The 125,129-nt window shown below is 42.9% G+C and overlaps 1 protein-coding gene across 1 annotated transcript; it reads left to right on the top strand.

The window, feature by feature from the left end:
• The first annotated feature begins 9,794 nt into the window (after positions 1-9,794).
• Positions 9,795-107,643, top strand: ST8SIA1 (ST8 alpha-N-acetyl-neuraminide alpha-2,8-sialyltransferase 1). Its single transcript, XM_053977628.1, has 5 exons — positions 9,795-10,039; positions 34,957-35,101; positions 64,259-64,368; positions 68,158-68,250; positions 105,140-107,643. The coding sequence occupies exons 1-5, from the start codon at positions 9,795-9,797 to the stop codon at positions 105,624-105,626; spliced, it is 1,080 nt and encodes a 359-aa protein (XP_053833603.1). The 3' UTR covers positions 105,627-107,643.
• Positions 107,644-125,129: the final 17,486 nt, after the last annotated feature.

Raw genomic sequence — 125,129 nt, 5'->3', positions numbered from 1 at the left:
TTATCCATGCTCCAAACCCAGCAATCATAAAATCTCTGACCCCAGTGACAGAACATCCTTTGTTCCATCAGTTCTGTGCTGATGAAAAGCATCACTTGCAGATTTACCCGGCTGTCCTTCCACATTCATCTCCTCTTCAGCCTCCATACACCAACTTATCCTTGTAAAACTACAAACAGATGCCAACAAAGCTCCCAAATTTCCATCTGAGGAGCTATCTGCTTATTCAACATTTACAGTTTGGAAAATCTGTGGAAGGAAAAGAAATGCAAGATGTTTGCAGGATGTTTGATGTTTGTAATTATTGTAACTGCAAAACACAGCACATTATTTATTCCAGTAATGGTCTCAGCAGCAACAGAGCGTTTGCCTGTCCTCCAGGTCTCAGCTGTGGGAAGTATTTTGACAGCTCCATCCACAGTGTGGAGCTACATGTGGGCAGAGTTGTGTTTTCTTTTTGCTGCTGAAGTGAGGCTTTCAAGTTTGCCACAAATCCCGGGCATGTGAGCACATTTTCCTACTAAAACACCTCCTTACCCTCTCCCTCGCTTCCAAGGGAGGGAAGATGATATCCACACTGGTGCTTGGTGGTATCACCCTCTGGAAATGCTCCCTGTGCTCCTGGTGGGACACCCCAATGTCAGTTACAGCTTCCTGCCACAGAGCTGTGACAGCTGGGACTGCAGGACCAAACTGGGCTCTGAGCCTGGAGCCTGGAGCCTCCCTCCCACCCTTCCTTGGCTCAGGACCCTGGGATGTGGACTTTGAGCTTCCTTAGGCCCTTCCAGGGGCATGTTCCACCCACAGCTGGCACCAGCTACTGGAAATCATCACCCCTGGCTTGGGGAGAGCACCCTGACAGCCCATCATGTTGCAATAAAAGCTCCCTGACAGACTTTTCCCTCCTGTTTGGGAGCAGAAGGTAGGTGGTGAGGTGGGCTGACATCCCAGGCAGGCACCAGCCAGCCAGCACAGCAGGACGTGTGACCTCCTGTCATCACCCAGAAACAGAAGCCAAATCTAAACCCAGCTCAAACCCAGAAGCTGAAGGCAAGCATCTGGAGAATGCAGGGTTAGCTTAGAGAAATCCACCCTCCATCCTGCAAATCGTGGGCTCTCTTCTCTTGGAGTGACAGGCTCCTTCTCCTTTATACTCTGCAGAGTCCAGGCAGCTCCAGTTTGGGGATCCACAGATAATGTTTTCATTTCCATTTCCTCTCCGAAGACAACTCTAGAAAGAGATATCCACTCTAGAAAGAGAGATATCCAACTCTATAAAGAGATATGCCTTTCTTTTTCTCTCAGTTTGTGATTACAGTGACTAAAATAATAGCTTTTACCACAATTTGCAGCTTCCTCATGTCCTGACATGAAGGAGCTTGGTGGTTTCTTGTAGTTTGGTTAAGTGGCCTACATTCCAAAGCTGTTTCAATGCACTGCATGGCACTTCACTGTGTGTTTTTCCCAACATTTTTTCATGTCTGTTTGAGTCTTCAAGTCTGCAAAAGTCATCATGCTATGCAAGTAAGGACTTTATTTTAATAACTGATTTTTGAATGGCACTCAATAATGTGTTATCTCAATTCAGACTGGTTATTTTACACAGCAATGTATATTTTGACCCCTCCAATTCAGCAGAAATCATGTTAATGATGGTAGAATTACACCTGCTACCAGGTGACTGATTATTTGCACATCAAAGATTTTGTTCTTTGCTCAATTTCTGATACACTGGCAATTTTCTGTTACCCTCTCAAAAGGTTGTTCTTTGTGCAACAATGCTAAGATATAGTAAACTTATGATGTCATATTACCCACAAAGTGAATAGGCACTTGGCAAAGTATGTTGAGTCTCCAAATAAAAGGGCTTTGTTGATATTTATCTTCCCAGCCAGTTTATGTTGTCTCTTAGACTCTCTCCCACCAGCTGGCTGAATTAATGACTTGTGAAACTTCCCTGCCTGACACGCGTCGCAGTGTGGCATTCTGTAAGACAAAGCCATCCATCTCCTGGGTCTCTTCTTGAGAGAGAAAACTGGTGTTTCCCTGCCTTTCAAATGGTTTATCGGACTAATCTCAGAGTGAAAGCACAGCCCCTCAAATCTTTTCAAAGGGATTCACATTTGAGTAAGTACCTTGAGAAAAATAAGAATGACGAAGCTCCACAGCTAAAGATGTCTGTGTGTCTGCAGCCCATGGTGGGATCACATTATTTGACAACTGTGAAAGAGCTGTTGTGGTCTGGGATGCAGAGCATGGCTGAAGTTCAGCAGAGGAATGTGCAGGTTGGTCCCTGGTCCTGCATTTCTGGAGTTTTTAGCCATGGTGTCGATGCTGTGTATATGCAATAACTGCAGATCCCTGTGGGAGGCTGCTTTCCCTTGGAAACCACACTCAGTCACAGGGTATTTCCCTCTTCCTTCATTTGCAGTTTGCATTGTCACCCAGCATGAAAAATAATACTCCAGCTGTTTTCAGTTTCATCTCTGTCCTTTGGTGGACAATTTCTGTGTCAAGTCTTGCTTCCATCTTAATTATATTTGTGAAAAGACAGAATAAATTTTCACTATTGTTTGCCTATTAACCAAACTTTAAATTTTCTGCCTGGGCCCCAATGAAGTGACGCTGCTTGAATTTAGAGGCCATAAAAAGAAAACCACGATGATCTTTAAGCACTTCACTAATATTAGCTGTTGGTGCATCCAACAATTTGAATCACAGCTGAATTTCTCTGAAATGTGTGTCCCACAGCACTGCACTAGGCTTGAAGAAGTCTCTGTTACAAATCTACCTCGGTCATCAGTCAAATATTTTCAAGTCTCTGTCTCTGTTTTCTCTGTTAAATTGAGATAAGGGTAATAACAACTTTTTTCCAGAAGTTTTAAATCACTTCTGGGGCCTAATTAAAATGCCAGGAGGTCCTGGTTTTGGTTCCAGTACACCAATGTTGCTGTGTGCATGTTGCTGCTGCACACAACTGTATGTCAATCAATATGTTTGGAAAGACTGTTATGAGGCCAGTAATTTTGGCCTTTGCTGTATGGGTTAATGGAAAATCTGGCCAATGCAAAGCTGCCAATCTCTGCACAGAGCTCAGCGCTCTGCACTGCTTCTGTGCCTGAAGCCTCCATCTGGCCAGGCTGTTTCATTTCCCAACACTGCAGCCTTGGCTTTTTGCTCAATTTTAAGTCAGATTTCATTTTCCCTGTGGATGCTGGATCTGGTTTTGCCCATCATCCTGCACCCTTCAGAGCAGTAGCCTATGCTCAGGGTCTGAGTGTTTGCCAGAGGAGGCCACCGACAGCCAGAGTGTTTGTGAGGCTTCTTTTGAGACACTCGTCTGTCCAGGCTTTGAGGGTTTCAGCCACCCTTGTTGAAAGTTGTCTTTAAACACATTTCTGCATCCTCTTTTCTTGCTTCATCCTTTTCTCTGTCACTTCTTCCAGGGTGGACAGCTGAACAAATCCCATTATCTAGAACTGCTGTTAATTCTCAGCAGTAGAGGCATCTCCTGATGCCACACACAAATTCAAGTTTCTCCCTAGTCAGAACTAAGGATCATTTGTGATAAGAAGAGAAGATACAGCAACAACATTAACAAGTTTTTTCCTCTCTTCTGCTTTTCTTCTACCCACTTCATCCTGGTCTAGAGGGATTACTTATTGTGAGACCAAATTTATTATGTCCCCCTCTATATCAGACACAACCTTCTCACAAACAGGATTCTTAACCAACACTAAATTATGAATGATGGCTTCCTGACAGCAACTGCTCAGATTGAAACTTCAGCAAATGTCAGACATGAGGTCAGAATCTGTTTGAGTTCCCAAGGAAAAGGAACTGCACTTACAAGGGAAGAGTCTGTTTGCTTCAGAGATGTGCTTGTAATCTCTGTGCATGTGGGTGTGTATGTTCTATTGTGCCTTTTATATGCATTTTATTCCTTCACAAATTGTGCATTATACAATAGGACTTTCCAGCCACAATATCTTTGGCATGTCAGTTCTAATACACAAAGTCATAGAATTGTTTGGGTTGGAAGAGCCTAAAGGATCATCCAGTTCCAACCCCCTGCCATGGGCAGGGATACCTTCCACTAGTCCAGGGTGCTCAGAGCCCCATCCAGCCTGGCCTTGGACACTTCCAGGAATCCAGGGGTAGCCACAGCTTCTCTGGGCAGCTGTGCCAGGACCTGCCTACCCTCTCAGTAAAGAATTTCTTCTGTAAATCTAACCTAATTCCCCCCCTCTTTGAGTCTGAACTCATTCCCTCTTTTCCCACCACTACAGTTCCTGATGAAGAGTCCCTCTTCAGCTTCCTTTTAGGCTTTTTCAGATACAGGAAGGCTGCCATGAGGTCTTCATGCAACCTTCTCTAGGCTGAACAGAACTTAATTGACACTGACCCAGCAAGTCCCTTACCCTTCTGAGTAGCTGTTTTTGTGAGTAAGCCCGTTACCTCCAGCACAGCTCGCTCCTGTTAACAGTGAGCACAAACTCATAGAGCTGCACAGGTAAGAATTTCACCCAGAATTTCCAAATACTCACTTATCTTCACCTTACTGGTGCTCCTGCCCACCCACATCTTACATGGGCATTTTTATGTGCATTAAAACACACTAAAGAGACATCCTGAAGCCAGTGCTGTAGAACAGAATTCTGGTTTTTATGCCTTCCCTGGAGATGCTTCAGTAATGTACAGCAGCAATGGTAAGGCTGTAAAAATTGCATGTGTAGGAACACATAAAATTCCATTTTATGAGAAAATCTTCTTTCCATGCAGAACCAAAAAGCAAAGTACCTGTGGCTAATGCCTTGACACATTCCTTGTCAATTACTCCTGCATGTTTTCACTCATTCTTGTTCCACCTTTTTACCAGCCAACATCACTGTTGGTGTAAAAAGATGTTTTGAAAGTCCTTTCAATGCTGCTCATAGAAGAGGTTTTCAGTTTTAGAGAATGAGCTCTGTCTTTCATCAGTAAGTCATTTCCCCCCATTTTATGCTTCATTCTTGTGCATTCTGACTCCTCTGTGCAGCTGGAAGGAGACTGTAGATGTTGTCACAGTAATGGTCCTATTACAGCATGGCAGCTGAGGGGAAAACGTGGCAGAACTGGTAATGTTTTTTCAGAGGACTGGTACCACTGGTACAAGCCAGGTAAAAACTGATTAGCTTTTGGACACCAGGACTTTGCAGGAATTAATTTGATATTGTAGTTACAATTCTCCCCTTTAACAGGAATATAAAAAACTGTCTGTTTAGGGGCTTAAAATGCTTTATCAGTGAGAATATACATTTGTGGGTGGTTTCAACAGAGCTGCAGAGTAAATTCTGATAGGGAGAGGCATAATGGAAATTTGCCAACAGGGCAACTGTGCATCCATTCATACAGTTCAGTGTTTGTGCTGGTCATACAAGGAGAGATTCGGATGACAGTTTTAGATCTGTGTGAACAGAAGGAATTCAGAGAAAACAGCCTGTTCACAGGTGACACCACAAAAGGCTGGCCTACAATAATAGTCCAGGCAGGTGATGATTTCTGAATATTTCTGTGTTGTACATTGGGTCAAAAAAAAAAATCCGTACCAAAGGAGCACTGATTATTTGTGGCAGTGGGAAATAAGGGCTGGGGTTCCACACAGAGAACTTATTTTTCCTTCAGCTTCGTTTTCCCTTGAAAAATAAAATCAAATTTTCATATAGACTCTAGAAACACAGCATGAATACTTGCAGAACAGAGGGCACAGCACAGAGCAAGGAATTTTAGTCAGGTGATAACTGAGTGCATTGGGAAGATAATGGATTTGCCGGGTATATGGCATGGTGACATTTTCATCAGCTAAAAGGGTGCCATACCCTGAAAACTGATGCCAGTGCAACTCCTCTGCTAAATTCTGCAGAACAGAAAGTGTGTGGGATGTTGAAGTGGAGGGAAATTCCCTGTTATTTTGGAAGTGAGAGAGCTGAGAGAGTGCAAAGACGAGGTATAGGGGATGCCTGTAGGAGTACACGATACTTCAAATAAAACCAGGCGAAAGCTGGATATTTTGAAGGATGTGGTTCTAATCTTCGCGAGTGTTTTGGGCTGGGAGCAAGGGAAAGAAGAAAATCTGGATTCTGTGGCTGGGGAAAGGTGTTGTTTGAGCAGAGTGTCAGCTCCACCCGCAGGGGCAGTGGAGGAACGCAGCAGGGAACGCAGGGGATTCTGCTGGTGCGTTTTGGGGAGAAAACCGGGAAAACCACAGCACGGCGTTTTCCTTCGATCCGTGAATAGTCACGCTGTGCCACCTGAGAGTTCAAACGGTGCTTTATTCCATGCTGTCACTCGTTGCTTTTCTCTGTGCTGGTTTTTAAAGGCACCTCTCAGAACAACTTTTTTTTTTTTTTCTTTGCTGTAGTGGAGAGACCCTGCCCAGGATCACCTGGCCCTTCTGGCTGGGATCTCACTTGGAACCAAGTAGTGGAGGTGAGGTTCAACTCACCATCAGTTCTCACTAAAATTGAGTTCAACAGAGTGCAGTCATGCCTGAATATCAATTTTCTGCTTCAATTTAAAGTTATGGATTGTTGATCACGACATCTCTGTAGCTTCTCAACAATTGCAAAGTGTCACTGAAGTATTTCAGGCTATTTGATTGTAAGCAAGGTTCATTTTTGTCAGTTTATTCTTACCTCCTGTTTATTGTCCACCCTCAGCTGTTAGTGCCAGCAGAAAGGAGTGGTGTGCTGCTCTTCAGGGCTCACTGCCAGAGGAAAAGGACAGCGAGTGATGATGCTGCACGGCGTAACAGACCTGGCTTTGAGCTCCTCCTGGTGTGTCTGCAATTCCCACCTGCGCAGGAGCAGAGCAAGGCCAGGCATCTTCAGCGGCAGCACAGCAAGCTCTGCCTCGTGTCTGTGCTGCTCCGCTGGCTCCCTGGGGGCGGCAGGCAGGACAGGGTGATGGAGCTCCTGCCCTGGCACCAGACAGAGCTGTCAGCAGCCTGCCTGGGGGCTTCATGCTGAAATGGACTTAGAAAACAAGGGAGGAAATGCTTAGGAATATCTCACAGGATCACAAATAAACGATATCCCAAAACCTTGTGTATATTGGGTGTACTTTAACTTAATTCATTGCAAGCAGTTTGCACAGTGAAAGAAAATGTCATTCCTGCTTTCTTTTGTTCTTTTCCACTTTCTCGTTTCCCAAGCAATACAGAGCCTCTAGTCTGTCTCTTCTCAGCCAAAAGTGAGCCAAGAGTCAGGATCCAATTTGGGATACAGTTCTGTTCCTCTTTTTTTCAATCACTTTTTTTGTTTTACTTTGAATGGCTCTAGCTAACTATGTTTTGAATTAGTCTCCAGAGACTGAATGGTTCTGTTTGTTTTTAATAGACATGACTGAACAGATTCTGGTTTATTCTGCTGTTGCTAAATAATTTCCTCACCAAAATGAAAATATTTACCTGGCTCTAAATATTTTTTCCTAGAAGTTAACCAAAATGCCTTGCTCAGTTTCTTTTCCCATTTTTGTCATTAGAGAACACCAATAGCACTCCAGGCAACTGTAGCATATCAAATATGAATGAAAATAATATTTTGTCTGTGATTACATGTTTCTGGCATTTTTATGTTCATTAGACATCATGAAGTAAATGTTCTGTTTGTCAGTGTAGATTTCTACACAGCAACACGCTGTGAATGAGAATGTTATTCCTTCTCTCAAGCACTGAAAGTGCATTGAGATTTCCAGGTTTATTTTTTCACTGAGAACTAAGCATGTGGGGATCTTTAGCTGAAAACACTGTTGAAACACCCAGCTATTATTTATGGTATTGTATTGCTACCTTAGGGCCAGGAGATACCAAACTAACTGTATCAAACTTTCTTCTTGATTTCCTTCCTTCACCCAATTACCCCGTAATTCCCTTAATTACTACTCAACCCCGAAAGTTGCCCCGAAATAACCAAGACTCCATGTGCTGAAAGTCTGGAAAGCAGCTGGCTACTAACTCAGGTTATGTGGTAGTCTGCAGTGTTTCTCAGTGGGTCTGAAAGGTGTGTCTGGAGATGATGAACACAAATGGATGGTACCAGCCTGGGCTCAATCTGCCTTTTGTGCCAGGGACTAGAGATTGGGCTCCGAAAGTAGGATCTGCCACTGAGATACTGAGAGGAGTTGAAGGTTCTCCCATGTTTCAGCCCACCTGATTATCAGAGAGCTCCTTTCTACTGCTGGGGTCACTCTGCTGGCATGAAACCATGACTGGTGATTTAGGAGGGCTGAGGGTTGTGCAGGTGGCACCCTCATCCTGGTGTGCAGATGAATTCCCAGTGGGAAGCCTGAGCTGGGCTCTGCCATAGATGTGCAAGGGTCATGCTGCTGCTCCTTGGTCTGTGGGTGTCTTCTGTACCAACTCTTCCTCACTCAGCACCACAGCAGCAGCCCCGAGGGCTGGAGCACCACCGACCGCCCACACTCCCGCCGGGGGTGTGACCCTGGCTGTGCTCGCCTCACAGACCCAGCCACCGTGGTGGGCACAGGAAATCATAGACTATCCCGAACTGGAAGAAACCCCAAAGGATCATCGAAATCCAACTCCTGCTCCTGCACAGGACAACCCCAAGAATCCACTGTGTGCGTGGGAGTGCTGTCCAAATGCTTCTTGAACTTTGTCAGGGTTGATACCATGAGCACTTCCCCGGGGAGCCTGTTACAGTGCCCACTACCACCTGGGTGAAGAACCTTTTCCTAATACCCAGTCCAAACCTCCCCTGGCACAGATTCATGTCCTTCCCTCGGGTCTTTTCAGGGGTCACCACGGAGATGAGATCGGTGCTTGCCCCTCTGCTTCCCCTCACCAGGAAGCTCAGAACAGCTGCGAGGTGTCCCCCCAAGTCTTCTCCAGGCTGGAGAGAGCAAGTGCCCTCAGCCGCCCCTTGTAAGAGCTGCTGCTGCTCGGAATCGGTGCTGCTGGCAGGGGCACGCTCTGCTTTTGGGTTTGCCGTGCCGGGAGGTTTGCGACATTCTCCCCAGAGGACCTTAACCCACAGATGGTTCCGTGTACTTTTTGTAGGATGTCCTTCGCGCGGGATGCGCTTTGGCTGGGCGGGCGCGGTGATCACGGCTCCGGGGCTCTCGGCTTGAAGCCGGGGCAGGTACGAAGCGTTCGGGGCGGCTCTGGGGGAGTCGCGGCGAGGGAGGGAGGACAGGACGGGACGGACACCGGCGGGCAAGGGGTCTGTGCCCGCCAGAGCGCGTTGGAGACTGTGCGGCCTCTGCCGGGGAAGAGAGCCAGGCGCCGGGAGGGAAGGGGAAAGAGAGGGAGAGCGGGTCGGTGGGAGCCGGCGGCGAAACCGGAGCGGGACCTCCCTGCCTGCCTGCGTTCCTCCCTCCGCTGGGAGCCCGCGGCGAGGCGGGGCGGGCGTGGCGCCGGAGCGGAGCCCCGCAGCAGCGAGGTCCCCGCGCTCTCCCTCCCCCGGCGGCTGCGGGCCGGGCAGCGAGGCCGGAGCACCCCGCGGCCGGGGCGGGGTGGAAATTTACCGGGTCGGTCCTCAGCGAGGGGCTCGGCAGGAGGCGGAGGGAGGGCGGGGAGCGGCGGAGCATCATCTGGCGGGGAACGCGAGGGACCAAATGACTGTGAGGAAGGGCGGCAGCCGCCACCGCCGCCGAGAGAGGAGCGAGCCGCGGCGCAGCGGCAGCAGCAGCCCCGCTCCCCCGGCGGCGATGGCGGCGGGTGGCGGCGGGGCTGAGCGGAGCTGAGCCGGGCCGGGCCGGGCCCCCCGCCCGCGGCTCCGCATGGCGCGGGCCTGATGTCGGAGCGCGGCCCGGAGCCGCGGCGGCGCTGCGGGAGCAGGAGGAGGATGGCGGGGCTGGTGTGGAAGTGGCCGCGTACCCGCCTGCCCGTGGGCGCCAGCGCCCTGGGCGTCTTCGTCCTCTGCTGGCTCTACGTGTTCCCCGTGTACCGGCTGCCCGACGAGAAGGAAATCGTGCAGGGGGTGCTGCTGCAGCAGGGCAAGGCGTGGAGGAGGAACCAGACTGCGGTCGCCCTGTTCAGGTACCGCCGTGCGCGGCCCAAGGGCAGCGGGGACGGGCAGCGGGGACCGCCAGCCCGCGGCCCAGAGCCCGCCCGGGCGCGCTCCCTGCCCCGCCGAGCCCCAAACTTTATTCTTTCCTCCCCAGCCCTTTGTTTTGTCAGAGCGGGCGGCGGGCGGGCAGGGCCCCTTCTGCCCAGCAAAACTTTTCTTGGGGTGGCTGCGTTGGCTGCGGGGAGGAGAAAGGGCTCGGCGCGGGCGATGGAGGCTTATCCCCGCAGGGACACCTTTGTGAGGGCGGTGAGGTTTCCGAGGGTGCGGCGGTCGCCTGCACAATGGGATGCTTCTCGCTTGCCGGATATCAGAGGCACCGGCAGCGCCCGTGGCTGCTAACAAAGCCCGGGGCTGCCGGCCCGGCTTCCCCCGCTCCGGGGGCTGCCGGAGGGAGCCCGGCTCGCGGGGCTCCCGGGATGCGCCAGGAGGGTTTGCGCGGATGTGCATCCGTGTCAGCGCGCCCGCTCCGAGCAGCCTCGGGAAGCTCCGCGCTGCTCCTTGGCTCTCTGCGGTTTATTACAGAAGCCACGTGAAAAGGCACCTTTTCTCTCCGCTCTGCTTTTGACGTGGCTGGGAAATGGCGATAGTCCTTGGGGCCCATTTCGCCTTGCCCAGCTGCGCAGGAGAGGGGGAATGTGGCAGCCAAGCCGCCACAGCTGCGAGCGGTGGAACACCGACCGGGTCCCTGCGGTGGGCAGGATTTTTTAATCACTCTCCCTTAAAAGCGTCGACAGTGGAGACTTGCATCCCCTCAAAAATTTCTCACGTGTTTGGGTAAAATACAGGCAATTGGAAGAGAGGCAGATTTCCCTCCCTTTCCCGGAGGGAAGCTGGGTTTTTTCTCCCTGTCCTCCAACTAGCAAATTAAAGATCAGAGTAAGTGGTAATCAAACTGCCTCCAGAAAAACTCTCTTTAGTACAATGAATCAGATCCAAAATTCAAAGGACTTATTTTCCCTTTTAAAAATATTTTTGTTTGTTTTTAAGGGGCATACAATTTTATTTCAAGTTCTTCAGTATTTTCTGAATGTATTCGCTTTTGTCATGAACTGGAGCTGGTGTTAATATCAAGCTTAGTATCTTGTCTGCTGGGATAACAGAAACCTTACAGTTCTTGAAACGCACATTTGTTGGTTAGCCCCCAAAGCCTGGAGGAAATCTGAGCAATGATGTGTGATAAGCAGGAATGTGTTGATACTGTCTCATTAGGCAGGCCTGGAAGAAGTCTTCCCTTTAATACAGAACTAGCAATAAGGTACGGATGCAGGATCCCTCTCTTAAAGCACTTAACTAACACTAGAAGCTACGATTATCTTCTTGACTATTAGTTAATCTTGATCCTGTGCACCAAAGACCCCCATTTTTGGGGGTAGATGAATCCAGCTTTTTTCAAAGTTACCCCACAGGTTATGTAGGACAGAGTTTGGTCTATTAGTTGTCATGTTAGTAAATCAAATGTTGTTTGAAGACTGGTGGTGCTGCTGCAGTTTCAGTTTACAAAACAGTTTTAGACCATTTGCACCACATGGTTTAGTAACAAAAACTCTGTGTGGCTTATCAGCTATTCCACTTGCCCATATGTTTTTCTACACTCTAAGCATAGTGATTATCTCAGAGATGCTATTGAAGAGAGTCTCATGCAATAAAAGGAGTTGTTGTTTCTTGTCTGAGCCTCTAAATACGATGAACTTTAAATCAATCTGCTTTAAAAGTAGTTTTTAAGAGAAATTGTATGCTGGAGATATGTAGTGAGAATAGTAAACTGTATTATTCCAACATTTGTGAAGTAGAACTCTATTTTTGCTGCTTTAATTTGCTTCTCTTCATGATAGAAGATTTTGAAGTTGAAGCCCATGTCAGGCAACCTGCTGTATATTTGAGATGAACAGAAACTCTTTGCTCTGGTCCTGCTGTCCCTAAGCAAGCCAGCTGTAAAAACTCCAAATTTAACTTCTGCTGGAAAATTCCAGAGAATGTCAGTCTCTGTTGGAATGGGAAAGGAGGGATAGAGCTTCACAGAAAACCTGCATGTGAACTTTCAAGTAATATGGCTTTCCATAATAGTCTAATATTAAGTGTGCTTTGATGTATTATTAATAAAATATTATTTAAGGACAATGTTAATTGCTGTTCTCCCTAGCCCTCCTGCCACATCCTGGTTAACAGATAATTTTGGTTTTACTCAGTTTGAAGCATAAATTGGAATTAATCTGGGCTAAAAATCCAGTACTGCTTTCTGTAATAGAGTGTCATTTGTGGGATTGTATAGCCAGGTTCTTGCTACACAGAGCAAACTCCTGGTAGGTTTGGAACTTTCTCCTCCTGTAAACTCACCAGACTCCTATTGCTGAAGTGGATGTTGGGTAATTAATTTGATGAAATCATATTTTTCAAACCTCAGAAAGACCCTTTGCCTTCTGTACCTGGACCAAGGACAACTTCACTAAGTGACGTAGCAAGTTCAACAAAACCATCGGGGTAATTTGGGGTAGTTTGGGTTGAACCCTGGCAACCAAGTGCTGGTAGCTCCTCAATCTCCACTGCTGCTTCCTTCTCCTCTCTGTACAGCCAGAAACCTTATGGAAAGATCTGATCCCTGTTCTTGGTTATGCAAGAACCCAGACTGGCCTGGTTCTTGTGGAATGACTCGATGGGGCTTTTGTGTTTGAATGAATTTCCAGAACTGCTTTTCAAATATAAATACCTGCATAATTAGCCATGGATGCCTTTAAATTTCAAGACACTAGAGGTTGAGGGTAGTTATAGGGTGAAAGCATCTCCTGTCTGACAAATGCTGAATATTGTCAGTGAGTTGGTAAAACTGCTTAATTTTGAGCTGCAAAGTGGTCAAAATAGGAGTCAGATGATCATTAGAGCCACTAATAGCTAATGTGTCTAATCTGCCTACAATATAATGGTTTGTCATCCTCTGAGGTAGTTAATGTTACTGAGCCCTAATTGTTTTTACAGATTGCTTAGGGTTTTTTTTCTAGGGCCTAGTGCTGCTGAGATTATTTAGGCAAAAGTGGTTTTACTTGCTGTCTGTTATTTGCTAAAGTAAATTACATACAGTGATACCTTTAGAATGGTTTTATTTAAAAGACTGCAATTCGTTAAAGGCAGAACTGGATCTTTTTATCTGCCTTACAAGCTCCATACAACCACGAATCCCAAGCACTGTGTGTTTATGTGACACTTCTTTCATTTGTTTGTGGAGGGTGGAGCTCCTCTAGGGAGTGGGTATGCTGTGGGGAGCAGTGGGTTTTGGACTGCCAGGAGTCCCACTGAAGGGGCTGGATGATGGTTAGTGCCTTAGAGGCTCTTCAGGAAGAGATGGGACAGTCCCTGCAAGACACCAGAAAGGCTTCACTGATACTTAGCTGTGTTCTTGCCTCTGCTGCTTCAGTTTTGTGTGATGCTGAAAGGTCACCAGGGATTATTCTGGGGGTGACTTGATTAAACTGGTGGCAAATGTCCCCTGTGAACTCACTGTTCATGACCTGACTCCACTCCAGAGCATCTGCTACAACTTGTCTTTGCTCTCCAGTGATGTCCCCTCTGACACGGCCAAACTGGCTCTGCTCACCTTGGCTGGTGGCTTCTCCACTCCTTTCCATCAGATTTGTCCTCTTGTCCATTTTCCATGGACAGAGCAGAGAGGCTGCTGCCCTGAAATCACACAGCAGGGTCAGTGGCTGGATTGGACAGAATATCCAGGCTCTGGTGTTTGCAGAGGGGATGTGCACAGACTGTGCAGGTTTTATGTGCCTGCTCTGTTCCCAGGTGCCAGAGGGGTTTCCCCACTGGAACTGCCTCTTGTCAGCTGCTCTCTGCCAGCTGTCCCTGCCTGTACCTGGAGTGCAAGCACGGGAGGAGCATCCCCCCGTGCACATCACTGCTCATCCTGGATTTCATGAACACAGAGCCAGAATCCCAGGTCACTTCCCCAGCTGGGTATGACAGATGCTATTGCAGAGTCAGCAAGGTTTTCCTTAGTTCAGATGGCTTTTTTTTCCTTCTCTTTTTATGACAGCACTGCAAATTATGTGAGTCTTGGGATCCTCATTGGGCTATTTCAAGGCAAATGTGAGATTAAACTTTGTATTGTTCAGGTTGACTTTAGATAAGAGTTTGGCCCTTCTTAAACAGCTTCATCAGATACAGAATTATTCCTGCTTTCCCTAGATGCATATAAAGGACAGAGCTAGGAGTAGACCTGGGAGATGCTGGTTTAGGTTAGTTCTGCTTTTATGCCCTGAGAAGCCCTGCCCTGAAACTAATGGATATGCCCACGTGTTGAGCCAAATCCCATTCATTTTTCTGTCCTTAGTAGGTGTTGCTAGTGCCTGGCTGAGTTTTCACCAACATTTTACTTGATTTGTTTACTTTGATTGTTGTTGCTGTTGTATTTGCTTCATTGGTGATAAATGGAGTATTTGCAATTTGTGGTTTCCAGCTGAGATGAGAAGTTGTTTTGGTGAAGAGGTACAATTTTGAAGAGCAGGTTAAAGGTGAGAGGAAAGAAATGTTCTTATTGCATGTCATTATTTGGAGGCTGTGATGAAGAAAACAAGCTGTAGAGAGGCTTGGCTCCATATCTTCAAGGTGGATACCTGAATGACATGAAAACAATGAGAAATAGTTATCTGAGTTAGCTCACAGTGTCTTTGCAGATGAGAGATGTGCTGGCAAGATAGGAATGGATTTAAATTCCTGAGTTCCAGCTCCTGCTCTCCTCCTTCCTTGACCCTAAGTAGCATTTTCTTAGAGATGAAACAGACTGCTGAGATCCCTTGCACACTGTTGGATTGCCGCTTTCCTTTGGATTTGTAAAAACTCCAGTCTGCCAGTATATATGGGAGGATGTAGCCAGCTCCCTGAGGCTCTTTTCCTGTTAGCTGGGAGCAGCCAAAGGCCCACAGCCAGGCACTGGGGAACAGGAGGAGCAGAGACTTTGCTGGAATTTAGGTTACCCAGCTGGGGCCCCGAAAGTCTGGTATGTACACACCAGACACTGCTGGATGTATGGATTTTCCCATTTAGATTTTCCCTTTTTTTGCTGTGCAGTGGGCACTGAATCATCCGTACAATGGAGCAATGAGTGATTTATTCCTCTTGTTGTAATTTTCATCTTCAGAGCAGCCAAGAGTGTTGCTCCCATTTGACATGTGTTTAGTGACATATATGAAAATTCCTATTTTTGAGGCTAATTGCTAGTAGGTAAATGCATGGAAAATGAATTGTCTTTCACCCTTTAGAATTTGTCTTTCCCCAGTGTGGATGAACCTCACTGAAACGAGGAAGCTGTTTGGACTGCAGTCTTCTGTTGTTCCAGTTTTCTGAGCATCAAAAAATACTTAAATTTTAAATCCCTGGGTATACGTTAATCTTTTTCTGTATGCTGCATGGGGTTCTCAAAATGCAAGGAAATTGCTCCTGATGCTAAATCATTTTAACATAGCTGCACACAGTTAAATTCAGACTGAAGCACATTAACCCAAGCTAAATAGTGTTTGTAAACCTCAGTGTAGATTCAGCTTTTGTCATGTCACGATTTTTGCGTACAGAAGACCAGAGATTCTTCTCCCAGGTCTTGGAATTTAACCTGATTAGATAAACAGCAGATGGGGTGGGACAAGGCACTGGTAAGTCCCTGGACCCTGGCAAAGTGTTTTTTTCTGTGAAGTATTTGCTACAGAAGCTCTGAGCTTCATGAAGAAGCTGTTCACGTTGCCTTGATGTTAGTGGTATTCAAAAATTTTAACAAGGTGAATTAAATTGTGGAGAATTAAATCCTGGCTTTCACCAGGATTCTGGAGGTCACTTTCCCACTGCTCCATTTGGGATAAAGGTAAAAGTTATGAAATTAGATTGTTATACACTATTTTATGGCTTGCAGAATGGTGTGGGGGGTTTCGTTGCTATTGCATTACATCAACAGAGTTTTATTTTGACTTCTGTTCCATTTGCTGGAAAATGCCCTCCTTTATTTCTTGGTATAGAGATGCTCTTTTCAAATGGAGATGTGGCTACAGTGAGGCTTTTAAAGCTGCTGGGAACAGCTGAATAGAAATGGTTAACATTTTTTGTCTTTCATGTTTGCTGAGAGGAGCATCTTGAACATTTTCTAAACAACCATTGTGTTTATATTTTTTCCATCTTTTTTCCCCTCCACCTCTTCTGCAGTCTATTCCCATTCTTGAGCTGCTTGAGGCCCTCCTCAGCTTTAAGGGGAGCCCCAGACTATTGGAGTGGCTCTTTTGATAATCATCCAATTAACATTCAAAGCAGTGATACAAAGAACTCGTGTGAAATTATTTACTCCTGTATCTCCTTCCCCATCTGAACTAACAATACCCTTCTCCAAAGTCTTGCAGCTCCCACTGACGATCAGGGCATCTGTTGTTTTGCATCCTTGATGTTCCAGCAGTTGGCTATCAGGCTTTCCAGGTAAATTGCAGACTTTGCCTTCACGTGTTAGCAAGATAAAGGCTTTACTTATCAGGTTGCCTCTGCTCCGAGGAAGCACCACCAGCTTTAATTTAGGAGTTGCTGTATAGCTCTCCTATATTTTAAGGAGTGCTGGGAAACCAGATCATCAGCTATTTTCCTTGCTTTCTTATGGGAAAAACTTGCCCTGCATATTTCTGGAATGCCAGGAGTGGTCGTTGCTGTAATAGAGAAATAACACCTTTGTATTTCCTGTCAGAGATGGAAGACAAACAAACAAGACATAATTATTTTTCTCCAGTGAAAAGATTTTAATATTTTCCTATGTGGTCCATCTTGGCCAAATGTCAGTTCTGGGAATTCTGTTCCATCTGCCTCAGTATTTGGAGGTTCCCTCACTCTGCTGTTGCTGTTGCTCCTGCGGTGTGCTGGTGTCTCAGGGCAGGGTGATGAGGGACCCTCTGCTGTGGGCAGTGCTCAGAAATGCCGGGAGAGTTGAGGAAACCAGTCCAAAAAGCTGGAAATGTGCAGTGGGTGGGTGATGCTGAGCCCAAAGCTCTCTGGCTGATGCCTGCGAGTCAGTAAGATTTAGGCCTAATGGCAAATGGGATGAAGACTGTCGGGTGACTCATCTGGGCTTCAGTGCTCCCACTTCTAACTGCAGGGGACACTGGGTTTTGGTTCCCCATGTGCTTCTGTACAGCAAAGGAAGCAGAGTTATAAAGGGAATCAAGGAAGCTATGTACATGGCATGGTTATCTCTTGTTACTGAACTTCAGGTCCAGGTCACTGCTGGTGCTGGTTGGGAATTCTGTGAATAACTATCATTGTCCAGAAATTATTATTTTTACAGTGCATAAGCTTGCAGAGAGACATTCTGTGCTCTGAAGGATTTTCCTTCCAAGAATATGTTAGTGAGATCCCAGCTATGCAGATGAGGAATTTTCATGAATGGGGTGGGTTTCCCATGTGTTAGTGCAGTTTTTAATGTGAAGGAATGTTGTAGGCACAGAGTTTGTGGTGACTGTGGCCCAGCCTCATCCCTGATTGGCTCCAGCTGTGCAGGACAGGTGAGCAGCATTGAAGGGAAGAGCCATGGAGTGCCCAGGTGCACTGACCAACCCCAGAGGGAACAGAGGGCACACAGGTGCAGTGCAGCAACACCAGGGATGTAAAAGGCTGGGCTGAAGGACAATGAAGAGCTGCAGACCCTTGAAGCCTTCTTGGGTGTTGGTTGTGTCTCCACTGTCATTCCAAGAAAGGACTCCCTGGGTAGGTGACAGGCTCTGTGAATATTCCCTGGAGGGGTGACCCAGTACTTGTGCTGGCTCTTCCTGCTGCTGGAACCTGAGGTACCAGCTTGCTACTTGTGAAGTGTGCAATGCATTTGTTTTAGTATTTTTCTTCTTTCCGTGACTTCCGTTGAGGCATTTATCTATTTCAGAGAGAATAGAAGAGCTCTTTATTGCATGTGTAGCATTCACCAGGGATATGAATCCCTGTTCCTGGATAGTAGCTCAGAGTTGCTTACTGTATAAAGAATGAGTTGTCAGCTACTGGTGAAATTCTCATTTGCTACTGCTACTCCACCTGTGAGTTCTGTCACAACGAGTGCTGTAGCAGACATTCCTAATTGGAATGCAGTCTTGAGATTACCCTTGCTCGTTGTGGGTGATTTACTGCTATCCATTCAGGCAACATTACCTTCTTATTTGTCTGAGTGAGGTTCAGATTCTTTGCAGTCTCCTGTGTTGTGCCATTTAGTACTTAATGGCCATGTAAAAAGCATGAGAATTAATTTCTCTAGGGTGTGGCTGTACCATGGGATAGAAAGGCGATGCAATATTCATGAGGTAGGAGCAGAGGAATGTTGGATCAGATGAGAATGGGAATGATGAAGTGAACACTGTCTACAGCTTGCTTAAAGATTGATTTGAAAGGTAATTTTGAGATAAATACATACTGTATTTAATTTTTATTTGCTTTTAGACATCTGTAATTTTTATGATGTAATTAAGAAATGGGTTGAGACACTGTGGTCTGTAGAGCAGATAGCTCAACCTGTAAGTTCTCAGAAAGTTCATATATCCACCACTATGCCTCAGTTACAGAGAGGAGTTTAAGGTTTATTGCTGTGATGATCTTAATTTAGGATTATGAGGAGGACACCTTTTGCCAGGGACCAGGATTCCAGCTGTTTTCAGGCTCTGGAGCTGTGAGGCACTGCAGGCCAGGGCATGCCCACCTGCAGAATTTCACCTGGTTTGGTGATGCACGTTCTTCCCTCAGAGCAAAGCAGGAAAGGATGCTGAACTATGCATTTTGAGACTAGGGGCACTTAACATAACTTGGAGAATGCCCACCCTTATAAGAGCTGTGCCAGCTCCTGCAATCAGGTGAATTTGTGAGAGTCTTGCTTTAATGGGATAGAAATGAAACTGAGTGTTTCAGCCCTCATAACTGCAGAGAAGTGCTGTAGATGTGAATGGTGGCTTGGTCCCCAAAAGGCAAGTAGAAATTCAGTGTGGGTTGTAGTAATTCAGATGCCTCATTTCTGTGCTTAATCATCATTTTGGGGGCCTGACTCACAGTTTAAGTGCTAGGGATTGCTATAGTGAGAATTACATATCAGCCTATAATTAGATGCATTTTTTAATTAAGGAAACTGCAACAGTGAAGGGAATAAGAGAAACAAAACCAATCTGGGCACTCTTTCATAGGTCATATTATTGAACATTTTGTCTTGGCAGCCAGCAAGCATCCAGCACAAACACACTTGCTGAGCCTTATGGACAAGTGCTGAACATCTCCAGGTTTATGTATGCCCAGCTGGATGAAGCAGTGAAAATGCACATGGGATAGTTACTCTTACTATCCTGTTTCAGCCATTGCCTTTAAGTGTATCCAGAGGGGAATGGCAGAGTGTGCTGTTCAAGCTTTCTGATCCACAAATGGTAACGACAAGGAAGTTAACATATCAGTAGAGGAATTGTGTGTTTTGATAGCTCTTTTTAGAAAACAGAACAAGTGGAAAACACTTATTTACTGTAGTTCAGTAAATGCTAATGGGTCCAGCATCTGAGAATGTGTTTATTTTTGCCTTGGGTCTTTGATGCTTTCTCTCATTTACAAACTTGTTTATCTCACAAACAAACTGTTTTGTGCTTCACTTGTCTAACAGGCCATTGCTACTGAAAGTCTTGTACTAAGAGGGTTGAGTTTGTTGGTTTAGTCCACCCTAATCTGTGGGAAAATGTTGAGTTGGTTTTAGAAATTCAGTTTTCCTCATCTGCTGCAGAACAGCAGATCTGCATCACAGAGAAAAGCCAAGTTCCCTCTGCTGGTGTGGGGGAAATGGGCTGCTGGGCTCTCATGTGTGGCATAACCAGAAGAACATGAGCAGCATCTGTCACTTGAAATCAGGGCTCACCCTCGATAAATGTGAGCTTTCTCAGCACTTTAGAGCTTAATCAGTTCTTTCCCAGGGAACTTTCAGCTTCATCCTTTGGTTTCAGGTGGTGTCTCATGTGGCTCTGCAGTCTGCCTCGTGAGAATCTTCTTTCCATTTAAGATCAATAACTTGTTTTGCCTTAGAGAAATTAAAAAGAAACCCCAAAGTCCTGAGAAGTTGTTTCCACTTGTGAATTGCTGCCAGTGTAGAGGTATTTCTCAAAAACCTGCTTAACTGCTAAGAACAGACAAGCTTTAAACAAGTTTAAGGAAGAAATAGCCAGGCATTGTCATTTCATCATCACCTTTTTGGGTCTAAAGTGAATGAGCTGAATGTATTGCAGAGGAAGATCTCCCAAAACACACTGCAAAAGTGACAGAGCATATCAACATTTTAAAAGTATTTTAAAACCAACTTTCAGGCAAATTTCCTGTCTTAAGATGCCTCGTTGCAGGACTAAGTAGGTTGAATGACTTATTTAGTGAATTTTTACTTTTATCCTCATACTGAGTAGATATCTTGGATAAATTTCCTGAAGGATGTTTAGGATTTTTGCTTGCTCTTTTTAGCAGCAGCTTTTAAATGCTGATACTGTGAAAGATCATAAACCTTCAGAAAGTTAAGTCACAGTGAAAAGCATTCTAGGTCCTCTGGGCTAATGCTTTCCCTGAGCAAGCTGATACACCTCTGAAAAGAGGAGTGGGGAGGCACCCTTGGGAGTTTTCCCTCCTTTCCCTGGTGCTGCCCTCATCCCTCCCTGCCTGGAGGTGGTGGCTGTGCCTGCTGTCCCTTGGGAATTTACAGGTGAGATCACAGGCATGCCAGCTCCAGAATAACTTGCGCCCTGGTGTTTTGGAAAATGATTGCCTTAATGCTTTGGATCGTACCCAGAACTACCTCAGCTGTCACCAGCAGCTCTTCTCCCTTCAAAGAGAAATATGTTCTATAAATAGTGGTGAAAATTAGGTTCTGGTTGTGTCCCAGATCCCTCAGCTTCTTCTGTCCCCAGTGACAGGACTGTGGAGTGAGAGGCAGCAGGTGCTGCCCTGGTGCCCAGCTCGGGCAGGGGGCACAGCTCTGCCAGCTTTTAGCCTTGTCCTGGCTGCTCTCAGGAGCAGGGTGCCTTCGTTCATATACTCCTATTTAAAAGCTGAGTTTTCTCCTGGGAGAAGTGCCAGAGCCCTCCTGTCAGCTGAAAGGAAATGATTGCGGAATGGAGTGCTCCAGAAGGAAGGAAAATGCTCTTGGAGGGCAGGAAGGAAGGTGGTGAGATGGAGAAGCCTTGGGAGCTTGGGAGATGGAAGATTGATAGAGGGCTTAACACGATAGAGACAAGGAGTTTGTAGCAGCAGAGGCACTGAAGAAGAAACATAAAAAGCAGAGAATAAAATAAAGAAACATTTATGTGAAACAGAATAGCAGAGCAAGGCCATAGGAAATTTGAGAACAAGGATGTGGCTAAATCAGAAAAAGCAATCAAGTAAGGGTAAAACATTCAGTGAAGTGGACAGTTTAAGGACTGCTCTGTTGGTTAAGCAAGATTACCCAAGGAAGTAACAATTAATTAAAACAGTGTGAAGTAAATTATAATTTCAGTGAAGAAGCTCAAGTATCAGATGGAAGCAGATCACTTGAGTAAATTGAGGGTCCAGTTTCAATGGCCAGAGTATAGTATAAGAGAGGCAATGAAACCATAACAGGAGAGGGCATTTTTATGCCACAAGAGAGGAGAATCATTTTGCTCTAGAGATGACTGTTGAAGTGGTGAGATTTGGAAGTGGAGTGATGAAATATGTGGAGTACAGCCCACTCACTGCAGCTATCTCTGGTACCTGTCCTACTTAAGAGCTGTGGTAGGGAAAATGTCCATATGGTTAGCAAAAAGGCAGGAAAACAACATTTGCTGCTCTGTTTTTTTTTTTTTCATTCTCTGATTACATTTTGCCAACTAGACAGTACCCAGGCTGTTAATCTAGTGAACTTTGTTTGCTGAGGGTTAGCTTGTCCTTTGGGGCACCAGCAGCTCAGGCTGAGGGTTGATGAATTACAGCAGGCAATTCCTTGACTCCTCATATCTCAAAATGGGGTTGGTTACTATGGTTTTGGGGTGAGACATTAGAACAAAGGCATGCTTTGTTCTGTCTGGATGCCATCCATTGCATTTCTGATGAGATGACTTCTCACTGTATGTTCCAGTAGGATCATACACTCTGTTGGCATTAAATGGATGCATACATAATGTGTACTCAGAAAGAGCTCCCAGCTTCACTGCTCTGGGAGTATTCAGCTACTGCAGAACTCCTTGGCCACATGCACTTGGCCAGTTTTGGTTCCAAGCTTTGGAGCAGCTCTGGGGAGGTGAGGGGTTTGTGGGGGCGGACAGGGAGCTTCTACACATCAAGACGTGAAGTGCCAGCATCTCTCCAGAGTGATCTTGCTGTGCGGGAGGCAGAGAGCAGAGCAGAGAGTGAGATCCTGGGTCTTGGGTGCTGTCATTCTCTCTTCTGCAGCATTTCCATCGTGCAGCTTCTGCCCCAAACATGCCTGCTTCCCAATGGCTGTAGGAATCCTGTGGGGATCTGCAGGAGATCTGTGAGAGGTGTGCAGCATAAATCAGCTGAGAATGGATTTTTATTGCAGTGCATAAAAACACAGAAATGTCTTTAGCAGGGCTAATTACTGTATCAGGTCCTTTTAGTTTAGTTTCTCATCTCTGTCAAGGTTTGGCACCAAATGCTGCAGAAAAGTCATGCAAAAAATGTAGCGGTACTGTGATCTCCCAAATAAATCAATGTCTCAGGTTCTTAGCATTTTGAGACTTCATTCAGCCTTCACTGACTTAGTTTAACACCTCATTCCAAATTACTGTTGTTACTTACAACAACCTTCCATGTTCCTGGAGCTTACATAAACAATAAATTCCTCCATTATGCTTAATTAAGGGAGTGCAGGTGTTCTTGAATAATTAGTTCTTAAATATATTTGTCTTATTCTTAGATTACTGCTTAATCACTTTTGAAAAATGTTTCTTCTTTGGCTCATACACCCTTTTTGTACTAATTTACTTTTTTATCTAGTTGATTTTTAGATTTTGACATTGTACCAGAAAACAAAATGTCACCATGCTGTTGAAAACTAAACAGCTCATCTTCAACCCTGTAGTAAACAGTTTAATTGCTGTGAAACTCAATTATTGCTTTCTAAAATTGTTCAGCTGTTGCTTCTGAACTGATCTCTTTTTTTTTCTGAATAATTCACTGCGTAAGTTTCTTGAAATGAGGGACATAGACCAACTGGTTGTGATTCAGTAGAGCACTAACTTGTCATGCCTTCTTGAGCTGCAAGGTGAATTTTCAAGATGAATTTGAGACCTAAAAAGGTGGCAGTTGGACTGCCCAGCTGGTGGATGCTTTCAAATCAGCTGTATCAGGCCTGGGAGCTGAGGCTCAGCCAAAGAAAAAAACATGTTGGGTTAATTTCTGTGTAGTGCACATCCTGTAGGTGTGAATGTAGGAGTCTGCTGATGCAGGTCAAGAGACTGATATGTATCTTCCTGATAGGGCACATCTTTTTTTTTTTTTTTTTTTTTTTAACTCAGTAGCAGGAAGGAAAACCACAGATTCAGTCAGTTCATTGTGGAATAAGTCCAGAGCTGCCCCAAGAAGCTGGGGACAAAGGGGTCAGAAAAAGAGAGTGTCCTGGGTGGCCATCCCTTGGGGCTGTGGGATTCTTGTTTCCAGCATGTGGTTTCCATTATGTTCCTGAAGGATTATGAGCTTCTTCCAGTGCAAACTGATGAGTTCAAGGTCAACCAATAAACTAGAGAATCTGCCACCTTCCCTTCCCTTCAGGATGAGGGGAATGCAGTGTTTCATGGGCCAGTGGTTTTATTGATTATCCATCCCCAATCAGGGCTTTCTTGTTAGTGAGTAGTGGTTCTAGCTGTCAGCTGGCCCATCAGTACGTGTACCAAAAATGATCCCTGACACACTCCAGAAATCTCCCAGGTTGCTTGCATCACTCTGTGTTGCCCTTCCTGTGGGTGTCAGGGAAATAGGTACAAGTCTCCCAGTGGACCCAGGGTTTGTGATCCAAGGATTTCCTTGAGTCTCTTAAAGGAGGTTTCTGTCCCCAGCACTGTGCCTCGTTCTTCGGGAATTGCGGGTGTGGATTCCTGGGTGAAAGCAAACTCAGGTTGGATGCACTAGCCTGAGAGACTGCATGGCTGTCAGTTTTATGTCTTGTTGGAAAGAGCTGGTTTATAAATTCCTCCCTCAGATCTTCTCAGAACCTAGTTCAAGTATTTTTAATATTTAGATTTCTTTGGATTACGGGTAGTCTGTGAAATCTGGAGCATGGCAGCTAATTAAATTTAGGAATTCGACAGTACTTCAGCCCAAAATAGTTTCCTGTGATGTGTGTGGCTGTATATGTCAAACTCTTCAGGCTTGGCTTTAATTTAGAATTTCACAGTGTTGCAATATATATAACTCTTGCAGGCATTTCAAGGTGGCATGTTTTGCTTTGTTGTAGTATGCTTGGCAGCTCCCTGAACAGCAACAGGTCTCCTGTTTACTACCTTTACTCTAATGGATCCTGTAACTCTGTTCTTCTCAGAATAAAGACATCTGTAAAGGATGGGAAACTCAGTCAGAAAGAGGAGGGGAAGCTAAAGCTCCAGACTTGATTTCTGCCAGGAGCATTTCCTGTAGTTGTTCTGCAGCACTTGGAAGCCCAGGGTTTCCCAGACCCACCCTCTGGTGCCTGTGCAGGGGAGATGTGATTGTATAGCTGGGGCCAGGTCTGTCAGATGGCAGAGGCAGGACAGGTGGATGCAAAAGAAAACATCATGGCCAGATGGGTAGGAGTCATAGCATGTGGTAATCTCTGTGGTTTGAGTTTGACAGGCTTTTAGGAATTCTAATCTCACATGGAGAGTTAGCTTGTTAAAGGCCACCAGATTGGGCAGAGGGGGAAGTTGGGTAAATTATATTTTCTGCCAGGACTTCAGGCCTATAAGAGCTTAGGACATAAATCATGTTTATCCCCTAGGAAGCTGTTTGATTGCTCTGGGTAGTGGGGTTTGTGCATTCCTGATTTAGTCACAGCAAACTGCTTAGATTAGGATAGACTCAAACACGATTCCTGTCTTGGGCTCATCTCTTCTTTTTCACTGCCAGCTGTCTTCTTGTGCTGCTGCCTCTGTGCCTGCACAGGAAACCTCCCCACCCCAGACCCACCAAACATTGTGGTGTGTTACAAAACTGTTTGCAGTGAGTGCTGCCAAATGTCATTTGCTAAATGATAATAGCAAAGCAGTGTGCAATGGGTTGAAAGTTGTAAATCTGTGATGACCTTGGTGGCTGGAGCTGTTTGGATTATTTAATATATGATATTTAAGGACTGTTTCAGAGCCCTCACAAGCTGTAGTGGTGCCTGTGAACTTCTGGGTGCTTTGGAAGGGTGAATTTTAGAAACTCTACTTTCAGCACCACATGAATACTTGTAGTGAAAGCCAGGTTTATGTTCCTGGATTACACTGGAAACTTCTTTCTTGTGGGTTGGGGGAAGTTCTGCCATCTTTTTTTAGGTCTGGGATGGCTCAGATGATAAGCCTCAGCATGTCCTTTGTTAAGTAATAGAAATGTGGATTGCATGTTTAGATGCAAAAGGAGTGCTTAGAGCCCCACTGCTGAAGTCCAGTGCATCCCAGTGTTTTGTACCCCAGGATTCCAGGTGGATGTCTGTGGTGCTGTGACTGAACAGAGGGACTTGGCTCGGGTCAGGGGGGCAGTGAAGGAGTGGAGTGACTCAGAAATGAGATGATGTGGGGGGAAACTCAGGAAATAGTTCCTAGACTCTTCCCCACCTCCATTTAGAGACACTTGGGGTTTCTTTGCCATAGGGAGCACTGGACAGAGAGGAGGTTTGAGAATGTTTTAGGTAACACAAGAGGCATTTTATAGAGTTGTTGGTAAGCTGGCAGCACTGTTGAGACCAAATGGCAAAAGATTATTTCTGCACCAGCATTTTGTCCTTTCTGATGTGGTGCTAGCAGGAGTAAGGCACTGTTTGTTACTGACATATGTTCAGAACGAAAAAAAACCCCTTCCTGAGTGCAGAATGGAGCTTTGACCATCTCAAATCAATTAATACAGCCTTCAGCTGTCAAAAAGAAATTCTGTGATCCAGCATTTGCTTCTGCTTTTGTTTCATCATAACAAAGTCCTTGATGATCATCAATAAACTTGATTTTTGTGTTTCACTGGGCCTACAGGAGAAAAAGGTGTGAAGACAAACAGGGTATGTGGCCTCTTGTTCTTGGGAGAGGTGTCTAGAGGTGATTTGTGAAAGCATCTCAGCTATCTTCCCTGTAAGAACAGATTCATTTCAACCCAGAGCTGGTGAGCTCTTACGTCCTTTCAGTTAGTCTGTAAAGAGGCAAAATAATCTAATTGTGATGGGGTTCAAAATGAGTGCAAAATGACTACCATGTAACTTTTCTGTGGCTTCACCAAAAGAGACTTAAAAAGACAGGGAATTGGAGTTTCTGATAAAAAGAGGTTCCAGTTTAGGTAAGTCTTTGCTTTATTTTAATCTACTTATTGCCTTTAGTGAAGCGTTTGCATCAGTAAAGCTGATTTTATAGCACCTAGTACTCAGGCAAGGTTTAAAACACATTAGCAAAATTTCAAACATTGAGGTTGTACCTGCAAACAGAGGCATTGCAAGTTCAAGGTGTGTTTCAGATAAATGGCTCTGTTTTTATCTGTGCTGATTTTACTGTGATAATTTATCTGTTGGAAGCCATCTGTCAGCACTCAGAAGGACCCCTGAACTCAGCTCAGAAGCATCTCTGGGTCCCCGGGCAGCTGGTGGTCAGCTGTTGGCAGAAGTGATGTTGGAGGTTGCAGCAGCTAGGGCTGTAAGTGAAGTCCAGTGTCAGTGCTTGGTGATGCATTAAATCCTGGCTTTCATCCAAAATAAGACTATTATAGCTTAACTGCTGTATAATTCTGGGTGTACAGAAGCAACAAAGAGCACACTGTTTTGTCAGTGTCCGTTTTTCAAGGAAGCTAAAGCAAGGCATTATTTGGCATTTATGGATTATTTTTGCCTTTTCAGTCAGTAGGAAATGTGATATAACTGAAAACTCAAATCATAACCCACTCACTTTAAGAAATTTCTCTCACTGGCAGATTTCATCCAAATGAAACAGAATAACAGAAGTCTTAAGGGTAGTGAGTTCCTACCAGTTTAATGAAAAACTGGATAAAAGAGAGAGGTCAAGCCCAAGGTTTCCTATTTTGTTGGCTGATCAGCTCGTCCTGCTGGCTGCTAGGCATGAGATGGATGCTTCCCAACCAGGCAAACTCATTCCACCTCCTAAACAATTGAGAGTTATGAGATGTGGGAAGCAGTTTCTGAGAAATGAGAGGAACAAGCTTCTTTTCAAATCTGGGCTTCCTTCAGTCTGTTCCTTCAGATTTATTCATCCACCTTTGATAGGTTAAAACTTTTCTCCAGATGTGCACTTTCATATGCCTTTGAAAATATATTGGCTTTTCATGCCTTTTCCTGTGGTATTTTTACATATTCCTGTCTCTGTCACATGTACAGGCAATGGCTGCCAGGTCACATCCAGTTTTTGCATCAAAAACTACTCGGGGTGACAAGTGTCAGAGTATTCTTTTACTCTTAATTTCTGTTGTCTCAGCTTTTAGGAAATCTGTGTAATGAAAAAACTTTTTGTTTTCTTTTTTAGTTCACTTTTTTTATCAAGGGGCATGACTGAACCGATCAAATTAGTGAGAAGCATTCTATGGACTGTTTTGGATTGGAGCATAGGGGCCCTTTTGCAAGGAGCATTACTTACAGGGCTTTTATCTGGCTTGCAGAAGCAGGTGGAGAAGTCACTGTGGTGTGATAATTGACTGCTTAGATCCAGGTGGGACCTATCAACACTTTAGATAGTGCATGCTTAAATGTAAGATTGGAGCTGCTCAATTAATTTTTAGTGAATCTCCTTCTCCTGTAAAAAAAACAGCCACCCAGTGCCCTTGTTGAGGCCGGATATGTCTCTGCTTATGGTGGCACAAAGCAAGCAGCAATTTCATTGGGAGGAAGGAAGGAGGTGGTGAGAACAATTAATTTTTTCCTCCTGCAGCAGCACTTCATGTAGTGTAATTTTGTGTCTTGGTTGATGGTTCTGCTGTTCTGCAAGACAGCTGTTCATTAATTTCACCTCATATCTGCAAAAAACAGCTCTCCTCCTGCCATGTTTATAAGATTAAAAAAAAAAAAAAGGGATAGTACATGTAGCAATTAATCTCATCCCCTGCCCCGCTCCCTTTGCCTCTGAATTCTCTGTGACAAAACCTCTGTCAGTGCAGCTGTTCCAGTTATGTTCGTGGCACTGTGAGGGATGTGTGAGCAGAGGTGAAAAACCATCCAATGGGGCTGCTGGCAGGCAGGATCCTTCCATGGGGTGCTGCAGACATGCACACGAGCTGCAGTTCTTTTCTCAGAGCTCCCCTTTGCTGCAGAAGCCTCCACTGACTTCCTGGGATCTGGAGCAGCTGGCCTGGCTGCATGGCCTGGAATAAAGGTGTCAAGTGTAGAGGTGTTCATCTAAGGCAGCTGCTCCTTCATGGTCATCAGAGAGGAGGTGGGTGTTGTCTGACATGAAGCCCTCCTTGAAAGGTGTGGTCTCTGTGAGGAGGGCTTGGAGTGACCCCCATTTGGGTTTCAAGTGCTGTACATGAGATGAGCCCTGTGTCTCCTCTGGCACAGCTGCATTTGGGGGCTGTTCCTGGTGGCATGAGCAGAGCAAAGGCACGGTGCCGTGGGATTTCAGCCTTGTGGGAGGTTTCTGTCTGCCACCCAGAAACATCTCTTGAGCCCACGCTCAGGCTCCTCACTTCCCCAGGGATAGTGTGGCTGTTCATTGCAGTTCCCAGCTGAGATGTCAAGTCCCTGCTGCTGTGTCTCCTGGATGTGGTTGGGAGCAATACAGGCAACTCGGAGACATCCTGCATTTCAGTAGATTTTACTGCATTAATAACTTGGATATCTTCACTATTGCTAATCACAATTTGTATAATACACCTGATACGAGAGTCTTGGAAAAACTTCATCTGACCAAGTCTTAGAATTCATAATCTAGAATTCATACCTTATAATTTGTATTTCAAAGCTTGCAAGCAGGCTTTGTGCATAGGAATTTGAGACAAGTTTGTATGAATCAAAAAGTGTTTTTCTGAGAGGAAGTGAACAATTCTGTGTTGCAGTAGCTTTTCAGATCAAAACTGCTCCATATTTAAGTAAAAGAATTGGCAGGAGAAAAGGTCAACTAAAAGCTTGTCAGGTGATCTGGTAGACTTTTATTCAGTTACAGACTCAGTTACAGAATCATGGAATGGCCTGGAGTAAACCTTAAAGATCATCTCACTCTGCTCCCCTGCCATGGCACCTTCCACTAGCCCAGGTAGCTCAGAGCCTCATTCAGCCTGGCCTTGGACACTTTCAGGGATGGGGCAGCCACAGGACTGCCTGTGCCAGGGCCTCCCTGCCCTCACAGGGAAGAATTTAATCCCAAAATTAATCCAAATCCAAACCCACTCTCTGTCAGTGTGAAGCCATTCGCCTTGTCCTGTCACTCCAGACCCTTGTAAAAAGTCTCTCTCTTTCATTCCTATAGGTTCTTTTCAGGCACTGGAAGGCCAGAATTAGGTCACCCCAAAGCCTTCACTTCTCCAGGCTGAAAAATCCCAATTCTCTCAGCTTTATATGCTGGTTTCTTCTAGTTCACAAACATTGTTCAATCAAAAAGGTAGTCCCTGGCAAATTTTAGCCTCATTTGTATTTCTCCAATCTAAATGTGCCTAAATGTACAATCAAAGTCAAATCTCCCATTTTCTATTATACTTTGATTGTGGCTGGAAGAAAAATGTATCTCTTGTATCTTAAAAATAAAGAGTTAAATCAGAGATGAGGATGAAGTGCTGCAGTGACTGACAGCTCAGATTTTACCTTTTGGAAGGCATCAGAGTTTGGAGTAGTAAGGTGCTTTAAACACTATGAAGACATCAAAGCATCAGTGAATTCTTCAAGCTAATCCCCAGTTGCAAGGATTTGATTGGGCTTTTTAGGAAAAGAGAATTTTAGGAAAGAGAAATTCGGTGTGTGTGACCAAACCCAACAATGTTTTTGGAGAATACTGAGAAGCCAAATGTCAGCTGCAGGTCCAAGCTCAGTAATTGTAGCAGAACCAGTGATTTTACTGTTACAGAATGGCTTTGTAGAATTCTGTAGGGCCATAAAATTCCTGGACTGCCAGCTTGGAGCAAAAAATGGCCAGAGAAATGGTCATTATGTGGTGTTTGAGAGGACTCTCTTACAGCTGCAGCCACTGGCTGCTGCCTACTCTGGGAGATGAGATTTGAGCCTAGATTTTTGGTCTGCTCTTGAATGGCGTGGGATATGTGAGTAACGAGAGGTCGGTTTGTCCCTGGAGTTAGTAGGGGGTAGCTACCCTAGAAATAATATTTCCAGGCTTTATTTAGAATGAAATATTTAGGGGTGGATCTTGAAAAAGAGAGAATAGCCACAGGAATTTTGGAAAGAGTAAAAAAGCTTTGTTCATAGCAAGAAATTCAGGAAACTCCAACATTTTTGCTCATCAGAGGGGAGGTTGAAATTTCAGCAGCCTCCTTTAAAGATCTCTTAAAGGAGGGAGGAAAAATAATTTTAAAAACAGCCAAAACTTGAAGTGCCAAAAAAATCAGGCTCTGACCAGAGTTTCTAAAGACAATACACCAAGATATTATTAAGCAGTGATTTTTGCTTCTCCCCTGCCACCAAAACTTCTTGCAAAAACATGGGGATGTGTTATTCTTATGGAAACATTACACCAAAGACATAATGAGGAGAATTTCAGGATTAGATTTTGAGACTGTTGGAGGTGGTCAAGCCAGATGTGTTTCAGAGCCACTATTGACTTTAGTCCCTGAAGTATTTCCAGTAGGGGAGGCACATGCTGTGAAATAGGTGTTGATTTAGTAGAGGACTGCATGAGGCCTTGGTAGGTCTTCCTGCCTCTGCTGGGGAGTATGTAGATGGAAACAATTAATAAATTGCAGTGAAATGGATCTGTGCAACTCTTCCCTAGTGAACCCAAGCGACCACCTCTGCTCTGGATTCCAGCAGCTGCACAAAACCCTGCTTGTGAGTGAAGCCCGATGGTTTCGTCTTGATACCAACCAAAACTCCAAAGCCAGATACTTTTTTTTTCTGGGCCTTCACAGTCATTTGATCCCAAAGCAAACCAAGGGAAGTTGAGGCAGATGGGAACTGCCATGTAAAGGGAAGGTTTGTGTCAGGCTGTGCTGTCAGATCCTGCTCTGCTTTGCAGTCACCCGATCGAGGTTAGCATGATGCCACCTAAATCCAGGCAGTGGAGCAGAGTCTGACTAAAGCAATTCACTTCACAAATTATTTTTGTCACAGACTTGGATGTGAGCCTCAGTCATTATTTTAACACTCCATTAAAGCCATACTGTAATGAAATAATAAGTCTCATGTTAAGGTTTTTGTGCAATGGTTGAATCAATGCCCTTGTTCACTGCTGGCATTTACTGGGACCCGCAGGAGCTGCCCATCCATGTGCTCTGGATCATCCTTGTTTTTTTTGAGCACTTCCAGCTGTGGTGACTCCACCATTTCCCTGTAGAATCTTTTTGGAGGTGCCTTCTTCTTGCTGCTGCCCAGGTGGCTCCCCATCAATCTGGTCTTTTGGTCTTTTTCACATGAAGGCAGTGCATTTCACTTGCATGGATTTAAAAGGGAAAAGCTGAGAGGAAGAACTTTGCTCCCCCTGCCTTGCACAGTGCTGGTGGTGCTTACAGGCTCCATGCAGGACAGCATCCCAAGGCAGCTGGAGAAATGGTGCCCAGCTCGGGGGGCAGGACCCCCCATCTGCAGAGAAGAGACAGCTAAAGAGCTGTGACCTCCTGGCTGACAATTTGTGCCATGGAATTTTAGATACTATATCTGCCGCATTTGGGATGTTCAAAATAGCTCCTGTGTCATTACTGACTGGGACTTGAGTCAAACCAGGGTGCAGTTAAGCATTAACTGTCTGCAAGCTGAAATCAGACTGCAAAGGTTGTTACCTTAAGTTGAAGAATAAGTAGTTTGGGAATTTTATGAAAGTTTTGTGAATGGATTCAGGTTAAGACCTCAGTGCTGAGGCTGCCTTTTGCTTAATGACCTGCCTGGTGCCCAATTACAGCTGAAATCTGAGGGGCTTGAAGTGAGATTCTCCAAGGAACATTTCTCCTGCTTCTCTCACAAGCTGGGTTTCGTCCCCTAAGTGCTCTTGGATCTGAGGGTCCCCATTGCCTTTTCAATCCCAATATTAAGTCCTCTCACATACAGGTTTTCCCTGAACTGGAGAGAACTGTGAATCAAAAGCATATTGTGTATGTTCTGCAAGTGAAGGAATGCTTGCAGTGAGCTGAGATTGCTGGCTGAAAGCTGCTGTAGTTCTGCAAATTCTATAATAACATTTGTGCTGTACATTTTAATCAAGCTCAGCAGACAGTTCAGTCTCCCTGATCCTGCAAAGTATCCTAGTATAGGTTTGTATTTGAATCCATTCTGCTTTTCAATGAACATTTTCCTATGAAGCTTTTCTTGCTTTGTGATATTGGGATTTGGATCAGAAAGAGACTTTTAATAAATTATTCCTTTCTGGTGGAGAGCACATACGAGTGCACAGGATTTTTATGTTCATACACACAGCTTCATTCTTGAATGAGTGGCCTGCTTATTTGTGGCCCTTCCAGGAGACCCCTACTGCTTTTCATAATAGGTTTATTAATGAAGCATTCAATGGGAGTTGGAAGGAGGTGTTTGTTGGGGATGGGAAGGAGTAGCGATGTATATCTCACCTAATAAATAGGGTGGGACTTGTACGAAGAGCTGTTCCTTAGCTCTTCAGTCTACCCTGGCTAAGAAAAGATTCATTAATGTAAAACATTCCCTAGATAATTTCCCACTAAGTTATTTGGGGGTTTCTTTGTGCTTTTTGCTCAGACCAGACTTCCAGAGGAGGTGTGAGTAGCAGAATTTCACTGGAAAATTTTAATTGTGTTATACGGTTTTGTAACAAATGGCTCCAGCTGATCTTGGATTAATTTACATTTTTTGAAAGAGTTGCTGTGGGGGTAGAAAAATATGCAGAATTATTTTCTTTCCACTTGAGAGAGAGAAATAATTTTCCAAAATCTGTAAACTGGTTTGTTCACAGCCAGAAAAATCTCCACTATCAAATCCTGTGTTTGCAACAGTATTCCATGCCTGTTTTGCAAAGGTTATTCAGTGAGATATTTTGAATTTCCTGTAATTTGTTTTGCACAGTTCTGTGGTGAAGGCCTTTTTTGGGCATCAGCAGGAGGGTGATGTGAAGCCTTTCCTTGGTGGTTGTGGATGAAGCCATTGGTGTTCTTGGAATGGGAATTGCTGCTCTGGCTGGCACGTTGCTGTGTCCTGCTCAGAGGGACATAAAGCAGCTCCAGCAGTCAGCTCCAGAGCCACAGACCTGCCTGGCTGGGAAGGGGCCTCAGATGATCACCTGTTCCAGCCTTCTGTGGGAGTCAGACCCAGATGGGAATGTGCAGCAGCTTGTCCTCTTGTGTCTTGAGGATCTCCAGCCTTGTAGACTCTACCACATTCTGAGGGATGTTGTTGCTGGGAACTTATTGTTACTTCAGTTGAAGTGTGTCTGAAAAATAATGCTCACACATTTGCAGAGAATTATGGACTTATGGCAAAACAAATTTTTGATAGGGAAAAAGAATGTGTTCAAATACCAAATTTTAGAGATGAAAAGTAGCAATAAAACTTAAAAAAATGCTTAAATATAATTTTTTTGTTGATAACTTTATGGTTTTGAATAAAGTCTCCTCTTTTGCAGAAGAGAACAGCCATATCAAGCATTTTAGTAGACACTAATAATTGAGGTTTTTCTGCTTACAGCTCCTGTGCAGCTGCTGGAAATGGTTCCAGTCTCTTTGGCATTACCTTTTGAATATATGGGGAATGTATATGATAACATAATGTTACACTGTAGTGATGGAGTTCTGCAGTGTGTGTTTTATGTACATCTATGAGCATCACCCTACCTAGAGCCATGTAGGCTTTGGAAATACAGGATATTCTGGACCTTTAGAGTTTTCCATCATTCTGTGTTTTAGGATATTAATTGCTGAGTTTGCTGTGGTACAAATTTTTCAGGATAACCTTCAACCACCTCACCAACTCTCCAATTTCTACTCAGGCTGAGAAGTATTTTTGGGGCATGAGGGAGTAAGAGGATATGGAGTTTCAGCAGGGACACTAAAGAGTGTAGCCACTCTCTCTATATATATCCATCATACTGGGATGACTCAAGCTGCCCTTCAGTTAGGAAGCAGGCTCTAATACTGCTGGGAATGTAGCACAAGGACATGCAGTAACTGAAGAGAGGTGCCAACATTTCCATGCCTAACTATGGAACTGTGGGGTTTTAGGAGGCCTGCTCTTAATAAATAATGTTTGGTACTGAATGTTTATGCACCTTGGATCGAATTTTCAAAGGAGCTTATCTGATTTCTGCATGTGTTGGAAACCAGTTTTTTACCCATTAAAATGTGCTGTATAGGATGGAGTTTCTTTTGCTGAATCTTGGTTTTGTTTCTGTGTCAGTCTGAAGGAAAACTTGGATCTAATTTTTTTTCTCTGTTTCTAAGATTTTCTAAAATAAAAGCAGGTTTTCTGGGTCTTCTGTAAGCAAAAAAAGAGTGCCATGGTTCATCTGCTGGCTGGGAAGTGTGGCTTGGGAGCACCTGAGGGCAGCAGGAACACGGATGTGAGGGGTGATGATTAACAAAGATGTGACAAGGCTCCAATTAATAGCCCTTAATCTTTTGTTCCCTTCTCTAGGAAGCTGCTGGAAGAATGCTGTGACCCTGGGCAGCTCTTTGCTATGACAAAGATGAATTCCCCCATGGGAAAGAACCTCTGGTTTGACGGGGAATTTTTATATTCTGTCACAATTGACAATGCAACTTACTCTCTCTTCCCACAGGTTAGTAAACATGTTTTGTTTTCATTTTAAGTATTAAAATACTAAATGGTAACATGATTCAAATTAGTATGAATAGTCTAAAGGGTCGTCAAGAAATTGTATCTTCATTTCTCAATACCAAACAGAGTCTGCTTTTTTACTTCCACATTCTGAAAATTTTGGTTGTATGAATGTTAATACTTCCCTGGCTGCTTTTTGGAATGTACACAAGGGATGAAATTTGGGTCACCTGTCTTGATTTCTAAAGAGTTTGGCTCTGGCTAATTCAAGAGGGTGATTTCTGCATTTCAGTCAGGAGTTGCAGTCACTGTGAGCCTGATCCCTCACCTGCAGTGGCTTCAGTTCAGACCTGTGTAGCCAGGATGGGACAGAGCTTTGTGTGAAGGTGTCCCCAGTTACTTCCCAGTTAATGAAGTTTATTGGTGGCAAACAATGGAAGCCCAGTAAGAGGAGCCAGCAGCTTGACTTTGTTGATTCTTGCTGTGTTTTTGAAAGTTGGAAGTAGTGGGTTAATGTCTGTCAAAGGTGCTTTGGGTTAAGTGCAGGGTTTTTGAGAGCTGGAAATTTGTAATACTGATCTAGGCTGCTTCTTGTATTTTTAATTAATACAGGAACTGATACTAAATAGTGAATTTGTTATATTGAATTCTGTATGTTGAACACAAATATTTTATGTGGCTACACACTTAAAGAAAGCTGAACCTCTGGCTGTATTAATTGATTACCTGCTACTTTAACCTGTCAAATTCAAGGTATAGGGATTTATTCAGCCTCCCAGTGTTGAGTCATTCACACAGGGCTTCTCATTTGTTGCTGTTTCAGTTAAATGCGTAGCAGAGTTCTTACTTGCTAACTTCATCCCACAAATGAAACAAAGAGGTTTTAAGGGTTTTTAAAAGTAGTTTTTAGATGTCAAAACCAGAGCTACTACTTTGAATGAATTTAGTTTGATGGAGAAAGGAGTGAGAGGGAGCTGCAGTGTGGGGCAGAGGAGATGGAAGCAGCCCCTGTCTGTGTTGGCATGACCCAGAGGAGCTCTGTTACAGCTGAGCCTTGCTCAGGGTGCCAGGTCCTCGATCTTGTCACTTGTCCCTGCTGCCATGGGCTGGATGATGGACCTCTGCTCCCTCAGCCTGCCCCTAACTCAGCAAACAAGCAGATGCTGAAACCTGCCTGGCTAGTGGGCTTTTCCTGCAGTACAGCTGGGAAGGGGTGTCCCAGCTGGACTGAACTTGTGGAGACTGATAGAGAGTTCATGACGTGCTGCAGAGCAGTGGCTGTAAGTTTTGTTTATGATGATTAGTGTGATTTGTTGCTGCTCTATTGCACTCTTCATTGGAGAACACCAGGATCCTTGGCAGAACTTTGTACCACAAAGATGCAGCAGCAGGTGATCAGTGTGTGTGTCCTGTCCAAGGTTTCAGGAAAGCCCCACCTGGGCTGGCAGAGGGAGGTCACTGGTTTGTGATGGGTTTGGGATTTCAGATTTGGGTTTGGTGGTTTTTTTGTGGGTTTTTTTTGGGGTTTTTTTTTTTTTTGTTTTGTTTTGTTTTTTTTATTATTGAAACCAATTTTTTATTATTATTGAAACCAAGCACTCTGCTTGGCCACAGAGGTGTTCTGCCTCCTCTCACAGAACAGGGCAACTTGCTGGATGGGCTCCTTCACAGAGGTTAGAGAGAGAAAGCAGGGGCTTTGTAACTGCACTGGTCCCCAGGACCCTAAGACCTGTCCTTAAAGTTTATCAATAAAGAGTAAAGATCTGGGAAGTCTTTACATGGGCTAAGCAGCTGGGACTTCAGTGTCCTGAGGCTTGCCAGGCTGAGGAGCAGGCTGCAGAGGAGGTGGATGATGCTGTAGAGTTGGTGGTGGAAAAGGGGAATTTTCATCATGTTCCAACCCAGGAATGCTGTCCCTTTAGTGAGGTGATGGGCAGTTTGTTTCTGACAAGTGCTGCTCCCTACTGCTCCTTTCCTTGCAAGTACCACTGCCTCTAATTTAATGTGTTATTCCCATGCATTTTGCCCAGAGGAATTTTGTAGACCTTTATCAGACTAAATCCTGGTAGGCTTAAAAGCCAAGGAGGATTTATTTGCAGTAAATTTTTAAATTCATTTTTCTACTTCTCTTTGTTTCAAGATAAGAACTTGCCTAAATTTTTCAGGCTCCTTCTTTGAAGAATGGTGTCTGTTATTGGCTTGCTTGCAAGCAATTTTCCTGAAGATGAATATTCCATTCAAAAGTATACAGAAGCTTAAAACAATTAACAAAATATGGTTAATACTCTGAAATGCCATGGGGATGTAACAGGAATGTAAAGGGCCACAGCTATGTTGACATAATAAAGAAAATATTTCCTCTGTAATAAATAAAAAGGGCTCCATCCACATTGCTGGGCTTGAGCAATTTGGTGGTTGCAGGAGATTTCTCAGTCCTGAACCAGTGACTAACTTATAGGATAATGTAACTCAAAACTAAATAGGGAACTTGATGTATATCCTGTTATACAAAAATAAATATGTCCAAAGTTAACATGTAAAATGTCACTTATTTCTGAATGTGAGCATTATAAAATAGAATAATTTTTCTTCTGAGCAGTCTGTAGATAAAATTCTTTTAGCTGGGTCAACATTTTCTGACAGAGTGCTTTTCCACTAAAAATGTATTTAATGAAAATATAAATTTAGTATCACTTCATTCATTTTTCAATTTTTCTTTGATGTGAAAAGGTTAAAAGGTTTTGGTGGTGTTACAGCATTTCATTTTAACTTTTTTTTAAGGTAATACTTCAGCTGTTGGTGTTTCTTTTTATCAGCTCTGTTGCTGCCTCTTTTTTCCTTAGACTTTGAGTGATTATATTATTCCTTTTCTTTTTTCAAGTTTTTGAACCACCAAGGGAGAAATTTGCAAAAGAGAAAAGCTTTATGTGGAAATAGTCATTCAGTGCTCCATTTCAGTTTATGAGGAGAAAATTTGACATGGAAGGGTTTTGCATGAACTAGTAACTGCGGATCCTGCAAGCAGCTCCTCTTAGTGCACCCCTCTGTGTTTTAGCCCCTGATGTTGAGAATTGCAGTTTTTGGGAGCAGGAATGAGCTGTTGCACTGACTGCATCGTCTCTGCCCTGCGGAGAAGCCGGTCAGTGCTCGCAGCCAGGAGGAGCCAGGCTGGCCACTAAAGCTCCCCGGTGACTTGGGAGTCATCTTGTCCCCACTGTGGCCTTGATTGAGCAGGACAGAGCTGTGTGCTGCTGAGAGCCCAGGGCTGCAGTCCTTGGTGGCACAGACATTGACAGCCAGACCCTTCCCACAGCCTGGTGGCATGGACAGACAGACATGCACAGACAGACCCTTCCCACAGCCTGGTGGCATGGACAGACAGATATGCACAGACAGACCCTTCCCACAGCCTGGTGGCACAGACAGACATTGACACACAGACCCTTCCCACAGCCTGGTGGCACAGACAGACAGATATGCACAGACAGACCCTTCCCACAGCCTGGTGGCATGGACAGACAGACATTGACAGACAGACCCTTCCCACAGCCTGGTGGCATGGACAGACAGACATTGACAGACAGACCCTTCCCACAGCCTGGTGGCACAGACAGACAGATATGCACAGACAGACCCTTCCCACAGCCTGGTGGCATGGACAGACAGATATGCACAGACAGACCCTTCCCACAGCCTGGTGGCACAGACAGACATTGACACACAGACCCTTCCCACAGCCTGGTGGCACGGACAGACATTCACAGACAGACCCTTACCACAGCCTAGTGGCATGGACAGACAGACATGTACAGACAGACCCTTCCCATGCCCTGGGCTCAGGCAGGGCTGGGATGGTGAGGCCAGGCTGCAGAGGGTCCTGCAGGTGTTTTGAGCTGCTCTGGGGAAGCAGGGTGTAACCCCAGGAGCAGCTGGGATGCAGCTCAAAACCAAGTGTGACAAGCATGAGCCAACACTCAGCTGCCTTGGGGCTGGAGAATGCACCAAGCCCCAGTTTCAAGTGGGTTTTTTTTTTTAAATAACTTTTCACTCCATGCTATCTTTGTCATCCTTAGAGTTTTAAACATTAGAGCGAAAAAAACTGCTCACTCCAATAGTTAGTTTTTTGTGCAAGTATCTGATTTTTTGGTGCTTGTTGGCAAAAGCCTGTTGCAAGGAAGAACTGAGGTAGATCTCTGAGGTCACCTTTCTCCATCCCCCAAGAGGTTAAAAACCCCAGTTAAATCAAATGTAACTTTTCACTCTGTGTATTGTTTTGAGGATAGATGAGTGAATACATTTCAGAAGTTAAACTTCTAACTTTTTAATCTGGCAAAATAAAGTTATCAATTGAAAAAAATATTATGGTTTCATTGTATTTCACTTAAGCAGTTAGACACTTTTGGTACCAGTAAATTATTTTAAATTACTAAACTATGGCTCCTCAGCGGCTCAAATCCCTTGTAAAGTTTCACTTGCAGAAGCTGTCAGTTACAAGAGTGGCTACTTGCACTGAGCTTCTCATCAATAGTCATCACAAATGGTGTTGGAGAAATCCAAAGGAAATAACTGCCAGCTACAAAAGAAAATTGTGGCTTCTGTTTCTGGGTACTTTGTGATCAGGAGAAAGATCATGTTTTCCAAATCACACATATAATACAAATATTTGTTTCAAGTTTAAATTCCCACCATTAATATAAAGGCAGAGAATAAGTTGTTCTAATTGTAAGTGTAAAATGGTGACATTCTCTGACATTTTCTGCATTTTCTGAATGGTGTGTTGGGTAATAGTGATTTATTCGATGATTGTGCTGTGTGATTTGTGCTTTTCATTCAGGGTACCTGTTAAATTTTGGGAGCTTATTTGGTTTTTCTTGGTTGCTCACAACATCTTTTGTTTAGCCAGAGATTTTGTCATCCTGCTGGTGCTGTTTCAAGGCAAATTCCCTGCTCTTACAGTTACAGCCTGCAGTGAGTAGAATAATTTGTAATTATTTCAGGGGAAAAAAAATCAGGTGTGGAAAGGGAGTCTGGTGTAGAGTCTGCAGACTTTTTCCCTTTTTGCATGCTGAGAATAACAGGAAAACCATCCTGGGGAAGGCAAGGGCCCTTTGGTTCCAGCAGAAGGTGAGGTGTGGGCTCTAGGACAGGTTGGCTGGAGCTGCTATGCAGATCCAGGCTGGAATGGGGAGCTGGAGCTCTGTAAGGAAAGCCAGCCCCTCTAGGAGGACAGTGTTACCTTCCTTAGGGCAAACACTCTGTTTTGTTGGACTGATTGTAGACCCAGGTGATCCAAAAGCTGTGTGTAAAATGGGAAACCACCTGAGGCAATGTGGGCCAGGGTCTGATGGCTGCAGCGTTGGCAGCAGGCAGGAATTACTGCCCCTGCTGTTGATTTTGGATGTGCTGTTAATTTTTTGCTAGCAGTGTACTCTATTCTCAGTAATGCTCTGTAATTAAGAACTGCTTGGAGAAATACAGTGAAATATTGGCTGTTATTTGTGATAGTTTTTCTAGGTGCCTTGGATATGGATGTAAATTTTAGGTCTACAGACATTCTTCTTCTTATTATTCTTATTATTCAGCTTTAATTTGTATTTCCATTAATTCTGCTGCCTAAATAGTACCTCCCTGTGTGCCTTTGAGTTGTATTTAGTTAGGATTTGGGGAAATTTCTTGGCGCTTTCCCTTTTTGCCCCTTTTTTTTCTTTTTTTTCCTGTTCCCCATGCCTACATTAATATGCAAACTCTGTTCTTGATTTGGACTACATATATTGACTCAAAATGAAAATGGGATAAACATGAGTTATTGGAAATGTGGAAAACATTGTATATTAAAAGGTGAAGAGGTATTTAAATACTGTGAAATAGAAATTGTGTTTTGGGAAAGCAACTGATACACTTTTTATTATTCAAGCAATTGTATTATACAGTGCTTTTCATTAACTGGGAGATGCAATACTGTCTGTAGAGACCTGACATTGTGCTCTTTTGGAGCATGTGTCCTCCCTTTGGTGCCTTGTGAGGCTTCCTAGAATAGAGGCTGGACAGAGTTAAAGGAATAAAATAGAGATTTATCAAAAGGCCTCACCTTGGGCAGTACAGGAGCCTGGCCGAGGGTACACCCAAGATGGACCCTGAGTCACAAGTTTTTGCACTTTTATAGGTTTTGGTCCATTTCCATATTGGGGTTCATTGTCCAATTCCAGCTCCAGGTTGTGCAGCCCCATCCTCCCAGTTTGCTCTCCTCAGTTCCCAGCTGTTTGCACTTTTTGGGCCTGAAGCTGCAGTGGTATCCTTGGTCTGGGCTGGAAAAGGATTGTTTTGTGTGACTGAGCTGTGAGGAGAGCTGCTAACACTTCATATGAAGTTCAGAATGCAGAACACAATCTGGATAATATGAAAGCTAAAACTTAAGGCATCACCTTCAGTCCTGGATAATCTTTAGCCATTGGCATCAGGGTGATCCAAACAAAAATGTGGCTTAATATTAAGTTAAGGGAAACCCCTACCTTTACTATGATTCCATCCTGACTAATTAAGAGCTGTTTAATTGGAGCAGTTTGTGTGCTGTGTTAGGAAAGCTGTAACAGAGCATCCTCTACTCTGGCTGGCCAGCTAAGCAAGGGCCACAGTGTTTGTGAAGCTGCTCCCTGGAGACAAGGTGCAAACATATCTGATGGTGAAAATCCAATTTGTGCTGGGAAACTTGATCTGGAATGTGTCTAGTTTGAGGTAATTAAATGAAGGAAGGGCAGCATGCCCTTGTGGAAGTGAGCAGAGTTGGGACCAAGGAGCTGCTTTCTGTCCTGTGTTGGTGTGGGCTTTGGTCAGCCTGGCTCACTGAATGTCTCCAGCCATGCTGCCTGGGGTGAGCCTGGTGTTTGTGGGGTCTATCTGCAATAATGCAAGGCCAAACAGGCTTTGTCTCAGTTGGTACAAACACATAAAGAGATGCTGACCTTTCCAAATGTAACAGAGAAAAGGGAAGGACTGGATCTGGCTGCCAAGTGTCGGTTTGGCCCGCAGGCAGAGAGAGGATGGGCTGCCCTGACTCAGCCTCTGTGCTTCAAATCCAGAGTGACTGAGCATCCATCACTCTCTTTCCTAGGTAATACAGGAGCTCATGTTTCTGCTCATTGGCCGCACAACTGAAATGTTCACCCTGAAGGATCATTTTTACAGTACCTAATAGTCGCAACTACAGATGTTATTCTGTGGGACTGCAAAGTACAGAGCAAAAAGGCTGAACTCGAAGAGGAAGTGGGAATTGCAAGCAAAGAGGGACACAGAGGCCCTGGGAATTTTATGGGCTTTTTTGTCAATGTTCATCTGCTTTATGAGGACATAAACTTGCTGCTTTAGAAGCAGGAACTGTTGCAAGCAAAAGAATAATTAAAGCAAGCGGGCGCAGATGAGAAGCTACAGGGACACCAGACTCGTGATGGCTGTAAGTGACTTCAGGGCATATGAGCTGCCTGGCTGGGGGTACAAAAATAGAAATAAGGATGGGTTCTAGTCTGTCCAAAGGCCAACATGGTTAGGTTTGCTTTGTTTGTTTTATTGTAGTTGTATATACCTGATAAGATACTAAAAGGAGATTGTTCTTCCATGCAGAGGTTTTTCTGGCAGTGAACTTGTTTCTATACCAAGACTTCCACCTACAGGTGCCGTGCAACCTTTGCTTCCTGAGAAAGCTTTATCCTTTATATGCTGTCCACCTCTTGGCCTTTATTTTATTTATGAATTTTGTTATTAAAAGCCAACTACTGCAGAGAGAAAAAATTATGTAATGTGCTGATCACTGAATAATTCAAATATATAGTCACATATACAGTAAAATATCTTTAAATTGAACTCCGGATGAGTCACATCAATGCAAAAGTCCAATTATAGCAGGAGCTCCCCAAAGCAGAAGTATAATTTCAAATAAATAAGACTGATGTAGCTGAACCACTGGAATTCAGAATGTAATTCAGTCACTGCATCACCTTTTGCTCAAAACCCCTGCATCCCTTAAAGCACCCGTACTAAATCCACAATCTGGTTACAGCATTCCCAGCACAAGTAGTTGGCTTTTTTGGTAAGATACTCCTTAAAATAGGCTTAATACCTGTACTGGTGTATTTGAGGCTTAGGTTTGGCTCCATTTTGTACCCAGCTCTTACCACCTGGCACAATGAGTATGAATTTATGGAATGCTACATACCTTTTTTTTTTTTTTTTTTTGTGCTGTCATTTGGTTTCTTGATATGGCTCATGTAAATTTTACTGGACTATAGCAGGATACCAGGTTATGTTCAGAAGGTATTTATTGTGTAGCAGAGGTGCAGTCCCCCCCTTCTCCCACATATTCCTAAACACAAATGGAAGTGTGGCTTAGTGGAGTCTGCAGGCTTGGACAAAGTCAGGGAAGGTTATGCCGCTGCTGAAGTTTTTAAGAAGGGGTAGCAAAGTTACACATCTTGTAGGAAGATAATGTAGTGACTTTCAAGAAATCCTCTGTCTTCTTGCTTCAGGGGAGTGTAAGCACAGCTGTACCTGTAGCGAGAGCTCTGCTGCATTGTAGTTCAGAAATTGACTAAATGTAGCCAGGCATTATTGGTTTGGAGTCCTTATCACCTGATACGATGTGGAGGGAAAGGGCTGTGGTTCTCTCCTGGAACTACTTTTATCACCTGAATGATTCCCATGCAGGAGGCACTGGCTTCCCAGTGGCATTTTAGAGACAGGGAAAATAACACAATGTGCCTTTCTTCCATCAGGATGCACTCATAAATCCTGGATGTGCAGCTTGCTCAGACCAGGAATCCAGGCTGCTTTCTCCTTCTTGACCTACAAAGCTTAATACTCTTTTGGAGTAATTTAAGGAGAAATTTGGCAATTAAATCTGTACTGTAGATTGTCTAGTGGCCAGTCACTACCAACCTGAGGTGACTTTGGAATGTGGTGGCCAAAGGGTTAGTCTGTAGTGGCAGGCAAAGGCAAGGAAACTGAAAGTACTATTATGAACTGAGCCAACATTTGACATTTAATGGCCCAGTGAATTTGGACTTGCGTAATATAACTGTGAATCCCAAGTGCAGAAAGAAATAGTTCTTTTCAGTGCAGAAATAGTGCCTTTTTTTTTTTTTTCTTCTATAATTTCTTTTTCAAAGACTGTCCTAGAGATTTCTGCCAACCATGGGCATTTGGGACTGGGGGCAGTTGGCAGTGCCAGTCTGGGTACGTTGTGAAGAGCAATTTTCATAAAAACACACCTGGCTTTGCAGATGGTTTGAAGTCCAAGACCATGGCTTAAGCTCAACTCATTAAGCTGTCATTAATTTTTTTCTCTCCTCTGCCCAGCTGTGGCAGGGGAGGGTGAGTGGCTATTGTGGGTGCCTGGTGTTTGGCCAGTGTCAAACCCCAACAACGAAGCAGTGCTGCAGCAAAACACAAGGCAGCACCAGTTCATGGTGGAATCACAGTGAAACCCGTGCCAAGCCATTGTCTGCAGGGGATGCTCAGAGCCCTCTGCCCTATGGCTGGCAGCTCTGTCAGCACACTGGAATGGTCTGGGTTGGAAAGAACCTTAACAATCACCTCATGCCCCGTGGGCAGGGACACCTCCCACCAGACCTGGTTGTTCAGAGCTCCATCCAGCCTGGCCTTGAACACTGCCGGGGTGGGGCAGCCACAGCTTCTCTGAGTATCCTGTTCCAGGATCCATTTCTTTTTAACATCTAATCTAAGTCTACCATCTTTCATGATTTTCAGAAATATTTATCTAATAATTTTTACCGCTTCCTCATGGAAATTCCACAACCCGCTAGGCTGTCCAATCTAGTAAGTTGCTGCCCTTATACACAGAATACATTTCCTGGCATCTAACTTGAAATTCCCCCTGGCTATAAGTTAAGAGATGTTTTTTTCTTCTCTTTTCCACATATGACTGCTATCAAGTCTCCCTACAGTCTTTTTCTCTAGGCTGAACAACCACAAGTCTTTTACTCAAATAGCTGGAGTTTTTTTTTACTTCTGAATGTTTTTGTTTTTCTAATGGTCTGTAAGGAAAATATCTGCCAATTAACTGTGTGGTGCCCTCAGAAATATATTCTCAGATTTATCCTTTGGAATGGTACAACACATCAGTACCAAAGCAGAGCTTAATGTCACCTTTCTGCTTGAACAAGCTTGTATTTAGTGTTGCTGATTATTCTGTGCACAGTGTAGCTTGGTACTGTGGAGCAATGCTGCAAATTGAAGTGTTGGGACTGGGCTCAATAGGAGACAGTTTAGGTGAAAGACAATAAAAGCAAAGGCTACAGAGATCTGTACTGTGATCCAGTATTCTGCCAATCAAAATGAGAAAGCCAAAGAGAAATAATTCTTGTACAAGTATGATGCTCTTTATAACAATTCCTTCACAGTTGTTCAAATTAGATGCATGGTGTTACTGCACAGGTAAGTCTATGCCTGAAGACCTCTGGAGAAAATGAAAATGAGGGTTTCCTCAGGTAGAGTTTTGGGGAAGAAATATTGTAAAATCCCCTTTTCCCACACAATAAACAGATAGAGATGCTGGAGCACTATTCATTTTCCTTCACACAAAGAACAAAAAAAAAAAAAAGGAAGACACCTAGAGAGCCCCTGTGATACTCAGGCCAGTATATGAATACAGAAGGAACTGTGGTGGCAAAATGAATAATAAAATATGTGGTCAAATAGGGGAAGTGAAGCCTGGATACTTCTGAGTCAACAGAAGTGTTCCAGCTGACTTCAGCACAGCCAGGATTTAGCCCTGTAATCTTTTGCTGAGTGCAGGTCTGCTAAGGACTCATAATTTTGGTATTGTGGCTTCTTGGATAATAAATACCTTCTTTTCCTTTTCCTCAGTTTCTCTGCCTTTATTAGGCGGTGTTTTTAGGTAGTGAATGAGTTCTCTTTGTCTAGTCTGACTGAAGGAGGATTCCTTAATGGCAAGGACATGGACCTGTTGGAGTGAGTCCAGAGGAGAAACAGCAAAGTTGATTACAGGGATGGAGCAGCTCTGCTGTGAGGAAAGCAGGGAGAATTGGAATTGTTCAGCCTGGAGAAGGGAAGGCTTTGGGGTGACCTCATGGTGGCCTTCCAGTGCCTGAAGAGAGCCTACAAGAAAGGTGGAGAGAGACTATTTACAAGGGCCTGGACTGACAGGACAAGGCGAATGGCTTCACACTGACAGAGAGTGGGTTTGGATGGGATATTAGGAAAAAAGTCTTTACCATGAGGGAGGGGAGGCATTGAAACAGAAGTTCTGCATATCCCATCCCTGGAACCATTTAAGAATGGGGCTCTGAGCAGCCTGGTCTCCTGGAAAGTGTCCCTGCCCATGGCAGGGGCTTGGAACTCGATAATCTTTAAGGTCCTTTCCAACCCAAACTATTCTCTGATTCTATGTTACTTTCTTGAAATACGATCAGATACTACCATGGTCAGGTGTGCATTTACACCAGATTGTTGTTATGGTGCCAAGGTAGTCCCTATGTTTTGTGAATTTCATGTCGAATATCTGTTTGTTTGAGAATAGACCCTCTGAGAGATAAGGAAGTTGTAAGAAAAAAAACCTATCTAGTGAAAATTAGCAATGTTGGTTTCTCTCTAAAGTTTGATATGTGCTCCCACTGAGCACTTGTAAGGCTGTGTACTTTGCTGAAGCCTGCTGTGAAGCCTACAAAATAAATATGTGAAGCCTACAAAATAAATAACATTTCCTAGTAGACCAGAAACTTGCTTTTTGTGCTTTCAAAGGGTCTTTGTTCATCAGAGGTGAAAAAACGTAGAGGCAAAGTTAGAAAGTGTTCAGCATGGGTCTACTCCAATGTAAATTAGATCCTTCTTGCTTCATTATTAGCATTTTGATCCTGCAAGGAACTCCTCATTCACAGTAATTAGCTATGCAAGATATAACACCTGGTTTTATTCTTTTAAATATAAGCTTTTGGCCCTTTTCCCATTTTTCCTGTTCCCTTTTTCCTCTGAAGTTTGATATGCCAGTTACCTCCATGCAATATTACTCTTGCTAACCATATAAACTTGATTTTCACACTCATTTGGTTTGTAAAATGCATGTTAATAACTATGTCCCTGCTATATTTTCTCTTTCCCCTTCCTGTGAGCACTGCTGGCTCTCTGCTTTATGGAACACTGCACTTGATTCTCTCTGCCAGCTCTTGTTGAGGGTAATATTTGCCCAGGGTAAGGTGACCTGAGATGCCAGCTCGACGTGGCAGGGACCTCAGTGTGATGGCTGGTACCCACTCTGGACTGGTGGTGCTGAGGGGAGCTGCAGTGCAGGGCATCTGGTGGAACAGCTCTGTCAAGTCATTTAACACACAGATATTTACAGATATGTGAGCTTGCAAAAATGCTACCCTTCTTATTCAGCAGAGCTGCTTCTTTTCATATCCCACTTAGCTCATCAGTGGGAAGATAAAACTAAGTTTTCATTCCTTCAGAGCATCTCCAGCTGCAGAAAAGCAGGGTGGGCTCTAAGTTGCCCTGCTCCTAAATAGTGTCACTAGCTGAATTGGGTTTTTGTCATACATTTGTCAAGGGCTAATGTTCTACATGACTCTGCTACCCTTACTTCTCCATGGAGATAACAATGCAAAAGACAGATCAAAATCAAACCTGATTTGCCAAGAGACCTCACTGAGGTCTTGATTACAGAAGTTCTCCTAATAGACACTTGGTCTTTAAATCTGCAAGAGCAAAACTCTGGCCTGTCAGATGGATCTTTCCATGCCTGAGCTGAACTTGGAGCTGGTGTCTGACTGAGAGGGGGTAATATTGTAGAACAACAGTAAATACACCTTTTGTTGATAGCAACAGGTATTTCGGTAATACAGAAGTAAGGTGAACTAGCATGTACATTCTCCTAAAGGTATATTTGTGGTTAATTCTGTTATAGGTAAGAGGGTGAGAGGAAATTGGTATTTTTTCAAAACTTTCTCATTCCAGTGTACTTTTGTGCTGGCTTTTGTCAAGGACATCTGCTACCCTCAGTATTCCTTTGGATCAGTGTCCCCTTCTCTGGTGGAGAATGATGACAGCTCCCGGGTCTGCTGCTTCAGTTCTTTATCCTGCTTTTCTCACCACACTTTTGTCTCTGCACTCCCTCCTAGGTAGCCCCCAGGTTTCCCCACCTACTGCTGCTATTCTTCAGTCTTCATCAGTGTGTCTTTCTAGCTGGCCTTCTACTCACAGTTAGGGGATCATTTGACTCCCCAGCAGTGCTTTCTGGGCTGCTGTGTGCAGTCCCTGCAGCTTAGCACAGACCTCAGAGACAGAGTCACTGCAGGGATGCAGGCGAGGAGCACAGACTCCATTTTGCTCCTGTTTCCCAGAGTGTAGCGCTTCTGGCACCTCTGTTTTATCCCACTGTGGGCATAGGAATCCTGCACAAAGACAGACAGCCCCCTTCCATGGAGGTACTACTCCGTTAGTCCAATACCAGAGTAATCTGCACACCTAGAGTGAAATTCAAAGGGTTCTAGAAAAGAACCTATTTTCCTGGTTAGTTTCTGAACTGTAAAAGTATTTGCTCATCACTGGTGTAGGCAGGAGCTGCAGTTGCTTTGCTGCTGCCTATTCTTTTGTTGTCTAGATGGCTTTTTTTCTCCCTGTAGTAACACTGAAGTACTGTTCTCATGTTATTCTGATAGCTCTGTTGTGGCTTTGAAGGTATAGGAACACAGATAAAACAACCATTGTCAGGAGAGGTAGTATTTTTTAATAAAAGCAAGGTGCTTTTATAAAAAATATATGCTTGTCTCTTGCAGGGTACTCCTTCTCTGCCAGATCCTAGGAGACAGGTTTCACTTCTCTTCTGTGGTTGGGGTAGCAAGCAGTTGCCCGAGGGATGAGCAGAATCTGAGTTTGCTTACTCTGCAGGTTCACTGGTGACACAGAGCTGGGAGGAGATCCCCAGCCCTTCAGAAGGACCTCAACAGGCTGGAGGGATGGGCAGGGAACAACTGTCTAAAATTCAACAAAGGCAAATGCAGGCTCCTGCACCTGGGGAGGAGCAGCACCAGCACAGGCTGGGGATGGCCTGCTGGAGAGCAGCTCTGCAGAGAAGGACCTGGGGTCCTGGTGGACCAAAGGCTGTCCAGGAGGAGGACAGGCAATGGAGGAGAAAAGGCAATGGTGTTCTGGGGTGCATTGGGAAGAGCAGTGCCAGCAGGTCAGGGAGTGATGCTGCCCCTCTGCTCAGCCCTGGTGAGGGTCTCCTCAGTGCTGTGTCCAGCTCTGGGCTCCTCTGGACAGGAGAGACATGGTGCTCCTGGAGGGCAACAAAGATGATTTAGGGACTGGAGCATCTCTCTGATGAGGAAAGGCTGAGGGAGCTGGGGCTGTCCAGCCTCGAGAGGAGCCCCAGCTGAGAGGGGCCCTCAGGCCTGGGTGTCCCTGTGTGCAGGGAGGGCTCCGAGCAGGGCCCAGGCTCTGCTCCGGGGGCCCAGCAATGGCACCAGAGGAACGGGCAGGGACTGATCCCAGGAGGTTCCACCTGAATGTAAGAACTTCCTCCCTGTGCAGTGACCAGGACTGTCCAGGGGGGCTGTGGAGCCCCTTCAGTGCTGATATCCCAGAACCATTGGGACACCACCCTGTGCTATGGGCTCTGGCATGGTCCTGCTTGAGCAGGGAGGTGGGACCAGGTGACCACTGAAGGGATTCCTTCTTCAGCCAGGCTGTGAATCTGTAACCTGGAGCAGAACTCCAGTGGAATTAGGCTATACAGTGGGCATTATAGGTTTGATTTGTCATATCTGAAGGAAAAAGTGCACAGTTCTTTGAGGTTTTAAGTACCTGTATGAGGATTTGGGTATGTTCTGTATTTGCCTGATCTAAGCCACAGCTGCTTCTAGTCTTATCCAGTAAAATTTAGTGGTGAAAGGACCTGAGATGGTAAAGAGCGTGGTGGAGTCACAGCCCTGCAGGTGTTCAAGAAACAGCTGGATGTGACACTCAGTGCCCTGGGTTAGTTGACAAGCTGGTGATGGCTCAAAGGTTGCACTTGATGACCTTGGAGGTCTTTTCCATCCTAAATTATTGTGCTATTATGTTTTCCTTTGCTCCCTCCATGTGTTTCTTTGTGCTGTTTTGAGCTTTTCAGGTCACAGAAATACCCTGGTTGCATTCTCAATCAGCATGTTGTGATGACATTTGTCTGTGGAATTTTCAAGTCAGTTTGATGTTATTTTAATGCTCTACACAGCAAGGTTTTGGAACCCTGGAAAATTATTTTGTTAAATATCTCCTTAGCGGGTCAGGTGGGGTTCATTTTTGAAATCACCTTAAAACTTGAATAAATATGGAAAATGTTAAGTTGTGCAGGATTCCTGAGTTGGTAGCAATCCAAGTCAGTCACTTCATAGCCCTTTTCCCTGTAAATTTAGGAAGTTTCTTCCATCTTCTGGCAAATATGTTAATACCCTGTTGTGCTTTCAAAGAAGCTAAGTAAAGTACAATTTGCAAAAATGTGCAAGATACATGTTTGGCTTTGAGTAGCCTTTCCACCAGAATTCATGGTCTTTCAAAAAGCATTTTCTCTGAAATTACGCTTTCAGAGTCTTCTTCCTTCCACTAACATATGCCTAACTACCGCTTAATTTGCAGTGCACTCCAAATTCCTGTCAGAGTAAATTTAAAAACTGCAGGTTTTACTTTAAAATTTGTCTTTTGATTGCCATGTCTTTGTTTCACCTTCAGTGGATGTCTAGCTACTTATTCGAGGGATAAAAAAGCTGTCTCTGCAAAAATGATGAGCTGAGTGAAAATTATTTTTTACTTTGCTGGTGTGTTAAGAGCAATTTACGCTGTACTTTGATATTCTTCCCACTCTTTTGGGACTTGCAGTCATTTCATTTGGATGGAGGAGGGAAACACTGATTTGAGGGAAGTAACAGAAAATAAAGCAGATGCAGTTGAGGCTGTGTTGCAGCCTGTAGGTTCTCTGGGGTTTGGAATTCTGTGCTTAGAGTGCCATGAAAAGGCTGCTGGGAGATCATATCCCAGGCCAAATCCTGGAAAGCCATGAACAATCAAAACAGAAATTAAATATACCACACATCTGGATTGCAGTCAGAATGCTGAGAAATGCTAGCCTAAATTATCCTCCATTTGAAATTCATACATAGACTATCTCAAATTTAAAATTCACTGTAGAAATTACAGATTTTTATGGAGAAAATAAGTTTAATTTCTATCCTGACAGCTGCTTGGGCTGTTAATTGAATGACTGAGCTTTACTCTTGTGCTTTAGGTTCTTTAAGGCACCGCTGTGGCTGTGAAAATGGATATAAATTACAACAGTGTTTAGAGAAAATGAATTCAGGGTTGCCCAATCAGCTGTGTAGGCTATTACCTCATCTGCTGGGTCAGCACTGAGCACTTGCTCTTCTCATATATTTATTACAAAATCATGGCAGTATTTTTTTCATTCATGTTTGGAGTTTGTTGTTTTCTCTGTTTATTGCTGTTATGGTCTCTTAATTGCATTTTTGTTGCTGTAGCCTCCCTTTGTAGATGTATGTTTGTGATGCATAGGAATATACCATTACATCATTCAGCACTTTGGAAGTAACTGAAAATATTCTATCTACCAAGGAAATCTCTGTTGAAAACACTCCCATGTTAGGGCTTGATATTTCTTCATATGAACACATGCTTCATGTTAGGAACTACAGGGGAGTTTTATCTGACTACGGTATGAGTTTTTGCCTTACATGTCTGTCCTTCATAGCAACCTGTTCTGTCACAGACCAAAAAAAACCCCTTTCTTTTGTCTGTTGGCCTGTGTGCCTTCATTTTTGGAGTAGGTTGTGTGTGGCAGCTGGGAGAAAGGGAGAAGTGCTGAGTGCTGGCTGCCTGGAACCTTGCATCCTCCTATTCAATGCTCTTGGAAAGGGGATTTTTTTTCACCTTTTACTCACCCAATATACAAAACTGAGGAGCTGTTCCCTGGACCGCACCCTGGGATGAGCAGCATTCACAGTATGTGGGGCTGGAGAGGGAAATTCCTGAGGGAATGTTTAATTTCCACCCTTGGTGGACTGACAGAGTGGAGCTCCTGCTCTGACACACGTGGGGTTTGTGCTTGTTCTGTGTGGAGTCCTGGTACATGTGAATTACTGCAAGTTCAGTGGAGCTCTTGCATTTCTTTGATGTATTGAGTTTGAATGTCTGAATTTTAAGTAGGAGTGGCAGGAGTGATTTAAACAAAACCGTGTAGCCTGTGACCCACCACTTTGCCAAACTCGTTGTGAAAGACTTGCCCGTTTTGAATTCTGATGTAGAATCATTGCTAATTTATCTTTAGCAAAGTGCTGTAAAACAACCTCCTCTTCACTGGAATATTTGGAGTGCAGAGTCTGCCAGTCAGTTGTATCTACAAGTGTCCTCTTCAGGCTTAATGAAACCTTGAAAATTCTCACTGCTTGAGTGGAAGCTTTGCTACTAAACTATTTCATGAATGAAAAAGTCAGGCCATTAACTTATTAATATCCATAAACTTTTCAGTTGAATCTTGATTTGATTTATGAAAGATTACAAACTTCACAGGCCTCCAAGATTTTCCTACAAAAGCTCAATGAAACTCAGTAGTTATGGTAAGGTTTCTCTTTGGGATTTAACTCTGACATGAAACACCCAAATGTGCCATTGCTTTGCTGACAAAAGGGAGAAGCTGAATGATAAAGAAGAGGATATGTAGGCTCTGGCAGTCCAAGACAGAGTCCCATTTGTTTGTGGTGAAAAGAGTACAGAGCTATGTTGAAAGGTATGAAAATGTAAGTAAGACTACAAGAGGGGGTGCTATTAAAAGGAATCTGTTTAATCTGCTTGTTCTCTGCATATTCTAGAGTCACTAAAATCTTATTTACTGGGGAAAAAAGAGCACCATATTGTTGCTAACTTGGTTGTTAGCAGTGGGATGATCTAATATTTGCTGTTTCTAGGCATCATGAATGGTATTGTCAGAGGAACAAGACAAAAATGGAAGGCCTAGGTAGTCCACTTGTGTAGTATCTTTACTACTGATACAAAAAAGAGAAAAGAACCAAATCTGACTTTCTAATCACAGGTCATATTATAAGAGATTCTATGCCTAGGGGAAAAAAACATTTTCTCTAAGTGTGATTTTTTTTTTTTTTTTTTTGGCTGGAGAAAGAATATTGAGAAAGAATATATTGTACAACAGTCAAAAAGTCATTCTGCAATCATTTTTGCCTGCCCTTTAAAGGCTATCTAGATGTGTGAAGAGCAGCAACACTTGAGTATCTCTCTGTAATTGACTTAGAGAGCTCTAAAAAAAAACCCCTAGCGATCCTTTGGGAAGATGTAACCCAGGGGCACAGTTGCATGTAGTGACAGGACAGGAGGGAATGGCTTCCAACTAACATAGTAGGTTTACATTGGCTATTAGGAAGAAAGTCTTCACTCTGAGGGGGGTGAGGCCCTGGCAGAGGGTGCCCAGAGAAGGGGTGGATGCCCCATCCCTGGAAGAGTTCAAAGCCAGGTTGGATGGGGCTCTGAGTAACCTGGGCTAGTGAAAGGTGCTGAAACAAGATGACCTTTAAGGTCTCTTTCAGCCCAGGCCATTCTATGATTTTATATATCTCTTATCAAAAGCCAACAACCAACCTGTGCTGTCTTCCATGAGATCCAACATGTGAATAAAGAAAGCTAAAGGAAAATTTAGAAGCGTAATTTTGGGGAGTATCAAAATCAGACAACTCAGTTTTCAAAAGGTGAAAGGTTATGACAATTCTTATATGACATATCTTGGTAAAAGGATGAAAAGTAAAGCAGCAGAGTGAATATAAGAGACAGAATGGAGTAATTTTCTCAGCCAGAGAAACAGGTCTGGCCTAAGGTTATCTTTGGAAATGCTGTATGGAAACTGCAGCCATCATGTTTGAGTGTTAGTGTTATATGTTAGCAAGTACTGAGAGTGGGTTCAGCATGAGCCTAATTAATGACTTCTCATCCCTGCTGGGGACTCAGCTATTCCCTGCTGGTACACTCCAAGCTGTTTGCTCTTTTACCCCATCCTCTTCCAGGTCACAAGGCTCAATGTTTGCTGATAGGAAGCTGTCCCTCCTCAGCCTGGCCATTAAACTGGGGCTGAAGTAGGCCCCAAAAACAAAGTGGAGGGAAAGGCTCTAGGCTCAAGGAGCTTGCTGTTGTGTAGTGCTTATTACTCAGGGAGTATTCAATCCATTCCCATCGTGTTAACAGCTTCCTGCTGCTCTGGATTTTCATTAGTTTGCCCTGGATTTGCAGCAGGTTTGGGAGTTGCTTTAAGTGAAAAATAAAATTGGTTTTAGCTTGATAGGAAGCTCAAAACCTACTTGCTGGGTCTGACAATACCTTAAAAATAACAAAATAATATGGTGTCCTAGCAGCTACTGTGATTTCACTGAACCATGGAATCATTAAGGTTGGAAAAGACTTCCAAGGTCATCAAGTCCAACCTTTGACCAATCACCACCTTATCAATTCAAGCATAGCACTGAGTAATTTCTTGAACACCTCCAGGGATGGTGACTCCACCACCTACCTCCCTGGGCAGTCCATTCCAGTGCTTAACCACCTTTCTGTGGAGAAATTCAATCTGGACCTTTATTTCCATGGCTGTTTGTTCAGCTGGCAGAAGAGAGTTGCAGTTTATTGAAACTTTTCCTTGTCTTCTCCAAATTGCAGCCTCGAGCAGAGGGTGGCACAGCATTTGTGTTAGGCTCTTTCCTCGGGGGATGTAGCTACACCTGGCGGGGAGAGCCGGGCCCCAGAGGATCCCAGAGCTGTCCAGGGTCCTGACACGTAACAAACAGCACCCAGGGAGTGACCAGGTGGCCCTGGCTGGAGCAGGAGGTGCGCTGGGTCATGTGAATTCCCTGGTGCTGAAAGCAAGGGAAGCGCCGAGTCAGTGAGGAAAGGCTTTTGTGTGAAGTCAGATTTCAGATCCTAATGTGCAATTGTGCAGTCTTGGTCTTGGGTTGGGTCCCTCAGGCCTGCACTGGTTGGCTGCACTCTCAGTAGGGGATTGGGCCCCAAAAGTACTGTCACAGAATCACAGGATCGTTTAGATTGGAAAATACCTCCTGGAGCATGGATCCCAATCTTTGAATGATTTCCACTTTGTCAGCTAGACCAGAGTACTGAGTGCCACATCCAGGTGTTTCTTGGACACCCCTAAGGATGATGATTCCCCCACCTGCCTGGGCAGCCCATTCTAGTGCCTGGCAAACCCTTCAGTGAAGAAATTCATCCTGATGCCCAACCTGAACCTTCCCTGGCACAGCTTGAGGCCATTTCCTCTTGTCCTGTTGCTTATTACCTGGAGCAGAGCCCGACCCCCACCTGGCTGCATCCTGCTTTCAGGTACTTGTGGAGAGTCAGAAGGCTCCCCCTGAGCCTCCCTTCTCCAGGCTAAGCACCCCCAGCTCCCTCAGCTGCTCCTCACAGGACTTGTATTCCAGACCCTTCTCCAACTCTATTGCTCTTCTCTGGACAAGGCTTCGTGTAAGCTTGCAAAAAAATGACATTTTCTGATTGCTTCTTAGGGAAGCTATATCCTTATATAATGAAATGGCACTTTTCCCCATTTAATCTTATGTTGCTAAGTGTTTTATTATTGATGTAGAAGTGACTGCTGTTCATTCAAATCAGTCATGATAAGTTATTCATTAATTATTCTCGTGCCCCTATGTGAAAATACATTTTAAGGCATTTTGTTTTCATTACCAGAAAAACAAATAGCTAATGGAAACTTCATTGGTTCTGTAATTGCAGTAGTTATTCCCCCATACCTCCTTAGCCTTCTAAACTTCTGTTTTCATAACCTTTAGACATGACATTGCATGGCACTGCACTTCCCTCTAATTGCTTCCTTATTTGGTAAGCATGGCTTTTAAAATGCGTTGGTAGTCACTCATTATGTGTAAATCCTTTGATGCTGCTGACCTCCTTTCTGACTTTCCAGCAAGGGCTTTTAACCTTGGTTCTACTTCTCTGCAGAAAGACTGCCCTGAAGAAAGTGTTCTAAATGCAGACCTGTACCATTGCCTGATGTCCAGTCCTTGAAAGTCTTTGTGGTGTTCTCTTGGTGTACTGTTATTTGCTTTTCAAGTCTTGTGTGTCAGCTTTTCATGTCTTGCAAGTTGCATCAGCCAGATCATGTGCCATACCGTTTTCTGTGTGAAGGACAGACTAAAGGTGTAAGATGCAGGATGATACATTGTTAAATAACCTCAGTATCTGTTGTAAAACTTGGAGTTTTCAAAGTTTGAAATTTGTTTTAGAAGTTACGTTTTGCCTCCTTGTCTATAAGGTAAGTGAAACTTTCTTAAAGGCTTAATTTTTCTCATTAATAGAGGAGAAAAAATAGAAGTGTGCAAGTATTAACAGAAGCAGTCTTTCTGTGCTTCTGAGAAACCAATCTCAGTGTTTAAACTCTGCTCAAACTCTAATTGAAAATTTCCTGGACAGCTCAATCCTTGCTACTTGTCTTTGATGTCCTTTTAACCAGTGAATCTCAAAAGATGTCAGTGATTCATCTGAACTATTCAGAGGTAATAGAAAGGCAAAGATCACTTGCTGATAAGAGGATCTTTTCCTTGCAGAGGTTCATTGTCTGAGGTACTGTCAAAATGGAAGTGTGTTGCTCCTTTGATACCTCCCATGATAACTAAATCTGTATTGTGATGCCTAAATAAGTTGATCAATTACCTCTGCTGTACCTGCTTATTCATATCAATGGGATCAGGAATTCAGAGATCCATTCCTTTCTCTAAGTGTTATTGTCCTTTCTGCAAGTAGGATTGAAAGCCCTTTTTATTTTTTATGAGCTGAAACTACCCCTATTTATTGCATATTCTGTGTCTTGCTAATAAGATTTTGAGGAACATGAAATTATTGATAAACCTTTTGTAAAACTGGGAAAAGTAAACAGTACCCCTTCCTGAGCAATAGTTGGTCTTGCAAAATCTCCAGATATCTTCCTTGCTGACTGTGTTGTCCCACACTGCCACAAGAGAACAGTTCAACATTCTTTGCTCATTCCTACACCAGACATAAGTAAGCAGATACCGTGCAATTTTCCCTATTCTCTTTTGGTTTCTGCTTGCTACTCAAACTGTGCATCTGGAAATCACTGGGGGAGAAAGTACGGGCAAAAGTTGGAGGATTTTGTCATTTGGCACTCATATTTTTTGGTTTTGTCTTCGTTTCTCTACCTGGAATGTAAAAGTTATTTACTTTAAACAAAGGCTTTTGTGCATGAGAGTTACTGTGTGCCTGCAGAGAGCAACTTGCTCAGCCAGGATATTGTGCACTGCAAGGCAGGAGATTAACTGCCTTGAAATTTATACTGCATTTTCCCAGACCTGCAAGAAAAGTCGTTAAACTATCATAAGATAACTGCTTGTGTTGTTTAATAGATTTGCATGACATTAAAAATGTAGGTTTCCACCCAGAAGTGATGACTTGTGTTCATCCTTGTTTCCATGCAACACACAGTCACAACTTGAAAAGGTTTTGGTGCACTTTTTTTGGCTTAAGCTTGGAGCATTTTATGAAAGCAACCCCGGTGTTCAGAGGTCGATACACAGTTTTTTCTTTTCTGCTCAGCCTTGGAGCAGATTGAGAAACAGGGAAATAAGTGCTGGAATACCTGCTGTGTTCCGACGTGTTTTTCTGCCACCTGGTGCCAATGATCTGGGAGGCTGTGTAAAGGCTGGACAGTGCCTGCATTTAACCTGAGCCAGCTGCAGTGAGAGGGAGGCTCCTGTGCCCCTGCCTCCAAAGGTGCTGGCAGGGCAGGGCTGGCAATCCCACCCAGGGGGTGCTGGTGTCCTCCTCGTGGCATCTGGTGCTGTCAGGAGTTCAGGGAAAAGGGAGGATTAGCTGAGTGTTCCTGTGGATGCTGGTAGAGTTCAGTGCTTTCCCTCTGACTCAAGGTTTAGCCTTATCATGCAGGATTTAAACAGGAAATCAGAGGAATCACTCAAGAGTATGAGAAGGGGGTAAGGGAAACCAACAGAGGCAGTTGTTTATGGATTCTGGTCATGCTGTTCCTGAAGAAATTTGTACACTATTTTTCCATTTCCTACCATTTACATGGGACTGGGTGACTCCACAGAAGATTTAAATGCAGCTATTTAGGAGGCAACATAAGTTCTGCTTGAGGCTTCCCAGTTGTGGAAATATTTGAAACAGTAGCATCTCTTGGAATAAGAGAAACCCTCCTCACCCCCACAGTATCACCAGATGATATTTTCTTTTTATAATTTTTAATCCAAAATTTGGGGTCCTAATGCATTGCAGGTCATAAAGTTTGGATCCAGAAATCTTGCAGATCTTTGGAATTTCTCACCTATTTATTCTTTTAGTCCTGTCAGGGAGAATACCCTTGACATTGCCAGAGCAGTCATTGTTTAAAATACAGTCTATGATATTCAGTCAATAGTCTGTTCCAATCTACAAATGTGCTTTTTTTGGTTTATTTTTTTTTTTTTTCCATAATCCCCACACTGTGCTGTCCTGGCTGTATGGAGACTGACTCTATTGAATTAAATGTCACATCAGCAATTTGAAATGTTCTTTTAATTCCAGGCAAGTGCTCCCTTGCAATGACATCATGCTGGGTAGAAAGCTGTTAAAGATCACACCATTTTGAAGTAGCTACTTAAAGTACAGCTGGAACTAAAAGTGACTGCCAGCTTAGTCACTGCTGCTCCGTGGTTTACGTGAATAATGTTAAAGTGTTCTCTCTTTAGCATGTGGCTTCTCTGCAGTTCATGGATCCTTTTGGCTAGCGGAGCTTTTCCTGCAGCAGCACAGCAATGCATTTAGTCTTCCAAGTGGTCTTTTGTAGCCTGTGTTCCTGTGTAGGTAGTTCCTGAGGTTCTAATCTTGTGAAAAACAATACTGCTTAAAGCACGTATTTGTGGAGAGCACAAAGTTTGCATAAGCTTGAATGTGAATTCCGCCTCAGGGCTGAATAAAGACATCGCTGTCATGGCTGAGACATGGGGACCTACAGAGGAGCTTGTCCCACCTGGACAACTTCTCTTTGGTACAAACACTCAGCTTCAGGTTTTAACATGTTCCAGCCAGCAGTGCCAAAATCAACTGGAGAAGGTAGCTGGAGGTCCAGTGTGGGATCTCTTCTTTATCTTCTTCCATAGTCACTGCCACCATTTCTTCTTGTAATAATCACATTTTAATCAGAGTCCCACCTGTTCCAGTGAGAGAGCATAGGTTTAGACTAGATATGTGGAATTTGAGAAGTATTTCTTTGAGGGTGGTAAGGCAGTGGAACAGGCTGCCCAGAGAAGTTGTGGGTGCCCCATCCCTGGAAACGTTCAAGGCCAGGTAGGTTTGGATGGGGCTCTTAACACCCTGGTCTAGTGGAAGGTGTCCCTGCCCAGAGGTGTTGGAACAGGATGATCTCTGAGGTCCCTCCCAGGCCAAACCATTCTGTGATCCTGTGCCTGTTACCTTGCTGCCCCTGGGTCACTCCTTGCTCTGGGCTCCTGCGCCTGGTTAGGATGGAATTGGCAGCTGGCTGGAGAGGACCAAAGGAAATGGGAAGAACCAGAGCCCCCCCATTTCCCTGTTGGGATGTGCCTTCCCTGGCACTGCTGGGTTTTTATGGCCGAGCTGTCATGTCTCACAGCTCTGCAGGCAGCACAAAGGGCTGTCAGACCAAACGTGACCTGCAAACAATGGAGAAGGAGCCACTGCCACCCTGCAGTGTCTGGCAGCGGGAAAAGGCACCGGCACCCTTGGGGTCTAGCTGGCTCCTTAGGAAATTCGCCACAACCTCACCCTTCTCATCAGGATGCTGCCTTCTCAAAAGGGACAGCAAAATTACAGCATCTCTTTCAAATTCAAAAGGCTTGTTAAAAGATAAACGATTCTAATTTATGTTCTCAGCATTTTCAATGATTTTTGGATCTTCAGCATTAAAGCAGAGGCTGAATACTGGAGTTTCCCCTGTTTTTCCAATAAGACCTTGGTTTCTGATTAAAGTCTTTGGCAGTGAGTGGGCAAAAAATTAGTGCATTAACAACCTAACAATGGAATCAAAGTGATTTAGAGTAGCATTAGCTAAAATCATTTTTGTTAGTATGTGTAATGTTCTTTTAACTGATGACAGTGATTTATTTCTACTTAGATGAATGATGAAACTTAATCAGTGCATTGCTTGAGAGATGCTGTGTTAAATTAGTCCCATATTCAATTGGGAGTTTTAATCTATTGCTCTGTATGGTTATTTGTCATTGAATTTGCAGGGGGATGTGCAGGTTCTTCTTTTGTTTACATGAATATGAACTGGAACGCCTTCACTGATTGTCAGTAGAGTTTCATGGTTTAAAAAGGGGAAAATGAGACAATGGGGCCTTCCTGTCTCTGGTTTTTTTGGGAGATACCTTTTTAAAAAATGCCTTATGCAATTCATTTAATAAATTACTTATGTTTACAAGGGAATTCATCCTGCTTATTTCCAATATGTAAGGTATGCTATTTAAAAGTATTTGTAAATTCTATGGTAATATATTGCTCAATAATGGGGATAAGTTGGTGGTTTTCTGGTACACTTTTTCTGTCAGACTAAATAAACTGAGGCTGTTTTTTTCCAGTCCACCCATGAGACTCTGGCCATTCATAAAAATTTTATGAATGAAGGAAATAACATATGTGGTGTTGACAATAACTGAGTTTCAGGAAGCTAATATTAGTGGAAATGCTTTTGTTACAACTATCCTGCCTAAAGCCAGCATTTATTAGGCTAGCTTTGAATTCTAAGGAGACAAACAGCTGAGCTTTTTGTGACAATTTAGTATAAATGACAGCTGGGTCCCTTTAATGTGAGAATTTACACACTGTCAACTATGAACTGATAATTTGCCTAGCAAAGTGTTGTGATGTGGAAGGTAAAGAAGGAAAGCAATAGAAGGTTTTGTGGAGAGAGGGAAAAAAAGCCATATATTTCATAGTTGCTTATGGGTAACACTTGAGTCTAGGACTTGTATCAGTCTTGTGTGACCAGACAGTTTTGTGTTTATTTGGACAAAGAGCTCCTGGAATGTCCCTGTAGTCTCAGCAAGAACACAGATCTGTGAACTGAACTTCTGAAACAAAGTCATGTTCAAGATAACAAATGCAGGGTTCTCTCAGTTCATCCTAAGTGATTGCTCTTCTTTAAGCTCAAAGCACCTGAAATGCCACCAAGCAGCAGAGACAGTTAATTCTTTGAACTTTGCACCCCTCTACATGCTGGTAATGGCATTGGAACGTTGCCTTTTGCTTAATGCCTGTAAAGTTTAAAAGTGTGGTCTTCTGGAAAACAGGCCACTGAACATTTTAAGCTAAAGGGTGGTGTGTGGACTCTGTCTGTGCCATGTCCTGACTGTTCAGGACTTTGCTGGGGGAGGTAAAAGTGTCTGTGGGCATGGTGGCTTTCCACCAAGAGCTGTGTTCAGCCTGATTTTCCTCCTGTGTGCATAGAGCAAGTGGATCTTCACGGATTAGGCAGAGGGACAACCACCATGATTATACAATCTGCCCCTTCTGCTTTCCTTTGGCTTTGTCACATCACCCTGTCAGCCCTGGTCTTGTTCTTTTGCTTCTTAGACTCTCTGAAGTGATACCTAGTCCAAGATGTGATCCAAACTTGGGAATTATTTTGTTGTTAATCAGTAGCTATACTTTGGCAGGTATGATTGAGTAGTTGCATTGTGAAAGTTGTGGAAATTTATAGGCTTGGCTAATCCTTTGTTTTAAGGGAAAGGGAGTGCTATTCTGAAATGAAAAGCCTGTTTGGGCAAGAGCCACCAGGAGTGAAGTTAACAGGACTAAGCAGTAAATGGGAGGAAGAAGAATTAGAATGGTAAGCAAGTGTTATAGGTAGTAAATAAGGGTTTGATTAATGAAAAAATAGTGTGATTTGGAACCTATGTATGTTGATGCCATTGTTTGTTAAAATGTAGAAATTGTCTATTTACACAAAGTGTGGGTTCCCACCGTGCTTCCTACTTTGTACAAAGTAAAATAAAAAATAGAACTACCTCACACTGGTGTGAGAATTTTCTGTACACACCAGGTAGCAAGCCTGTGTTCAGGATAACAGGAGGACAATAGTTACAAAACTTCATCAGCTTTTGGAAACCAAAGTACACATGCAAAGAAGAACTGGTATTATCATCTCTGAGCAGAACAGGAAATAATCCTCCCTTGAAGCACAGCAAGTCATCTCAAGCAATATTAAAGGCTGTTTGCAACTGACAGAATTTGGAAGCATTTAACAACTCCTAAATGTCTGTTTGGGGGGTCTAAAGGCACAGAATTTATGTGACAGTACTCACTACTCTTAAAAGCAAGAGTTAATGTCTGCCACCTTTGCAGTTTGGCACAGCCTTGTATAACCAGCTGTCTTGGCGGGAGCTTTGATGTGTCTTTAGGAAAGGTACTGTTATTTATAGAACACATCTAGTCTGCATTTCCTCTGCTTCCCACCCCCATGCCTTTACAGAGAATGTGAGTTCTCACTAGATCAGGGTCATCTCAGAGATGACATGTCCTTTGAATCTCAAGATATGCTCCTGGTTCAGTAAGTGTAAGTTAAAAAATCTTCTTGAGAAGGCAGATACAGGACAAGAATGTAGCTGCATATTCAGTATTGCTCTGCTGTGCTATCAGTACATTCCTGCCCATGGCTGGCTCTCAGGACACTAAAATTTACTTTTCTGCTTAAGCCTATCTTAATCCAGAGTTAGTTTTTTCATTAAAAAGCAGGTTGTGACTTTATGCTAGCTGAATGGAGTCTAGTTTGCAGAGAAAGGTAGACAAAGCAAGTAAATCTAGGAAGAAGAGAAATAAGACAGCAGGAATAAGTTCTAAAAATGCACAGTCTGTGCTGGAATCCTGGGTCTGCTTTCTGGACCATGTCCTATATAGCAATGCCTGGTGAATATATATATGATGCAATGGCAGATGTTGCTCTGTACATGCAAGTGAGGCCACCCAGAGAGAATTGTTCTGTGCTGCTGCATTCTCTCTCCCTGGCATCCCTGTGCTCTGAGGCCTGTGCAGTAACTCCTGTCTCTGCTGCAAAGTCAGGCTTTGACAGGTTTGATAAATAAAAATCCCGGAATTTTTTTTAAATTTGTTTTTTAATTTTTTTTTTTTTTTGCTTGAGGAGAATATTAACTCTTGTATTTTAGACAAATCACATTCTGTAACTAAATCACACTGCTTTAAATTCACATGTCTCTTCACCACCTTTTGTTTCATATCCTGGGCTACTCTGAAGTGCTGCTTACCTGACTGCCCCAAGCTCACAAGAGGCTTGGGGCTAACAGGAACATGTCCTGTCCATATTTTGAGATCCTCTGGAATGAGGACTATGCAGATCTAATCTGTTCCTGTGTTTGGTGCACAGGATCCCATGACCATTTGACTTGCACTTTCATGCCCTGTTGAGCAGCTACAAGAGCTCCTCAGCTAAAATGGTCCCATTTTAATTTATGCTAATACTAATTTGTAATATGTCTGGGCAACTGGCTGTTTAAGGAGCTACTGTCAAGCTCCGAATATCTTTGCCTAAGGCTCTGGATTGACCGGTCCCAGCAACACAACCATGGAGAGAAGCCAGGGTGACTCCAGATTGTCAGTACACTTCTGTCATCACAGCATTCCCTGTTCCTTTCTTCCTTCCTCAGAGGTGTCTTTTGTATATCAGCTCAGGAAGATCACTCTCAAGGATTATGTTTTCCCTGTTTTCCTGGTTGTCTTGTTTTCCCTGTGTCCTTGCAGCTTGCCTGGAAGGCTTGTGAACTGCCTGACTTTGCCAGTTCTGCATCAGGACCAGGCAGTTTTGGTTTTGCAGAAAATCATCTTCTGTATCACGTTTGTTGCATCCTGGTTTGGGGAGTGGGGATCAGACTGGTTCTACATGCACTTACCAGCTAATTTCTGTACCTTTTTTTTTTTTTTTCTTTCTCTCCTAATTCTCCTTTTTTCTTTCTGTCACTTTGAGCCCTAACACCTCCCTGGGTTCTCCAGGAGTGGCTGCTACAAAGATGTTTGTGTTCTCCTCTGTGAAACTGGTCTTGTTTTGTGTTGCTAGGCTACTCCCTTCCAGCTGCCACTGAAGAAATGTTCCGTGGTGGGAAACGGTGGGATCCTGAAAAAGAGTGGCTGCGGCAAACAAATAGATCGAGCAGATTTTGTCATGCGGTAAGACAGAAACCTTAATGACACATTATCCCCCCCTTCCACCTGCTAAGCCTCAGCTTTTCGAAGCTGTTCAGTTGGCATTAATCAACGATCATTTGCCTTGTTGCCCTGCCTTTGCAGGATGCTTTACACAAGCAGTTTGGCTCAAAGTGTGAGGAGAGGCAAAGCAGGAGTTTTGGCTTGGTTCTGCAAGGGGATATGGGGTGAGGGGACAGCGTGCTGGTCAGTAAAGTTGTGAGGCCTTGGGCAGTGTCTCAGGAAGGTGCTAAGGAGCTGCTTTTCTCATCATTTATGCAGTGGTAGCCAGGGTGCTTCATCCTGCTCTGTGCTCTATCCTCTGAAACTAAATGCCATCTGTGCAACCCATGGAACTCAGAACAAGTATGGGCTGATTGATGGGACAAGGCTTGAGTTGCTTTAAGCCAAAGTCTTCCTTTGTTTTTCTTCCCTCAAGACTGAATTGTGGCTGTCTGAGGAAAGGCCAGGCTTCTTCCCTTGATGTGAGGTTTTTGTGATTCTTCACATTTCCTTTCCCTCCAGCCTTCCTTAATTTACAAGAACCTGTCAGGAGGGATGTTGAACCAGCTACTGCTTTTGTGATTAAATTTGGCACTTTCTAGGTCTGCGATCCTTAAGGAAGAAAGACAGAAATTAGTTCCTCCCTGATAAACATGAACAAGAGAAACATTGTGGGGGAGAAACTGGAGGAATGCTTCAAAAGAGATGAGAATTGGAGTTTCTTTGGGTTTCTGATGGATGCATAATGAACACCCACTGTAACAAGTCTCCTTATTCGATCCTGATGGCTTATTATAAAACTATACAAATTTGCTCTAAACCATTCCTGTAATTTCTGGTTTGCAAAGACCAAAAATGTCTTCATTATTAAATGCCTGTTATTGCAAAGAAACAGAATAACTAAAAGGCAAAGGGAAATGTATACTTGGAGCACTTACAGAAGAGAAGATGTAAAGCACAGGGGGAGAGCAGCACTCTGATTGCCATTACTGCAAAACTCCTTAGGTGTTCCATAGACTAAATACAAGAAACTGCAGCATGTATGCAGTTTCTTGATTCTACATTTTCTAGAAATTAAAATGCGGTCGGAGCAACCAGTTACAAAAACAGAAGTTGGAAAAAAAAAAAAAAACACAACAAAACAGCAGCTATTTTAGCTTCATCATAAAACCCTATTTCTCTGCGGAGAGGGTAAAGTATATACAGAGCTTGCTTTGATTTAGAAATAAGCAATAGGGAGAATCCTGCTGGAATCCCGGCCACTGTCTGCAGGTTCTGTTGTATTAGTGATATGAAATAATTTTTATGGAAAACTTAGTTGATCTTTCCTAAATCTCATATCTATAATCTGAGAGAGAAAGAGTGCAATGGTGATTTCCATAACTCTTTTCATTTTTTTGAAAAGAAATGTGTGTAGTATCTTCAAAGTATTTCTGCAGTGTGAAATGTCCTGCCAGGTTTTGCTCTTCTTTGTTAATACCCTTTGTCATGTGAGAGAAGATGGCTGCGGTCATATGTTGTAATTGCTAAGGTTATTTATTGTGTTTAAACTCATCTGGTTGCTGAGCATCTTCTACAAACACAGTTGTTCCAACACAGAGATGAAAAGAGCAGCAGTTTTCAGCCCCTAAGGCACAGCAAGCTGCATATGCAATGAGAAAGGTGCATATGGTCTACATGTTTAGGTATTGTGGGCTCTTCTTCTGATTTTCAAGTTTCTAATTCTTATTCCTAAGGGAAAAAAAAAAGTTTTTCCCCCCCTGCTCCCTACCTGCTAATGCTTATTTTGAGAGAAGTGTTGGGTAGTAGTCCTAAGCCATGTCTTTAACTCTATTTTTCATGTACTTACTTCTCAGTACCAGATATAACAGTAAGAGAATTAAAAATAAAGTTTCTTAGTTTGAGTCTTGTGCTTCAGTGTGTTCCTCACCTGCAGAACACTCAGCACTCTGCTGACCAATCCAAGAAAATAATTGTGAAGGTCAAGTAACAGATTTCCTGCAGTTTCCTGTGGATACTCAGGCCATTGCTTAATGTTTCCTGCACTGTAAGGTGGGAATCAGATTTACTGATGATGTATTTAAATAATGCATCTGTGACTGGCTATGAAAGAATTGTCATTATCTAGATGCTGAGATGATAAAAACTAGGGTGAGGTCTTAGTCCTTCAGAGTGCTTTCAAATCAACTTGAACCAAAAATGGTTTTTTAAAAGCATGCCCTATGAGCTTGTGTTTATTCAAAGCAGAGAGCATTAAATTGTGATCTGTCAGAGATATTATGCCACCTCTCTACCCTAGGGCAAATCAGCTATAAATCTTCCTTCACAAATACTACTTTATTTTAAGGAATTTTTTCTTGTTAAGATTTCATATTTTCTTATGTCTGAGAATTAAAATTTTCCTATGCTTCTGGCCTTTCCCTTTCCCCTTCCTATCAATGATTGCAGTTTCTGAAACCTCTTCATTTGATTATTTTTTCTGTCTTCTTTTGAATTTCTCTAGCTTCTCTTAATTTGTGGTAGAGTGAATTAGAAGCTGTTTCCTGACTGAAAGCTCAATACATTGGACGCATCTCATGAGAAAATGTTCCTGGAAATTTTGCATTTCTTGGTGAATGTGATTTAATTCATCTGTGTTCCATGTAGTTAGGACATTGCTGTCCTTTTCCTTGGCATTTCTACATGAGAACTTAAGATTTTGAGAGCTGGTATTTATATGAAGATAGAGGCTGATATAGCACCACTGTGGTTTTGGTTGGGTTTTTTTTTTTGGTTGTTTTGTTGTTAGTTGGTTTTGGGTTGGCTGGTTTTTTCGACTTAAAAACTGCAGAGAGAAAACCCCAAACCCCAACAACATAAACACCTAAAAGCCTTTCTCTGAAAAAAATTCCAAATTCTGCTTATCTTTGAGAATCATGGTTTCATTTTTGCCTTTTAAGTATTCCAAATACTCTTCATGTCATGTTTTAAAGGAGAAATTTGAAATTAATAGTGTTTGGAAACGAGTTTTTAGTGTAATTTTTATGTATTGAGTAGATTTCTCCTGGCTAATTTTTGGGGCAGTGCACAGGCTTGGATACTGTTTGAATGTATCTCCTGCATCTTCCTCCTTCTCCTAGGTCTTTACAAAGAAGCTTTTAGGACTGTTCACTCTGTGGATGTTTCCCTCTACTTCTGATTTATTGAGTCTTGATTCTCTGCTTCCCAAAGTAAATTTCCTCAATTGCTTTGGCTTTATTCCATCAACACCCTGCCCACCAGAACAAGATTGTGAGCAGAACTGAGACACACGTATCTAAAAACCCACCTGATTTTTTTCTCTCTGTGTTTCCTCAGTAATTTCTATAGGATGATGGTACCTCACAGTGTAATATTAAAAATGCCAGTTATAATGCCTGTAATACCACAGAGTGGTATTATCCCTCTGAAGCCTGATACTGGTAAACAAGACAAAACAGAGTGAAAACCAGAACTTTTAAAGAGTTCGGGTTTTTAAAAAAAGTTCTTCTGTAGGTAGTAACAGCCTCTTCCACAGCCTTTCAGCCTGTCAGAAATGTCAATGCTTGTCTGGTTTTCCTTAGCAGTTATACTGATCTCATCTCTGCAAAAGGTTTTATTTCTCTATTTCCCCACAATCTGGTACAAAAATGCTTATAGCTGTGGTACAGTAGGGAGCAACTGTAGTCTGGTCCAGTAATACATTGTTTTTACATTTTCTGAAGCCTATCAGTCCTGAATGTCATCTAAAATCTTGACTGTCTTTGTGTGCAGGTGCAACCTTCCTCCTCTATCCAGTGAATACAGCAAGGACGTTGGATCCAAAACCCAACTGGTGACTGCAAATCCCAGTATAATTCAAAAAAGGTAGAGAGCAGATTTCTCCTTTCTGGTTTGGGGCAGACAAAAAGAAAAATGCTTCATCTGTGTTATAGAAATACGTGCCATCAGAGTTGTGTTCCTAATTATCTGATCCTGGAGGGGGATCTGGAAAAGGTGCAATAGGCAATGGTTTAGTGTTAGGTGAAATAATTAAAGGCTAAACCTCTGATCCTTTCAGTGTAAGCAGGAGAGCTAAGGGAGGCACATGTTGATGGGTGCCCCAGACTACTCTGCTGGTCAGGCCAGCTGGCTGCTGCATCCCACAGATAATGAAGATGCTGATTTGGGTTTCTCTTTGTTTTAGCACAGAAAACCTCTGAGTCCTCACTGCCTTTGCATTATTTGTTTGATACTGAGTTAGAGAGTATAAAAGGGGTTAGGATGGAACTGCTTGGCAGGGTGTGATCATACAAGCTTTGCGTTCTTAGGAAACTGGGACAGATTTGTGTTGTTTATTAGAGTTGGTGGAAATTTTCCAAATGTCAGTTGCTGATCAGAGTGGGGAAAAGAAATGTCAGTGCTATCTCTCTGATTTTGTCTTCCTGAATTTTAATTGCCATGTTCTTTGTTTATCCTCTGGAATGAGGTAGGTAGTTCTCAGGTAGAACAAAATCTGGTAGTAACCTGCCATGTTCAGTGGAAAACACAAGAGAAAAAACATGAACCAGGAAATTATTAGGCATAAAGAAATGTATAATATGAGTACTGGCAAGTGAAGGATTGTGAAAGGAAGCAAAGCAGGGAAATAAATGCATGGTAGAAAGCCAGGTGCTTTAAAAAGAAAGGCACTGGCTTAGAAATGGATGTTTGATGGTAATTAAATGTAATATTCTTCCTCTCTTTCAGGCATTGAGGGGTTCTGTAGTTTAGTGTGTGGAAGAGATGACAGTCTTTGACAGAGTAGAACAGAGAGGACAAGCAAGAGGGAAATGGAATAATAATAATAAGGAGCTTCAAGAGCTGATTGCAGGCAGAGAGTGCTTGAGTAGGGGAAGGCACAGAAATGCTTGTGGGATGAGATTAAAGCAAACCAAGCAGAACTGGCAGGGGATGGCACCAGGTGCCAGGCAGAACCAGGGAGTTACTCAGGGCAGTGGATCTGAAGACAGGGAATATGAAAATGTTGCGGTACATAGATGGCTACTTGATTTAAGAAGTGGAATGAAATGGCCAGAACATCCCATCAAGGAAAGATCAGTTTGGCCATGGCATTTGGGCTGAAATGAAGAGAGGCAGTGTGAAACACAACCTTTCAGAGGGTTTTACAGTTTTCAAGACAGAGGATTATTATAACTCAGGCATGTTTGTTTTGCACCCTCCCCCTCCATCATGGTCTGGAGTAGAAAGCTGACTGTAGTTACTATTTTTGAACAGAAAAGGGAGGGAGTTTTAGTGATGCTTGGAGGAGACTGTGGAGCCACACTGGAGTCTCCAGCAAGAGGGGAAGGATGGAATGAGGAGATGGTTGAAGAAGGAGATGGAGAGAGCAAGGGGCTACTTTGTGAGGGGTGGATATCTCAAGGAGGAGTGGGGGGGTGGGAAATGGGAAAAAAAGAGAAAAAGGAAACAATATTGTGATTAATGTCAGTTTTCAAAGTGAGTGGACAGTTACTGTGATGCAAGACCTTGGATGAGAGAGTATTGTGGAATGTATGTGCATGTGTATTGATTAGGGGGAGATACACAGCCAGTAACTGAGAATGACACAGGGAACAAATTCATAGCACTGAAAACTGGCAGAAGCCTCCTCTGGGGCTTTGCTTCCTCTGCCTGGTCAGGAAGAAATGTTTTAATTTTTTTTAAATAATTGACTGATGTTTCCTGTGTGCTGCCCAAAGTAATTATTTTATCTCCTGTGTGTTAAGTTAGAGTGGGGAAATAAAGGTTATGTCTTGAAAGTTAAAACTGAAAAAAAAATACTACAACTCTGTCATCACTCCTATGGAAAGAAGCTTTTTAGGAATTAAGGTTACTTATACATCCAGACTTTGATGAAATTCAAAGACATTCATATTTGTGACTGATGTATTTTTTCTAAGCTGTGAGTTATCTAGCATCACATAATGGGATTATTCATTGCCATTCTTCCCCTCTCCTCTTGTCCTTACTTGAAGCATGTTGATATTGATGAGGCTTGACACCTCAATTATCTCTCAAGTGTCTTCTGGCAGGTTTAGTGACTTGGTCCTGCAATACCATTCATGGTTTCTAAAAGATTTACCCTTACCAGATAATTTATGGCGATGTTGAGTAGGGCAAAGTTTTCATACCAGGGACGTGAAAGCAATTTTCTGTGTGGTTCTAAAACCAGAAGTAGTGCCTTTTGAAAAATAAAATTGTTGGCAGTAGTTATTGCAGACATACTTCCATTTCCCTATCGATTTAGCACCTTAGGATGGAAGAGTCACAGTTTTAATCTAGGAGTACGTTGACTATAAAAATACATTCTAAACATTGCTTTTTGCAAAACTTAGAGATCAAGTTCCTTCCCTGTTTTCAGCAGGAAATGAGACTGTGAAGGTAATGTAGGCACAGGGTTTGTGGTGACTGGAGTGGGGCTGTGGCCCAGCCTCATCCCTGACTGGCTCCAGCTGTGCAGGACAGGTGAGCAGCATTGAAGGGAAGAGCCATGGAGTGCCCAGGTGCACTGACCAACCCCAGAGGGAACAGAGGGCACACAGGTGCAGTGCAGCAACACCAGGGGTGTAAAAGGCTGGGCTGAAGGATAACGAAGAGATGCAAATGCTTGAAGCCTTCTTCAATGTCAGTCATGGCTCCACTGTTCTGATCAGTAGTACAGTTTTCACTTGTGAAATACTTTGGTCTGTTCTCATTTGGGCTTGAATGTCCTACCCTTTGAATGTCCTGCTCATTTGGCTTTCTATATAATAAAATATAGATAATAGCTGTAATAAAATAATAACTTCAATTAGTTTAATACAGGAGAACTGACAACAGAAGTACTGTGGTACAAATTTTCCAGTGTAAGAGGATATGTTTTGACTGTCCCAGTTTCTTTTTTTGTCTAAAACTTTTCACAGATGTCTCTCTTCAGTTAATATTGGAACTCACTGTCCTTCACTCCTGTGTGAAACTCCTTTTTCCACTTTGCATTCAAAACATAACTTTTCTGTCAAGGTTGCACTTGGGATTGAAATGTTGCATAAAGCTGCTCCTGGGGCCAAAGTGACCTCTCCCATCCTCTAACCCTGAGTATTGTTGTGGGACTGCAGTCCTACATCTTTGTTTCCAGTTCATTCCCCTACCACCCTGCTCAGCATGGCTTCATCTGCAGGGAACTGCTTTGTAGGCAGAAGATTATTTTATATTTGTCTGGGTTTTATTTTCTTTCCAAGTCTAGCTGCTCTATGTCCCTCCTAGGAAAGAGGAAGTGCAGTAGCAATACCTGTGGTGTGCCTACAGCCATTCGTAAGACTCTGGGAAAAATCAGCAAGGTTATGTCACTTACAGAGGTTGTTTCCATATTGTGAACCCTTGTCTACAGCTGTGGAGAGGGATGAGCCAGTGGACATAAAAATGCTTAAGAGACAGCGCTGATTTGTGACCAATGGTATAAGATTTTTAACTAGGAAATACAAAGAATTTGTGGATGTGGATTATCTGTTTCTAAAGCCACTGGATCTGGGCTGTTTAGGAGAAGCCAGCTTTATGAATTTCTTATCTTCAACAACTCTTGCAAATGTCATTCAATAACAATTTGTATAAGCTTCTAATTAAATCTGTAAACCGATGCTGTCTGCAGCAGTGTTCCTTTCTAATGCCACGTCTGCTGATCTAACCTATGCACACTTACATTGTCAAACACATGGATATAATACTCCAAATAGATGTTTCCAAGCATTCAGGGAGTTTCAGACCAGCTGATGTTTTTTGGGGAGTATTTTATCCATGAGCTGTGTGTCCATGGCCTGTGTGGAAGTAGGAACTTCATCACTGAATGGGAACATTTTCCTTTCAGTAAATTAATTCACCTTTTTGATCTCTGTGATATTTGACAAGTTTTTGCTGCATCCAGTGTCTTGCACTAAACCATGATGAAGAAATGAGACTAAAGACTAACAAATGCAATGATTCTGCTTCTCAGCTGGGAAATGCCAGTTAAATATCACTGCTGTTTATTAGGTTCCCATGGATTTTGAGTGGGCTTAAATTTGCTTTCCAGTGTCCCTTACATTTTAGAGGCAGCTAATATTCCTGGATTCAGTCCTGAAGACATCTCTGAATCCAACTGACTTAGACTACTAGGAATAAAAAGATTGAATTGAAGCAATAATTTAACTTGATAAAGCTTCCTTCATCTTTGATCAAACAAATGTACAGTAGTATGCCTGTTGCTTACACTCATGAAAATGTTTCATGAGAATTCCTCTTCAGTGTGTCTCCATGTAAAAACAACATAGTCTGTTCCTAGGTAGTTACATTGTTTTTTGGTAATTGCAAAAGATCAGAAAAAGAAAGGCAGAAACCACCCATAAAATACATTCTTGAAGAAAACCCCTTTGTGCTTATCTTGTCCTTTCTGTACAAGTCAAGTGATGGGAAGATCTTTCCCTGTAAAGTCAATTAGTCAACAGATTTTAAACACTTCATATAGAGGTTCCTTTTTCATTCCTGGTATCTAAATATATTTCAGATTATTTAATTGATAAGAAGTCCAAATTGATAAGAATAATTCTTCTAATTCGCATTTTATGTTCTTCTACAAGAGTCTCTGAACATCTGTGCCAACAGCAAGGGGATAATATTTCCGGGCAATGCTTCTTAGGAGGCAAGACTGTGATAAACTCTTCTGTATATGGAGGTTGCTTGAAGCCCCATTTGTTGGTAATCAATTTTTTCCCCTCCTCTAATACAAAGTTTCTCTAAAAAACCTTTACATTTATAAATGTTGCCTTACTTTCTCTTTGTGTGGAACATCTGTTGTTGTCCTTGTTTGAACAGAAAAGAAAGCAAAACTGTGGGGATGGAGAGGACTGGCCAAGGGCTACCACCAGGCCAAAGGCAGAGCCAGGAAAGAAAAAATCCAGAATTTCTGGTTTGCTTTTGTGTTATCTTAGCTGATGAACAGAAATACCTGGAGTTGGAAAAAAGTCCTGGTGTGATTGGAACGGTTTGTTGCTATTATAGCCATGCTTTGACCCCATTTAAATCAGGGGCTTTTACTCTCTTAACCACAAGATAGAGCAGTGAGCAGGAAGAAGGAGATCCAGGAACCCTCAGCCCTAAGGCAAGGACTGGTGGGTTTGGAGGTGTCTCACAATGCACCATTGGCTCCAAAGAGAAAGGTCAGGTGCTGTTGCAATGGGGTGAAATTTTGGGTTAGGGAAATGGGAATTTGGAGGAAGTTATTTAATCTGGGAGAAGGAAAGACTGAGGAGAACAGTGAGAGTTTTCTGAGGGTACCCTTAGGGATGATACCTCATCAGTGAAAGCAAGTGCTAGATGTTAGGAAGAACTTCCCAGAGAACCTACAGAAGTCTCCATCTTACAGTAATTTAAAGGGCAAATTGATGTGGAAATGAAATGGGAAATTATAAAGGAGATCTCATGAAATCATGGTTTGATGTTTTTTCTTGAAAATAAATGTTTTATTAGTAGTTGTCATAAAGTAGAGATAGACGATACCAGGATTAAAATAATCCATTTGGATTTGTGATTGAAATATCCTCAAATTTCAATTCTGTGTGTTTATTGTAGGATTGGAGAGGAATAGGATGCATTACTTTACACATGCATTTGTAAGTTTCTTGTCTGGGATTTTGATGATTATCAACGTTATCTCCATTATGAATGACATTTTAATTGCAAAATCTTCACCTTACCAAAATCACCAGTACTTGCTCATCTGTGGGGATATTCCTTAACACATTGTCTCACACATTTTCATTTTCTTGGCAAGCTATAGCAGGAAGACTGTTCCTTTTCATTCCTCCCCCCTTTCCCACCTCCTGGTGTTTTCTTCAGACCACTGTGTCCAAGAGTCTGCCAGCACTACCAAACAGAGACAACCAGATGTCTGATTTTCCATTATTAGGTCTGTGAAATGGGAAAGCTATATATATCCCTGAGCAAATAATGCTTTTAATTAACGTGAGGATTTTTTCATCCTTCTATTCCTGCAGTAGGACTTGATATGAGAGCTTCTAAATCCAAATACCAATCTGTGGAATAGTTAATCAAGTGCCTTATATTCAAGTATGTGACTAGTATCTTCAAAGTCGTTGGAATACTTTAGTGTCTTGTATGGATAACCCAGGTTTTTTCCGAGTAACTTCTCCAAAGGTTTTTAAATGTCTAATCCATGTTTAGGTAACCAGTCTTTCTTTACAGTCTTTAATGTTAACCTAGATGGTTTTAGCAGTATTGCAGCTCTTGGATATTTTCAGATACTGGTTGGAAAACAAATATATTTTTTTTTTTCTTTTAAATGGAGATACAAAGCATCCTGCAATCTGAATGATTGCAGATAATGAGAACACAGAAAATAGCTATTTCAATGTAATCTGCCAGATTGTGACATTCCCACTTTTTCTTTTGTTCCTGTCTCTAAATAACTTCCACAGTTTGCAGCATCTGCAGCCCTGTCATCCCATAAACTTCCAAGAAAACCTGCAAATTCAGGAGATGGGCATAGGAGTGTAGAAGTTATCCATATGAATAGTAGGCCAAAAGCTTTAGGTTAAAGCACAGATGTCAGAGTCAGAGGGATTAATGAGGGTCTGTTTTCTCATTAAACAGCTGGGGACTGCTGAGAATGAGATGAGCACCTGAGAAGGCTGAATTAATTTTAAGTAGCACTTGGAATAGATGCTGAAGGAAAGGATGAATGGAAAGAGAAATGCTCATGTGGCATCCTTTAGGGGAATAGACTCTCCAGTGTAAATCACTGTAGTGCTTCACAGACTTCAGGGATTTTTAGGTAAACCAGAAGGTAGAGGGATCTTGAGAAAAGTTTTTTCAGGAGTTTATAAATAAATAGGGAAATATCAGAACCATGAAGGAAGAATTTTTGGGACGTTTTTCCACAGGTTCTTAAGAGATGGCAAAAAAAAAACCCAAAGCAATGCCTTAGGAGAGGTTTAAATTAGATACTAGGAAAGATTTTTTTTCACTGAAAGGGTTTTAAAACATTAGAACAGATAGCCATGAGGAGTCACCATCCCTGAAAGTGTTAAAAAATGTGTGGGTATGGCACTTGAGGACATGGTTTAATAGTGAGAATGGTGGTGGTTGATGGCTGGATTTGATTGTCTGAGAGGACTTTTCAAACCTTAATGATTCTATGATTCTGTCAGGGTGTGGGGTAGGGGAATCCAGGGCAGAAGAAATCGGTTATTCTGACTTAGTTTAGTCCACAGAAAGAGAGTGGAAATGGTTAAACATTGAAGAAATATCTCCATGCTCAGAAGGCCCTTCCTAGGAGGTAACAAATGGCACCATCATTGAGGGAGAAGTATTGTCAGGGATTAAAATCTATTTTCAAAGCCAAGGTGTGCAAGATATGAAAGCCAAATTTCCAAGTCTGTCTCAGAAAGTTGTGAGTTGCTGATCCTGACTGATTTATGTTCCGTAACAATCCTTGTAAACAGCTTAGTTCTGACCATTCTAGAATGTGTTTTTCAACTTAGAGGCAGGCAAGTGGGAGAAGAAAGTGTTGAGCAGCTCTACCCACAGGCTCATTACTGCTCATTAAGAGGTCTCTGGAGGAAATGTTCTGGTTTTATTGTCTAGATGTCTGCTTTACTTTATGCAGGCTGACAGAATGAGCAATTACGTAGCTATGTAAATGCAAAATGGGTAGCATATGTGTATGGGAGCCAACATTTCAACGTGACACAACAGGGAGGAAAAGACAAACAAGTTTTGGAGGGTTTTTTACCCAAAATCTTTGCTTTTCTCTTCTGAGTTAGTTGAATTTCTGAAGGTGGTCTCTGAGCAGCCAAGACAGTGAGTTGTGTTTGCAGGGTGTTGCTCTAATGGTTTCCCTGGTGCTCAGGTGGGATTTTGTGCTGTAGAGAGATTCAAATAAACCTGCAGTGTGTGGTCTAAAGGGACATCAGTTCATCTGCATCTTCCTCCAGAGAGCTTAACAGTAGGAATTCCTCTGCAAGAGGGCAGGAGGACCTCAAAAGGTGGGTGGTGGTGTCAGGGGGGCCAGCTTAGTGAAGGAAGAAGTCCTGCTATCTGTGGTGCTCCTGGTGTGTCTCAATGGAGAAACACACAGCAGAGATGTGTGCATTTTAGGATGGGATGTGAGAGTTGTGATTATTTGTAAACAAGGAAGACTCTTATTTCAATTTCTGGTTCTGTTTTCTGACTAAGAATAACCACAAAGGCTTCTCATGAATTCCACACAGGACATTCAAGGGATGGTGTGTTGATCTGAGCTTTTCCTCCTGTCAGTTTTGTCATCCCTGTGAGACTGAAAGTGCATTTACTTTTGTTAATTAAAGCCTGAATATCTGGGGAATAATAATAAAATAAGCTCAGGTTTCTACGAGTTTAAATTTGAAAAATTAGAAGACAAAGCCAGATCAGAGTGTGTGGACAGCTTGCAATGTTGATCTGTGTTATGAACAGCTAATAAAAGATGAAGCTGTAAAGTGGGAATAGAAAAGATCTCCAGTAGAGTAATTTTAACACTCTCCCTTGGTGTTTGGACATAGAGTTGCAAGATTTGGCATTGCTGATTTTGGCAGCTGTCTGTGCATTTGGATCACTTGTGCACTTCTCACTGAGGCAGGACGGGTGCTAAAATTAGACCCTTAAGGTTCTGACTCTTTTAAGTCAAATTTTACACTAAAGATAAAGGTCTATTTCACATGAGTTTTGAAACAATACACAAGAGATTTCTCAAGTGTCTTAAAATAAGAAATTTTAGCTACTTGATGAGATTTTTGTACAGGAAATCTTACTATTGTTTTTAACCTCATTAACTACACTTACTCTTGTTTTTAACTTGTGCTAGCCCCTATAACTGGCTTGCCTAAGGGGATATGGATACTTTGTATTTAGAAGGAAAAAGAAATTCATTTTTCAGACTAGAATGTTCCACTGTGACTTTCCTACCTTTTTTGCTTTTTCTACAAGGATAGCAAACAATGTGCAAAATGTCAGCCTGGTCTAGTGGAAGGTGTCCCTGCCCATTGCAGTGGGGTTGGAAACAGATGACCTTCAGGGTCCCTTCCAACCCAAACTATTCTGTGATTCTCTACAAATATGTGTATTATTACATTTCTAATTAATTTATTCTATTACATTGTGGGAGGGTGTTGATTCTTGTTTGGTAATTATTACTTCTGCTACTATTGGCAGGCCTTCCTTACAAACAAGAGTGTTTCTGCCTGGGTTTATGCCCAGAGCAGCATTTCTAATTAGTAGCAGTGCTGAATTTGTACTTAGAATACTCTTAGCTGAATTTTTCAGTGCCCTCCTGTTTCATACAGCAGGTTGGCACTGAGTAACACTGATATGAGGCACAGTATTAGAACAGAGACCTAAGCCTGTCACTATTTCCATGGCAAAAGTTCATCCTGTGGTTTAAAAGATTGTGGCTCATTAAAACTTCTGTCAAAATTTCCTTCCTCATTCTGATCTCTTACCAACTTCAGTCTCTGCTCTCCTGCACTATCCAGTAATGAAGTGCTGTAAATCAGTAATGTAGACTTACACCAGATGGTTGTATTTACTATCCAAGTAAGAGGGACTCATCTAATGTTACCTTTTCCAGCCCAATTCCAGGCAGAGACTAGCTAAACACTGTAGGTAGACTTTTAAATCCCCACATCTAAGCATGTAATTTGTAACATTCATCTTACTCTCTGGAGATTTGCATTGCTGAGATGACGTATCCAAGTCTTGGCAGTGCTGCAAATACACCATGAAAGCAGCTGCCATCTTGGCAGGTTTGGGTTGAAATCTTTTTGTAAAGTTAAGCTTGAGGAGGATACCCAAAATCATGGAATGGCATAAATTGTAAGGGACTCTGGAGATGAGCCTCTGCTCAAGCAGGACCACCCAGTCCTGGCAGCCCATGTATTGTTTCAGCAGTTTTTAGAAAAAACTTGAAATCTGGTCTGTAGACATAGCACTTTTCTACTCACTCCCAATGACAACAGTAAAGACTTTCAAAAAGAATAAAAGACAAAATAAAGTAATGGATAAAATTATGAAACATGACTCAATTATCTTTTTTTATAAAGGTTAGCTCAGTAAGTGAAAGATCTCCTTACACTCTGTGAGGTAAAGGGTGTGATTCTTAGATTCGTTGGGCTAATTAAATTTGCTCTTGATATGGCAGAGAGTGCTTTTCAGCTATTTCTGACCAATCTGTCCTACCTTCTATTATGGTTATGCCAGACTAGTGTTGGGGGAAGAAGGCAATCCAAGAAGTAGCCAGATACAAGCTCATGTATCCTGATAATGGGCTTGTTGAGCAGTAGCAGTGGGGAGAAAACAGTAAGTTAAGCTTAATTTTTTAAGACTGCAATTGACTTATAAAACAAATTTTAAAAAAGCCCTGCAACCAAACACACCGTTCTTTTATAGCAGTTGCAGTGATCACTTTTGTGAGACCTGGGCTTTGTAACATAAGACACAAATTGACTCAGATATATATCAGAGGTTGCCAGTTAAATACAGTGAAGACCTGGCATCGGTGCTGCAGTTATTTGTGAAAGATAGGAAGGATGAATAGCCAGGGGAAAGCCTTGTAAATCTGAGTCAAAGGTGGAGCTTCTGTGCTGATCAGAATATGAACATGCTGCATGTACAAATGCAAGTGCTTTCATGGATGTAAAGCACAGCTGTGTTTGCCAGCAGAGCTCATTGCCTCTGAAGGGCTCATTCTAGGAGAGGCAGATTATCCTCTGCTCAGGCTCTTCCCATCAACTCTACAAGGATCAGGTAAGCTCAGTTTACTCTGGGGTGGCCCAGCTGGAACTTAGCAGGGTTGTGCCAAACAGATGGGTATCCCAGCAGTCCTGGTTGTGTTCTGTTCTCAGGTCATCCCTCTGTGGGATGCAGGCATGGACCAGCAGGTGCTTGGAGGTAGAACAGCTCTAAATCCAGGTGTTGATATTGGCACAAAGGGGCCTGGATACCGCTGAGGAAAACAGAGGCACTTCAGAAATGCAGCTCCTTCCCAGCTGTCTCCTGGCTGGAGTCCACTCCTGCCCTGTCCCAGTCAGCCTCCCAGGGAATGACCACTGAATCTCACCCTTCTGTGTCAGGCAGGAAGGAATCTTCAGAAAAGCTGTGGAGCTTTTGGGATGAAGGCATGTGTGACAGCATGGGGCAAGGTTTGAGTTGGCCTTTGGGAAGGGCTGCTGGCTCTGTAATGGAGAGCAGGGACCAAAAGGTTTGTTTGTGGGATGTGGTTTAAAAGATTTCATCTCCCACTTTAGGAGGTGCTTTTTTTGTAAGTTATGCTGCTGTTTACAGACTAGTGCAGGGAGACATTTGGGGAGGTGGACAAAATACCCCTGTCCCTCATTCTCAGACAGAACAACAGAAACATGAGGGCGCTGTCACAGTCCAGCAGTGAGCCAGTGAAGTCCAGAGCAGCATATCCCTGGTTTTTTGCTCAGTCTTTGATCAGAGACGTTTGCTGAGTTACCTCATATGAAGATTACTTCATGTTCTTGCCCACTCACACAGTTTCTTTCATGAGTATTCAATCTGCATAAAGAGATTAATGAGACTTGCCAGAAAATCTGTTTCTGTCCACAGAGTTGCTAATTGCTGTTCACACACTGTCAGGGTATTGCAGTGTTTGGCTCTCATCTCTGATGCTTTTTCCTCAGGTGCAGAAGTGCACGTCAAGTGACAAACTTACTGTCCAAGGAATTTTCCTCTGGCATGGGGTGGCAGGACCCTGAGCATCCTAATTTCCTAGGAGCCAGTGATGCCCATCAGGGACATGGCATCAGGGACATGTCTCTTTCTGTTAGTTTTCTACAATCACTGAGGAGCCACAGCAGAGAAGCACCTTCAACATCCTCCTTTTATGTTTGTCAGTGTTCCTGGATGTTGCTGGGTCAGCTAAGTTCTGCAGTACTGTTTGCCCTTCCTCTCATTTTGCCCTTTGCAACCTTGCATGAAAATAGGTCTCTGTGATGTGAAGCCTTAAATAACCACCATTAGCAACAGTCCTGGGATCCCAAGGGAAAAAAAAAAAAGAAAAATAATAGTGGTGGTGATTAATTATTTAAAATTATTTACTTGGAATAAAGTGGGTGTGAGTTATCAATGGGGTTTTTTTATCCTGTGCATGTTTAGCAGTTGCAAAGGAAAATTTTGTCCTCTAGAGTGAACTGCCTTTTAAGGGACCGATTCCTTCTTCACACTAAGGGAATTCATGTTTGACATCTTCCAAATTGTGTTTTGTTGTCTTCAGGTGGCTCTACTGAGGCTCTGCTGGCAATGTTTAGATAATGTTTAGAGGTATGAGAAGCCCTGAACCAGAATTTTCCATATTAATTTTATTTATCTTGCAGTATTCATAAAGGCTTCTCATTCCCTGGAGGACACTCAGTGTTAGTAGTGGCAGCAACATTCCAGTGGTCAAGGGCAGAAACTGGGAAGCGAGGTTTATGTTGTGTGCTAACTTTAAGATGTCAGCAAAGATCTTTTGCTTTTGATCATTTGTTTGAGAAATTGGCTGTAATGCTACTGACAAAGAAGGGGCCTGGTTCTTTGAGTAGGTGTGGTGCTCCTGATGACCTTGGTTAGAACTCAAAGGATATTTTCTGCTTAGAACTGAAGTGAGACTGGTTTTGCCTTTGTAAACAGGGTGAAGTTCCTAAGTTGAGCTGGACTATTAAGTAATCCATTTCCCATTTTTTGGTTTATGCTTTATTCAACCATTTATTCTGCCTTTCAGTGTAAAGTAACATTGTCTGACTGAGGGTGTGCATGGGGGCTGAATCCAGCCTTTGGAAACCTTCTGTCCAGTCTCACTTTCAGTGGAGGAGATGGGGGATAGCTGGTCCATCAGCAAAGTCTGAGTAGTCAAATGTCTCCTTCCCAGCCCCAGAGAGTGAAAATTGCTGCTGCTGAAACCATGGAGGAGTGGGGTGCATTGGCAGGAACAGACAAGGTGCAGGAAGAGCTTGGGGTCAGGGGATGGGGGTGCTGGCAGATAAGAAAGATTTAAACCCCAGATCTGCCTCTCCTCTTTCTTGCATTGTGTTTTCCCCTTCCCTCACAGATGTTGTAACTCCAGATCTGTGTGGAGGGAAGCCAAACTCTGTCAGTGCTGCAGGACAGCTGGCCAGGATAATGTATGGGGCTGATGTGTGCCCTTAGGAAGGCACCTGTTCCCTCTGTACTGCTGACAGACCATGAGCACCCTCCTGCAGCCCCTTGGCAAGCATGTCAGGGAATGGCTCCTAAGGGACTTTGCCTTTTCCTCTAGTGCAGTTTATCAGAAGTTGTGAGCCATGCACAGTGACATAGGCTGCATGCGTAGGCTGTGATCAGTAAATGCAAGCTGCTCTGGCAGCAGCAGCCTCGAGAAAGAGGACAGGACCTCAAGAAACAGGGCAGGATGGAGGGACAGCTTTTAGAAGGGTGGCTGACTAACAGAGCCATATGTTGATGCTGGTTTTCTGTGCTGAGGTTTTCCACTTGCTGAGAAAAGCAGGTTCCAACCTAGATCTTCCCTCCCTTTGTACACTAGCTCACAAGAGATAAGATTTCTTTTTAAAATATTTGCTGTAAATTTGCCCTGAATTTTAGGGTAAATAAAGGAGGTGGGGGGAAAGGTGGCTGAATAAAGAATTTTAAAAGTAAACTGTTTATAAAGGTAGGAATTCATCAACTATCGCCCATCTTGCAGCAGCTGTGGACTTTGAATGAGAACAGCATGAATACGGAGTGTTCAGTGCTCATAAAAAACTGCTTTCAAATTGCACAACATGGGTCATTTCAACAATTAAAAAATTCCAATGACTTTTTGATGTGCACATGGATCACTCAGTGGGCTTTGGATCACTTAGTAGCCCTCCTATTAACTCTGATCTTGGTTTATTTGCTCTGCCATATTCACTTAGCTCTGAGTCATGAGTTGATGCAGAAATTATCTATGAGTCTCTTCTTGATAAATGATATATTAAGCAGCATGCTTTATGCTATGTAAGCCTTGACTCAAAGATCTGGCTGGATTAGCCATGCAGGCACAGCTGGAGTTACAGATAATGGATAACATCCTCAGCTGCTGCATTACAGCCATATCATTCTAGGGAGCTACAATAATTCTCACCATCTGAACAGCTACAGTTCTGCAATTACTCTGTCTCAGCTGCCAAAGCTCAGTTTGTGCCTTTGTGCTTCCCCAGCAGAACTTAACGACATCCCTTGTGTCTGAGTGGGGCAGAGTGCCCTACAAACAACAGGCTTTGTTTGGAATCCACCAGTGGTAGTGTTGGGAGGTGCCTTTGCTCTTCCCCAAAACTGAGGCGTGTGCAGCATTACTGGAGGACCAGATTTACCTCACTGGGGAGGTACTTGTATTTTTTACTGCACCCTTCATTTGTGATGGAGGTAGCACTGAAATAAGGCTGGTTATTTAAATTAGCAATTCATAAGTCCATTTCATACCATAGCCCTTAGAGACAGATTCCCCATTTCATTTACCATTTAAATTATCTGCACTTGTGTCTGCTTTCCAGCTGTCCACAGCCAATTATAGCCAAATACAAATTATTACAGAAATCTATTTCATAAACAAGTCTGTACTGCTTAAAAATGCAGGTCGATAATTTCTGTGTATTTTTCAGACAAATAGGTGTCATTGGGAATTTTTTTATTACAAAAATCCTACACTCCAGCATTATTTGTGTTTTTGGCCAAATGTATTAGAAGGAGTTGTTTGAACTGTCTTAGCCCTCCTCCAAAACCAATCCTCTCCAGTCTCTCAAAGACAGGAGAAGCTGCTTTACCTGGTGAACAATGTTTGCTAATTATATATATGCATCTCAAGATTTGGAATAGAAGGGCCTGTGGAAAATGTTGCTAATTCCCATCAGTTAAGGTCAGCAAGCAGAAAAACCCTGAATCAAACTCTTAGACAAACTTTATTTTAAAGCATTTTATTCTCGTTGTAGTGTTCTATCTCCCAAATCAGTTACTCTGGATTTGCAATTATGTAATTAAAAGCAGAATTTGGGTTTGTTTTGTAGGAAAACGGAACTTATTAGGAACCAGAAGCTACTGGTTATTACCTGAAATTGTAATTTCTTGTTTTTATTCAATGATGAACTACAGAATGACTAAGACAGCCCTTCTGGCAATGATTAACATTGATACAAAACTTAGTGTTTCCAAAAGCCTCTCACTTGCTGTATATTTTCCAGTGCCAATGCCTTTGAATTCATGTGATTTCTTTAGAGAGTGTGATTGGATATTTTTATGGTGGCTAGCAGGGAAGGCTGCCTTGTATTTTGTAACCTTACATTATGGTGACTCCCCATAAACCAGCAGTGTGCTTTTGGCCACCAAAACACCAACATTCCTTTCTCAATGAATCGGCCAGTCAGTAACGTGTGTGGCAGCACAGTGTATTATAAAAAAAGGACTCTGTTATCCCATTTTTAATTTCCTGCTGCTTCATTTTGTCCTTGCCAGGGGACACTTGGAGCAGTCTGAGTATGAGGAAAAGCTCCTTTACCTTTCCTTGGATGTAAATGTCCAGCATGGGTGCACTTTCACAGCTTCACTGTTAGTGAGAACAGCTTAAACTGGTCAAAATGTGAGGGGAAAAACACAAATCTTTTAGCTGAGCACTGAAAACCGAAAGTAGCACCTGGCAATTGTCGGCTCTGAGTCTACACGTGAAGCCCAAGAGCTGGTGGCTGAGCTGGACAGACAGACAGCTCAAGTGTGGCAGCACTGCCAACCTCCTCTTTCACCCTGTTCTAGCAGAAGTGAAACAAGAATTTTTATCCTCCCTGTAGGACATTAGGAGACCCTAATCTCCACCAGCTGGTTGCTCAGTTCTGCTCTGAAATAAGAGAATACTTTTTCCTGTTATAATTCTAATTATTTAAAACTGAGTTAGTGAGTAAGCTTTTAAGTCTTTAACTTTTGATGTTTAAAAAAAATCTGATTAAAAGATAATCAACTAATTTAGGGGTGATTGATCATTTTCTCAGAAAAAGTATTTTTTCACTAGTTGATGAAAATATCTCAGAATGATTATTCTTCAGGTAACCTTTGAATCTCTGGCCCCTTTCCTCAGACACACTATGTCCTTATGCCTTACATGTGTATTTATTTACCCAGCGCTGTACATGGATTGAAGTGCCTCATTGCTGGCTGCTTCCTACTGATTTGAGGTGGAATTTGGTGCATGTTCCATAGCTCAATTCATCTCCAAGTGTGGCTTTAGTTGCAGAGCTTTGGGTTGAACCAGCCTTTACAAGTTTCATTTTCCTGATTTTCCTTGGAGTTTGCAACCCCTAGCATGAGGTGAGAACAAACACTTGGGAGAGCAGGTCATTGCATTTTGAATCATCTTAGAATGAATGTGAGTCAGAGCCTCTAGCAATTCTGAAAATCCCTCCAGCTGTCTCTGTTTAGCTTTCCACTGTGGCCTGTAACCTCTTTTAAAGAGACATCCTTTGGTCTTGTCCTCGCAGTCACACATCAGACCTGGGAGGGCTGTTCTTGTGGAGCTCTGAGTCTGTCACGTCTGCCAGCATCATAACCCCTGGGTTTTAAAAAGAATCACCCCTGAAGTGCATTTAAAAGTGAGAAGTCAGCAGTGATTTGTGGGAAAAAAACCCATAGGTGCAGAGAATTTCGAGTTGTTCAGGGAGTGATGGAAGGACAGATGGATTAGGCCACGCTGTGGTATCTGGAGGGAACATTACAGCCCACAGTTTTGAATGCTCCACAGAGAGGATAAGTTTTTCAGTCAAGTGGCATCAGCCTGTTTGCCTCAGCACTGCAGAAGCTTAGATGATCTTTCTAAAAGTTCCCTGGCATGGAACAAGGGAGAGCTTACAGTAAAGCTTTTTTTAAATCAGCAAGAGGGGGAAGTAGAAGTAGATCCCTGAATTACACAACAGCCATGCCAGCTAAAAATGGATAGGAAAAAGCTATTTTCAATATCAAGAGCTTTCTCTCCAGATAACCAAAAATGTTCTCTCATTCACAAAAAAAAAAAAGTAATTTTTTTAATTGCCCTGATAAGCTGGGACAAACACCTGGTTCATTGTGCTGCAGGACGGAAACACGGTTCAGGGTCCTTGTTTATCTCTTTTTCTGTTACAAACAGCCCTTTCTTCCTGCAGTCCTAGGCCAGAGTAAGAAGTCTGGTACATTTAGCAGAGTCACAAAGAAAGGGATGGTGTGTCTGCCTTGCTTCTTGTGTAGATGTACCTCCAGGAAAGAAATATTTTATGCGACAGTTCAATGATGAGGGTGAAAAACATTAGAGCTGCTTGGCCTTTACATGCTGTGGAGTGTTCTGCACTCACTTCTCCTCGATCTCAGTGCAAATTAAATGAAAGAAGGCCAATAAATGAGTGCTCAAGAGATCTGAAAGATGTGGTTTGAAATCCCAAAGATGATCAAAGCTTATTTCCTCACGGAGTTTGGACTCAGTTCCAACAGGAGGTTTTAGTTCCTGCCAGGCATGGCTTCCTGGGAAGCAAGGGTAGGAATACCCCTGGCTCCACAGGGAGTAGGGCAGCTCCTTGTTGTTCACTGAGGTCTTGTTTCCAGGCAGGCAGCATGCAAACCCTGGGCATGTTGCTGTGCATCATTTCTGTGGTAAAAGCCACCTGTGCATTACTCTACTGTGGAGGATGTCAAAAAATAAAAAAAGGAAGTCTTGGAAAATGGTCTTGTGGTGACATCTGAGAGTTCATGTGACAGCTGGGAAGTGAGGAAGAAAGGCAATAGGAGATTAAGAGGGAGGGAGATGGGGAGAAATGTGCAGTGTAGGCACTTGTGTTGTGGTTTGACACTGGCCCAAGGCCAGGCACCCACGGAAGTCGCTTGCTCACCCTCCCCTGCCACAGCTGGGCAGGGGAGAGAAAAACTTAACAAAGGGTCCTTCATGAGTTAAGGACCAGGAGAAAACACTCCAAGGGCAGAATAGGCTCAACTTAGAGATACAAAGGTGAATTTATTACTAACAAAGTCAGAGGAGGATAATGAGACGTAAAATAAGCCCCTAAGAACACCTTTTCGTCCCCCAACTCCTCCCTCCTTCCCACTGACAGCACAAGGGACAGGGTGTGGGGGTTTGGTCAGTTCATCACCCAAGCTCTTTGATTGCTCAGGGAAAGGAGAGGAAGAGGAGTCCTTGCCCTGTGAGGCCATGGGGTCCCTTCCCATGGAGACAGTTCTCCCTGAACTTCTCCAGCGTGGCTCCACTCTCACGAGCAGCAGTGCTCCCAAAACTGCTGTGATGTGAGTCCCTCCCACGAACACACAGCCCTCCCAAAATTGCTGGGGGTGTGGGTGACTGTTCCATGGGGTGCAGTCCTCCAAGGACAGGCTGCTCCAGCCTGGAAGCAAGGGCCCAGAATCTCCAATGGGTCTCCCACTGGAGCACAGCCTCCTCCAGGCATCCACCTGCTCTGGTGTGGGCACCTCTGCCACGGGCTCTGGGTGGATCTCTGCATCCCTGTGGGTCCCCAGGGGCTCTGGGTGGATCTCTGCATCCCCTGTGGATCCCCAGGGGCTGTGGGTGGATCTCTGCATCCCTCATGGATCTCTGCATCCCCAGGGGCTGTGGGTGGATCTCTGCATCCCCTGTGGATCCCCAGGGGCTGTGGGTGGATCTCTGCATCCCTCGTGGATCTCTGCATCCCCAGGGGCTGTGGGAGGGTCTCTGCATCCCCTGTGGATCCGCAGGGGCACAGCTGCCCCAGCCTGGTCTCACCATGGCTGCAGAGGAATCTTGTCTCCAGCCCCTGGAGCACATCCTGCCCCTCTTTCTGCACTGACCTTGGTGTCTGCAGGTTGTTTCTCTCACATGTTCTCACCTCCTCCTCTTCTCTGGTGAGAAAAAAACCTGTGTCCCACTTCTTTTGATTTTCTTCTTAAATCCGTTACCACAGAGGCGTTGCCATCATCCCTAACTGGCCCAGCCTTGGCCAGCAGCATGCCCATCCTCAGAGCCATCGGGGATTGGCTCTGCTGGATGTGGTGGAAGCTTCCAGCAACTTCTCACAGGAGCCACTTCCATGGCCCTCCAAAACCAACACAACTTGCTACAAAATAATTTATCAGGAAACATGATGAGATTTTTACTTTATGCTGTAAATCAATTGACAAGGGTCTTTTGGAGAGGTTTGTGGGGAAGGAAGAATGTTACTGAGCTGCCTCAGTTTAATTACTACTTTGCTAGTGTTCCCATAAGCAGAATAAATGCTCTTGCTGTCATGGTTGCAACTTCCATTTACCACTGAATGAGATGTGAGAATTTAAATCAGAGTATGCATTTATGTATTTATAAATCCAAGTCTTGAAGAATTAGGCATCTGAGCTAATGGCTAGGCTTGCTTTTTCTTCCCCAGAGCTTTCCTCTGCAATGGATGTTTCAAAATTTTAAACCTCCACAAGCCCTATCATCTGTTTGAACATGGATGCAGGTGTGAGTTTCAGCACTCTGCAGATTAATCTAAAATATTTGAAATGGGAAATGGGAGCAGCCTGTGTGGCTGCTCCTCATCGAAACCTGAAACTTCTAGCAAACCACCAAAAATCAGTATGTCCTCATCAACCTAGCTACAAAGATGTTGTCCTCACCAGCCTAATGCCAGAGGATGTCCTGAGCCTGCCTGGCCTTTGCTGAGGGAAAGCCCTTGCAGTTGGTCACAGTGAAGGTGTTGCAAGGTTTTGTGCTGTGGAGAGAGAGTGGCTGGACCAAAGGGGTGATGAATTGTTACTATGCCATTAAAACTGTTCAGGAAGGCTCTGCAGGATGGACCTGATGGGAGATTGTCTCTCTCTCAAGTTTTGGTTTGCTTCTCCAGTGTGAGGGGGCAGGTCAGGCAGATACTCTGCACTTGCAGCTGTAGCTGCTCCCACTGATGGGGCAGAGGGACTTCAGGTCCTCCAAAGGATGTTTCACTCCTTGCTAAACTCTGCTCTTAGCAGGAACCCCGTGGTTCCGGGGAGAGCAGGATGGATGTTGGGTGACAGAGTGTGTCTACATGGCACTGAGTCCCACTCATTGCCTATAAGAAACAGACTAATTTTTTTTTCCTTGTTTCTGCCCTTCAAATGATTTAACCACAATGCAATAAGCCTGCAAGCTCTGCTGCTCCTGTTGTTTGCTATTCCAATTGCCTTGTTCTTGTCTTTGGTGATGGCCTGTCAGTCACTCATTACCTGTTCCTGGTTAATCTCCTTTTCCACGTGCAGTGTTTAAACACAGTGCCCTTCCTCAGAGGCTTCATTGCCTGCATTTCCTTTGGCATCTCTTCCTTGTGACTGTATGGGCCCCTCCTCTGGGGAGCTGAGCACATCCACAACAAGCCATACATTTCCTTCCTCCTCACCTGTCTTTTTTCTTCTGACCATCCAGGCAGCAATTTCCAAGAGATGAATGGGAGCAGAGAGTGTATAAAAACACAGGCTGGGCCAGGTCCCCATCTGTGATCATTAAACCACATTATCACAGCATGTACACAAACACAGCAGATCCACATCTGGGCTAGAACTGTCCTGCTACACACCTGGCCTGTTGGAGAAGCTCTAGTATGAAAAGTTCTTTGCAAAGTCTCCTAAAAATGTGGTTTTTCACATATCTCTGCAGTTGCAGAATTTTATAGTGTTTAGAGTTAGCCACGCCTTTGACTTTTGTTTTTGCTAGGTCATAAAAGAGCATAAAAACAACTGAGCTGCCTCATATTCTCTGAGGCTTTAGTTAAGAAAAGAGAGAAAAGATTTTGCTAACAGATGTTAGCAAAGCATGAAAACCCTGTTCCTTCGGGGAGGAATCATAGCATGGAGAAGGGAACGGAGAGATTTTTGAAAGGTGTTTATATTTCCATATAAGCCTGGGTCACTTCAGGTCACCTTTGTCCTTCTTGCCCTCTCATAAACTGAACTCAATCTGTGTCTCCCTTGTGGTTTGCACATTGCTAGCTTTAAACATTTCTTTCCACAGAATTGTCTTTAAATGTTTTATTGGGAGTTTCCTCCCTCTGCTTTCATGCTGCACTTCTCAAAGCATCCTTCTGTGACTTTGACCTCAGCCTGTTCCTGGGTGATCTACATAGCCTTTGCATCATTTTTGTGTCTGCCTTTTGTTTGTCTTATTATCTTGCAACCCCAGCTTTGCAACGAGGGCATGATGAACAGTGTGAACAGTTAGCATCTGCTGGCTGATGGAAGTCCATGCAGCCACCTCATTTCAGAACTTTCTAAAAGTATTTCAAGGTAAAGATGATTTTGCACAGTGCAATTTTCTTGGAGAGGGAAGGAAGTTAAACAGCTCAAGAAATGTGTTAACTATGAAAAGGCAAAAGGCTGGGCCATCTGCTAGGCAAGACATTGCCTTGGGGAGTTAAAAAATGGTCAGACACTCTTATACCTGGTCTTTGGCCACCTGCACTTGTGCTGTACAAGCAGATTTTCAGGCTGTGCTGATGGGGCTTTGTTTTTATCCACATTGCAGCTGCAGTGTTTTCTCTGAACTGTGGGGAAATTGTTTTCATCATTCCATTTTCTTCCTTCATGACAGACATCTCCACACGTGTCCTTTCATTATTTATTTATGGGCAGCAGCATTTAAAGGCCAAGGAAGTTTTTTGAGTGGTCATCCTCAGGGACTGTGGCTCGTTTCAGGGTTTAGCTGAGGCTGCTGGACTGTTGTTGACTCCAAAAGGCTTGAAAAATGTCCCTCTTCCTTTCCTTTACTCCTTCCCCTGAGAGTGTGCGTTTCAAAATGCTGCTGCTGGGGTAATTGGCAATTGTGCCCTAATTGAGGAGAGTCCTGGAGTGACTCCACTGGAGTCAGACATGACATCAGCAGCGTTGCCCAGGCAGCAGTTTCCATCCATTGTTCCTGTGCCACACACACTTCCCCAGTCCCAGATGGGGTGTGTAACCACATCCAGTGATCACCATCCTTCAGCAGGAGGTGCAGCCTCAGCACTTCAGGGATTTGGATGTGGTCAGTGTTTGCACTTGCAGAAACAAAGCAGACTTCTTTGTTATCAATGATTTTGTTGTCTAAGCAGCACGTTCAGTGTAAGATCCTGGCATTAGAGAAGAGATTATTCCTTGCTTGTAAGCAGATTACTTGTCATAACATGTTCAGGGTGCACTGCTGGTGCCTAATAGACCCATCTGTCATCCCTTGAATTTACAAGGATAAATGCAATGCCTCGGGCTAAGGTGATATATATCATCTCAAAAGTGCATCTGGGATCTATATCAGGGTGATGCTGAGTTAATCTTTGTTAGATTTAGATAACTTCATCCCGGTGAGTTTCTTGCTATGATAATGATGCAGCTGGATTGTAAGTCCTCTTTCATCAAATAACAGCTTCCCTTGCAGAAAATTCATGTCCTGTTTGATTTGTGCTGTGTGTTCCTGTATGCTGAAGTCAACAGGAGTTTCTTTAGGGGCTCTGTGTGGGATCAGACCCTTTTGTTTGAAAGAAGTCTCTTTTCTTTGATGGCATCTGTTTCTAGACTACATTGGCATTTTCCACGTTTCACCATCTCTGAGCTGTTTATTTCTACTTGCATTTTAATGACTGCTTCTGGCTGTTTTCCCTTGCTCTCATTAGAGCTTTTTTGGATCTCCAGTTGAGCTGATGAGACATGGAGTTGAGGCAGTGTTTTTTCACTCGGTTTCATTGAAAATACAACATACTTGGGAGGATGTCTCTGTGTGTGCCCTGTCAGAGTCAGCACGGATGGGCTTCCATCTGGGTTCAGCAGTTCAAGGGTTACCAGGACTGTTTGCTCATTAACATTCCCTGTTTATACACTGATCATCGCAGATGTATGTGTGGTTTGCCCCAGTATTAATACAGCAAAATCCACTTTTAAAGGTGTTCTGAGTTTTGGATTACATTTTTCAGAAGAATAATTTATTCATTGAAAAATTTACAATGTCTGTTTTTCAAAAGCAATTTACAGGTTCTTCTCAGAATAGTGTTTTTTGCAATTGAAAAAATTAGTTGATTTTTACTTTTTCTAAATGGTCTGCAGTGGTGATAACTGGAAGTCTAGAAGCAAATATAAAATAGATCCAAGTAAAAACACAAAAATAAGTGTGTCAGTCAGATCCCAGGTCAGCAAATTATTTTTTTTATTGCAGATCATGATAAGAGCCCTCCCTGAGATGGAGTTTTTGGTGAAAAGTTGAATGATTTAAATTAGTTTTGGCTGGTTTATTTGGGTATCATAATAAATGGCACAGATGGCTTCCTTATTAATTTTAGCCACTCTCTTTTTGAGGCAGTTTGTTTTAATCAGTTTTCCATGGCAGTTTTCTGCCATCAGGTCTGGAACATAGTACAGGCAATAACTTCTACAGAATTAGTTAATTAAATTATAAATATGCCACATTAATACTTTATTTCTACTTCCTGTCTCCTTCCTTTTTTTTGGGGGGGGGGGGGGGCGGGTTGCCTCTGGCAATGATGCTTTTTCAGTTCCTTATTTGAAAGAGTAAGTGTAGAAAGGACAGTGGTTTTCAAGATATGAGGAGCAATTTGGTAGGTTAAAGCTGATCCATTGGAATTCTTCATCTTGGTTTAATCCTTTTCCCACAATAGCTTGTTTATTGGAAGAGGAAACAGAAACCTGCCAAAAGCTGTCATTGTGCTGAAAGAGAGCGAAATGGTACTGCTGAAAGATAAAGCAGGGTGGGGCAAACCAAGCTGTCAGGGTGTACAGTGCAGTTCAGCAGGGCAGAGAATAACATGGCTCTCGTGGCAGAAAAATTGCCCCAGAATGAATAAAAACTAGGACCTGAATCTCTGAGTCTTCTTTTAGAGGCAATTAAAAAAATACAACTGTTTCAAGGAACTTTGAGAATAGATGAAGATGGAAAAATAGTTTGGAGAGATTTTATTTACTTCTGTAGCCAATTCCTGACATGTGAATCATGCGGAGAATTTTCCTAGGAGAAGAACCTTTAGCAAAATTCTCTCTTGATTTTTTTTAGTTGAAGTGTACTTCACTAAGGACAGTCACTAATCTTTCATCAAACATGCAAACAGCAGTGCAGATGCTTAAAAGTTTCATGGCACTGAAATAGGAGGATTTGGAAGGAAAATGAGGAAGTAACTTCTTCCATTATGCTTGTAATAAGCTATTCTTACATACTGGATTTCTTGTTAAGTTACAGCTTAGCTGTGAATGCTCAGGGATAATGTTAAAGAAATGTAAATAGGGAGCTTTTTATTGCAAATTGTTTTTTAAGTTATTTGGGAGCTTTTTTGAAAATATTGCTGTATATTTAGAAATGTTGAACTAGTAACATAACTTTTTTGAATGTGGGTTTGAATATTGTGATCCCAGAATTTTATTCTTCATCATCATTGGTTTTCAAACATGGCAATGATGGTTTTTTATGAGGTATTTATGTGGAGGGGATGGACTGCTAATTATATCTGAAAATATAACATGCTCTCAAATGTCAGAATGCTGCAGAAGAAAGTTGAGGGCTTTTTTCCCAATTCAGGACAGTAAATCAGAAGATGGCTACTTGAATCTTGGAGCTTTCCCAAAGGAAATAAAACTCAGGAGGATGACAAGCAGGATATTTTAAGTGGGAACTTGTACACATGTGGAAATTGAAAGCATGTGAAAGCCTACAGCACTATAGTCAGCATAAATGTAAAAATAAAGTAGAAAACTGTGCATGGTGCACAGATTGTGCTGTAAAAGGTATTATACGAGACTCCGTTCCCTCCTGTGAGTGTGAGGAATACATTGTTGTGACCCTTCAAAGGGAGGCACTGAGCTCCTGTCCTTCCTTGGGTCCTCCCTCTCTGAGCTGACAGCTCAGCCCTGCTCTGCTCCGACCCAGCCTGGGCTGGCCTTGCCCTGGCTCTTTTCCTGCAGCCAGTATCTGGAGCCACTGGGAATCCAGCCCTTCTGCTAGCTTCGAGGTCCTTCTGAAAGGGAAGGGGACAGTCAGTTTCTCGCAGTATCACAGAACTGTGTCCCTAGCTGTTACACGGGAAGGCTGTCCAAAACCGTTGTCCTGAAAATGGGAACTTGCACAAGTTCTTGCTGTTCTCTCAGGAAGAATTTTTAGCACAAGGTTCAGAGTGAAGATGGTGTGGCTGCACTCAGTTGTCTGTTCATTTGACTTTGTAAGAAAAATGCTCTCTGCCTCTGGGCTGAGCAAGAAGTTTTTCTCCATGTCAAGAGTGTGAATTGTGAATATACTCATACATTTTGCAGTATAGCCAGGGATAGCTGCTTAAGATCATCTGTGAGCTTTTTATATAACAAATATCATCATAGTTTAGAGGCAAGAGGACACTGGTGATATCCCTGATTTCTTCCGCTCATTTTAATTTTTTTCAGCATCTGACAGTCTAGCATTTGATTTTTTTTATCCCAGATTTTGTGGTAGTTACACAATGTGTGTACATTAATGTGGACATTATGAAACATTTCAGGACTGCTGGAAGCTCATTAAGAGCCTTCTGAAGTCAGCATCTCTTAAAGCGCTGACAGTGCAGGATTTCCAAGGAGCTTTTTGCATCTTCTCTGTTCCTCCTTGGGTTCCCTTGCAGCTTCTCAGCTCTGCCAGAACATCTGTCCCTGACCCAGCCCTAGCAGAAGCCCTACGTCCAGGTGATCCTTTGTTCCCTGACTCTTGGGGAAATCTGTAGGTGGTGCTACCTGCAAACGAGCTGCTCCCAAACAATTGGAGTTAGATTGTGCTGGAATAGCTCCAGCTGCTGGGCTTACCCAGGGGACCTCGGGTTTGTACAACTGAACTAGGTCACCACCTGCCCCTTCGTACCTGCTGCTCCAGCACCTGGGAGTGCAGAGGTGGCATTGGGAAAATCCAGCCAGGAGCAAGATGGTTTGTACGGGCTGAAGTGCTTCTGCAGACTGGCTTTTGGAAAGGAAATCCCTTAGGCACACTAGCATGCTCTCGTGCAAATTGTTTTGCTTTCTACTGCGTGCTCCTAGGCCCATTAAGCTGGAAATGGGACTTGGAATGGCTTCTGGAACGCAGCACACAGGACTGATTTTGCCAGAGCATCAGTGCTCTGTTTATTTTTCTCACTTCATGCTCCAGCACAGTGGCTGCCATCCCTCATTTTCCCCGGTACATTAGACCTGGTTCAGGAATGCAAATGATTATGCTGGATGAATCATCTCCATAGCCTTGTGCATCCAGATGATGTCATTGTCTTTACTTGTATGTTCACAGTGTGCTTCTTGAATAACGCAGCATGCTGCTGGTCCCTGGAACTTTCAGTATCTGGCATTTGATATCATCAAGACTGAGCTATATCCCAATTTGATGAAAGCTGGTGTAAATCCACGGATACTGGGGGAATTGTGGCAATTTAAAGACTCCAGACAGGATCTTTATGATTGCATTTTTACTCCATGTCAAAGTATATTCAAAGTAAAGGATTTGTCATACTTGACAGCGTTCCTTATGGTGGTCATTTTTAACATAAAAATGCAGATGTGGGGGAAAGTAGAAAAAATGGTCTGATTTTTAGAACAAGTAAGATTAGTCTAAAGAGTAGTTGGTATTGCAAGCAAAGTGCTGGATTTACTGGAGTGTGTAAGGTTACTGCTTAGCCTGGTAAAGCAGAGCAGCACTGTGCACTGGGGCTTGGTCTGCTGGAGCAGCAGACTAAGGAAGGGAAATTCTGGCCTTGAGACAAATTCAGATAAAGATATGTCACTTGTTAAAAACTGTATTTGTTTTCCATATCATTATCTGGGTAAAGCTTGTGGATGTAAACCTCAGCAAGAGCTTCCCAGTGTTGCACATCACCAGACAAATTATTCTGGCCCTGGTGTGTGAAAACATGGAGCTGGATTTCACCACTTGTGCTGTTTGAGTTGCTGCTTTAGGAATATGTGTGCTGAGCTGCTGGGGATACAAAGGTCTGTAATGATCATTCCAGTGTCTGGAATTATTCTGGTAGTGTGACTAATTCCTCAAAGGGCAGTTTATGGCTGTGACTGTTCCACTGATTCATGGCCAACCTCAGGTTCTTTGGAGCTGCTGACAGATAGCTGCTGACATTTTTAGCTACTTTCCAATCTACAATTTGGAATCGTCTGAAAAATACTTTGGCCTTCTCTAACAGGTGCCCTTAAGGTGTTCTCTTTTCCTGTGTCCTGTGCTGTAGACCCCAGGCCATACCTCCCTCCTCCCTCAAAAATACCCTTAGCTGGCTTTTAGGTCCACATCCACATTTTTTTTTAGGTAATATGATACTGCTGCTTCAGGGAGCCAAGGCACTAATGGTAGCTTTTGTTCCTGTTTGATTAGTCAGTAATACTTCAAAACAGTGGCTTAATCTGTGTTTGTATCTTTGGTGTTTATTGTAATCACATAAGGCATGTGGCACTTATTTAGTATTAGTGTGATTGTCAGAAGCCCTTTGATAGAATTTCTACTGTAATTCGGGATTAAATGTCCTGAGCATTAAAGAAAAGGAGCTTATTTTTGTGCTGCCTGAATCTGAAGGAAGTGCCAAGGGTGTCTTCTGGAGTCAAGCTCCATCCAGTTCTGACAATTCCTTGGGATTGACCATTCCCAGAGGTAGAGAGCAAAAGGGAGAAAGGTATTTTTGCATGGTATTTCAGATTGTGAGGAGGTGGGGCCACATCTGAGTTATGGCACATTATATAAAAAAGAAGAGCCATAGCATTTTTAGATGTGTGATAGGGGAAATCACAATCACAATCATCAAGCTGCTCCTAAATAATATTAATATCTCTGCCATTGAATCTTCACTGGCATTTGGAAACTAAGAGAAATAGGGAATTAAATGTTCTGTTCCACTTTACTCAGGCAATGCATAGAGGGCTCTGAAGTACTCAATGGCTTTCAAAAGCATCATTTTGTCCTAGCAAATAGCAGTTCTTTCTGCTACCTTAGGAAAAAAGTTTGCTTTTTACTTCTTTTACACTTTGTCTCCTTTAAATGAATTAGTGAAGGGTGAAAAGGTGTAGGAACTAGAACTTGCACAGATATCAAAATAGTTGAAGATATTAGAAAAAGCTCCAGCATATTTCAGCTATCTGTACTTTGATTCTATTCTATTATTTTGGTCAAGATTGTTGTAGCTACAGCAATCAAAATTGAGTACAGGCTGCTGTAAGAGTTATGGGGAAACCTTGGCAGTTTGATTGTGTTGAAAAGAAGTTTTAAGTAGCATTCTCAGCCTTAAGCACCAAGAAGCATCTTAGAAAATGCATCTGGATGATCTACCCAAAATAATGGACTCTCCTAAGGGTATCATATGGGACAAAGTTCCGGAAGCATCTGTTAAGCCTTAAGAAAAGGTAGCAGAAAGTTCTAAAAGACATCACTAAAGGACATAGAAAAAGGAGATCAATGGAAGCAGAGAAACATCCTACCAAAAGCTGGAGCTGTTTCCAAAGGAAATTGAATCTATAATAAACTCTGGCTGATGAAATATTTTATCTATGTGGCAGGTAGAAAAAGCTTCCAAGAACAACTAATCAGAGAGATGAAACCTAGTGGTACAGCCTCTTTCCAGCAACCACACAAGCCAGAAAGAAGCAGAAAACACCCACCCCCACCTGCTGTGTGTGTGTGTGGTTAGTTGATGGCCAGCTATAGAAAACAGGTATAAAAGGGAGGCTGTATGAATTATTTGCATCTTTGCTCACTGTGGAAGACACTGATACCATCCCCTGTGCCCATGGGGAGGCTCATCAGGCTAAGACTGAGATAATTTTAAGTGAATTTAAGGTATAGATACAGGATGGATGTGGATTTGTAGGCAGAACTGGGCTCACCCATGAAAGAAGAACAGTGTGTGTACTTCCTCACTGAAAACTGCCTTGGTACTTGAAGACTGAGGGTGTTAGAAATGGGATCAGTGCTTAAAAACAGTCCAAATTAAAAATAGCTCAAGTGTATCTGCAAACCTGACATCTCTTCCAGCTGATTTGGCAGAGACTACAGTAAAAGGTAGTATTAGTGAAAACCTGGATAAATGTATGTGCTCTTGCAAAACTTTGGGGGTTCTTTGAATAGGTGCATGTGGAGAGCCAGTAGATAGAGTATATTTGAATTTTTAAAAGGCTTTGGACAAAGGCATTGAGGCAATCATGAAGTAAGAGGGAAAGTATTGGTAAAATAATTGGTTAGGAGGATGCAGAAGATAAAAGATTAGGCAAGTATTTTGAAGTAAGATTCAATGGGGTTACTTCATTGACAAACTACACCAGTATCAGGAAATCTGAGCTGAAAATACTTGGATGTGCAGTTGAAAATATACTGGTTTTGTTTCTAGTCTTCCTTAAGGGTCTGTGTGTGAGTTGCAGAAGGGAAAGAAGGCTCTTTCAAAGATCCAGTGTACAGCAGTCAACACACCTTGGACCCTGCTGGAAGCCTTGAGGAGCATCTAATGCTTCCAGGCCTGACTACAGCACCAGGATGGCTGGTGTTAGATGGCAGGAAAACCTTTTGTTCTGAAGGTCTACAGCTGCAGTCCTTGGGCTGGTTTGAATTCCCCAGGCTTATTTCCAGGAATTTTACAAATGGCCTGAACTTTTGTGTGCCAAGGACTGGAAGGGACTTCCTTGTCTGTCAGATAGCTGTTTGTTTCTCTCTTTTTTCTAGAATTTCAGCCTTGTGTTTGGATCCAGAGCAATTTGTCACCTCCTCTGTTTACTCTAAGGTGGCCACTAGTTCATTGCTCAGTTGCAGTGCTTGTCCCTTTAGGAGTGCAGGGGAGGTTGCCCAGTGGGAGCAGCTAACAGAAAAAACACAGAGATCTTTTTATGTATTTTAGACTTGTGTGAATTTATTTTACCCCATTTCAAATATTTTAGACTCACCACATATTCCTAAGGGCTCTGAACTTCTGATTTTCTTACCAAGCTTCTAGTTGACAGTTTTTAAGAGGGATTTGTGTGGCAGCTGTGGCATGGTCTCAGAGAGCACCAGTGATTCATGTACTAAAGTTTAAAAAGGGTGCTTACATACTGAAAAGAGAGCACATCCTAGTTACAGTTCTTGCCATAATCCATGTTGAAGCATTTACTGTTTTTAATAATTTCCTTCAGTCTATAACTTCCATAGCAGAGAGCACCTCTAAAAAGAATACACATTCAAACATCGCTGTTTTCCTCTCTTTCCTTTTTTTTTTATTTTTTTTGGAGAGGGCTCCAAGAGTCTGAAGAGAGGATGTAGTTGAATGTCACCTTCATGATATTTGCAAATTATTAATGTTTGAAGGATGTCATGACGTTAAAGAAAGAACTCAAAGACTCAGCAAAAGCGTTTTCAGCTATGAATAGGTCTTTCATAACTGCAGTCACTTGGTAGATTTTGTTTGGGTGACAAAGCACAGGAGGCCAGCACAATCAGGAAGGTCTAATGTTATTAGCCTTGTGTTTCTGCAGTGCTCCCGTGGGCAGTGATCCACAGGGACCTATGTCTGGAATGTATTTGAGTGAAAGATCCAGGAGATGATTCTCTGTTTTGTTGCTGTCCCAAAGACACAGCAGTCTTAGGGACACAGTCTTAATCCAAAGCAAATCTCCTAAAGTCTCTCTCTGGGCTTTGCTGTGATTCTTTTTCCATTAAAACCTGAGGAAACGTGTCATCTGGTTATGTTTCTGCTCAGCTCTCTCTGGCATGCAGTCCATTGAAATCCAATGCCAAAGATAGCAGACTTAGTTCTGTGTTGTTTGGGGTTTTTCCTAGCTGATTTCGTTGCTTCTCCTTGCCCATCTTCCTCACTTCCAGCTGCAAGAGTTTGGAAGTATTCAGAAGACTTAGAAACACCAGGCAGCAATTTTAACAATACAGGTAATTTACATCCATGCTGTTCTGCCTGTCCTTTTTTATTATTTCCACCTGTGTGTGACTACAGCAGCCACAATTTTCAGAGTCAGACTAAGATGAGCAGCTCATCTTCGGAAAGCTAAGATCCAAACTGTCAGATAACAGAAAGGATTGATGTTTACCTCTGCTGGTTTTGGAAAGAGTAGCTATTTAAAGCACATTTTCATTTGAGTTGGCAGAATAAGGATCACACACAATCCCAAAATACCAGTGAACACTGATTTTAATGTTTCATTGTTTTCCTGTACAGGATAGCTGGCTCTGTGTTCCATTGAAAAAGTCAGTTTTCCCTTGGCACTGTATCTAGTATTTCCAGGGCCACAGAGGAATGGGTGGAGGCTTTTAAAAAGCTCTAATTAATGTTTAATTTAGTCAGAAAAGGAGCCTACTTCTTCATGGGGATTAAAACATAACTCTGCCATGTCTCACTGGACCTTCTGAATGCATCAAATTATTGTGAAGGTCATATGCTAAGGACAGTGCATCATAAAGAAACAGATTAGCCCAGAAGTCACTGGAAAGAGTTTTCCCCTGCTTTTGGCTATTTAAAGATGATGGTGGAAGTATCTAGAATCCCTGTATTGGAAAACACCATTCAAAAGGTTTATGAAAAGGAGAATGAGGCAAATTTGTCTTTAATTATTGGTATCAGAGAGGACAGGGAGAAGAACAGGACTCTAGAAGCCCCTGTCCATCAGACAAAGCAGTGTGGCATCCAGCAGGCTGCAGGATGCATGGAAGGGATGAGCTGGAGTGAGTTTGGGAGTCAGTCACCCCTGAAAGGAGCAAGCATCTGGTCCATAAAGAGCCAACAGGGAAGAAGGGCAAAGGGGAAGAAAAATATGGGAACAGCATCACCCCACCCATGCCACGAGCTCTCAGCTGGGAGACTGTGGTGCCTGTGGAGGGACCCAGAGTGAGAGCAGGAGAGAATTCTTCCTGCTGAGGGTGTTTGAAATGAGGTCAGACAGAACACTGGGGATCTGAGTTGGTTTTGCCATTGACTTTAGTGGGATTAAAATTGATTCTTAAGTCAGGTAGCTGTCCTTCAGGTGAGTAAACAGTGCCTTGTTGGGAAAGCTGGGATAAAATAAGAAATGGGGGCCATCTACAGTGCTTTAAGCGCTCAATTCTGGCTCCCTGTGTGGACAAGTAGAAAGTCTACCTTGCACCTAAAGCATGCTAGAAGTGCCCACATGTGGAATGAGCACATGGAAACAATTTGTTAATTGGGATACAGCCTGTGTGTCAGTAAGATTGTCTGCACAAGCCCCAGAGGGGCACATCATCAAGAGGAGCTGGATATGAGTGAGAGCACAGGGCACAAAGGAGGACATTGCTGTTTGAAAAGCACTCTGAGAAATAAGTGCAGTACGACCCCTCTGTCACAGCAGAGGAGGCTCAGATGTGTGTTTGCAAGCTGACTTCTTGTGACCCCAGCTGTAAGCAGAGTCCAACAGCTGCAGCAAATTGCTAAATCATTCTTGGCTAATGCTGACATCAAATTATCTAAATAATTTTTGTGAGGTTATTGTTTGTCATAGGGACATAACAAACATAAGTCTTTATACCTTCTGCTCTATTCCCTTGAGCTCTGTCATAATTTTTAAATAATACACTATTTCTTTGGCATCTGAGCTGTTCCACTCATTATGTAATTTTATTTTTCCCCTCTGATAAGTCAACTCCCAAGTAATCCAGAATGCTGAACCTGTGACTTTGCAGATGCCAACAGAGTCTGTGCCTGAGATATCGTCACAGGCATGAGATAGCGACTCTCTGGGGAGATCAAAAAGAAACCAAGATGCAAGGGAATGCTGCCATAATTATCTGCAAGAAGGTTAGCTCAATGTCACTGCAGCAAATTCCTTGTGGTTACTGAGAACTGTCTCTCAGTACCAGAGAGTAGCCCAGTCCTGAATATCTGCTAAAGAACATCAATAGGAACATTAAAAACAGATTAAAACCAAAACCCAAAACACTTAATGTTCTTAAGTCTTTGGTTGTTCTCTTATGACAATGTGTCATGGCAGTTTTCTCTGGGATTAATATTTCTCTCTGGAAAAGTAGAGCAGAGCATTTGAGGGAATTCTCCAGCTGCTAGCAAGGAAATTATTTCTCTGATATCTGTGCAGCTCTGCCTCCACATGCTGCTGAAAGTTGCTGGATTTAAGTTGATCCTTCCTGAACTCTTGGAGCTGAAAGAAGAATGTGGTGCTGATGATCTGAGTTGTTCACTGTCCTCTGATGAGTGCAGTGGAAATGGAAGTGTCTGGGCTGGACCTGCTGTGATTTGTTTTCACCAGGGTTCACAGTCTCTCGTGCCTCTCTGGGAGCTACTGGAACACACATTGTAGATTCCCAAGCTGCTTGTGGAGTCTCCAGGTGCTGCTCAGGGCTTGGAAGATTCCAGCTCCAGTTTTATCCAGATGCTAGCAACTCACCACATGTTTGTGTGAGCTTGATTGCAGAAGGGCAGGGCAGGACCCTGACAGCGGTTCAGCAGTTTCTTGCTCCAAGCTGCGCTGGGGAGATAACATCACCTGAGGTGCACTCTTGTGCAAAGCTCTAGATCATCTGATGCATTTCTTTGGAAGCTGTGTGTGTGGTGGAGCTGCACAGCTCCTGGGCTGTGCCACTGAGAGGACTGAATGCTCAGAAGAGGCCAGCACTAACCAGGAACCAGGAGCTCCTCATTCTGGGTGAGGATTGGCACAAGGGAAGGCATTTGTGCCCCTGTGGAGGCAAGGGCTGCACCAGGCTGGTGGTGCCTGTGCCAGGACATGCAGGAGACAAACACCTTTGTGCTCCTGTGGGCACTACAAAGCCTCAAGGGAAAAGCCTTCCTGGTCTCTCTGTCCAGCATGGAGTGGCCTTCTGGCTGCCTGCTGGGATGGGTGTGCTGTGGTACCTTCAAAGCCTGCAGGACTCTGTCTGGATTGGGAGCTAAAGAAAAACACACTTGAGCTTCCAGCACCAGCTCTAGAAACTTGCTTATGCACAGCATTTGTCCCCAGATTTCTCAGCTTCTGTCCAGCCTGTGAAGTGTCAGAATGCTGGAGAGTGCTCCCATTTTTACAAATAGGTAACAGAAATTTTCATTTGTTTCTTATATCTCCCCTCAGGAGGTGCTCAAGATGGGCAGCAGTTTTTTGGCTGTTGGACTGTCAGCCCAGCCATAATCAGCACATTTTATGTTTCTCCATGGGCTCCTGGCCACCTGTATAATGTTCACCTGCTGAACTGGGCAGGATGCCCACAGCACTGCCATCCAGACCACTGGAATGAGGCATGGGTTTCCAGGAGGTGATGATGTTCCTAAAGGACAGTTTGCAGCAGGGTGACAAATGCTGCTGTCCCTTCTGCATGGAGTCCCTCCCATGCACAGGTCTCATGGCAATGCTGTTTACTTCCTGTTACTTTAAGGCATCTGGGGGGATTTATCCAGAAGAATTGCAAACATTGTGGCAATGATAGCAAATGAATATTCAGAGACAGTCTCTGGCCCTCTGAGACTGAGGAGTTTTAATGTGTTCATCCCGAGCTGCATGGGGCTTTTCTAAGAATGGTAAATTTGCTAGAAAATGCAGCTTTAGAATAACCACAACTGTTTGCCCTCTGAAGTTAAATCTGTGGACTAGTTTTAAGCGGGAAAGGATGTGGTGCTTCAGGAATGACAGTGAATGTGCCTCTGGCCCCTCCTCAGCCAAGGTGCAAGGACCGTGCAACATCAAGGTGTTTGCTCAACACACCCTTACTGTGGAAGGAAGTTTGAGCCTGCAATGCCCAGTGACAGAACGGGGACTGAAAGCCTGCTCTTGGCCTTAGGACCTTTCAAAAGTGATATTAGAACAATGTTTGGGTACTGGGGGTCTGAGGTGAATATTGAAAGAATTGAAGTTTCTTTTTTGTTTTTTCCCCTTCCCCTTTTTCCCCTGTCCTGATGGAAACAAAATAACCTTGGTAGGATGGAGCCAACTCATGTACCTGGTAATCTGCAGGTTGTTCTGCTACTCCTTGGGAAGAGAGGCTGGTAAAGCTAATTTTGGGGAGCAGTCATAGGTCTGATAGTGATGGAGGGAGAGGCCCATGTGAAGAGGTACAGGCAGACAATGAATTTCTGCCAAGGCACCTTGGTCTTGGCTGGCCTTCTATACTAAGCTGTGTCTTGGCTGGTTCTACAGAAAAGAATGCCAAATACAATAAGTTATGAATTATTGGGGGGTTGAATTGATGTCTTTCTTGGAAGCAAGTGGCTCTGTCTCCATTAGCAAATAGCACCATGCAGTAGGAGCAGAGCAGAGAAGCAGTGAAGAGCCAGACAGACTTCAGATTTCAAACTAAAAACAAACAGCTTCATTCTAATACCATGTGCAGGAAGTTTTGCAAGAACCTTTACCTTTTGGCCAATTGAGAGACCAAATATTAATATTAAAAATGTCTAAAACCTTTCAATTTATCAAGAATATTTCAAGGGTTTTTTTGGTGGGGTTTTTTTGTTTGTTTTTGTTTTGTTTTGTTTGTTTTTTTGTTTTGTTTTTGTTTGTTTGTTTTTGTTGTTGTTTTTGGGGTTTTTTTTGTTTTTTGGGGGGATTGGTGGGTTGGTTGTGGTTTTTTTGGGTTTTTGTTTTGGTTGTTGGTTTTTTGGGGTTTTTTTTTTTGTGTGTTTGTTTGTTTGTTTGTTTGTTTTATTGCCAAAACAAAGACTACAAAAAGACCTGGCATATATTATGAGACACTCTAGTGCTGTTGAAGCTGTTTGGGGTTTTTTTTTGTTTCCAATCATTTCAGCTGAAATTTTGTTTAATACTTCTTGAGGTCATCTGGCATTCTATTTAAACCTGTTTGTGTCATTCTTGTTATAGTTTCAAAGAGTTTTATGCATAAAATTGACCTCTTTATATAACCATTTAAAAACATATTATTATCCCTATTTCTGCCTGCACAACAGAACGGAAAAAAAAATCCAGTGCTCTGACTTAACTTTCTTGTTCTGACTCTTCTGGTGTGTGACTAGGGAATTAGTCATGACACGTCTGCCTTGGCTGCAGGAGATGGGGAGACAAGGCAGCAACATGGGCATTTGGGAGCTGAGGAAAAAATGAGGGATCACATTCAGGGGAGCAGCCTAGCTGCAATGAAAGGGCAAAAGTGGTTTTTAGTGTAGTGAGCTTCGTACTCTGAAGGCTTTGGACATTGTCAAGTGATAAAGGTGGGGAGGAAACCCCACCTCTGGGGTATGGCAAGGAAAGTTTATAGCCCATGAGACTGGTTGTGGAGCTGTTTGTCAGTCAAACATCAGGAATAAACAAGCCATCAGCAAATAGCTATTGACAATTAAATTGTAATGTGCTGTTTTGATATCAAAGAAATAATCTGTACATATACCTTGCTCTCCTAATCTAACTTGGGTTCTTATTTTAGTCTGCCTTTAAGAACAAGAACAGATTTGAAAATTTCTTTTATAGATTCCCATACCTGAAAAATCTAAGTTTGTTTTTGGACAGATGAAAAATACTGCTAAAAAGGATTGAGTCTTATGGAATGTTGTCAGTGTTCATTTGGTTTTTTTTAAAGAAGATGAAATCTGAAAGGTTTTGGAGTTAGCAGGATACCAGATAGTTTTGAACTATCTATTCAGGTGTCTGTTTTCAAAAGACAGGCAGTGTTAGACAGCCAGAAGCTTGTCTGGACTTTCTCTGGGCTCGGAAAAAATGTGCAGTGAATTTTAAATATGGGTATGAGGAGCAGCCCTTAGGTGGATTATGAAACATCTGGGAAAACCCACGTGTGACCAGCTCATTTTCCCTTGTGATTTTCCAGGTTCCAGAATCTGCTGTGGTCCCGAAAAGCCTTTGTGGACAGCGTGAAGGTCTACAACCACAGCTACATCTACATGCCAGCCTTCTCCATGAAAACGGGGACAGGACCCTCCCTGCGCGTCTACTACACCCTGGAGGATTTTGGTGCCAAGCAGACAGTCCTCTTTGCCAACCCCAACTTCCTGCGGGACATCGGCAAGTTCTGGAAGAGCAAAGGTATCCACGCCAAACGCCTTTCCACGGGACTCTTCCTGGTCAGCGCTGCCCTCGGGCTGTGTGAGGAAGTGACAATTTACGGCTTCTGGCCCTTCTCGGTGGACCTGCACGGGAAGTTTATCAGCCATCACTACTATGACAATGTCCTGCCTGACTCGGGGTTCCACGCCATGCCGGAGGAGTTTCTACAGCTCTGGTTCCTTCACAAAAGCGGTGTACTGAGAATGCAGCTAGAACCATGTGAGGACCCTCTAACCCAGCCTTCAGCCTGAAGATCATAAGAGTCAGTTCGGGAGATCAATAGTTTTTAATTTCCACGCTCTCCAACAGAGAGCTCTGTTTTATGTTAGTTGTTTTTAAAGGGATCTGCATGGACCATAAAAACGCTACTTGAAGGCCAAATGGAATATGTCCTTATTGTTTAGTGCTTTATGGAACTGGGAGAGGATGAAATGTATCTCTCCATCAAGTCCATTCAGCAGCTGTGGGGAAAAAAATGTCAGAAGCAGCACAGCTGAACTTTCCAGGGATGTTTTTAAGTGACAAGTGTAAAAAGGGCATTAAGGCTCAGAGAGTCACCAGGCCACTCATAAGCTTTTGCTGACAGTGCCAAATATGACTATCTCTTCCAAATTCCATTTCATTCCACATCAGCACCCTGTAGAACTTTCCTTTTTCCTTGCTTTTTTCCCTCTGTTTGTGTGTGTGTGTGTGTAGGACAGCATGTGTGTGTCATTGACTCTTTGTTTCTTTTATTCCTTTTATTTTTGATGTGTCGCCCCCTCCACCGAGGAAGGAAAGAGAAAGGCTTAAAAGTCCAAGGAGCTGAGTACCATCAGCTCCTCTGAAGACTCTTGGGAGAGTGAAGGTGCTAAGAATCTGGTTAGAATGTCATAGGAATGCCTTGCTACTGGGGATGGATAGACCTGTGTGTTGTAGGTATTATCAGGATGGTTCAGGTCATTGCACTTACAGCTATGCCAGTGCTGTACTGCAGGCAAGAGCTGGTTAAGGCAAATTGGTCTGAAAAGAAAACATGTTACAAAACCAGCAGTGAAGTGCAGCCTGATTTCAGTGACCCGCTGCAAGATTTCCACAGTGACTTTCGTAGCAGGGATGGTTCCTGACCCGTTTTTCTGTCCAGCCTTAGGGATTAATTCTGTATTCATTTGGACTCCAGATGTTCATGGACTGTTGAGGGTATTTGAGGGGTTCAGTAGAATGTAGAATGAGGTTCTTCATGTGCTTACAGCAGGAAAATTGCAGAAATGAATGTAAGTGTCATTTAAAATTAGTCAAAGCTTTGAAAATCATTTCTCTGCGTGCGACTTGCTCTTCTGCTTGGATTGTAATGTTAGCCTTAAAGACTTGTACTTCTCACACGAGATTGTCTCTGCTTAAAGAGAGTCTGGGAAATAAAACAGCCTTTGGGAGCACCGAAAAGCTGCACAGCCAGCAAGAAAAAGGAAAAAAGAGAAGGGCATGCCTAATGCAAGGCAGCCCTGCTCGCAGTGGTGAATCCTGTCAGTGTGCACAGTGCCTGAAGGACTGTTTTATTTTGGGTTATTACTTGGGCAGCAGATGGTCCTCTCACTGTGGAAATGAGAAATCATTTTGTTTGTTTGCTTTGGTTTAGCACTGGAGGACAAGAGGAGAATCCCAGCTCAGTCTGCAGCGCAATTTAAGCTGCAAGATGTTACCACCATTAACTTGAAAAATCCAGATCAGTGTTCTCTTTCTTATTATCTTATTACTGAAAATCTAGTCAAGGTGGAACAACAAAACTGTCATCAACTTTCCACAACAACTTCCTGTGCTGTTCTAACTCCAAAGTTCGAGTATTTTGGGGGATGTGTCTTCTCAAGTGTTGATAAGGTCTCTCCTTGTAGACTACCAGCTGCAAGTTCTATAGATATAAATAATTTTTTTAAAAAAGTGAAATTCATGGCTCTTCTTTAAATATGAATCGTTCAACTCTCTGTGTAGGAAACTGGGGAAAAAATAGTCATGTTTTTTTTTTTCAAACCTATGTTTCATAATAAAAATATTCTTTTGGAATATGGATATTCCAAGCATAAAGTGGGCACTGTTTTGTAGGATTACAGGGCAATGCTAAAGGGTAATGTGGAGATTTTGGAGTGTTCTAGCTATTGTTCTGATAGAATCTGAATGTACCTCATAGCCCATGTTATCTTTGTCCATGTTTTCATTAAAAGTACAGTCAGCACACTGATGGAATATCACTGATAATTCAGTTTCATTAGTGCATTATCTATGATGTGGGGACTCGGTGAGGAAAGATTTGAAAGTAAAATATTTTCCTTGCTGCTTGTTACAGCAGAATTTGACTGAGCTGCCTTTCTTGGAGACTAAGAGGTGCCTGTATGGTTTTTATTGGGTGCATCAAGTTTGCGCTTTTTAGTGCTTTATAGCTTACATTATCTGTGAAAACAACAGTTGAAATATGATGGCATATCAGCAGGATGCCAGCATTGCCTTGAGGGCGGGAGGGAACAAGGGCAGTAAGGGGGAACTGCCTCTTTGCTGGTCACCTTTTGGTGTTTTTACTTAGGAATTCACTTCTGAACCTCTTGTACAGCTCTCCAACCCCTTGGTAATTGTTTGTTCTGCGTGTTGGGAATATAATTGGATTAGAAGAACAAGTGTTTTTGTAGGAAAACTCTGTCCAGTGTTTCTTAATGTCTGGCTTGTTCAGCTGGTGCCCTGGATATCTGGAGGTGTTGTATTCCCCTCCTCTGTAGGACTGAACCTGAGGCCTTTGTGAGTCCCTTCTGGTGTCTGCAGTGCTGATGTTTGCTAGGAGATAGCTTCCAACGAATTATGGAGTCAGGAGGGACCCAGGCTGTGTGTGATGTGTGGCTGATACTGGAGAAATCTATAGTTCTGCCTCCATTCACACCAACGTACAGTGAGTATAACTGGCACACACAGTACAAAGGCAGCCACATCTGATGAGGAAGTAATGGCTTCAAGGGTAAACAATTTTCTATAACTTCTAGAAAACTGGCAGTTGAAAAAAGGAGAGAAAAAAAAAAAATAAATGCCACCTTTGAGAGGCAAAATCTGGTTTAGCTTGTCAGTCTGTGGAAACGCTGGCCAGCAGTCAGCCTTTTGCCCAGCAGGTGAAAAGGGATGCAGGAGAGCACTGCAAGTCTTTCATGGCAAGAGCAGTCAAAAAGACAAAACCAAGGAACATAAGAGTGGCTGTTACTGAGAAAATGTTGGAGTGAAGGCTCTCCATCCACGTGGAGTGTGGAGCTTGCCTTGTGGATGTCTCAGAGGAGGGCAATCCACGTGTAGGATTACTGATATCAAATACGGCATGGCATGGAGGGCCTGAGAATTTATCCATCTTCAGGAGGGAAGTCATTGCTTGTGTTGCTGTATTTTTAGTGAAGTCTTTTGAAATCTTTATATTTGTTCGTGAAATTCCCTCTTGCAGCACCTCTACTTCCACTGCCAGTCCCTGAGTTTCCCTGATAGTGTAGCTAAAGCCACACGAATCTGCCAGGTTGAAAGCTGCTGCAGTTCATCTTCAATAAAAATTGGCTCAAGCTGGCCAAATGATTTGTTAATATTCATAGTTATTAATTTTATCACAGAACTGACAAGGGACAGAAGTGCTGGAATGTTGCTCTGCCTGCTAGGAATCATTGTCCCATGTTTGTAAGGAGAATAAATTAAATACCTTTACAAGAAAAGTATGCACTAAAATCCCTCTTGATACAATCTTTTTGGGGCTGTATATGTTCTTGATGAAATCAAGACCAATTTTTGAACTTGTGACACAACTATGTAAAACTTTCCCTCCTTGTTGATTGGGAAGCCTCTTGGAGCTCTTTCTAGATCAGAGAAGCAAAACAGAAACCAGCAAAGCAAAATCCTAGAGAAGGGAGTGGGAGGTGTGCTCATGAGAATAAAAACATCTCTAATTTTGACACAGACTTTGTTACAGCGCTAAGAACTCTTGCTCATGAATGTCGTATTTTTCTATTTTTGCTGGAATGATGATAACAAGTTCAGTGTGAGGCAACTACTAAAGTCAGAGGTCTAAGCCTCTGTTACAGCTGAAGTTTTACAGAATATGGAAATATTGGCTGTTTTTTTGACTTGACTACTTTCATCTTTTTGTTATTTTCCTCCAAATTCATGTTGTTTTCTAGGCAGTTGAGTTAGCTCCTCTATGAGAGCTGAAACTAAGCAAAGTATCTGCTTTTTGAAACTTAATGTCCTGAAATGTGGCAGTTATAAAAAACCACTCCTGGAAACAGCTTCATGAATACTAACCTAGTATTGGGCTCACCTTTGCCTGTAATTAAGGTGTAAGGGAACTTTTTATCTAGAAGTGAGGAAAATTAAGGAGGTGACAGCAATCTCACCATTTGCTGCCTCTCTGACTCTTCTTCAGCTTAATAGATTGGTAAGTATTGGGAGAAGTCCAGGTTATAGGAAGGACAGGCTGTTCTTTCCTGCCCCTCCCATCAAAACACAGATATAAAATGGACTAACCAGCTGCTGTCGTGATCATGGCCTCCTTCAAAAGCTCACATGGTGGAGTTTCCATTAGCTGATTCTTCCAAGTAAGTAAAATTCATCAGGCTTTGTCCAGAAATGCCTATTCCCCATCTCCATGATTGTTTGAGGGGTGTTCTGGGTACTGTAGCTGTCCTAGTGTGCAGTGACCTCCTCTTAATGTGGACTTCTATTTCTGCCCCAAACCATCATCCTAAAGGAGCTCTCTTCCCTATCCTTCCAGATGACCAGATGACTTTTTTGTAATTTCTGAACAGAACAATTAGTAAAAGACTTTAGAGTTCTTTTTGTTAAATATTAACAAGCTCATTTCCATAAGTGGAATGCAAGGAGCCAACAGGAGGCTTAACCTATCCTCCCTGGCTAATATTTTTTGGCAGCAGTGAGAACTTAAACAGCTACTCATTCCTCTCTGATTATTAATCTTCATCAATTTTTATTGCAGCAGGCTGAGCCCTGGTGTATTCAGCCTCTCCAGCTTAATGCATGTGCTTTAGAATGAATTTCACTCTGCTTTTCAGCTGTTATTGTGGGGGGAAAAAATGTGTTGCTAATTGGAAATGCTTGGTTTGATGCAGCCAGGAGAGAGGCACTGCCAGATTCAGGCTTCTTCTGGCCATTCTGAGTTCTCAGCAGGACTGTGAAAACACTCCAGCTGTGGCTGTGAGGCCCAGCTGTGCAGGACAGAACAGGAGCTGGAGCTTTTCCCCTGGTGGAAAAGGCTGATTGTTCCCTCTAGCCACTACTGTGGCTTTGCCCAGTGCCCAGCAATGCCCCCATGCCTGGGCTCAGTTCCAGGGGATGCAGCTCCATGACCAGCTCATGACCCCAGGTCATTACCCATGGTATGGTAAGTTCTGTCCTGCTTCACAGGCAGGAGTGCTGGGCTTGCTGGAAATGGTGGTAGCTCATCCCTTTGGAGACCAGCCCGCTCCTAGCAGCACTTGAAATTCCCTGGCAAGTCTCAGGAAGGCCTAATAAGGCTGCATCTTTAATTATTGACTGTGTATTCCCTCTGCTGTGGAGAGGGTCAGCTTTCTGCTGAGCTGACTATTTATCCTGTCTGGGACCCTCTAAAGCAAGGGAACCTTTAGCACTTCGACCATGTGGAATTTACTGTGTTATTTGATGCCTTCATCTTCCAAGTTAAACCCTTTTTTTCCCCTTTTATCCTGGATTTAACTCCTGTGAGTGAATCCAGAGTGAGTTTAAGAAAGCAGAGCCACAAGTAACTGTTCTCTGGGTTTATGAAAAAGATGGTGTTCAAAAAAAAAACCACTGGAGTACCTTTTGGACAGTTCCTTCTGATTTCTAATTGTATATTCAATGAATTGTTTCAGTCAGATGGGACCCATAGCAGAGATGAGTTGTATCATTTTCTGTTAATTGGAAGGAAACAACTACAGAACTGTATTTCAAGCTGAATTCTTACAAACAACTTAAGGAATCTTCCTTCTGTAGGAAGCTTTGGTTTTGGGTGATTATCTTGATAGTAAATGAAAATTCTTCACTGAAAATAAATAGATAATCTGGAGTACTGAGACACCAATTTGAGTCTTTACTCAGATATCTCCAACAAAGATTTTGGTGTTCTGCAAAATTGTCATAATCACAATTTATTTTTTATTCTGTGCGTGTGTTCTTATAGGAAATGCTTGAATATTTTTTTTTTATAAACCCTCCATGTGCTGAAAATAAACCCTCCTTTGTCAGGAACACGAGTTTCTATTTGGGTACCCAATATATAGAGAGTAAAACTGCCAGAAGATGTCCAGTTTTCAGGAAAATGCTGGTTTGGAGTAGGCTGGCAGGACTCCTTTGAGCACCTGAGTTGACTGCTGCCTCTTGAGCTGTAGAGTTTGGGCAGATGTTACAGAGTGTGCTGCACTGACAGGGAAAAAAAAAAAAAAAAAGATATTTTAGTCACAGCTCTGCCTGCTTGATGTCTCCCACTGTGGAGTGATATTTCTTCATTCTGTGAGGGCCCTGCAAGGACTCTGATCCTACAGATCAATCACATGTTGACTGTGTTTAAAGGCCTGGGCTTTGTACTGAAAGTACAAGGAGCATGGAAATACCTGGGAATTACGTCCTTTAGTGTTTTATCATTTGGTCACTGCAGGGTTTGGCCTGTTAAAAACCACACAGATAAAAATCATATTATCTGACTATCCAAAAGCCATCTTACCTGAGTGTGAGACTTGCACATAGGAGGAGGTCACTGGAAGGTGACTGCCTTATGCTGCAGAGTGCAGAAACCACTGTGGTTTTAGTTCTATCAATAATGAAATCCCCATTGAGGTAATATTGGGCTAGGTCAGCTTTCAGTGCTCTTGAAACTCCCACTCCATAAGCATTTCCAATAACTGTTCCATGCAAAGGCAGAAACAGGAGATTTTTTTCTTGTTCGCTCATGTCACCTTGCATTGAAAATGGAACAAAAAGTCAATCAGGGCTCTTACCCTTTCCAGAGGTCTCTGGAGGCTCCCTAAATAATAGATAGGCACACAGTTACATAAATATAAACAAAATAGCCTTGTTTATCTTGTTTATGAACAAGGCTTTTGAAGTTTATAGCTCAGATGCTGGTTACTATCTTGAATAATTACTTTCAAATCATTTAGAGGAAAACAAATTGCAAAAATTTTACATGTGAAATATATCCCTGATTTTTTTTCTCCTAAAATGCACTAATAACTAAAGGAATTATGCTAAAAGATATGGGAGTTTTCCCTGGTTTCCAACTTATTCTGCTCTTCCATCTTTGTATTCAAGTCTGTACTTCTGCAAAGCTTCCACTTCTAGATTGCCCCATGTCCACAGACTAAAGAAACCCCATAATTAAAAAAACAAACAAAAAAACAAACAAAAAAAAAACCCACAAAACAACAACAAAAAAGTTATACTCCAAATGTAGTAAAAAAAAAAGCAAGCCCAGGACAGGTTCAGGTCTTCTGAAATCTGACTGTTTATGTGCTGCCATTTAGTAGTGGTGGCCAAAGAAGTAGGCAAAGATCAGAAAGGAGATGAATGCACAAAAGGACACAATATTTCTGGTAAAGATAAAGGGATGGAAGCATAGATTTAAATGCTTGGAACCCAAAGTTGTTAATTGATGTTAGGTCTTTATTCTTTTGCTTCTCTTTCCCTCAGTTCTTCTTGTGCTGGGGTGAAACTTGCTCTGTTCACAAGCTGCTTAACATTTTCTCTGCACTATGCTCAACTTTCCTCTGGCCTTAAACCTAAAAAATTAACAGAGAGGCAAAAACCACTGGAGGTTTATCAATATTTGTATGCAGCATTTTACATCTTCCTAGTACTAATTACTCTATTAACTCACAATTACATGAAGCAGTGGAAACTACTACTTATCCCAGAGTTTTGAAGTCTTTCTTCCTCTGGTGATTTCTCTGTTACGTGAATGGAGATTACTTTTAGCTCAGATGTTGTGAGAATTAATTAACTCATGCTTGGGAATTAAAATGGAAAAAAACCCAGAAATTTTATTAAGCTTATCTGTTTTGAACAATGAAAACAAGCAAATGAACTACCGTTTTTATCTGAGTGAATTTATGCTTTTGTGTTAAAATCCTTCACCATTGTTAGGAAGTGCAATAGGAATATTATGTACAGAAAGCACCTGGATTGCAGGAAAGGGAAAAGCTGTGCATTTATAAAGAGAAAAGAAGGTTTTCTCCTCTCAGCCCCACCCTTCAATTTATAAAGCAGATTCTCTGCTCTCTTTCACTGGTCTGACTCAATCAAATCAATAGAATTGCCTGAATTTTAACTAGTTGACTGTTCTCAAACCTGAGGGAATTCATCCTATGAAAATTTGAAATTATTTTAAAGCACTGTCAGATTATGATGCAGATTATGTCAAAGTATCATAATTCTGTAATCTACCAATTCTTTTTTCCCCCACAAATATAGACCTTGATCAGTTTATGCTGTTTATTGGTTTCTTTTGTGAGGCAAATATCTCACTGCATTTCAAACTTCTGCCGCACGAAGGCATCACAGATTGAAATCCACTCGTGATCTGTGTCATGTCCTTGTCTCATGGAAGTGATCCAGGAGCTGCTCCATTTGTCAAGTGCATTGGATGAGCCAAGTGAAAATGAAAAAGGATTTTTCTACACTGGGAAGCTTCACCATTCACTGGCTGTAACTGGGAATTAGATATCCTCAGGTAATTTATTATTCTTGACGGATCTGATGTCTGCAAGTGTTTCCACGCATCAAATACTTTTGTTAGATTTTTTTGATGGAATGGGATTATCTTTTCCCTCTGCTTTTCAACTGCAATTCTTCTTTTCTGATAGTGCTTGCAAGGAAGAAATACTTCTTTCTTCTCTCTTGTTTTTTAAAATGACAATTTATGTCTAAGGCATTATTCTAATGTCAAATGCTGGTTTTCTTAAAAAAGTTGGTCTTACACTTTTTTTTCTTTGTTGGGCACAATATTTTGTTTTCATAATAGTACTTTTGTTTTCAGTGATGAAATCTCAACAAATTATCTTCCTCTTTTCCTCTTTAAAAACTGAAAGATTTTTTTTTGGCTTTCATAAACCCCAGTTTATGAAACTGTCAAGTGTCTTTGAGTTTTATCCTAAATTGAACACAGTTGCATTTTGAATCTTTGGTATATCTTATACACTCCTATTCAGTCAGGTGTCAATAAAATAGAAATTGATTTCCGAAATGGCTTTCGACTTCAGTTAAAAACAAGGAGTTTTCCCCTTAAGGGCCTGTAACTACCATGGTGATACTGATGCCTTAAAGAACCTAGAAAGAAAACACCGCACTTTGGAGATAATGTTAGTATAAGAGCTATTACAAAAGCTGGTCTTTATTGGATGCTTCCAGGGCCAGACATGGAAAATGCCAACACACATACACTCCACGGGCTGAATACAGTTTTATAAGTTTTGCAAATTAGCATAATTGAGAAAAATCACCAATTAGAGACATAAGTAATGAGGCAATTTCCCTCAGTTCAACCCTCTCTGAATCCTGCCCCTCCCACCCCCTCTTAGATGGGAACTAAACTTTGTTTATAAAAATACATCTTGAAGAGCTGGTGCTCAGCCTTGCTTCCTAAGGAGAACCAAACTAGGATAGGGGCCTTGGGAGTGTTTTGCCTTTCTGCCCATCAGGGCAGGGAAATGTACTGGGGAAACTAGCTAGAATACAATAACAGGCTGCAGTACTACAAATGGAGAGAATACAGAGAATATAAATAATAACACAGAGAATATATATAAAAGGAAAAAGGCAAAAATCAATTTGGCATAATTTCCCCCCATTTTTTGAGACTAACAAGACTCTACTTTGTCTAGTCTCTATCCATATTTAACCAGACCCCTGTATCATACAGCCAGCTATTATTTAAAGAATAACTACAGCTATAAGTAGTATGAACAGTTCCTTTTATCCAGGCCCAGTTCCATAACTGTGAGGTGAGAATGTCAAAGATATATTCAAAGTTCAATGGGCCTTTTGAAAGCTACCTGGTGTAGAATTTGAGTTTGCTTTCAAATTTCAACCAAATCCTTAATAATTCTTTTATTCTGATCTACATAAAAACAACAACCAGTGTTAATGATTTTGCAGCTAGTAGGAAATTGAGAGTCCCTTCTGTTTTGTAAAACTATACCAGACAAATCATGGACTTTTTCTTGTAAGGCCGAAATTGCATCTGAAATTTGCTTTTCAATATGTTCAATCATCCTTACTGTGATCAAATATTATGTTTGGAATTACAGCCCCATGGACACAGGCCCGATCTTTATCTAGAGGCAAAACTTACCAGGCCAAATTTTCACATATTCAATACCACCCTGACATGTTGTTCTTATGAAGAGCTTTTGGATGCATTTTGGACTAAAGCTACATGTAAATTTTGGAACTAAATCTGTGCCATGGTAAACAACTTTTGTGCATATAACAGGCACAAAAGAACCATTAGATTTCATAATCCTGATTTTTATCAGTCTCTCTTTTCCAGTTGTTTCAGGAGAGCAGTCTCTTAACTTGGGAGCAGTGAATTCAGGGTTCCCTGCCAGCAACCCTGGCTTGAGTGAGAGTAGTCAGGACTTTGAATGGTCCTCTCCACTTAGCTTGCAAGGGTAACTGTCCCACCATTTAACACAGACCCAGTCTCCAGACTGGAGCAGGGCAGATGTGTCCAGTCCTGTTGGGCTGGGTAACATGAGGAATCTCTGGACCTTCTCCAAAGTAGAACTTAAAGCTAACCCTAACCCCAAATAATAAAAACATTTAGCACCAATCCAAGTATTTTTAATTTTATGTCTCGTGGAAGTTACAAGGACTTCTAAACTTTTTTGTTTCTTACACATAGCAGATACTTGGCTTTAACCTGTGTTAATGCTGTTTCCATCTGGCTATTTCTGAAAGCTCCAGAGAAAAGCAAGCAAACAAAGACACCAAGGAAATGAAAGGTGCCTTGCTGTGATGTTTTTCTAGAGCGGTACATTGCTCTGATAATGAACTGTGAAATGTAGCATGTGGATGATGATGAATGTAAAAACTTGCATGTCTTTTTATGTGAATGTTGTCTCCCTGAGATGGATTAGTAGTATGAGCTCTGTAGTGTAAAAATACTGAAAAGAGAAGTGGAAAGAAGATACTTCTAGTGGGTTTTGCAGTGAACCACATCCCCTTTTGACTGCTTTTCCTTCTCAGACTCGGATTTGGTAGCATGGCCCTTACCATTAGGATAGTAATAAACAAACTGCTCTGTTCCTGAGGTTAAATCTGCTTCTTTCCAGCACTGTGAGGGACACAGTTTGTATTTCCAGCACATCTGATTTGCTCACAGGGCTGCACTGGCTGGAAGATCAGTCAGGGTCACTGGTGATGCCACGCCACGTGTTTCCTGCCCACATCCCACATCCTGCATCCAACAGTCTGTGCCTGTGCCAGGAGATAAGTGACTGTGGTTTGTTATATTTTGCTGCTTATGGCTAGAAGCTGAAGTGCAAACTAAAACTCTGAGAATTCCCTTCCATTTCTTGTAGGCACAGCCACTTGAAAGGAACTTGGGGCAACTTGGGGAAGTTTTGTGCTTGACCAGAACAGAAATGGACCGGACAAAGGTTTTTCAAAATTGTTACTTTTGCATTTACCTCATGGAGGTATTTACGAGAAGTCCGTGATTGCACAAGGCACCAATATTTGTTGGAGTTGCAGCCATCCTGAATATCTGCCCAGCCAGGGGACCAGGGAATATCACTGGGGCTATCCCAAGTCCCTAGTGTTTTACCCTGGGAACAGACTATGTTACCTGAAGGCAAGCAGCCCAGGAAGCACTGCTTGAAAGCTTCTCTTGGCTTCTCCCTGTAGTTGCAAAGTGCCTGGTGTCACCTTCCCTGAGCTACCATCTGCCCATCTCAGAGCTCCTGCTCTGTAGCTGACTCTGGTTGTGAGAAGGGGCAAGGCTTCCCTGAGCAGTGGATCTGTGGTGCTGCCAAAACTTCAGCGGGTGTTGGGAAGGGGCTCAGTGTTTGGATAAAACAAGCTGATTTGGGATCAGTCTGTGGTTTGCAGGACTGCTGTATGCAAAGCCCTGGCAGGACAGACACAGGGTTTCTCTTGGTTCTTTAGGGACTGGGCACAGTTGCCAGTTTTGCTCTCTCACACAATATTCCCAAAGGAGCCATGTGATGTGGGATGTCAATGTTAGCTGTTAAATTCTAGTATTTTTATTTGCATTCCTTCTTCTCTTGCCCAGTTTATTGAAAAAATGTGGTGGTAATGTGGTAGTTCGATGTCTTGAGGTGATTTTAAAGTAGATAAGCAAACCCTTATGCCTCTGAGATTGCATAATTCCATTAATTTGTTTTGCCTCCAGTGCCCAGCATGTAATATTTATTGTCTTATTTCTGATGTGTAAGCTTTACAGGCTGAATATCGTGTCCAAATGACAGGAGCACGTGGGTGAACATCTCAAATCATTGGTTTTTTGGCATGCTCAGGGGCAAAGGTACTTGTGTGGAGTGTGTTAAACTTCCCAAAGCGTGGTATTGTTCTGAGTCTTGTGATTAGGGCTTCGATCTAATTCACTCCCCAATGTAGCAAATGTTTGCTGTCAGCCAACACTATTCAAGGACTAAGGGAATCTCCTTCTTTGCCCTGCAATAATGTATTTTCTATTATTATGTCAGTAGAATTTGTTCATTTTTCAAGTACTGTGCAGTGCTTCTTTGAAGAATGTCCCTTTTTCAGGTGGTTTCATGGTGACTGTACCCCAAAATGTCTAGATGTCTCTTAATAGCAAAAATTGCTTTGTTATTGAATGTATTATTTATTAACAGTATCTTGTCTTTTTCTAGTTGCATTTTACAAAATGTGCCACAAGCCTCTTCTGTGATTTTTATAAGGAAAGTCTTATTTATAATGTTTGTGCAAGTGGATGGAAACAAATAATGATTTTATAGTAGCCCATGCCTTTTTTCATAGCTGCAGAGTCTTAATGAGCATGATCAGAAGGGACAGGCTCATTGTTTCATTTAATTTTGATGAAGTTTTTCAGAGTCAACTATTATGTTATTAATTATTTGAAATTAATTATCTTAACAAATAAATATCGCCATTTCAAGAAATGAAAAGAGTATTTGCAGGGCTTCTTTTTCTTCTGTGTTCCTCGCTCTCTAACCCTGTATGTCCAAACAATCGAGGCAATTTCCTGTTCCTCTTTACATTTTAAACCTCCCCACCTTGGCCCCCTTTAAAAACAGCGAGGGTAAAGGGGCAGATGATCCTGGCCACTGCAGGGACAGCTGAAGCAAGATTCCTCAGCCTGGTAGGTATCAAAAAGCAAGTATCTCTGCTTTCATTTTATTGGAAGGATTATCCATAGCAAAGGTGGTCTCTGCTGAGGTAAGGGGAAGACAGACAGCTTTCCTTCAGCTGTGATGTTTCTTTTTCAAAAGCCTGTGTTTCAAGATGAGTTAGAGTCCATTTAACTTCCAGTTTACTCAGGTGTGGGCAGATATAAATTGCTGAAGCCAGTCAAGGATGATATCCCAGTGATTATATTTATGCTAGAAATCCTCAGATTATGCCTTAGCTTTCCTTGGCTCTGTCACACATTCATTTCCTTTCTCTAAATGCATGGTCCTACACAGTGATTAAATGAGAGATCCTCATTCTTCTCGGTTAATATTTCTTTTTTTTTTTTTTTTAATATACCATATCCATTAGGGTGATTCTCTAGATTACTTCCTCTTGCAAGGAGGGTCAGATGTCAGTGAAGGCTCAGAAAATGAGAACTCCCTGCCTCTGACAACTCCTGCCAGGGGAGCTCTCCATGGGGGGAAACTTCTGTGCAGGCTCTCTCTGTGGGTGCTTCCTTGTGGAGGCAAAATTGCCTTGGAATGTGGGAAACCCAGTCAAATATCCAAGTCCTTGAAGGTACATTGCACTTAGAGCTGGTGAAGTGATACTTGAAAGTGATGTCTTGCAGTTTTTCCTTCTGGAAAGGAATCCTTCCTTAGTTACACCACTGATCCCAGGTATTTTTGTTTAGCTGTCTGCCTCTTCTTCCTGACCCTTTAACCTTGGTACACTGATATTCATTCCTTGTAGAAGAATATTCTGTGAAAAGGTAAAATGTTGTCAGTATCAGGGCTTTAGAATTCCTTCTGTCTGGCTTTGACAGGAGATGCTTGAATGTCATAGGGAAGGACAAGAGAAGCACATCCAATGCAGATAATTCTCTTGGTATCTCACTTTAAATCCTCTTCCATCCAGATTTCCAGCACACAATGACATACCCAACTTGGACAGCCTGGTGGGGCTGTTACTTTTTGGCTTTAAGTATCTGTTTCACTGATGTGCTTTTCCAGTTCATCCCTTTGTGGCATTTTAGCAGAAGTGCTGCACGTCCTCTATTGTTTGATCTGGGTGTCTGGTAGAAAATACACTCCTAAATGCAAAGGTCAGCTGGCAGAGACAGCTGCAGTGGTGTGGATGAGGATGAGTTACTGGAGATATTCCCATCTGGTGCAATTTTGCCTCTCTGAGAGGTTTTGTGGAGGTGATGCATCAGGCACACCAGGATCTATTAGCTGGCTGTGGCATTTTGCTTGAGCCTGTTCAGCAACAATGAGATTTCAGCCTCCATCTGGCAGCACGTGCTGTCTTCCTAATGAGCACAGAAATCACATGTAACATGAGTAACAACTTCAAAAAGATTTTCCAGAGAAGGCATGTGGGACTTGGGACAAAAACCTTAATTTGGGATTTTCTGCTGCAGATTTCCTCCTTACCCCAAACTGATCAACCACTTTATGTCAAGTTGGTGCTTTTTGTCGACAAGGATCAATTCTTTGCAGTCTCTCAGATATTAAGGTAAAATATTTTTAATGCACTTCAAAAATTGTGGCAAAGAGAATTGGAGACTCGAAAGAAACAAGCTGCCCTGCCCAGAAGTTCCTCCAGTTGAACACTGGTCCCGGGTCACCGTGACATTTTGTGTTGCCTTATCTGCTTAGACAATATTTCAAGTGTGCCACAACCATGAGGTCCTGCGCATGTCCATCTCGATTAAACTGCTACTTCGTAAAATATCCTCCTGTATTGTCCAGTCAGCTGGGTAATTAGACTTCCCATCATGTAGTGTGGCTTTTCCTCCATCTATCAATACAAAGCCTTGTGTCTCCTCCAGACAGGACTCCCCGTTTACTCACTGCTTTTGATGAAAGCCCTCCAGCAGCTGTGATTATTATGCCTGTTGCTCTTCACTCTTCCCTGCAGTCTTTTCTGGTCCTCCTTCTTTCTTTTTGAGATAAAAGGCTTAGAATTCCATGGAATCTCAATTACAAAGTTTCTTTTCACTGTTTTCAGCGGTTGTCAAATCAGGCCTCACTCATCTCCAGCTTTTAGCCTCTTTCCTGAGAACCTCAGGGAAGGACTGCAAGTCTGGTGGGCTAAGCAGATGAAATTAAAATTTAAAAGTAGAACATTTTTGTATTTTCTTTAATCTAATTGTTCTATTTAATTTCTGTATACATATATATATGTGTGTATATATACATACACATATATATCCTGGGGTTTGGTGAGAAGGCTTCAGATACCTGAAGAAGACCTCTTACTAAAGAGGGATTTAAATGCAACCCCTTTGGATATCTGGATATTTTTAAGAAAGAATGTTCAGACTCAGCTACTTTCCATGAAAAGGTCTGCACGGCCCCCTTTTGTAAAGAAGGAAAAGAACTCATTTAGTTATCTTAAAAGATACTGGGAGGTGGAATCATTTACTCTGATCCACTCTGCTACAGACTCCTTTTATTTTGTAGGTATTTAACAGCAGTAGGATTGTAACATGGTTTAGACTCTGTCCTTGTTTCAAAAATTTTGATCCAGTTCTCAAGAAGATTACTGTAGTATTTTCAATATTTTGATTTCAGTTCAACCACCTTGTATTTTTCCTACTTTATGTACCCATAACTCAGAAAAAAAAAAAAACAGGGTTTTTTAAACCAGTACCAGCAATGCATAGATCTTACAAAATGGTTAAAAAAAATCAAGTACCTGTATATACTGCCAAAGAAAAAGTCAATACCATTTAAAAAAAAAAGGATTCTAGATAATTTTCAGGCAGGATTTATGCATCAATTTCTTGGAGCTTTGTATTCACTCTTCAGAATTAGAAGTGGTGATACATGCAGATCTACCAGTTGAAATTAATCAATACTCATGTTGTTATGCAAAAATATTTCATAAGACATAGAGTACTTTCCCAAAAAAGGAATTTTTTTTTACTGTGTTATGCAGGCTTACTACCAAAAAACATTATAGATGATTAGGAAAAGCAATTCAGAATCCCTGTTATAAAAATTATCTGCCATGATACTAAAAATAAAATACAACTGTGTATGCTGAATTACCATCAGGCTCTGTGTGGTGTTTAAATTTAAAAAGTATTCTAAAATAAAACAAAGTACTTGAAAATCAAGCGAGTGTGAGATTTTCCAGTCAGGAGATGAAACTGAAAATATGCATGTGAGAGAGAAGACAAAGTTCAAAATAGTTCAGTTGCATTGTCTTGTAACAACCCTGTGCCATAATGGAGTGTTTTTATGTTGACTTAATGTGTTTTGCAGAGTCCCTTTCAGAAAAGTCTCCTGGAAGTTGTTTCAGTCAAGTTATTACAATGAAGATTTCGTTTGAAGGCTTCAACAGTTCAGAAAAGCAATTTAACAAATTTATAACCCATCCATTCAATTTATAACCCATCTATGTAGATCAGGCGCTTTGCCTTGCTCACACTCCCCATCTCCAAATCCACCACTCATTGCCATTGGGACACCAGCTGGCTGCTAACAAATGCTAAGTGAGAGAAACCAGCTTTGGTCGCACACCAGACATGTCTGGGGGTGGGGAAAGTGTGACAAAAACATGACAACAAAAGTGTTGTAGGTTGGGTTGATTTAGTCAGGAGTTTTATTAATGTTAGTTAGGTTTGTTCCTTGTACTCTCCTATTTTTCCCCTCACAGTGGTTTGTACCAAGTTGTTTACCCCGAGAGTTCCTGCCACGTAGATCCACAGTTACCTGTCAATCTCCTCACCTCTCCCTGTTTTCTCCTTATTTGGTTCCACCAGTCAGGGTTTGTTCACTCCCTGTTGGTTGTCAATCCTGTAACCACCCCCAGCTTCTTCAAGAAAGTTCTGTATCAATCACCCCACCTTAGCCTTTCTATTTGTCCCAGGACTCTGTACCCACCTCTGTTATGTTACCATTGGTTGTTATAGTCGATGTCATTTCTCTATTGTTTGTCCCCATTGGGCGAGGCAGGTTTCCACCCCTGTCTGCCCACCCTCTACTTAACCTGTTGTCGTTCTTTGTTCTCTGGCATTTTGTTACTGCATCCGTCCAGAGAGCATTTTGTTCCGACCACGCGTGGGGAAATAAAACTCTTGGGCTCGCAAACAAAGTGTCCTTCTCTCGTCCCTTTGCCTCCTCTCAGCATGGAGCCACCAAAGCTGCGTTACCCACGCCGCAGCACTCAGCACTACCAGGGTGGCAGACGTCGTTTCCCTGGAGTGCCCACCCACGTGGCGGCCACCCGGCCTCACACGGGCAGTGCCAGCCGGCGCATCTCGTCTGCTTGAGGTCGTGGCAGGTAGCCGCCGCACAAAAGGAGATTGTGAGTGACAGCACCATGGCCTTAGGTCCATTAAACTGCATGACACTTTGGGCTTAGATTGCACGTGGGCTGTCAGTTGTGGTTTAGCTCTTGGAATTATCAGCTGTTGGGATGGATGATTGTTAGAGTTATCAGGTGTCCTCAGAGCTCATGTCTAATAGGAAAATGGCAGGAGCAATGGTGTTTATGACAGACAGTGCCTGTGGCAAGAGGGCTTGGGAGGGCAGCAAAATGGGTATCAAGCCAATAATGCAGACTTGCCATGGCCTGTGGCCATGTGGTGTGGCCAGGAGGCTGAGACAGGGAATTTTCCCATGTAATTCAGTAATTGAATCAGCGTCTGGAAGGCTACATCGTGTAGGCACAGGGTTTGTGGTGACTGGAGTGGGGCTGTGGCCCAGCCTCATCCCTGATTGGCTCCAGCTGTGCAGGACAGGTGAGCAGCATTGAAGGGAAGAGCCATGGAGTGCCCAGGTGCACTGACCAACCCCAGAGGGAACAGAGGGCACACAGGTGCAGTGCAGCAACACCAGGGGTATAAAAGGCTGGGCTGAAGGACGAGAAGAGTTGATGCTTGAAGCCTTCTTTGGTGTCAGTCGTACCTCTGCCATCAACATCTGATGTTGGAGTTGGGCCAAATGGCTTTTACAGGTCCTTCCAATTGAAATGATTCTTCAAACTGTGAGTACTTCCTTTGATCCCTGCCAGCTTGGCAACAAGTTCCATGGTGAGACTGCTGCTGTTTCTTCACTGGGGCTGTTCAATAGCCCAAGGATCTCACTGTTGGCTTTTCCAAGTACAAATGCTCTGACTGACATGGAGGAGGACAACCAGGCGGTGTTGAGGGTATGTGTGTTCTCAGCTGGTGGGACAGTGGGAGGGTGGCTGAAAATGGGAAGCTGGAGCATCTCCCTTCATGTTTCTGTGGGATTGGGTCATGATGGGTGAGGGCTGGTTTCCATTTGCCTTCCAGCCCCCACCCCCTCTGGCCAAGCCCTCTCAGAACTATCACCTTCCCCAATTTTTTGAGTACCTTGCATTTCTTCTTCTTTTCTTCTATTTCATCTCCTACCTTTTGCTCCTTTTCTAGTCCTCAGATTTCTACTTCCCTTTAGGGCCCTGCTGTTTGTGGTGTCCCCTGCCCACTCCCCCTAGTCTGAGACATCCTCTAAGCCCCAGACTTGTTCCCACTCAGATCTCTAGAGGCATTGCTAAAGCCACCACTCCACATTAAAGACCTTTGACAGATTAAGGCAGATGCTGTAGGGGAAAAATCCACAAAAGTAGCCCGGAGGAAGCAAATACTTTTTCATCTGTGCCTATTTTGATGGTCTGAACTTTAGAAAGCTCATGACAACCACATTGAATATAAAAGAGGCATAAATAACTATTTATTCAGTGTAAAAAGAAGAGATTCCTGTCTGGCAAAAAAAAAAAAAAAAAAAAAAAAAAAAAAAAAGTTCAAAAGAGGAAAAGGAGTACAGAAAGTCAATACTACTGAAAAAGTGTGTTTGAAGATGATGCCAACACCATCCTTCTGACAAATACTGGTATCCGTCCATAACTCAGATGGGTATTACCTACTGCCTAAGCTTGTTATGAAACTTAATTTTTATAAAAGCATGTGCAATTCTGAGTTCATAGATCCCCATGGCTTAATTCTGCAAACGCTGCTGGCACCAGGCAGGGCTCAGAACAGATGTACCTAGAAAATGGAAACAAATATTATGCAAACTCTTCCACAAATATCTGGCATAGGCTGGCCATGTTGAGGGTTTACTGATAGCAGTGCAAACCTGTGGAGCAGGGTGGGATTGTTGTTTGGTATCACAAGCAATGTCTGTGACCTGTCAAAGATCATCTGGTCCCGTCTTTTTGGTAAAAGCACGGCCGAGACAAGATGGCCCAGCCCCTTGTCCTGATGAATCTTATACATGTTGTGTTGATGAATCCACCACATCCCTGGGGACATAACTGCAATGGCTGATTTACCTAATTGTGAAAAAGTTTCCTCTTGTGACTAATAGGAATCTCCATACATG

The sequence above is a fragment of the Vidua macroura genome, chromosome 5 (assembly GCF_024509145.1).
Source record: "Vidua macroura isolate BioBank_ID:100142 chromosome 5, ASM2450914v1, whole genome shotgun sequence".
In the NCBI taxonomy this organism is placed as follows: domain Eukaryota; kingdom Metazoa; phylum Chordata; class Aves; order Passeriformes; family Viduidae; genus Vidua; species Vidua macroura.
The sequence above is the reverse complement of the archived record's forward strand: the minus strand, read 5'-3'. Positions and strand labels throughout refer to the sequence as shown.

Bases quoted from the DNA above. Each gene is read 5' to 3' on its own strand.
- ST8SIA1 (XM_053977628.1), top strand. From the start codon at position 9,795: ATGTCGGAGCGCGGCCCGGAGCCGCGGCGGCGCTGCGGGAGCAGGAGG. The intron at 35,102-64,258 runs GTTAGTAAACAT...TTGTGTTGCTAG, and splicing joins CTTACTCTCTCTTCCCACAG to GCTACTCCCTTCCAGCTGCC. The intron at 68,251-105,139 runs GTAGAGAGCAGA...GTGATTTTCCAG, and splicing joins CCCAGTATAATTCAAAAAAG to GTTCCAGAATCTGCTGTGGT.